The 121,896-nt window shown below is 44.0% G+C and overlaps 1 protein-coding gene and 1 non-coding gene across 4 annotated transcripts; one reads left to right on the top strand and one right to left on the bottom strand.

Annotated features, from left to right (window-relative positions):
* Nucleotides 1–7,006: 7,006 nt before the first annotated feature.
* LHCGR (luteinizing hormone/choriogonadotropin receptor) lies at nt 7,007–78,617 on the bottom strand. 3 transcript variants are annotated; one of them, XM_049870543.1, is made up of 11 exons: nt 78,434–78,617; nt 54,171–54,242; nt 52,137–52,211; nt 47,837–47,911; nt 43,790–43,864; nt 43,624–43,701; nt 29,048–29,116; nt 22,155–22,229; nt 18,100–18,285; nt 14,153–14,233; nt 7,008–9,134 (listed from the first exon to the last, which is right to left on the bottom strand). In XM_049870543.1, the coding sequence occupies exons 1-11, from the start codon at nt 78,589–78,591 to the stop codon at nt 7,985–7,987; spliced, it is 2,094 nt and encodes a 697-aa protein (XP_049726500.1). In that variant the 5' UTR covers nt 78,592–78,617; the 3' UTR covers nt 7,008–7,984. The 3 variants fall into 3 exon arrangements, with proteins under 3 accessions (XP_049726502.1, XP_049726503.1, XP_049726500.1); XM_049870545.1 differs by lacking the exon at nt 22,155–22,229 and having other exon boundaries at nt 7,007–9,134; XM_049870546.1 differs by lacking the exon at nt 47,837–47,911 and having other exon boundaries at nt 7,007–9,134.
* Nucleotides 78,618–89,939: 11,322 nt separating this feature from the next.
* Nucleotides 89,940–90,071, top strand: LOC126068208 (small nucleolar RNA SNORA70). The gene has a single exon (XR_007515577.1). It is a non-coding gene; the product is annotated as a small nucleolar RNA SNORA70 (small nucleolar RNA).
* The last annotated feature ends 31,825 nt before the right edge of the window (nt 90,072–121,896 follow it).

Here is a 121,896-nt window from a genome sequence, read left to right as displayed (position 1 = left end):
AACAACCTTTACCAAAGCACACTGCCGCATCTCTTTGCCCACAGATTCCATTATATATTTTGGGGGAACACAATTCAATCCATAACACCTATTTTATTCAGTATGAAGAACACCTAGGTCTGTAATATAATATGTGTAAATAATTGTACTCCCTAGGGCAGTGAGACTTCAGTTCTAGCAGAGGTACTAATTTTCAGTAGTTTAAGTTGTGTAGGAAAACTAATAACTTTACAGAGTAAATAGCAACAATTAATTGGTGTGTTGAGCGGGGGAATTTAGTGGAGTATTTTGTTTTGACTCATGTTAGTAGGTTAATATCATGCTGTTTTTCATGTAAACACACACTGAGCCAGGTGGGAACTTTTGTGATTTACAACTAGAAATCTAAATTACACGTAGGAAGCCCATGGTGATAACTCTTAAGGAAAAAGAAAGTATATTAAAATATTATATATTTAGAAGAAAATATTATTTCTAATTATGAAAACATGTTGAAATCTTTGTGACAGAGAGATTCTAAATTTACACGTGGACTTACTACCTTTTTTAGGAAACTAAAACCAGGCTGTCTATAGCAGATGCCATGAATGAAGGATAATATATCAATGCCTTTAAAAAATATTAAGTTGAGATGAATTATTCCAAATTGATTAGCCTTTTTTCACCATTTTGCAACCTACCAGTGATAATATCAAACATGGTAAAAGAAATACAAAATACAAATTTCTTGAGTATTTGATGTTTTTATGATTTACATACAAAAGATTATACAGTGTAAGAATACAAACCTTTTCTATGGGATCATCTCATAAGGGAAATTCTTAATAAGGGCCATTTTATATTTTAGTTAGAAAAGTTTATCAGCTAAAAAAAATTATTGAATACTTACCATCAGGAGTGGATTAACCAGTAAGCAAGGTATACACAGGCTTCATTGTGTTTACGTACCAATCTGTAGTGCACATTTTCACGTGGGTTTCACCACATCTTTGATATGATGAAAAACAGGTGAAATTGTGCACTACAGGTTAGTAAGTAAACACAAGTAAACCTGTGTGTACCTTGCTTACTGGTAGTGCATTTTGAGTAATTCATCCTAGGATAGATATAGTGGGAGAAACAAAGAAGTAAAAGAGACAAGTGTATCACTAAAGGCATTTATAATTCAGTTAGGTGAAATAAGAGATGTACCTACAGAAGTAATAATGCCCAGCTATGTAAGCTAAAACACAGATGAGTGGTACAGATGACAAGTGCTAAAGAAGTCCAAAGAAAGACCACCATGGATTACGTATTTACTCTTCATGCCCCACTTTATTTCCCAAAGGAAACGCTGGCGGCATAGTGGTTACGAGCTATGGCTCCTAACCAGACGTTCAGCAGTTCAGATCTACCAAGTGCTCCTTTGAAACCCTATGGGGCAGTTCTACTCTGTCCTATAGGGTCACTATGAGTCGGAATCGACTAGAAGGTAATGGGTTTTTTTTTTTGTTTGTTTTGTTTTATTTCCCCCAAAGGGTTGGCGGTATCTTGATTATAGTGGATGTCATGGATTGAATTGTGTCCCCCAAAATCATGTGTATCAATTTGGCTCGGCCATGGTTCCCAGTATTGTGTGACTGCCCGCCATTTTGTCATCTGATGTGATTTTAACTATGTGATTTGTAACTATGTGTTATAAATCCTGCCTCTGTGATGTTAACAAGGGGGGATAGGCAGCAGTTATGTCAGTGAGGCAGGACTCAATCTATAAGATTGGATTGTGTCCTGAGCCAATTTCTTCAGGGGATATAAAAGAGAAAAGTGAGCAGAGAGACAGGGGGACCTGATACCACCAAGAAAGCAGTGCCGGGAGCAGAGCATGTTCTTTGGATCTGGGGTTTCTTCGCAGAGGAACCCCTGGTCCAGGGGAAGATTGATGATGAGAGAAGGACCTTCCTCCAGAGCCGACAGAGTCAGAAAACCTTCCCCTGGAGCTGATGCCCTGAATTTGGCCTTCTAGCCTACTTTAAAAAACTTTACTGGGAGGAAATAAATTTCTCTGTGTTAAAGCCATCCACTTGTGGTATTTCTGTTATAGCAGCACTAGATGACTAAGACAGTGGGTTAAGCAGGTGGTGGCTTAAGGAGGGCTTGATAAAGATCAACCTGTAGTTGGGCCCTAACAGATGCAGGGAGGAGGACAGTAAGGAAGGTGTTCCATGTGTAAGAATGGCATGGGCACCAGTACGGAGCGGTAGACAGCATGGCTGGGGAAAAGAGCAATTTGTTCCATAGAAAAACTGCAGGAGACAAAGGGAGAAGATTCAAGGATGGCCTCTGCAGCTCTTGGAACATTAGGTAAGAGCTAAAACTTAACTTCATAGGTACTGATAGGCTGCTCAGAATTTTTGTGCACGTATGCAATGAGGTGAAGTGGGATTCTAGAAAGATTGATTAGTGGTGGTGGGTATGACAGTGTGGACATGGGAAACACTGGACATGGAGAGGAACTAGGGCGATAGGACAACAATCCAAGGACAAGGGGAAAATGGCCTGAGATGTGGGTGTGGCGGTAGGAATGCAAAGTAAAGAACAGATGTGGAAGACAATACAAAGGGAAAGCTGGTAGGTCTGAGCGAGTGAAGGGCTATGGGAGTAAGAATGGGGGAGACAGTAAAATACCACTCCATGCGTTAAAAGACAGGTTATAATGTCGACAATAAAGACCAGTATTTGTGCAAAAGGTCAAGAAAGTTACTTTCAAAGTGGACATACAGCTAACTTAGGCTTTAACACTACTTAAGAGTATGTTTTAAGTAAAGTTTCTCCACAAGAATAGGTATTTTTTACTTTGTTTTACTTTCTGCTTTTTTTGCTTATTTTGTTGTCTTGGTTCTGGGATTTGTGAATCAGTCCAAAAGTTTATTGTGTATGTATATAGCAACACGGTTAATTATTATTCTGTCATATCCCTGAGAGATTCTAGAAGCTAGCTTACAAGGGAGAGGACTGTATCTGAATAAAGACAAGTAACTAGTTATGTAGTAGAAAAGTCAGAAATGTGAAAAACGCATTCCAGAGAAGAGATTTTTTAAAGTTTATTACCTTTTATAATCCCTTTGGAGTAAGGATTGAAAGAGGACCGGATATGTAGAGAGTGTACTTACGACTACACATTTACTTAATAAAACATCAAAGAGAGCCAAAAACTGGCACTAGCCCACATCTCCATCAGTAGGAGAATGGAAAATAGTGGCATATTCATACAATGGAATACTGCTCAGCAAGGAAGAGATGAACTAGTGATTCAAGCAACAATTTGTATGAATAGCAAAAACATTGCATCAAAGAAACCTTATACAAAAAAATGTAGTGTATGATTCCATTTATGTGATTTCTAGGACAGGCAAAACCAATCTATGGGGAGAAAAACCAGAACCATGATTACCTCTAGGGATGGGAGTGAGGGACTGGCTGAGCATAGACATGAAGGAACTTTCTGGGATGATGATGTTTTATGTCTTGATAGGGGTTTGGATTTACGGGGATATGAATTTCTCACAACTCACTGAATATTAAGATTTGTGCATTTCACCATATGTAAATTTTACCTAACAAAAGGTAAACAAATATTGAACTTTGGTTAATTATAAGCATGCTGAAGTATTTAGGGCTGATAAGTACTGATGTATGCAACTTACTTTGAGATGCATAAAAAAAAGTTGATAGGTGGATAAACAAGGGATAGATATGTAATAAAGCCAATATAATATTAATTGTTGAATATAAGTGGTGAGTTTATGGGTGTTTGCCATACAATCCTTCCAATTTATCTGTACATTTGAATTTTTCATAATAAAATGAGAGCAATTTAAGGAACTTTGAACACACATTGAACATTTGGATGACAATGATTTACCAATGTGGGAGCAGTAAAACACAGTGATTAAGAGGTCTTGAATCACAGAGTCTTGTGTCTGAATTCTATTTGTTGAATCTTTTATTAGTTTTGAGAACATGGGCAATTATAATACATGTTCCTCTATTATGTTGTTACTGTTAGGTGCCCTCGAGTTGGTTCCAACTCATAGCCACCTTATGTATAATAGAACGAAACGTTGCTCAGGACTGTGCTATACTCACAATAAGTAGGTATGTTTGAGCTCATCATTGCAGCCACTGTGTCAGTCCATCTCATTTAGGGTCTTCTCTTTTTTCACTGACCCTTTACTTTACCAAGCATGATGTCTTTCTACAGGGATTGATCTCTCCTGATAATATGTTCAAAGTAAGCGAGACAAAGTCTCAGCATCCTCGCTTCTAAGGAGCATTCTGGCTGTACTTCTTTCAAGACAGATTTGTTCTTCTGGCAGTCCATAGTATATTTAATATTCTTTGCCATCACCATAATTAAATACATCAATTCTTTCTTTGATCTTCCTTATTTCATTGTCCACTTTTTGCATGCATATGAGGTGACTGAAAAGACCATAGCTTGGGTCAGGCATACCTTAGTCCTCAAAGTGACATCTTTGCCTTTTAACACTTTAAGAGGTCTTTTGTAGCAGATTTGCCCAGTGCAATACATCCTTTGATTTCTTGACAGCTGCTTCTATGGATGTTGATTGTGGATCCATGTAAAATGAAAACCTTGACAACTTCAATGTTTTCTCTGTTTATCATGATGTTACCTATTGGTCCAGTTGTGAGGATTTTTTTCTTTATGTTGAGGTGTAGTCCATACCGAAGGCTGTAGTCTTTGATCTTCACCAATAAGTGCTTCAAGTCCTCTTCACTTTTGGCAAGCAAGGTTGTGTCATCTACATATTGGAGGTTAATGAGTCTTTCTCCAATCCTGATGCCACATTCTTCATAAAATCCAGCTTCTCAGCTTATTTACTCAGCATACGGATTGAGTAAGTGTGGTCAAAGGATACAATACTGGTGCACACCTTTTCCAAGTTTTAACCACATGGTATCCCCTTGTTTTGTTGGAATGACTGCCTCTTGCTCTAAGTACAGGTATCACATGAGCACAAGGCAGTGTTCTAGAATTCCCATTCTTTGCAATGTTACCCATAATTTTCAATGATCCACACAGTTTAATGCTATTTTGGAGTCATTAAAATACAAGTAAACATCTTTCTGGTGTTCTCTGCTTTCAGTCAAGATCCATCTGACATCAGCAATGATACCTCTTGTTCCACGTCATCTTCTGAATCTGGCTTGAATTTCTAGCAGCTCCCTGTTGAGGTGTGGCTGCAGGCATTTTTGAATTCTCTTCAGCAAATATTTGCATTTGCTACTAATGCTATTGTTCTATAATTTCCACATCCCCTTGGATCACCTTTGTTTGGAATGGGCACTAGTGTGGATCTTTTCCAGTTGGTTGGCCAGGTAGCTGTCTTCCAAATTTCTTGACATAGACAAATGAGTGCTTCCAGCATCACATTTGTTTGTTGAAGCATCTCAGTTGGTATTCCGTCAATTCCTGGAGCCTTGTTTTTTGTCAGTACCTTCAGTGTAGCTTAGACCTCTTCCTTCAGTATCATCAGTTCCTGACCATATGCTATCTCCTGAAATGGGTGGATGTCTACCGATTCTTTTTGGTACAGTAACTATGTATTCCTTCCATCATCATCATCTTTTTTTTTTTTTTAATATTATTTTGTTTTTTTTGGTGAAGTTAAGTTACCATTCAACAATTTCTATACAAGTTGTTCAGTGACATTGGTACATTTTTAACAGCGCATGAACATTCTCATTATTTCTGTTCTGGATGTTGCGTTTCCATTAATCTGGTTTCCCTGCCCCCTTACATTCTCATCTTTGTTTTAAACTAATCGTTGACCATTTGGTCCCATATAGATGATTTTTTAAAGGCACACAGTACTTATGGGTGCTAATTATTATTTTGTTAACCAGTTTGTTATTTAGCTACAATGTGGACCTCAGGTTAGTTTTGGTTCAAGGCTTGAACAGTATCTCAGGGCAATAGTCTCTCCAGTCTTAACCAGTCCAGTAGGTCTTTTTTTTTTTTTTTTTTTAGGAATTTGAAGTTTTGTTGCAGATTTTTATCCCATTCTATATTTCTTTATCAGGGTCCATCTATTGTGGCCCTAATTAAAACTGTCGGTAGTGGTAGCCAGGCACCATCTAGTGCTTCTGGTCTCAGGGTAGATGAGGCCATGGTTCATGTAGACTATTCACCCTGTAGACTAGTTTCTCTTTGAGTCTTTGGTTTCCTTTTTTCTCTTTTGCTCTGGATGAGTAGAGACCAATAGTTGTATCTTAGATGGCCACTCGCAAGAATTTAAGACCCCAGACGATACTGACCACACTAGGATATAACCTTCCGTTTTCTTTTGATGCTTCCTGGCTCATTCAAGTTTTTGCCCATAAGATCCTTCAGTATTGCAACTTGAGGGTTGAACGTTTTCTTCAGTTCTTTCAGCTTGAGAAATGCCAAGCATGTTCTTCCCTTTTGATTTTCTAACTCCAGGTCTTCGCACATTTCATTATAATACTTTACTTTGTCTTCTAGAGCCACCTTTGGAATTCTTTTGTTCAGATATTTTACTTCATTTTTCCGTCTGATTTGGCTACTCTCCATTCAAGAGCAAGTTTCAGAGTCTTTTGAGATCCATTTTCAAGGAAAATTGGAAGTCATCAAAAATGAAATGGAACACTTGAAGATTAATATCCTAGGTATTGGTGAGCTGAAATGGACTGGTATTGGCCATTTTGAATCAGTCCTCCGCTGTAAGATTTGAGTAATGTCTACATTACTGAGTTTTGTGAAGATTAAATGGGTTAAATAAAATATTTGTCAAAATGTTTGGCATATAATGACTTCTTAATAAAAGTTACTTTTAAAAAGTCAAAGGCACATACAAAGAACACTGCAATTGAAACCATATTGTCATTGTCCTATAAGAATCAATGCTAATAAATAAAAATACTTTTTATTTTGGATGTATTTTTCTATACCTACCAAAAGATGAAAATGACAAAAGTTGTAGTATCTTTAAATATTTTCTTTTTGCTCAATGAAAAGATGGAGCCCTAGAAAGAAAGCACGTTTTTTCTCTTATAGATTTCATTAACTTCAATGCAATTCACACATTTATTGCATACTGTTACCAACATCCTGGCCTAAGAGACAGGGAAACAAAACAGATATGGTCTCAACCTGCAAGGAGCTTACAATCCAGAACTTAATGTTTCATTGCTCTTTAGAGGCTAAACACTGAACTAAGCAAGTGGGCTGAAATGTGCCTTCAGATGCTTATGTTTACATCAAATATCAAATAAGTATGATCTAGATGGGACAGATGAAAGGGTCTAAAACACTGCTACCTAATTAGAACTTTCTGCGGTGATGAAATTGTTCTCTGTATATGTTTTCAAATTCAGTAACCTCTAAGCACTTGTGGCTGTCGAGCAGTTGAAATATGGCTAGTGCAATTGAGAAATTGTATTTTAAATTTTATTTAATTTTAATTAAGTTTAGCCACCCGTGGCTAGTGGCTGCCAGATTGGACAGTGCATCTCTAGAGTGTGTTTCTCATACCGTCTGAAGAGAAGGACCAATTCATTTTTTTTTTAATTTCTTATCTGTTACGGACTCATACTTTTGTAAAATGCAATAGATAATTACAACAAAATGGAATGAGATAAAACCAAAGACATGCAAAATACCACCCCAATTTTTGAAATTAGATTCAACAGACATAAAATAACTCTGCCAAAACTGGTATAAGATTTCCTAAACCCTATCAGCTTCTTTATTTTGTGTCATCATGTACCATTGAAAACAGTTTTTGGACTGGCAGTGGTCCATGGATCACACTTTGAGCTAGGCACAGAGAGGTTCCTTTTTGCTGAATGTGCCTGAAAATAGTTAATTTCCTAAAATCCATTCTTTATGTTAAAATTACTGGCACAGGTAATTTGACACAGGTATAGGTACAATTGAGTAATGTGATTACTGGTAGAACAGTTAACACTCATTGCAGCAGGTCTTCTCTAGGCTAGCTGCGTATTGACCGTTCAGTGCGGACAACTTCAGGGTGGACTGGGGAGGCTTGTTGGATCCAGGGAAACCATTTTTGCAGTTAGAGGTATAAGCTGAAATATCCTTTCTTCTATAAAACTCAGCCCGACCTTGACAGCAGCCAAATTTGCTCAGCAAAAGGAAGAAATCTCTTCGGAATGCCTTTGTGAAAATTGCATACAGAAACGGATTGGCACAAGAATTGACAGGGTAAAAAAGAACCAGTAAAACTTTGGAGTTGGTTACTGTGATCAGGGGCACTTTGAAGGCAGCTGAGATGGCAAAAAAAGAGATGGGTGCCATGCAGGTGAAGTTGGTGAAGATGAGGATTGCCATTTTCTTAGCAATCTTTGTATCTTTGTTGGTAGCCATCAGCTCTGGATTTTGAACGGCAAAATAAATTTTAATGTAGCAAGCACAAATGATGATGAAGGCCACCACGTTGAGTATCAGGATGGTTAATATGTAGATCTGTGAGAGGGTGCTTTCCACATCCATCGGGAGACAAATGCTGACTTTCATGTAATTGCTGACACCCACAAGGGGCAACACAGCAATCAGAGTCGAAAAGAGCCACCCTCCAAGCATAATTGGAATGGCGTGTCTTAATCGCAGCTTCTGATCCAGCTGAATAGCATAGGTGATGGTGTGCCATCTTTCTAGCGTGATGACGGTGAGGGTGTAGACAGAAAGTTCACTTGCAAATACAGTGAAAAAGCCAGCTGCGCTACACCCACTCCCTGTCTGCCAGTCGATGGCGTGGTTGTAGTACTGGCCTTTGGTTTGGGAATCAACAGAGGCAATGAGCAGCAGGTAGAGTCCCATACAAAAGTCTGCAAAGGAGAGATTGCACATGAGAAAACGGGGCACCGTCAGTTTGTAACGGCTGGTCAGGAGGACGAAGAGGACGGTCATGTTTCCCGTGATGGCTAGGATGTTAATCAGCCAAATGAGGACCCTGAGGAAGTCATAGCCCATGATGTCTTCGCAGGGATTAAAAGCGTCAGGTTCAGGAGCACACTGCAGAGTCTTAGGTGAGCAGAAACCATAGTCATAATCCCAGACACTCAGTTCATCCTCAAAAATGGCAGAGTAACTGTAAGAAGAAGATTTCGGTTCAGCGTCAACAAGAGGTTTTCTATGATTCTGAGTATTACAAAACTCAAGAATCATCTTTAGTGGTTTTTTTTTTTTTTTTTTTAAGGCCTAAGAAACAAAAGGAAACAAAACCACAACAGTCGCAGGCTTACGTTTATTTGTTGAATTATTTGAGAACTGAATTGATGTTGGAGTTCCTTAAGAAGGGAACGAAAAGCCATTTAGACTTTTTTTTTTTTAAATAGATTTTACACATTGATGTAAAGACTTAATGAAGCTGTTTACAGATGATGATTTTCTTTGGAAAACAAATTTAGAGGCACAATATATGCTTGCTAAATCCAAAAGAATCCTTTCTTGGCATTTTTCTTAGCTATTCATCTCATTTAGTTGCCAAGCAAACTGCTACCGAGTTGTTTGTCTGTAGTAGAACACAAATGAGATTGTAATTTGAGCCTTGTTGAAAATTGTCAGCTACTGGTGAAGTGGTTTGCAGTGAAGGCCTTGGGTAATCAGCCCAGCAGATAATGAGAAATCAAGGACACATTAGTGGAAACATGGGAGAAGAGGAAGAAGGTTATAGTCAGGGACAATAGGGAGAAATAGTGAAAGTAGATACTCCTGAGGGGTGTGAGTCAAAGAGAGGGGGTGGGCTGAAGAGGGACTCCATCCCTAGAGAAGGGACAGCTCCTCTCTTGCCGCCCCTGCCCGCAACCCCGCTGCTACTGCTCAAGTTCGGGTTTTCATCCTCTCCTACGGAACATTATGTTTTGTTCCTGGCATCCTTCCTCCATTTGCAGCAGTCTCCCCAGCCTGTCCTGTACCTTCCTCCTGGAGTGCTCTTTCCTAAGCATAAATCTCTTAATTCCATTGACCCATGTCAAACCTTCCCTAGGTTTGAGACTCCTTATGGTAATCTCCACCGTCTGCCTCCCTCTGGCCTCTGCCTACTCCAGTCTCATCTCTAAGAAGCACTTAACCAGCTGTCATTGAGTTGATTCCGACTCACGGTGACCCTGAGCGTCTCAGAATAGAACTGTGCTCCATGGGGTTTTCAGCAGCTGATTATTCAGAAGTAGATTGCCAGTCCTTTCTTCCGAGGCACCTCTGGGTGGACTAGAACCTCCAGCCTTTCGGTTAGCATGTTAGCCATGTGCACCCTCCAGGGACTCCAGCAGCAAAGCCTCAAAATTCAGTGCACGTGCTCTGGATCCATAGTGCTTGGGTTCCGGTCCTGGCTCAGCTGCTTACAGGTTGTGCCAACCCAGGAGACTATATGACATCTCCATGCTTCACGTTCTTCATTTGCCAAATAGGGATAACAATCATATCTCCCTTGTAGGATTGTGCTAAGGACTAAATGTGTAATGCATGGAGAATATTTAGAATAGTGCCCGACAGATATTAAGTATTCAATACATGTTAGCAATTCATATTATCTCTTGCAAATCTCCTGTGCAGCCTTCCCTTTGGTCACATGAAATGCCTCGTGGTTCTCTGAATAAGCCTGGTCTTTACTTCTCTCTGCCTTTGCACGTGTTGTTTCCTCTGCTTGGAGTTTCCTTCCTTTTCTCATCCATTGGGAAGGCTTCCTTGATTCTCCTCCTCCAGGGAGTTTACCACCCCTCCTCTGTGCCAGGGTTGCACTTAGTCCACTGCAGTTATCAAACTGCTTTGTAACACGTGACGATCCAGGTCTCCCTTCTTTAACAGTCTTAGCAACACGTGATGATCCAGGTTGCCCTTCTTTAAGAGTCTATTATCTTCTTGAAGGCAGAGAACAGGTTCTTCTTCATTTCTGAAATCCCAGTACCTCACACAGTTTTTGGCTCAGAGTGTCTATTCAATAAATGTTTGTGGAATGGATAAATCTAAATTAGGTGCTAAGGATGACCTGCCTCTGAGAGAAATGAGAGGGTCCAAGGACGGTGAGAATATTCAGCCCGAAGCATGTAAGGTCAGCAAGCTTTCTCTTTGCCCACAGTCTTCTAATATAATCTCGGAGTCTGGAAAAATGGATTTGATTTTCCTGCCAAGGCTATTACAAATATGTATTTCACTTTAGGGTTCCTCACACATTAAAAGGGTATTTTCCTCTACTCTCAAAGTTCAGGAGCCTTGGTGGCACAGTGGTTAAGAGATGGACTGCTGACTAAAAGATCGGCAGTTTGAACCCACCAGCTGTTCCTTGGAAACCTTATAGGGCAGTTCTACTTTGTCCTATAGGGTTGCCATGAATTGGAATCGACTTGACAGCAATGAGGTTTTTTTTTTTCTCAAACCTTAACCGCACATGTTGTTTATTAGGAAGTGTGTACCTACTATAGTGAGTGAATGAAATACACATCTGACCAAAACAATTATTGAAGCGGAAGGCACAGATTTAAAAAACAAACAACAAATCTATGACCTGGAACTCCAAAAAGGTGCCAGAATATCACAGAGCCCAGTTTGGAACCAGAGAAGGCCTGCTGCTATGTGCGGGAGACTGCTTAGGAAGCTCACCTGTTTCATTGTTAAATATCTTTATAAGCAGCACATTCCTTTGTCTCATGGACATCAATATAATTACACATAGCTTTCTATCTTTAAAGGGATAAGGTGGTTATAAAGAACTATTAAAATGGGTCACTCAGTGTTAGTATTGACCCCCTCATTTAATTGGTAAGGGAACCCAGATTAAAGGGGACGGTGGCAGCGCTAGGTCTTCAGATCCATACTTAGTCCAGAGGCCTTTCCCCTTCTTCACTCTCTCAGTGCTCTTCAAAGTGTGGTTTTTGGATCACCCCCACCAGAGTCACCCAGGGTGCTTCTAAAATGCAGATTCTTGGCTTTACCCCAAACCCTGAGTCAAAATCTCTAGGGACAGAGCCCAGGGATACATCTGTTTTTTAAGTAAACTCTCTGGATGACTCTTAATACCAAATAATAGCCTTTTTTTTTTTTTATATATATATCAGGTAAAAACCTTCCAACTATTGCTCTTGATTTCCTTTACTCCTTTCTCCGTATCAAAATTATTTCTGCTGTTAGAAGCATGGATCCAAACTTTTAAAACCGCTCCTGTGCTTTCTGAATAAATTTATGTCAACGAGAGGTCAAACACAATTCCCCTCCACCACCCAGCCTTTTGCCCTTTCTTTTTTTTTTTTTTTTTGCCCTACTGGGCATATGTCTGGCGATTTCTCTCCTTGGTGATTTGTCTTCAGACCGAATACCCACCTGCTGTGATTTACATTTGCGCCAGTCCCAGGTGGCTCCTGAGGCAGCATCGTGCTTATTGACAAAGCCCAGCATGGAGCTGTCTTCAGTATTGAGCTGTGCTGGGAAGGATGAATGGGCTCAGCACCTCTAACTGTTAGTGGCACTGCTGCTGCTGTCCCAATGGAGAATGAGAGGAGGAAAGAGGAACTACAGGCAGGCAATGGGGCCAGCCATAGCAACGAGGAAGGAGACCGTGATATCTTGGGGAGAGCAGGTAAGGCTTAGTGGCTGCCCTAGAATTTCTATACACACTCAGGAATGGTGGTCTGGTGGGAAGTGGGAGGTGGAGGGCTAATCCTAGAGCGTGCTTTCATGGCAAGCACACTCTTTTTACTTAGAATGTCTATGAATTTTAGGTCGTTTTGGGGGTGCTGTTGGAGATGAGGGGATTTATCTTAAAGCAGTGTTAGACGGCAAACTCCAGATCGTATGGTCATGTGGGTAGGCTTGGGGTGGGACTTATGAGGGTTCTTGGGGATGGGCTAAAGTCCTCTCTCCTCCCAAGCCACTCCTTGCTTCCGCCATTGACCGTACCCAGAAATGGTTTCCTCTCAGGAGAATAAAGCCTTGTGGCGGCAAGAGTTAGATGGAAAGCTGTCTGACTGAGAGAATGTCGAGAGAGCAGAGTGGAAAGGGTGAGGGTGTGGAACCCTGGAGGATAGATGGCATCAGACCTAAATGAAAGAAAAGCAAAAGAAGGAGACAGAATGCCAGTTGAGGAACTTTCCCTAGTTACCTTTACCTTCTTTAACAACCCCCTTCACTGTCACAGCCTAAGAGTCAAGTGATACTTCTTCTGGTCCTTGCAGATGAGGAAAAAGTCTCAGCAAGGGTAAGTGATTGTCCAGGGACACCCAGTGCCCCAGGAATGGTACCACCAAGGAGTCATACCAGCTCTGAGGACCCCAAAGCCCAGAGTCCTTCTACCATGCCACCTGCATATAATTTGGAGATTGAAAGGAAAAAAGAGAGAGAGAGACAGAGAGAATAAAAGGTGTAGAAGAGATTAGAGAGATATCTTAGAGAAGCGTCAGGTTTTGCAGCCTGAGACACAGAGGGGCGGAGAATGAAAGCTCTTAATCTCAGTGAACATGGCATAGGGACACTGGGCATTATTTTTTGAGGTGTCCTCTTTTATATTTGAAGGTAAGTGGAAATGCCAAGGCACCCAGCGTTTAGAGCGGGAAGAATGTTAAAAATCAGTCAGTAGGATAGAAATAGCTCCCATCCAGCACATGTTAGTGATAGCATGAAAACTGAATAGTTTGAAACGCAGGAGCATAGTGGTCAATCAAGGCGGCCTGAGTCTCTCTGAAGGAAAGTGACTACTTCTGGAAGCTGTGTCTGCAATTAATTAACCAAGTGGTCTTTGTGGAATGCTGACCGCGTGATGAGTGAAAATCCTACTACTGAAGCTGTCATTTAAACCGGCCCTTCGTGACAGGAGAATGCCTTCAAATAAAATTTTAATTTCTAAGGAGAATTTAATTTAATTGCTGAATGAACATTTAGGCACATTTTTCAAATAATTTTTTTTTTTTCCCCTACCAGTTAAAAGAGATACCTGATCGCCTGGATGACACCTGCAAAGAGAAACTCCCATTTTTAAACTTATTATAAAATTCTTGGCGAACATCCCCCTGCCCTCCCAGCTGAGACTTTTATCAAAAGAAGATTGTCGGCGCTGATGACAGTAAGGTGCCTACAGAACGAGATGTGGCTTCCTGAGTTTCTTTGCGTGTACATACTTACAGCGTTTCATTATCTGGTTTCCTTGCTGTGTTTTCGCATTGTTTGGAAAAGTTTTCAAAAATGGAAAACGAAAAATTCTGCCTGAAAGAAAAGAGGTAAAAAAATAAATAAAGCGGCAGTTGAGCTTTTGGCCTTTAAGCTAAACCTGATCATATCTTTCTATGCTTCTGTTCATCCAAATTAAACCCTGGTGGCGTAGTGGTTAAAGTGCTACAGCTGCTAACCAAAGGGTCAGCAGTTCGAATCCGCCGGGCACTCCTTGGAAACTCTATGGGGCAGTTCTACTCTGCCCTATAGGGTCGCTATGACTTGGAATCGACTCGACGGCACTGGGTTTGGTTTTTTGGTTTTTTTGTTTATTACGCCTGTGTCGTGCTCGGCACCATTACCCTAAGTGAGATGCTTCCTGGGGAGGGAGTCAAGCCTTCTGAATTGTCATTAGAGTTCTTGCAGCTCAGATAAAGTGCTTCTGAATGCTAAGTGTTTAGTGTAGGCTCCGGAGATGAGAAAACTGAAACTGGTCATAGCCAATCACAGCTTTTTCCATGCTCGTTACTGTGTATTAAATTAAGGTGTGCTCCTTGCCAGTCTCCTCTCCCCACCCACCTGGAGGAACAAATAGCTATTCTGAGTTCCTGGCTTTGAACTGTGAGTGGCAATCTCTTTGGTGAGGATTTGAAGATTCCAGACCTGTCACTATGAGGTGGATTTTATGCTTTTTTGCTTATGTGTTGAAATACACATGGGTGCTCCCCACTCCTCCAGCTTTCCCTCTAAGAAGATAAGCCGATGGGAATGGGAGAGTAGGGGGGGAGGGCAGGAAGTCAAGGAAATTAAAGAAGACCTGTGCTTACATTTCCAGATGAAACCAAGGGAGGTACAAAGGAAAATTGATGAATAGAATAGGGAAAGGAGAGAAGGCTGTGAGAACCTCAACATTTACTGGGGAGGAAGGAGAAATGGGGCAATTCAGACGGACACGTCTACGTATTTCTTCTCCAGTACTCACGAGACAGTTCTTTATAGGAAAAACTCTGTAAAAAAGCAGGAAGGTGGGGGAGATATCAGAATTATTTAACCTACTGGACTTGCTTTCAAAGATTAAACAGCTTGTCATTTTGGGTCAAGATTGTAAATCCTCAAGCTTGGATGAACTTGTGTGTGTGTGTGCGCACGCGACACTGGCTCTTAGAGAGAGATCTTGTATGTGAACAGATTTACAGTTGACAGGAAATGTGGCAGTTCTTGGCCTTCAGAGAACAGCACTGGGTTCTGTCTATTCTATCTTTGTCGAAATTTTAGTTGCAGATACTAAGGAGGCCTTCGAGGCCACCTGCCCAGGCAGCTGTGTGCATTATCCAGGCTCAGCAGCTACAAGGGCAGGGGCGTGACCCAGAGTTTGCACAAACATCCCACTGGCCCAGCTTCAGGTTCACCGTCTTTACTGGCACCCAAGGTTTCAAGCTTTATGGATACAGAGGGAGTCAGTAAAGCCTGTGATTCCAATCGAGATGACCTCCATGTGACCACATTCCCTTCTAGCTCTAATACCAACTGGCCCACAATTACTGTTGTTGTTAGGTGCAGCTGAGTCAGTTTTGACTCATATCAACCCCATGTGACAGAGTAGAACTGCCCCATAGGGTTTTCTAGGCAGTAATCCTTATTTTTTTTTTATGGGAACAGATCGCCAGGTCTTTCTCCCTCTGAGCTGCTGAGTGGGTTTGAACCGCCAGCCTTTCGGTTAGCAGCCAAGCACTTAACTGTTGTGGCACCAGGGCTCCTTGGCCCACAATTACATAATCCGTCCCTTTTTCCCTCTGTAATCCTTTTCTTTTCTACCCAGAGGCAGTCACTTTTATATACTTTGTACATGCTAGTGATTTCTGAAGGGGTGTGACTTCTTTGCTATGAAAATGGAGACATCCAGAATCAGCATTATTATAAACCAGCATCAATATCGCTGTCCTAATTGGTCTTTTGCCAACTTTGCTCGCCTCTAACCCCCCCTCCACCCTGCTGTCAGTTATATTCTATGAAAGCACATCTGAGGAACCTTGCTGTAAATTCTCCAGTGGTTTCCCATCCTCTAAGCTCCTTGGCCTGGCACTTAGAGCCCAGCACAGCCCGTCCCTCCCAGGCTCTCTCTCCTGGCTCATCGTCCTCCACATACACGAAAGCATTTTTGTTCCAGTTTCTGAACTACTTCCTCCTGCTGTTTTCTCCTTTGTGCCTTCACACAAGCACAGCACTCTTCTTGGAATGCTTCTGCTGCACCCATCTAGCCAAACCTACGTGTTCAAGGCCCAGAGTAAGTCACCTCCCTCAGGAAGCCTTCCGTAAACCCTGCCACCACCTAAGAGCTCTTCTTCATGCTGCCAGAGGATGCCGTTCTCAGCTCTGTCATAACATTCACTGTGTTATACTCAAATATTGGTATTCTTGTATGCTGCCCACACACAGCTGTCCCTCTGTGAGGGCTGGGATCAGTGCTTACTCATTTTTGTACCTTCAGGCTTCAGCACAGTGCTAAGAAAACATGGTAAGTCCTCAATTAGTGTTCTTCGAAGCTCAGTTTTAGGGTTTAACTGCGCAGGACATTCTGAGCACAATGAGTGCTTTATCTTCTCAGCTACCATGGAACCTCTAGGCGAGGCACATAGTAGGTCCATGGTACATGCTCGTTGACTAATTATAACCCGTTGCCCTCCAGTCAATTCTGATTCACAGTGACCCTATAGGATAGAGTAGAACTGCCCCATATGGTTTCCAAGGAGCGGCTGGTGGATTTGAACTGCCGACTATTTGGTTAGCAGCCTGAGCTCTTAACTGCTACGCCACCAGGGCTTTAGACTAATTATAGATTAAAAAAAAACAAAACAAAAAACCATACCCATTGCTGTCAAGCCGATTCTGACTCATAGTGACCCTATAGGACAGAGCAGAATTGCCCCATAGAGTTTCTAAGGAGTGCCTGGTTGATTCCAAACAAAGACAGCAGCATCCCAGTGTCACTCTCTCAGCACCTTATCTAAATGGTTGAGACTGTGTCCTTAGGCTGAATAGCAGCCCTTTAGGGCAGTGTTTTTCAAACTGCCAGTTGTGACCCATCAGCGGGCCAGGAAAACAATAGAATGCAGCAACACTGGCATCAAAAACAAACAGTGAGATAGAGTAAAAGAGACAAGAAGACGTCACAGTGTATCATATAAAAAAGGTAAGTCTGGCTTTGTTATATTTCAGTTAAATATGTGACATCTATACTGGATTGTGATGTGAAAAAAGGTATTTCTTACTATGCATCTCAGTCAAAAAAAAAAAGTCTAGAAAACACTACTCACAGGAAAGAATGGAACCCTGCTGCCCTGCCATTCCATCCTGGATTGAAATGAATCAGTAGGATGGACCCCATGGGGGACAAACCAGCCAGGAGCCCCCGTCCCTTATGCAAAGATAATCGTTTGGGAGCTGGCTTTGTGTCCTGAAATGGAAGATGCTCTTCCGCTGGAAAAGAAATAGCTTTAAAAAACCAAAACATTTCTGCAGTATTTTGTGTCCCTTTTTGTAATTAAAGATGAAGACATTGAGGCCAGTCTCCCACTTGTTTAAAACGGTGCTCTCGGATGAGGGTTAGAGCTGATTGATCTTTGCCATTCCAGTTTTGTACTCCACCGTGCAGCTGCTAAAGTCAGCTCTAATTCAATTAGCCCGGAATTGGCTCAGAGGCCCTCTGGCTGAAGGGTGAATTGACCCTTTGGAAGCAGTTTTCCACGAGGGAGCTGGCCAGTTCTTTTTCTTCTTGTTTGTCTGAAAGTGGCCCCATGGTGGTGAAGTTGGCCTGGATGGCAGGGACTGAAGGGGCCAGGAGCCCTTGACCAAGTTGGCTCTTTTGAACTCTGAGTTTCTCACACAGCTTGGCAGGTTTTACCTTTTGTTTTCTTACTTACTCTTTTGTTGGCAAGTTTCTAAAGGCACAGCAGTGGCTGGGGTAAGTCAACGTGGCAGCCAGGAGATTGGTAAATTTTTCTCTTGATGGCAATTTTTTTAGGGCATAGGATGACATGGCAATTAGTGTCTGAATGGACTCTAGCCCGTAGCTCGGCAGGGCCTGCAGTTTGGTGGAAGAAATGTCCCTGAACAATAAAGGAGAGAAAGGCGTTTTATTTATTTATCTCGTACATTTGACTCACAGAAAGAAACCACCCTGTAATGATAATATCACTCTAGGTTCTGAGGATACTAGAACCCGGTTTTCTCCGTCTTCTTCTCCCTCTAGTTCTCTTCAGTTGCTCCCAGTAAGATCTGAATGCAGAGAAGCTATGCTCTGTTTTTTTCTCATACGTACCCATTATTCTGTCCAAGGTTGAGTGTAAGTCCTGGTACCTGCCATGCATTCATTAGCATTTTCTCTCTCTCCCCTTTCTTCTCTCCCTCTCTCCTTTTCTTACTCCTTCTCCCTCTCCTACCTCCCACTTAGCAGAAGTGAAAAACAAAACAAAACTACCTGTTGTATAATACGGCAGGCACAGGCAGTGACATCAGCTTTTTGTAACCTACCCCAGGAGAAAGTACTCGGGGCTTCAGATGCCTTGGTCTTTGACTGAGAAAGCCCAGCAGGGTAGATTCCAGGAAGCACAGGCTGGTTAGCTATTCAGGGCCACTGTGTGGCATTAGCCATCATCTACCTGGGAAGCAGAGTGCACATTCTCTAAAAGCAACCTGGAGTCATCTGTCCAAAGCAAGCAAACACTCGGCCATGCAAGCAGAGCTGGGTGGAGAAACCAGGCTTTGTAAACAAGGTCCCGAAGGCTTCACTTTTATCAGACTTGAGGCAATGTCAAAGCAAATTCCAAACAAGTTAGCTACCAGGAAGAAGAGTAAGTGGAAAGTTTTTAAAATTCTGTCCCAACTTCCAGTGGCTGCTGCTGGTCTCCTATGAAATTGTCCAGCAGCACAGCCCCATTCATCCACCTGCCTCAGTATTAAAAAAAAACCAAAACCCAGTGCCGTTGAGTCGATTCCGACTCATAGCGACCCTATAGGACAGAGTAGAACTGCCCCATAGAGTTTCCAAGGAGCGCCTGGCAGATTCGAACTGCCGACCCTTTGGTGAACAGCCGTAGCACTTAACCACTACGCCACCAGGGTTTCCATTAGTGCCCAGCATATGGGAGGGGATCAGCAGATGATTGATGGGCAGATGAAATTGGCAACATGGAATGATGACTAATGTGGGCCCTTGGTGGATCAATCAAGGCAGGAGAATTTGCCTTGGTGCCTCTACCTGAGGGGCTACAGACCTTTGCTGCTTTTGTGTCCTTGTGGATTTGGGTAATCCATGTGCTCACTCTGCTTTCTAGGGTTACTTTCTCTAATGTATTAGGGATTGAGCACATGACTCTTCACAGGCCTTGTTTTTTGCTTTATTTTTAAATTTGCATGATGAGAATATTAAATCAGGATCCTAGAAATGGCAATGCTTCATTACAAAGGAATGAATTTCTAATCGTGGATTTTCAGTCTCAGGAATAGACAAAATATTTTTAGGCAGCAGGTAGAAAGAACACTTTTGGACACTACGCCTAAGGGCGTAGTGGGAATGGCTGCTTGGGAAGTAAGAGATGGAGGTCTGGTTCCAGAGTTCTGGACAGTGGAAGGGCCTGCAATGCCCAGAGTCGTTTCTAAGCAGGCCGACCAAGCAGCTTTTTAAGCAAAGACTGCCATGCGGTGTGTCCTGTGACCACACTGGCTCGGTCACATCTCATTCTTGACCCATGGTTGACTCTTGGCTGCCCAGTGGCCTGCAGGTGGCCAACTTGCTGTAAGAGCTCTGCCTATGGGTGTGCCAGACTGGCCACCTCTACAATTCTGAGTCTGGTATACTTTGATTATTAGACATGTAGAGAGGGACCTGCAAGGTGGGTGCTGGAAGCTGAGAGACAGCGGAGAAAGCAGTGGACAGGGCCATAAGGTAGTGGAAGCCAGAGTAAGCAGAAGTTACAAGGCTGAGTGGAGAGCAAAGAGAGTTAGGATTGGTAGTGGCAGAAGTTAGGATTAGATTAGTTCTAGTGGCAGGAGTTGAGAAGTAGACAGCATAAGGGATTGATGGTGGTGGGCATTAAGGAGAGGCAGAGTCAAGAATGGATAGTAACAGCAGCTAGAAAGCAGACGAAGTCAGGAGTTGACAGTGGTGGAAGCTAGGAGGTAGAATCAGGAGTTGTTAATGGAGGGACTTAGGAAGTAGAAGGAGTTGGGGACTGACAGTGGCCGGGGCAGGAAGTAGACAGAGTCCAGGGCTGATAGCAGACAGGAGTTAGAAAGTAGAATATTGGGTTGATGGTGGTGGGAGGCAGAAAATGGTCAGAGTCATGAGTTGGTACTGGCAGGAGCTAGGACATCAAGAACACCTGGGTCACGTCACATTCTGTCCTTCCTGTGCTCAAAGCCCTAAAGCCTTCCATCTCACTCAGAGCAAAGACAAAGTCCTTAAAGAGGCCACAAGGTCCCACATGATCTGGCTCTCTGCCACCTCTGTCCTGATCTATGACCCGCCTCTTTGCTCATTCGCCGTCCTGGCCTCCTTGCTGTTCCTGCAGTGCATGAGGCCAGTTCCTGCCACAGGGCTGTGGCTTTTGCCATCCCCAACAGCAATGGGTTTGGTTTGGTTTTTGATTTTTTCTGTTTACCCAGCATCTTGCAAAACAGCCCTGCCCTGCTCTTAAAGAGCTTACAGTCAGAGAGGGGAGACAAGAAGAAACAGGAAAGCAATAAACTCACTCAAAACCCACTGCCGTTGAGTCGAGTCCGACTCATAGCGACCCTGTATGACAGAGTAGAACTGACCCATACGGTTTCTGAGGACCGCTTGGTAGATCTGAACTGCCAACCTTTTGGCTAGCAGCCGTAACTCTTAACCACTACGCCACCAGGGTTTCCAAGCAATGAATAGGCATGTAATTTCCAAATGAGAAAAGCACTAGAAAGATGGTAAACAGTCATTTTTTTTTTTAAATTAATTCATGTATTTTCTGGGCCCCTAATGTGTGTTAGGCACTGTACTGGGCACCCAGGAAACGGTAGAGAAAAAGGCAGACATCTCTGCCTTCAGAGAACGAGGGAGGACTGACAAGGATGAAATAAGTAAGTAAATACATAGTATGCCAGATGGCACTGATTGGGAGGGAGAAAAATCACAGGTAGTCTAGGGAAGATGACTGCTGGGAAGGGGGAGCTACCATTTTAAGGAAGATGGTCAGGAAAGACCACTCTGGAAAAGTGTCATCTGAGCAAATACCTGAAAGAAGTGGGAGAGCTGTCGAGTTGATTCGGACTCACAGCAACCCTATAAGACAGAGTAGAACTGCCCCCATAGGGTTTCTAATGAGTGGCTGGTGGATTTGAACGGCTGACCTTTTGGTTAGCAGTCGAGCTCTTAACCACTACACCACCAGGGCTCTGAGAGAGGCTGTGCTCAATGGCTGTGTGTTGAATGGATGAGTGACAGGGAGCCAGAGTACAGCGTAAAGGCTGGGTGTCCCCACGGAGGGGGTGATGCCGTCGCCCACGTTAGAGCTGAGCATCTGGGCCCCTTGGCATGCCTCCCTGAGGCCCCACTGCAGCTGCAGTTGGTTTCTGTAAGATATTTCAGGCTTCCCAAGGCTTCGTCAGAAGGCCAGGGTTTCAGTTTCCTGGTCCTCCTGATTTTCCCATGTGTCCTAACACTAAGTCCCCAGTAACTGAGGGAACCTGGCTCCACTCTCGCACCCTCAAGAGCCCCACCCAGCCCAGTGCTGGGGCCAGTCAGCTCGCTGGCCATGGGTTCCCACGAGTGGTGTTGGCTGGGCAGCACCCGCTCCACCAGCACTCCCAGCTGCCCTCATACATGGCCTTTTCAGATGCAGAGGCCTACGCCACACACCAGCCTGGGAATGAGGCGGCTGGATGCCCCGGGAGGCCCGCTGGGCATACGGGGCCATTGGGGAGGCAGTGCCGCTGTACTCACAAGATGTTGGGCCCGGTGGCCCCATGGAAGGCTCTGTTGTGGATCTTCTTTAGGTGAACGTTTTCCTTTAGCTCCCTGTGGGCAAGGACAGGTTCCTGAGTGGACTCTACACCTCTCATAGTGTAAACAGCCATAGCTCAGCACACACATGTGTGGGCCACCCTGCCCGGTGCGCAGGGCGAGACTGGAAAGAGGAGAAACTGCCAGTGAAGTGCGACAGAGACATGCTAGTCCTTGGCCAAACTGTGGAATTACTAGTGTTTGGCATCCCCTTTTCTCTGCAATTGTCCTCCTCACTTGGTGGAACCCTAGTCCTACAACTTGAAGTACCGCTTTCTCTCCTGGATCAATTAAGGTTTTACTATGAAGTGAAGTCCCTCTCACAAAGGTTAACTCCCATTTCAACCCACATTCTTAATGAAGAATAAAAGCTTGATTCCTGTTCAAAGGACTCTCCACTACTCACCACTGGCAGCCTTGTTTGCTCTGTCAAAGCTGGAGGTGTGACTCTGAGGATGACCCGGTGAGGAAAGGGTCAGTGATGGCTATAGGATTATCTTTGGCCGCTGACCTCATTTCTCTCTATATCACCTTTGCTTTTCCCTCTTCTTCCCCGAGAACTGTGTCTACTTCAGGAAGCCCCAGCAGAGCCAGATCTTGAGGTTCTCTTGCCTTACCCCAGGGTCACTGAGCTGCCCCACTGACATGGTGGACTGTGTGAATGGTGCCCCTTGGAGTTGGGGACGGCTGGCCTGTGCAGTTTTACCTGGCGGCCCCACCTTGCTCCACAGCTGTTCAAATGGACACACTGGCTTCAAGGGCGCCTACCATGGTGAGATCATTCCAGAAGGCCTCTCTCTTCCTGCAAGATTTCACTGTATCCCACCAGGACACTGATTGCCCTTAAGCTTCCTGAAATGTCTGACTTGTGTATGATCATCACAAGGTCTGTGTGTTGTGGAACCAAGGGTTGAGGGCCAGTGCTCTCAAGGCTGTGGGAGAAGCCAAAAGCAGCTACAGCAATAACTATCTTAGGCTTTCTTTTCCCTTTAACTCAAAGCAATTCAGGGAAACTGCTCTCAGAAACACCTCAGCCTGGCCCTCCTGAGCAGCCTTGTCGGACAGAAGAGCTCTCAGTGGCTCTGACTGGGCTCTGATGTGGGTGTCTCCAAGCCCAGGCCACCCTACTCTGGGTAGTTAAGAGAGCTAGGAGAAGAGTCCCTGGGCTCAGGCCTGCCAGCCTTCCTTTGAGTACCTTCTTCCTACAAGAGAGAAGGTTGGTGACCTCAAAGAGCATTCTGGAACACTCTGGACAGTGGGCACAGTGAACATCCATTGTTGGTGTCATGACGTCAAGCATGGGAACATGATTCTTCTGCACCGCTGTTACATGGGAAAGCAAACCAACAAGCCAACAGCCACCCCTCAGCCCCCGCAAGATGCCTTGGTAATTACCTGTCCCTTCATTGCTTTACATCTTTTCCATGGTCTTTCTGCCTGTGTCCAACATGCCCGCCATCTAAAAGCTGCCGAAGCCCCTGCATCTCACCCCCTGGGTGGCTGTTTTCCACAGGCTTCGACTAAGTACTTTCCTTGGAAACCCTCGGTCCTTTCATCAGAATGCACCCATCAGTCTCACATCGCCCCATCCCCTGGGTGCCTTCCCATTTTCAAAGAGATGAGGTTGTCCAGAGTCAATTGCTGTTTAAAATCTAAATCAAAAGAAATTTTCCATCCCAAACCTCCATGGCTCTTCTTCTTGTTTCAGTTCATTTTAATTTTGTTCAGCTATGGTCATAAATTGTTGAACCCAGGCTTGATGAGCAAACAATCCTTGCGACAGCCAGGCCAAATGAATTGTTCAAACTGCATGACGGAGCATTTTCCATGTTTTATTAAAACTGGGGTCTTTGTGTATACTCATGACTATGTGTGATGTAACTTGGTTTTTCTGTATACTCATGACTATGCATGATGTAACTTGGTCAGAAAAGGAAATCAAGTCCATCTGTCACATTTTCCTGGGGGACTCTCCCAAGTGATGTGGCCTTCCAGGTATGAGGAGCACAGGTAAGGATGGCCTTCTGAAGGACAGTGGGAGAAACCGTACACTCTACCCAAAGCTTTCCTAACTGAGCTGCTCTGTCAATGGTGAGGACTGACTCCAGGAATCCTGGAGGTATCTGAGGGCAACCAGAAGGCTTCTCCTGCCTTAGTAAACTGGTGTTTGAGAACTTCACAGGGCTTCTGTGCCATTGTTTTGCACAGGTGTATATCTGAGGAAGGTGTCTGAGACTGGGCTGGATGTATATTTAGTTTTAAATTTTTGTTTGTTCCAGTTTTGAACACTACTGCACTCTCCCTGCCCTTGGAACATGGCCCCCCTAAAAGGAGCCCTGGTGGCATGGTGTTAAAGTGCTCGGCTGCTATCCAAAAGGTCGGTGATTAGAACCCACTAGCTGCTCCATGGGAGAAAGATATGACAGCCTGATTCTGTAAGACTGTTGTTGCTAGGTGCTATTGAGTCAGTTCCGACTCACAGCGACCCTATTACAACAGAACGAAACACTGCCCGGTCCTATGCCATCCTCAGAATCCTTGCTATGTTTGAGTCTATTGTTGCAGCCACTGTGTCAATCCATCTTGTTGAGGGTCTTCCTCTTTTTTGCTGACTTTCTGCTTTATCAAGCATGATGTCCTTCTTCAGGGACTGGTCCCTTTTGATAGCATGTCCAAAGTACATGAGATGAAGTCTCGCCTCCCTTCTAATGAGCATTCTGGCTGCACTTCTTTCAAGATGGATTTGTTCTTTTTTTCTGGCAGTCCATGGTATATTCAATATTCCTTGCCAACACCATGATTCAAAGGTATTGATTCTTCTTAGGTCTTCCTCATTCATTGCGCAGCTTTCCCATGCACAGGAGGTGACTAAAGATTCTATGGTTTGGGTTAGGCGTGCCTTAGTCCACAGTGACATCTTTTTTTTTTTTTTTAATAACATTTTAAAGAGGTCTTTTGCCTTGGAAACCCTATGGGGCAGCTCTACTCTGTCGTATAGGGTCCCTATGAGTCAGAATCAACCCGCTGGCAACAAGTTAGGTTTTTTTTTATGGGTACCATGGCCCCTCAGTCCTGCATGGGGAGGCGCCTCTACATCTCCAGCTTCTAGCTACATCTGCGTCCTCTCAAGGTCTACAGCATATTCACTTATGTCCCACCTCAGGACCTTTGCACATGCCATTTCCTCTTTCAGTAATGTGCTTCCCGTCACTCTTGCCACAGTGGACTTCTTGCCATCCTTGAGGTTCAGCCTAAATATTGTGCCTTCGGTGAGGCCATCCCAGAGCACCTCATCTAAAGTAGGTTACCCCAACTCTCGCTCTCAAGGATGGGTTATTTCCTTCATAGTACATATCATTACTTGCAAAAATTTTATTTATCTATTTAGTTGCTGTTTTGTCCTTTTCTTCTGCTAGAAAGGAAGCTTCATGAGGGCAGGGAGTGTGTCCACTCTACAAATGCAGGCCCAGTGCCTAACACATTGGTGGCACTTCATAAATATTTGTTAAATGAATACATGAATGAAATCATTGTGCATTCTTGGTTTCCTCTTTCCCACAACGATGTGATACAGGGGGATACAGAATTTTGACTAATTGGACTTTTTGCATCCACACCCATTTTGGTGTCAGTGGCAACCGAGACACTGCTGACACGGCCTCCTTCCTGAAGTCCCGTCTTCCTGACTTTCCCAAGATGCACTCTGGGGTTGTTCCTCACCCTCTGCTTTTGCTCCGGCTTTTCTTCCTTGTCTCTTGTTTTCCCCCAATTTTGTATACCATTCTCTTATTTTTCCCCTTTGTTCAGGTGTCTTCATCCACAAATGACTTCAGCCACCCCTTTATTCAGATGATCCCGAAGTCTGTGTCCCTAGCCCTGGCCTGCCCCCGAGCTGTAGGCTCCCATGGATGGCCGCCGGCTGTGCCTCCCCACCTGGGGTACCTCTGACACCTCGAATGACATTCTACAAAGGCATTTCAACTTGAGGGGCCTAGAGTCACCTCTCCTAAACCCTTCACTTTATAGGTGAGGAAACTGAGGCCCAGAAAGGGGATGGGCTTCCTGGGTCCTGTGCAACTCTGACTTCGTTACCCCCCTCTTCCCCAAATATGCCCTGGTCACCTCCTGCTTTCTGTAAACAACACTGCTGCTTTCCCCACCATCCATGCTGGAAATAACTACAGTGCGTACTTACTAAACTCCCTTTTCTTTCTTATCTCCATCTAGGAATTTGCCTTGTCCTGTCACTTCTACGTTCATCACCGTATCTTTCAACTTTCCCCCTTTTTTCCACTTTTGTGGAGCCGACCTCCACTCTAGCCTTGTGGCTCTTTGCTGCCCACCTGGAACACTGCCAGAGAGTCTAGTGCGTCTCCAGCCTCTGGTCTTGCTCCCTTCCAGGCCTCTGTCCTCGCTGCTAACAGATTCAAAACCCAAACGAAACCCGTTGGCACGGAGTTGATTCTGATCGATAGCGACCCTATAGGACAGGTAGAACTGCCCTATAGGGTTTCCAGAGAGCAGCTGATGGATTTGAACAGCCGACCTTTTGGTTAGTAGCCAAGTTCTTAACCACTGTGCCATCAAGGCTCCACTAACAGATTAACCTTCTTTAAATATCATTTCAAGAAGCACTGGTGGTGCGGTGGTTAAGCTCTTGGCTGCTAACTGAATGGTTGGAGGTTTGAACCCACCTGTGGCTCTGCAGGACAAAGCTGTGGCAGCCTTCTTCCATAAAGATCACAGCCTTGGAAACCCTATGGGGAAGTTCTACCCTGTCATTTAGGGGCACTGGGAGTTGGAATGGACTCTGTGGCGACGGGTTTCAAGCATCACTCTCAATTTCTCCACCCCGGAAAATGGCTTCTCCTTTTCTGCAGACAAGGAATCAAAACTCTTTACTTTGGCATCGAAGGCCCTTCCTTGCTTTGTCCCTAACTTGTCTAAGGCTTTCTAAATGGTACTTTTGCTGTTCCTTGAACACATCCCATGCCCCTTCCTTTGGGCCATTCTTGCTGCCCTCTGCCAGAATGGGGTTTCCTCGTATCTGTGCCTGTATAAGTCAGGCCCAGCTCAAAGTCCACCCGTCTCGTGAGGCTGTCTCTATCTTCCCTTGCCCCTGCCTCTGGAATCCCAGAGGACCGTCCCTCTCTCAGGGCAGGTGACATGCTTTAGCCTTCTACTTTAGTTACTGTTAAGTGTGCAGTTTATATGCCATTTGGAGATGCCTCTTTTGAGGTTGTAAACTCCTGTAGAGCAAGCTCAGGGCTTACCCACCTTCACTTCCCCTCAAAATACAGCATGCTTGGTCAACACTTGCTGCGTGAACAATGGACAAGGCATCTGAGGGTGCTGCTCCAGGAGAGAATATCAACGCCTCTGACTTCACTTTGGCAGAAGGAGATTCAACTGGCCACAATAAACCCTTCATTAAATTCAAGTCAACAAATAGCAAAAAGTGTGACTCACAAGACAGCGAAGCAAGATCCGTGCCGTGACAGGAAGAATAACTCTTCAAAGCTACCGTTTCTTGAGCACTTAACTATGTACCTGACCCTGTGCCAAGCACCTGTAAGTCTAATCTTATTTACTCATCCATTCATTAAATAATAAATGACCACCTACTATGTGCCAGGCACCATGTTACATACAGAAGATGCAAAGTAGAACTTTTCATGCTGGTGGAGGGAGCCTCAAAGCAAGCCTGTTAAGCTCTGCTGCTCCGCTGACTTGCTCAAGGCCACACAAGCTGACCAAGAGCGGGACTGGATTTTGAGTCCAAGTCAGGGACTCTAAAGCCTATCCTCTTAACCAACAAGTTATCTAGCGTGGTATGCATGCCGTAAGATCTTTGGTTAATGTCTATAGGTACAAAAAATAGATAATATATTGTATAGGCTTGTGTGACTCAACGTTAGACCAGCGGCATCAGCATCCCCCCAGGAAGCTTGTTAGCAATGCAAATTCTCAGGCCCCACCCTAGACCTATTGAACTGAATCCCAGGAATCAGTGATTGAACAACCTCCAAGCAATTCTTTACCCCCCACCCACCAGGTATTTCTTACGTGTGTTTAAGAAGCACTATAGACCGTGGTTTAGATGACTTGTTTATTATGAAAGCTTCTCCCTGTCCCCTTCATTTAGGCTTTGATCGAGCTTTCCATGGGTGCTCTTAGTTTTTATAACACCCACTGGTACAGAGATCATCACCTCACCCTGCACCTATATTAAGGGTCAGCTAGTCCCAGCCCCTGCAAGCTTTGTGTCACTGGCTTAGAAGAGGAGCCATAGAGGTTGAGAACAATGAAGGAAACAGTAAGGATGCCCCCTTGAGTTAAAGGCTGCTAACACTGCTGACCTGGGGGAGCTCCCACACCCTGTGGAGAGGAGAATGAGCTTGAGGCTCCCCCACCTCCCACAACAGGGAGATGGGGCTGAGTGGAATTGCTGGTAAACAGTGTTACCCGATTTCTCTGCTGGCGGGCCAGGGAGAAGAATGGCTTTTCTGAAACCCCGCTGCCTCACCCGCACATCAACTTAAGCGAGGGGCTTAGAGAGGGAGGCTGTGAAATGGAGGAGGCATAAAGTCGGGTGTTGAATATTTTAGCAAACTGCCAACTTCAGTGTATCGAGGCGGCATCTGCCTTTGAAATCAGAGGGCTCTGGGGTTTCTAGCCAGCCAGTTGCCTAGTAACACGTGGGAGGCACTGAGGACTAGCCACTTGGAAGTTTATTTTCGCCCCGAGTTAGTTGCTGAAGATTGAATGGGACCTGATAGCCAGAGTAATGTTTCATTTTTATTCATGAGCTGGGGAAATGAGCATATACTTACAGGGAAATCAGCGTCGTCCCATTGAAAGCGTGACTTTGTATTTCTTCCAATCCATTTCCATATAGTTTGCTGAAGGAGGGAGAGAGGGGGTTTAGGAACTGGAAGGAAATGAAGGCAGCACAGTTTGGGAGCTCACATCACATTCTTCCTCCTCCTGTGACATTTATTACTAAGGTAATTACTGGCATTCGCAATATCTGGCTGTCTCATCTAACATTTTAGGTTCCAGGGGCCCTGAGGGATGAAGGTGTACTTTTGGTCTAGTTTACCTCCATCCCTGCCTCCACCATCACCACCACCAATTTATTAACTGTGAATTAAGGGCTGGTACTTGAGCCCTGGTGGCGCAGTAGTTAAGAGCTCAGCTGCTAACCAAAAAGGTCAGCAGTTCGAATCCACCAGGTGCTCCTTGGAAACCTTGTGGGGCAGTTCTACTCCGTCCTATAGGGTTGCTATGAGTTGGAATTGACTCGATGGCCATGGGTTTGGTTTGGTTTGCCTGACTAGCCATTCCACCGATACATAATGATTTAATCTTCCTTGTCCTTGCACCCATAAGAAACCTAAGCCTGAGCTTAGTTTGAGTCAGTCTAATCTGGAGAAAAACATCAGACATTTCCCAGTAGAGAGACATTTTACAAAATACCTGCCCAGCAATTTGCAAAACTGTTAAGGTCATCAAAAACAAGGAAATTCTGAGAAACTGTTACAGTCCAAAGGAGACATGACTATGAAATGGAACGTGGCATCCTGGATGGGGTCTTGGGACAGAACAGGGACGTTGGGGGAAAATTGGAGAAATCTGAACAAAGTATGGCCTTTGATGAATAACAATTTATCCATATTGGTTCATTAACTGTGACAAGTATACCACACTAATATAAGATGCTGATGGGGGAGGCTGGGTGCGCGGTGTGTGAGGGGACTCGCTGAAATCTTTGCAATAATTCTGTAAGTCTAAAACTGTCCTACAATAAAAATTTCATTTAAAAGATTAAAAAAAGTGAATAACATAAAAAAATGAATAAAATAAAAAGAAGCACAGTGGCAGAGATGGGCTTTGACGCTGTCTGCCTGACGCTTCAGCTTCCCCTCTGGTGCTACAGGCATGGATGGGTACATGAGCTTTCTGGGTTGCTGGAAAGCTGGTGGCAGAGGAAGGCTCCAATCCTGAGTCAGCATTTCTCTCTCTTGGATGAGCCCTGGGGGCGCAGTGGTTCAGAGCTCAGCTGCTAACCGAAAGATCGGCAGTTTGAATCTACCAGCTGCTCCTTGGAAATACTATAGGGCAGTTCTACCCCGTCCTAGAGGGTTGCTATGAGTCAGAATCGACCTGATGGCTATGGATTTGGGTTTGGTTTTGTTGGACGAGTATGTGGCTTTGCTGATGCTAAAGCTGGCTCCAGGACCAAAAAAATTTCAGTGTCTATACAAAGAAAAAAAAAAAATTTTTTTTTTTTTTTTTTATACAAAGCTCCTTAAGACTCATCCGTGGTTAGTGAAATCAGTTTAGTGGGTGCAACCAGCATTTAAAAAATGAAATACGACAAATGGGAAATATTAGAGCATGTGGTATGTAGTTATGGTAGTGTTTTACGAAGTTCTGTTCTACCATTTTTATGTTATGCACACACTCACATCTACACATGCATGCATATGGATGTACATACATATGTTTCTGCCCTGGATAAGACATCAGAACCTCCTTGGAACACAGACACTCAGAAAGGTTAGAGCTAGAAGAACCCCCATTCATTTTAAAAAAGAGGAAATAGGCTCAGAGAGGAAAGTGACTTGTCTAAACCGGTTGGGGCAGAAACGGGACTAGAACACACTTTGTCTGGGGCTATTTGCAGCACATCGGTTTTGCTGGTTGTGTTCATTTTTCTTCCCCCATATTTCCATGTGGCCCACTCACCCTCCTCCTGCTGGGCCAAGTTCACTGTCATCTTCTTCGTGGGTTCTTTCCTGGTTGCCCTCCTGCATTCCCTCGGCTCCTTCCCTGATCTGTTTTTCTTCCATCGCTTTACCACCATCTGACCCACTGTTGTATTTTACTTGCTTCTGGTCTAACTCCCTCTGCAGAATATAACCTCCACGAGAACAAAGATTTCACACTGTTTCTTCATTGCTGAATCTCCTGTATCCAAGGCTTGGAACCAGTTCGTTCTGACTGGAACCCCTGCTGAGAATTTGCATTTCTAACAAGTTCCCAGGAAGTTCTACATAACAATCACCCAGGGATCTTGTTAAAATGTGAATTGTGATTCAGTATATCTGGGAGTGGAAATGGAAATTCTCAGCAGGGAGCTTGTTAATTTATTTCTTAAAACCCCCAGGCCTCACACAATGCCTGGTACCTGGCGAAGATTGGTCAGCAGGGGGTGAGCACTGGGCTAGCCTTTGGGGGGGCGGTTTCCCTGACTTTCTTGCTGTCACATGCTTCCTTCTGAATGCCTCTGACTTTAGAGCTTCACACGTTAGTTCTTAAATATGTTCTCCTTTGATTCCTGGACATCATTTTTCAATAGTTTTCCTTCCCCATTTTATATCATAGAATATAAAGATCTGAGAAGATAAGTTTGCTGTCTGGGCCTGTGGTCTTGTATAATTAATTATATGCAGTCTTCTTACCTCCTTAGCTGCTCAATCCTACTGGAATTCTTTTCTATTTTATACTTAGAGTCTTATTCTTGGACCACCTCCTGTCATTTGGGGGGCTGAATTTACTTTTTTTTGTGTGTGTGTGCTTCAAGTGAAAGTTTATAGCTCAAGTTAGTTTCTCATACAAAAATTTATACACGTATTGTTATGCCACCTTAGTTGCTCTCTCTGTAATGTGACAGCACACTCCTCCTTTCCACCCTGAATTTCCTTTGTCCCTTCAACCAGCTCCTGTCCCTTTCTGCCTTCTCACTTTGCCTCTGGACGGGAACTGCCTTTTAGTCTCATGTATGTACTTGAGCTAAGAAGCACACTCTTCATGAGTATCATTTTATGTCTTATAGACCAGACTAATGTTTGAATAGTTGACTTTGGGAATGGTTCCAGTTCTGGGTTAACAGAGAGTCCAGGGGCCACGTCTTCTGGGGTTCCTCTAGTCTCAGACCATTAAGTCTGGTCATTTTACTGGAATTAGAGTTCTGCACCATACTTTACTCCTGCTCCGTCAGGGGCTGTCTGTTGTGTTCCCTGTCAGGGTGGTCATTGGTGGTAGCCGGGCACCATCTAGTGCTTCTGGTCTCAGGCTGATGGAGTCTCTGGTTTATGTGGCCCTTTCTGTCTCTTGAGCTAATATTTATTTGCCTTGACTCTTTGGTGTTCTTCATTCTCCTTTGCTCCAGGTGGGTTGGGACCAATTGAAGCATCTTAGATGGTGGCTGGCTAGCTTTTAAGACCCCAGACACCACTGAATTTCTTTGTAGCAATCAGTTTTAGATGAAGGAATCATGCATCTTTCTCTGACCTTCTTTGAAGTCTGATTTCTTAGAGTCTAGGCTAGTATTTATCAAAGCTTTCTCTTCCATTTACCAAATCAGAATCACCTGAGGCTGCTTGTTAAAATGCAGATGTTGGTCTACTGACCAGATGAACTGCAGACCTACTGAATCAGAATCCAGTGGGAGCAGGATCCAGGAACGTGCAGGCTTACAAAGGAATTCCCCAGGCGAGCCTGGGTGTCCCAGTTTGGGAGCCCTTGTCCCAGGACTTATCAGAGGATGCTGTGGTTCTCATGATTTTCTCGATGCAAATCCGGTGGTCTGTTGGTCAGAATTAAGACCGGAATCTATTCCCCTTCTTGTTTTCCTACCTTCTGAGTGATGGAGCTGCATGTGTAGTGGATCCAGAAAAAGGAGCCCCTGCCCTGCTTTCTGAAGCCTGAGTGACGCAATCAGCTTGTGATGGGCTGCTAATCTAAAAGGTTAGCGGTTCGAACCCACCCAGCGGCTCCACAGAGGAAAGGACTGGCAAACTGCTACTCGTAAAGATTACAACTGAGAAAACCCTACAGAGCACAGCTCTACTCCGTTAAGGCATGAGGTTGCCATAAGTCAGAATGGGCTAGGCCGCAATGGGTCTGCCTTTGGCTAAGCAAAGCTGTCAGCAGTTGTATGGCTGCGCCCCTGTCTTTGCTGTGTGCTGCCCTGATCCTGGTTTTGATGCATGTTGGGATTTTGTACTCCTTTGATGGGCTCACAATGCCGCTGCACTAAGTGCAGCCTTGTGATTAAGTTTGCAGGCCCTGAGCCCCACATCCTTGCTCTGCAATTTAGAAGGTGAGTAGCCAGGCAGGAGAATTAACCTCTCTGTGCCTCACTCTCCTAATCTGAAAATGGGGATGCTAATAATAAATAGATCCGCCTTATATGGCTGTTGTGAGGACTAAAAAGGTATACACAGGTAAGCACTTAGAACGTAGAAAGGTATACATGGGTAAGTGCTAGATGTATTGCTGCAATTATTATTGTTGTTATCATTAGCTGCTGTTGAGCTGGCCCTTGACTCATGGGGTTCTCATGTGTTACAGAGTAGAACGGCTCCATAGGGTCTTTTTGGCTGCCATCTTTACGGGAGCAGGTAGTCAGGCCTTTTGTTCTGTGGAATTGCCGGGTGGATTTGAACCTCTAACCTTTCAGTTAGCTGCCGACCACAAACCACTTGTGCCATCTAGATTCCTTATTATTGTTATTTTATTACTATTTTGCACTGGTCTCTGGCCCTCTGATTGGGGCAGAAGGAAAAAGGGTTTCCCTTTTTCTGCTCTATATAGGATTTCCGTGAAATGCAGGCTGTCTGTTAAATTAAACTGTCATCCTCCTCTACTGGGGTAGGGGTGTTATACCTCTGGGTGGAGCAGGTCAGGTCAGTGGCCTGGGCTGCCCCCCAAAGTACTCACTCTCCAAGGGCCCTCAATCTTTTTGGGCTCTGTTGGTATCACGGACATGTGGATATTTTTCATATACATGTACGCTTTTTTTTATTTTGGAATAGCCTTGGTGTCTGCGAAGACTGCAGCTTTGTTTCCTTTTCGGCTGCTTTGCGTCTCTGCTCTTGCCAGTCACACTGCTTTGCGTCTCTGCTCTTGCCAGTCGCACACAATAGAACATGCTGCCTTGTAGTGACTCAGGAGTGGCTTCCTTACTTTGGAGACATTACAATGTGAGTGGGAGGCTGCGTGCTGTCAGGCCGGCACAATGCTTTTTCCATGCCCTTTAGAAACAGCTGGAAAGTCACTTCAAATAATTTTTCCCCAAACACCATGGCGTTGCAATGAAATGAGGAGGGCTACCTTTGCCTTGAGGATTCTGTCATGACACAGAAATGAAGGCTTAGCCCCCGTCGCCAGTATTACAATGGCTGCACCTTACATGAAAGCATTGTCTCGGCTCTCTATTCAAATGTCAGTAATTGTGAATCCAACAGAATTGCACCTTTTTATTGGAAATAAGATTCCGGCCTTAGAGCGTAATCACAGATGACACTTTAATTCTGAATGCTGCCTTACCACAAGTGTTCCTGAGGCCCTGAAAGCATTTCTGAGGGTAGCTTAGCAGTATCAGATGTTCTGCCATAGTTCCTCCCTAGATCGTGTGGCCACCGGGTTTTTGGATGATTTTAGAAAAGGAAGCCTAATTTAAGTCCACAGATTCTCAGGTTCTCAAAGACTGACCCCACTGCCGAAGGACCAAGCATACCGTTTTAGAAAATGTGCCCACTGGTGATATATAACCAAAAACCTGTTGGTGTCGAGTAGATTCCGGCTCATAGTGACCCTATAGAACAGAGTAGAACTACCTTATAGGGTTTCCAAGGAGGGGTTGGTGGATTCTAATCGCTGACATTTTGGTTGGCATAGTGGTTAAGAGCTATGGCTGCTAACCAAAAGGTCAGCAGTTCAAATCCACCAGGTGCTCCTTGGAAACCCTATGGGACGGTTCTACTCTGCCCTATAGGGTTGCTATGAGTCAAAATCAACTCAATGGCAATGTTTTTTTTCTTTCGTCACTGTTAACCATTGCATGATGCATAGCTATAAGCAAATTTTTCTCAAATGACTATGCAAAATCCATCCTAAAGAAGGGGAACCCTAAATTTACCATTTCCTTTCCTATCCTATCTTCAAGATTTTGCGGAAGTCCTTTTATAGCTGAATAATTCCCCTTGGATGAAGTTGACACTTTTTTAGTGGATGTCCTGGCAGTAATTGTATAGGTAACCAACCCCTGGTCACTAGTGTTGAATGTACACCAGGGCCCCCCCATTTCCTCAGGGCTCACAGTCTCCATGGCAAGGGCTCCCTCTCTGTGGTAGGGGTGCCTCCTGCCTTCCAGCAGCTCTGGGTTTCCCTGTCTACCTCCACCTCAGCCAAGTTCATGTCATGTCATCTGGCTTTACCATGTGGAGACAGTAAAAAGGGGTGACAGGCATCAAAAAGAATGATGACAGTGATGGATTATAAAACATTGAATGCATGGATTATAATACATTGAATGCTATTTTTTAAAAATCTACATTCTAAAGTGATATTTAGAGAGAAAGAGAAAGACAGAGAGATGAAGGAGGGAACAACAACAATAACAAAAAAATGGAAAAGGAAAGTTCTTTTTTTTTTTCTTCAGAAGAATGCTGGCTAATACATGTGGAATGAATGATAGAATTTAAAAATTACTACTTTTTAACTCCGTATGTAATAACTCCAAGGTTCCCTGGTGATGCAGTGGTTAAGTGCTGGGCTGCTAACCAAAAGGTTGGTGGTTCAAACCCACCAGCTGCTCCGTGGGAGAAAGATGTGGCAGTCTGCTTCTGTAAAGACTGGTAGCCTTGGAAGCCCTTTGGGGCAGTTCTACTGTGTCCTGTAGGGTTGCAGTGAGTTGGGATCGACTTGACAGCAATGGGTTTATGTAATAACTGTTTTAGATGAGGACCATCAGTGGATGCTGAAACCACTGGGTGAAAGGTTGTTGGGGAACAGGATATTCACACACATTCAAAGTATCCCCCACAGTTTACCTGTTAATTGCAAAGGGGAGAATGGGCCCTTACAATGAAGGGGTGTAGCAGTCACCACCTTAGCCAAGCAGCCAAGTAGTGGGAGACCGTGACACCGTGTGCCTCCTACTTTGATACAGTAGGAGAGACAGTGTCTTGCAGAAATGTTTGACCTGAATCTATTTGTGAAGGTACAGTCAGGCCGATCCAGCCAACCTGCCCGGCCTCCTCAAAATCCAGTGTCATAAGGAAAAGGACGTTGTGGGGACTGTTCTAGATGGCGGAGGAGGGGGATTGGGAGAAACTAAGAGATATAACAGCAAAATCAATTCATAAACTTTGATTGGCTCCTGAATTTAGAAAAATCTTCAGAAGACATTTTTGGAATAGTTTGGGACATTTGAATATGGACTGTAGGTTGGATGATGTCATTGAATTCGTGTTGATTTTCTTAGGTGCAAGGGTGCTGTAGTTAACGTAGAACATCCCTATTTTGGGGAGATACATGCTAAATTATTTAGGCGTGAAGTGTCATGTTTTCTATAAACTTCTTTGATGGTTTGGCAAAAGGGAAATGTGTTGTATATACTTACATATAGAGAGAGAGATGGAGTGGATGTGGCAAGCCATTGTTGTTGTTAGATGCCATCAAGTCAGTTCCAACTCATAGCGACCCTAGGCACAACAGAAGGAAACACTGCCGGGTCCCGTGCCGTCCTCATATTCGTTGTTACGCTTAAGCCCATTGCTGCAGCCACTGTGTCAATCCATTTCATTGAGGGTCTTCCTCTTTTTTCCTCTACCAAGCATGATGGCAAACTCTTAATAGTTGGTAAATCTAAGTGAAGTTTATCATTGTACTGTTCTTTCCATCTTTTGGTGGATTAAAAAATTTCCAAATTAAAAAACAAAGCATTTAAAAGAGGTGATGAGATACGATGTTTTTAGGGTGGTCTAAAACAAACCACTGGCTTGACTGGGGTTGCTGAACCTTATCTTTTAATTGTGGAGGCGCAGTGTCGTTGACACAGTGTGATTGGATTTGCACAAAAAACAAACCAAGCCTGTTGCCATTGTGTTGCTTCTGACTCATGATGGCCCCATGTGTTGCACAAGGAGGTATTGATAATCCCATTGACTAGACAGAGGGACAGGCACGGTGAGGGGCTGTGACTTGACAAGGCTGCTCTGCTGGGTCGAGAGGCAGACCCAGGACTAGAACCCAGGTTTCCTGTTTCAACACCCAGCAGTCTCTATGGCTTGTCATCAGTGCAGGCTGGCATCTTGTCATCCTTAGCCAGGCATCCCTTATATATGAAGGGTCTTGGAGAATTAATTGCCATGACCTTCCCTTCTCATTGGGAAGTTCAGATGTGAATCAAGGCTGTCTCCTTTTGGAGACTAGCTTGACCAGTCATCTGAAATATTTTTAAAGGTGGTGCAGCCAAATCCCGCTCACTTGGGGGGACATTTAAAGGTGGCCTCTTGAGGAGATTTAATGAAAAGCCGGAGTGACTGTAAAAGGACCTTAGGGTACAATGCATCGTTTTAGCATCAGCCCCACTGAGCTTTTCCAGCATCCAGTGAGTTCTTTGTTTTTACGAAATGTGCTCGCAGTTGGTAAAGATTTGAGTGGGGGGAGGACAGGAAAGGTTCCACAAAGAGGAAAATCTCAAATCCTACTAAAAATGGAAAAACGAAGGCTTGCTTCATTATTTTCTAATTAGGGAGTGGAACTTTATAGCTGAGAAAATAAAGCTTTCCTCCTTAAGTGTAATACCCTTTTTCCAGCGTGGTACTCCACATGATCCTTGATCCTAAGCTTACAGAGGGGCCATTCAGCTGAGAACAAGTGTTAAGCAAATAACTAATCACTCCCCTGGCAGACCATGGGCCAAGAGTGAGGAGGGGGAAGAGAGCACAATGCCTCCACAGGCCTCCAAGAGAGACGGATTGCCAGTCCTCATTAAGTTCAGAGGTGGGCAATTACCCCCCATTGGTATGCACTATTCTTCCTAAAATAATAACCAACATAAGTGAGAGGCCCTGTAATAAGAATACCATGTAGCTCTTGTGTGTGCATGCTGACATGTGGTGTGTGAGAAGGAATCTCTGCTTTCTTTTGAATTTGATGGGGTATCCTAGTCTTATAAGCTCACAGAACCCTATGGATTATCCCAACACTTATTTTCTTCTTGATCCTCCTCCTTTTCTGCCCTTTCATTCCTATCCCACCACCCCCATTGCTGTACATTTACGGAGAAGTGGTACCACTTGGCTCCTGAACATTTTTAGATTTAGGTTAAAATCTGAATAGAGGCTATTCTACCAGGTGATTTTTTTCTTATTACTTTTCTCGTAGAATTACTTCTAAGCCTTTAAAGTAGTTCTCCTGACCTTATAAGGCCCTTTGCAATCCAATATTCATTATTTTTTTAAACTTATTTCCCATTCCCTAAGCAAGGTGTTTAGTCCGTAAAAGAGCTGGACAGAAGATTTCAAAGGGAGGCTCAAGAAGACAAAGTAAAGTATTATAATGACATGTGCAAAGACCTGGAGTTAGAAAATCAAAAGGGAAGAACATGTTCAGCATTTCTCAAGCTGAAAGAACTAAAGAAAAAATGCAGTCTTTGAGTTGGCATTTGGAAAGATTCAATGGGGAAAATACTGAATGATGCAGGAAGCATTAAAAGAAAAGGGAAGGAATAAACAGTCATTGTATCAAAAAGAATCTGTCAATATTCAACCATTTCAGGAGATAGCATATGATCAAGAACTGATAGTACTAAGAAGTCCAAGCTGCACCGAAGGCACTGGAGAAAAACAAGGCTCCAGGAATTGAAAGAATCCCAATTGAGATGTTTCAACAAACAGATGCAGTGCTAGAGGCACTCACTCGTCTATGCCGAGAAATTTGGAAGACACTATGGGCCAATCAACTGGAAGGGAGCCATACTTGCTCCCATTTCAAAGAGGAGTAACCCAATCCGGAAATTATTGAACAGTATCAACATCACACACAAGTAAAATTTTGCTGAAGATAATTCAAAAATGGTTACAGCAGTACCTTGACAGGGAACTGCCAGAAATTCAAGCTGGATTCAGAAGAGGACGTGGAACGAGGGATATCATTGCTGATGTCAGATGGATCCCGGCCGAAAGCAGAGAATACCAGAAAGATGTTTACTTGTGTTTTATTGACTATACAAAGGCATTTGACTGTGTGGATCATAATAAATTATGGATAACAGTGCAAAGAATGGGAATTCCAGAACACTTAATTGTGCTCATGGGGAACTGTATATAGAGGCAGTCGTTCAAGCAGAACAAGGGGATAATTCATGGTTTAAAGTCAGGGAAGGTGTGCATATCAGGGTTGTGTCCTTTCACCATACTTATTCAATCTGTATGATGAGCAAAGAATCCAAGAAACTGTACTACCTGAAGAAGAACATGGCATCAGGATTGGAGGAAGACTCATTAGCAACCTGTGTTATGCAGATGATACAACCTTGCTTGCTGAAAGTGAAGAGGACTTGAAGCAGCCACTGATGAAAATCAAAGACTACAACCTTCAGTATGGATTACACCTCAATATAAAACAGAAACCCTCACAACTGGACCAATAAGCAACATCATGATAAATGCAGAAAAATATTGAAGTTGTTAAGGATTTCCTTTTACTTGGATCCACAATCAATATCCATGGAAGCAGCAGTCAAGAAATCAAAAGATGTGTTGAATTGGGCAAATCTGCTGCAAAAGACCTCTTTAAAGTGTTAAAAAGCAAAGATGTCCCTTTGAGGACTAAGGTGTGCCTGACCTGAGCCGTAATATTTTCAGTCGCCTCAATGCATGCAAAAGCTAGACAATGAATAAGGAAGACTGAAGAATAATTGATGCATTTGAATTATGGTGCTGGTAAAGAATATTGACTACCTAAAGAATGAACAAGTCTGTTTTGAAATAAGTATAGCCAGAGTGGTACTTGGAAACAAGGATGGTGAGACTTCATCTGACATATTTTAAACATGTTATCAGGAGGGACCAGTCTCTGGAAACTGACATCATGCTTGGTAAAGTAGAGGGTTAGAGAAAAAGAGGAAGGCCCTTGTTTTAGGCTGGGTTCTCTAGAAAAGCAAAACCAGTGAAGTGTCTATATATAGAGAGAGAGAGGGAGAGAGAGAGAGAGAGAGAGAGAGAGAGAGGTGTATATGTATATACAGGGAGACAGAGATTTAGAGCAAGAAAATGGCTTCTCCTGACTCAGCTGCAGGTGTTGGCAAACCCAAGATCCAGACGGGGGAGGCTGATGAATCCCAAGATCAGCAGGCAAGCTGCTAACTCAAGGCCCAGGAAATGGTGGTCAGATGAACAGGAGCCAGCTGCAGAATCCAGAGAGAGCAAAAGCTGCAGAGCCTTGCAGAAAGTCCACCTATATTGAATGTAGGCCACACCCCCAAGGAAACTCCCTTTCAACTGATAGGCTACTCACAGCAGGTCCCATCACGGAGGTAATCACATTATATCAGATCTCATCATGGAGACGATTACATCATTATATGACTGCCAAGCTACATCATAATTGCCAAACATACTGAGAATCATGGCCCAGCCAAGCTGACACACGACCTTAACAATTACAGTCCTCGACGAGATGGATTGACACAGTGGCTGCAACAATGGGCTCAAACACAGCAATGATTGTGAGGATGGTGCAAGGACCTGGGCCATGTTTCCTTCTGTTGTACACAGGGTCACTATGAGTCAGAGCTGACTCGACGGCACCTAACAACAACAAGAAGCAGCGTGTTCACTTCAGTTGAGTAAGCTACACCCTGTTGGCTGTGTTCCCAGGTTCTTGCTGTCTCCTCATTCAGGTTCCTTGTTCCCCTTTTTTTTCTGTATGTGGCAGCACATGATGGTTAAGAAGATGGTTCTGGAGCCAGACTGCATGGGTCCAAATCTTGGTCTTGGGCAAATTACTTTACCTCTCTGTGTCTTGGTTTCCTCATCTGAAAATGGGGCTGAAAGTCCCTACTTCATAGGGCAGCTTTTAGGTGTAAATAAGTATAGGCATTTAATACATTTTTTTTTTTTTTATCTAAATATTCTACCACTCATCTGTCAGTTTGTCATACTGGCATGTTGCTGTGATGCTAGAAGCTATGTTACCAATATTTCAAATACCAGCAGAGTCACTCATGGTGGACAGGTTTCAGTGGAGCTTCCAGACTAAGACAGACTAGGAAGAAAGGATGGGTGATCTACTTCTGAAAATTAGGCAAGGAAAACCCTCTGTGTCACAACAGAATATTACCTGATATACTGTTGGCAGATGGTTGGAAGGCACTCCAAATATACTGTGGCCACAACCAATGGACTCAAGCATACAAATGATCTTGAAGATGGTGTGGGACAAGGCAGTGTTCTGTTCTGTTGTACATCAGGTCACTGTGAGTTAGAGCCAACTTGATGGCAATTAACAACAACAACAACAACAACATCTAAAAGTTAGCTGCTATTATCATATTTAGGCCCCTGGGTGGCACAAATGGTTGGCACTCAACTACTAGCCCAAAGGTCGGTAGTTTGAACTACCCCAGTGGTGCCGTGGAAGAAGGGTCTGGTGATCTGCCTACATAAAGATTACAGCCAAGAAAACCCAGTGGAGTAGTTCTACTCTGTAACACATGGGGTCGCCATTAGTTGGAACCAACTCAATGGCAACAGGCTTTAAAAATTTTTTTTTATTGTGTTTACCCATACAAATTTCACTTATTCTCTGAGGTCCAACTCAAGTCTCATCTCCACCATATAGCCTCCTCTGCTTACTCTAGCCCAGGAAGATTTCTTTGTGATCTTATTTCTGTATTTCACACAGTATCCCAGTGAGCATCTACCGGCTTATATTATTCTTGTGTTATTTCATGTCTTTTCCTCCCCTTGGGCTTATGAGCTTCTTGAGATGATATGGATTTTATCATATTTCTTTTGTGTTCCCAATAAAAATATGTGTAGACCAAAAATCCTAAGACATAAAGATACTTCCCCACTCAGGGGTGGCCCTGTGAATACTCTGCTTCTGACAGGAGACATGAAGAATGAGTAGTTCTAGATTCATTCTCCAGTGAGGGCCTAGAAACACTTTATAGACAGCTGGGAGAGCTGGGGCGTGTGAGCAAAGAGGCAGGAGTAGAAAAAGGAGCCTGTAATGAAGTGTTTCTAGATCTACAGGGTCTCCTTCCCAACATTCACGCATTGCAAGTAAAGAACTTGTTATTTTGAGATTATTTTTGGTTACCACTTTGAATTCTCTTGATTGCAATACTCTGAGCAGGGGCCACACTGGTCACAGCTTTGTAACATGACAATTATATATGTTGAATTATACCTCCACAAGGTAAAGTACTACACACGTGCAGCGTGCCATTTACGTCAATTCTTAGAACCTGTTGGTATAGAAGGAAGCCCTCCGAGGTGGCTCTTCCTGTCCTTTGACATCTACTTCCTCATCTCAGGGTTGTCCCAGTCCACTCCCTCTCTGTTATTCCCTAAGGGTGGGCTCATTTATTGCCTCCTCACAATTCCACCTTGGGCTGTACCCAAAACAGAAAGAGTGAGAGGGATGAGGATGTGGGGAGCAGACTTGAATATGGTCACTGGGTTTTAATATCTCTGATACATGGGATGTATATACTGCTTCTGAATGGTGGGGCCAAGGAGGGCACCCATGTGGACATGGCAGGGATCCCAGAGGGAAGGACGCCAGGCAGGTGTACTGTCAAGAGGTTGGGTCGGGTTATTTTAATACAATGTTCCTCAAACTTTAAAGTGCATGGGAATCACCTGGGGATTTTGTAAAAAACCTAGAGTCTGAGTCAGCAGGTCTGGGTGGGCCTGAGAATTTGCATTTCTAACCAGCTTCCAGAAGGTGCTGAAGGTGCTAGTCCATGGACCATACTGCGGTCCAAGGACTAGCAAGGCCTTTGGAAACAGCATGACAGAGACAGGACTGGTAAGCTTGGTAACCTGATGAGTGACAAGTCAGAAAACCACAAATTTTAATATTAAAAAGTGTAGAGAACGGGTCTTGATGTTATTGCTTCTTAAACAGGGTGAAAATGTTCCAAGGGAATGGTGAAGAAATCAGAGGGAGAGAGCAGGGTTCATTGATCATCTGCTCTTCTCGCTTGGAGAACATCAGTTCAAAACCCTTCTCAGTGGAAACCCTGACATCCTTGTGCTGTTTTAACCTGGGCAACCACTCTCCTCCAGGCTGTGTCTTCTCATCCCCCAAGCATTCCATGGATGCAGTGACAATGTCATCACTCGACATGTGGTCACCGAGAATCCTCAGGGCCCATTTGATTAATTTTAAACTGGATTTGGTCGTTGTTTGCTATGTGACTGGGTGATCCAGCTGCAACTCCCACACAGCTCCTCCCACCCGTGGCATTTCAGGTCAAGAAGAATGTCACCAGCGAGTGAGGGATTCGGTAAAGCACGAGAAGGAGCCCACCTCCAGCTAGAAGTGAGAATAGCAGACGGCTGTAAGGCAGGACATGACTCTGGGATTTACTCACAGTGTGATGGATTCGTTATTCATCCCCTGAAAAGCATTTCCTGGTATGGTGGTTACGTATAAGTTATCGCAAATTTCCCTTGAGGAAAGAAATGAGAAATATTTACTGTCCAAATCTGAGCTACACATAGGAAACTGGTGTGCATAGCAATCAACCTGGTACTTACAGAATGAAGTTAAATTCTGAGGAGAAGATCTTGGTGACATCTGGAAGCTTTCGGATGCCTGTATTACAGATGGTGCTGTGACGTGAGGCAAGGTGGTAACGATGGCAGAGAGTAAGTGACAATAGCCAGTATTAAGGCATAAAGATACGACGGAGTGCTAAGACACTTTGTTAATACCATTTTCACATTAAACTAAAAATACTGAGTTTGGTTTTATCGGTAACACTTTTAGCAGATGAAGACTATCACCATTTAAAAGCCCCTAATCGTACGGGTCGGCGGTTCAAATCCAGCCAAGACAGAGGAAACCCTACAGGGCAGTTCTGCTGTGTCCTATAGGGTCACCATGAGTCAGAATTGACTCGGGGGCAATAGGTAACCTATGGGGAAGTTGCTCTAATGACTACTGTTCAGATATTTAGGGGCTGGGACCATGTTTTTATATTTCTATCTCTAGCCATCCTTTTCCTACTGCATTTTCCTACTGTGTTAACATTCCATTTCGTTTTGGTAATTAGTTTATTCCATGCTTTTGATAGTTCCAGAAAGTATCCGTCTACTTTGGAACAGGTTTTAACACTTTGGGACGATTACCCTCTGTGTGAGAAATTCATATCCGTTATTATTAAAAATCCTTTAACTACCTTGCAAGTTAGCAAGTTCTTCCTCGTGTCTCACTAAAATCGTTAAACATTCTTTTGGCGTTTGGGAGCCCTGTTGGCACAGTGGTGAAGCGGCTCTGCTGCTAACTGAAAGGTTGACGGTTGGAATCCCCCAGCCACTCTTTGGAAACTCTGTGGGCCAGTTCTACTCTGTCCTATAGGGTTGCTATGAGTCAGAATGGACTTGATGGCAATGGGTTTGGTTTTTTGGTTTTTGGTGTTTGGAGCTACTCAAGGCTCCCCTTTATTTAAAAGAAGAGCGGTCACAGTAATGGGTTAAATTGAAGAATGGGGTTCCTTCAGACGAGCCCAGGCACCAGGTTCCCTCCAGCTGAGTTTTTAAATTCACTGGGCATGGACTCTGGACAAGGGATATAAACTGACAGGCGCCCTGGTGACAACAGAATGAAGCCAGGGTTCAATTGTGGCTCTTGCCTGCCTCACCTCATCACCATTTCCCCAGGTCACACCAAATCGCTGCTTCCCTATGGCGGGCCATAGCGGTGTGGGTTTAGGCTGCACAGTGCACTGTGGCTGCTGAGAGCAATGCCAGCTTAGACTGCACAGTGCACCGTGGCTGGCCTTAGGGGCGCGGGCTCAGACTGCACAGTGCACCGTGGCGGGCCATAGGGGCGCGGGCTCAGACTGCACAGTGCACCGTGGCTGGCAACAGCGGCGCGGGTTTACACTGCACAGTGTATGGTGGCTGGCCATAGGGGTGTGGGCTCAGACTGCACAGTGCTCTGTGGCTGGCCATAGGGGCGCGGGCTCAGACTGCACAGTGCTCTGTGGCTGGCCATAGGGGCGCGGGCTCAGACTGCACAGTGCACCGTGGCTGGCCATAGGGGCGTGGGCTCAGACTGCACAGTGCACCGTGGCTGGCCATAGGGGTGTGGCCTTAGACTGCACAGTGTGCTGTGGCGGGCCATAGGGGCGCAGGCTCAGACTGCACAGTGTACTGTGGCTGGCCATAGGGGTGTGGGCTTAGACTGCACAGTGCGCTGTGGCTGGCCATAGGGGTGCGGGCTCAGACTGCACAGTGCACTGTGGGTGGCAACAGCGGCACGGGTTTAGACTGCACAGTGTACAGTGGCTGGCCACAGGGGCGTGGGCTTAGACTGCACAGTGCACCGTGGCAGGCCACAGGGGCGCGGGCTCAGACTGCACAGTGCACCGTGGCTGGCCATAGGGGCGCGGGCTCAGCCTGCACAGTGCACCGTGGCTGGCCATAGGGGCGTGGGCTCAGACTGCACAGTGCACCGTGGCTGGCAACAGCGGCGCGGGTTTAGACTGCAGAGTGTATGGTGGCTGGCCATAGGGGCGTGGGCTCAGACTGCACAGTGTACTGTGGCTGGCCATAGGGGCGCGGGCTCAGACTGCACAGTGTACTGTGGCTGGCCATAGGGGCGCGGGCTCAGACTGCACAGTGCACCGTGGCGGGCCATAGGGGCGCGGGCTCAGACTGCACAGTGCACCGTGGCTGGCCATAGAGGCGCGGGCTCAGACTGCACAGTGTACTGTGGCTGGCCATAGGGGCGTGGGCTCAGACTGCACAGTGTACTGTGGCTGGCCATAGGGGCGCGGGCTCAGACTGCACAGTGTACTGTGGCTGGCCATAGGGGCGCGGGCTCAGACTGCACAGTGCACCGTGGCGGGCCATAGGGGCGCGGGCTCAGACTGCACAGTGCACCGTGGCTGGCCATAGGGGCGCGGGCTCAGACTGCACGGTGCACTGTGGCTGGCCATAGGGGCGCGGGCTCAGACTGCACAGCACGCTGTGGCTGGCAACAGCGGCACGGGTTTAGACTGCACAGTGTACAGTGGCTGGCCATAGTGGTGCAGCCTTAGAGTGCACAGTGTACTTGGGTATGGGCAATATCTCCGTCACCCTTTTTTTTTTTTTTTTGGTGAAAATGGTATCTAACAATGATAACGATGCTTAGATACTAAGAGACTGCTGTGGTCAAATATGGACTAGGAGGTTTTCTTCTGTTTTTCTCAAGTGGATGATGCTGCAGCGTGCATGTTTCTTGTAGAATCCCCGGAAATTTGGGAAAGCAGAGCTCCTGGGGTTGGAGCGGTCGGTGTTGGTGATGCCCAAGGAGCTAGGCAGTTCCTGCAGCTCGGAAGGAGCCTGAAGCCAGACTGCACAGAAGATTCCAAAGAGAGAAGGGCCCTCCCTCTCCTTCTCTTTTCCTTTTTTTTTGGGTGGTGGTGGTGGTAGTGATTTTAATTCCTCTGGGGATTTTATGAAATTTAATTTATCAGGAGGAAGAGAGAGAAGACATTTGAATTAGGGTGATTTTAATTTTTCTGTGTGAATAAGAAATTATTTGATATGTGTGAAGATCCACAGAGGTAAATTTATAGATTGCGTCTAATTTCAGGAATTTCTGTATTGCTGGCAGTGAATCTGTTGGGCTACTCAACATGCACTGCTAGCCAGTGGACTTGGGAAGATTTAATGGGAAATAGAAAATGATTTCCTTTATGTGGCACAGTGCCTACCTCAAGGCAATGCTTAAAATGTTTTTACTTAATGGATGAATGAACACGTGAGATAAAGGGTATCAGTAATTGTCAGCCAGGGATGGGGTCCAATCAACTGTCCCTTCCCCACCTTCACCCACTCTCCGCCCTCACCACCACCTGCCTTAGAGATTCTGACCCTTTTTAAAGTATCGTAACCCCTCATTCCCACTTCCAATTTTAAAAATCACTGCAAAAGGGTGACACTCCTCTCAGGCATTTGGGACACAGGAAACTTTGGGAGCCACTAGTGGGTGTCTGAAAGCACTCAGCGCCATGACTAACACATAATGTTGTTGGGTGCTGTCGAGGTGATTTCGACTCATGGAGACCCCATGTGACAAAGCAGAACTGCTGCGTAGGGTTTTCTTGGCCGTAATCTTTATGGAAGCAGATCGTCGGGTCTTTCTTCTGTGGAACCGCTGGGTGGGTTCGAACCACTAACCTTTTAGTTCACAGCTGAGCACTGAACCATTGTCCCACCAGGGCTCGTTCTCAGATAATACCAAAAAAACCAAACCCAGTGCCGTTGAGTCGATTCCGACTCATAGTGACCCTATAGGACAGAGTAGAACTGCCCTGTAGAGTTTCCAAGGAATGTCTGGTGGATTTGAACTGCCAACCCTTTGGTTAGCAGCCGTAGCACTTAATCACTACGCCACCAGGGCTTCCTTGCAGATAATAGCTGCTCAGAAATGCTGATTGAATTCAAGTTAGAAGACTGAACTGGGTGAGGGAACAATGCTGTCTATGGTTAAAAATATTCTTCTCAACCTTTTGATTTGATTTTCACCAAATCCCTCCCCCGCCCCCCCCCCCCCCCGCCTCCAGTTGCTTAAAAAAGAAAATTGCTCACAGGTATTTTAACCGGGGGAGATTTGTAAATGCTCCAGGCTCGATGAACACCAGGTTTTTGGTGTTCTGGATCAGTCTGCAGAGAGAGAGGTTAAAACAGGCAGCAATTTAATAGTGCACATTGTTTGGGTGCATGTGACCGTGTTGCTAAAGGATGCCAGCTGAAAATGGCATCACCACAATCAAAGGGTTTTCGTGCTTGAGAGGCGCTCCTGAGACCTGGGGACTGGGAACGGATGGCAACAGCCAGTTGGCTAGCTCCAGGAAACTTTGCTGTCGGCCTCCTGCCGGGCAGCGTGAGCACCACACCTAGGAGACAGCACCAACTGCACTCCAAGACACCCAGGGCTCCCAGCCCAGTAGGTCAGGCCCAACTGAGGAGCCCGCATGCTGGGAGTGATAGGAGATTCTGCTCCCAGGAGAGATGGGCGAATCAGCTAAGCTCCCTCGTAGCAAACTGGCAGCCATGTGGTCCCGTTATCCAGATGGGTACCCAGTCTGTGGGAAAACCCAGGGCAGAGTCCAGGGGCTTGGGATTTTTAATTATTTTTAACATTTTTATGCCCATTCTGTGGAGTTCCTGGGTGGTACAGACTCACTGGGCTGCTAACTGAAAGGTTGTAGGTTTGAGTCCACCCAGTGGTTCCATGGGAGAAAGACCTGACAATCTGCTTCCATAAAGAAAACCCTATGGAGCACGGTTCTACTCTGACACGCAGGGCGTCTCCATGAGTTGGAATTGACTCAGTGGCTGCTGGTGGTATGCCCATTCTACAGTGAATTTGCTGTGTATTGATGCACAGCCACACAACTTCCCTGAGCTAGGGTTCCCTTCTATAAAATTGTTATAATAATATATACTCTTCCCACCTTACAGATTGGTAGGTAGTGAATGCCTAAAGAGATAATGCATGAGAGGGGGCTTTGGAAAGTATAAGAGTGCAGCCATAACACCACAAGTGGCCCTGTTATACACACCCTCCCCTTATGAATGTGACTCTTTGAGAAGCAGCCACAGTTGCGGAGTCTTACCTACTTTGGGTTCAATAAAATGTCACTGAGAGCTAGTAATGCCTTTGGCTTTCTTAACCCATGCACCAACCAGTTGAAGAAATAATAACTGCCCTTGTCCTATAAAGAAAACAGTGTATTGGTTAAGAGCAGGACTCTGGAGTTAGGTTGGTTTTACTAATGACCGATTGTATGACCTTGGATACATGACTTAAATCTCCCTGTGCCTCGGTTTCCTCAGAGGGTGGTTGTGAGGAGGAAATGAGTTGTGTCTGATTCATACTAAGGCCTCAACCAATGTTAACTATTGTATGATAGTCCGTAGTGGATGAAGCCAGGAAGTGGAACGATTTATCTCCAGTCACACAGCTGAGAAGTAGCAGAAGGTGGACGTGAACTCAGTTTTTCTGACTTCAAGTCTAGTTTTCTCATGGTACTATGCTACAGTTACCCACCACGGCTGCCTAATTCCATCCTTTGTTTAAGTCTTTTAGATTCTTCAGATGTGAGTGACTTTTTTTGGTAATAATTTTTACAACAGTGAGTCACGCACTCATGGTCCATACAGGGCATTGTGCAGGTGGCATGGAAGGAAACTTTATCTGTTAAGGATCTTTGGGGTCTGACTTTAGACCAACCATTCATACGTTAATTTGTTCAACAAAATTTATCAAGCACCAAGAACTCGGCTGCTAACCAAAAGGTCGGCAGTTCGAATCCACCAGCAGCGCCTTGGAAGCATGATGTCCTTCTCCAGGGATTGGTCCCTCCTGATAACATGTCCAAAGTACGTGAGACGAAGTCTTGTGATCTTCACTTCTAAGGAGCATTCTGACTGTACTTCTTCCAAGACAGATTTGTTCACTCTTCAGGCTGTCCACGGTATATTCAATATTCTTTGCCGAACCCATAATTCAAAGGCATCAATTCTTCTTCAGTCTTCCTTATTCATTGTTCTTGGGAAAATCCATAAATGTTCCCTTAGAGCACTTAACTCAATTTTTACTTCTATTGATAAATGTTTCGTTGCATCATGGGAAGCTCTATTTGTCTTCAGCTGCCCTGGTGATTCTCAATATAAGCTGTGCTTCAGCATCACCTGGGGAGTCTGTTACAACTGCAGATTTCCAGGTCTGGGATGGGACAGGCATCTATAAGTGTCATGAGTCCCACACGTGATTCTATGTCATAGCTAAGTCCAGATGCTGCCATTTGCACTTGACCGTCCATTGCTTTGGATTGCTCCATGATTGCTTGGTGAGTTAGTCTCACTTCCCGGGATACACCGTCATCTCCTAAGGGAAACTGGATTTTACTTCCTCTGTATTACAGCCGGACTTGGCTCAGGCTTGGACAATTGGTGGGGACTCACATATTTACCAATTATTTATTCTTTTTAGATACTCACTAATTGGATCATTAATAGGAAAGCCGTGTGAGACAGTGGAAAATGCTCAAGCTTTGAAGAAAGATGGGCCGGGTTGCATTCTCAGTCCTGCCATTGCCAAAGGTGTCACTTTGGTCAGAGCACTGAGCCTCCCTGGGCTTCCTTTCCTTCTATTGCACAAAAGCAACAACTACCCCACTGTGCAGGGTGGCTGTGAGAACTGAATGACGCCACCTACAGAAGCTGATACCCTTCCCTTAGCTTGCAAAACTCCTAAGCAGGCCAAGCTTGAGTGCTCACCTAGAAGCCCTGGTTCAGGAGTAACGTGACCTGATTTCTAGTTCCGGCCCTGCACTAACTTGTCGTGTGATATTGGGCAAGCCAGTCAACCTTTGGGCCATAGGCTCATCTTCTGAAAACCGAATTGAGGCAGTCTTTTCCCATCCTTTTTGTGAATTGGGGGAAAATGATAATTTAGAAAGGATTTTATTGTTTTTTATTGTGCTTTAGGTGAAAGTTTACAGCTCAAGTTAATTTCTCATACAAGAATTTATACACGTATTGTTATGTTACATTAGTTGCACTTCTTATAATGTGACAGTTCACTCCCCCTTTCCATCGCAGGCTTCTTGTGTCCATTCAAGCAGCTCTTGTCTCTTCCTGCCTTCTCACCCAGCCTTCAGACAGGAGCCGCCCATTTGGTCTTGTGTGTGGACCTGACTGCACTCAGACCACTCAGACTGTGTCCTCTCCTTAATCTCCCCAAAGGAAGAGAAGAATCAACACCTTTGGAAGCAGCAGTCAAGAAATCAAAAGACGCATTGCATTGGGCAAATCTGCTGCCAAGGACCTCTTTAAAGTGTTGAAAAGCAAAGGTGTCACCTTGAAGACTAAGGTGCGCCTCACCCAAGCCATGGTATTCTCAATTGCATCATATGCATGTGAGAGCTGGACAATGAATAAGGAAGACCAAAGGAGAACTGACGCCTTTGAATTGTGGTGTCGGTGAAGAACATTGAATATACCACGGACTGCCAAAAGAACGAACAAATCTATCTTGGAAGAAGAACAACGAGGATGCTCCTTAGAAGCAGGGATGGCGAGACTGCATCTTACACACTTTGGAGATGTTGTCAGCAGGGATCAGTCCCTGGAGAAGGACATCATGCTTGGTAAAGTACAGGGTCAGCGGAAAAGAGGAAGACCCTTAATGAGATGGATTGACACAGTGACTGCAACAGTGGGCTCAAGCATGGCGGCAGTTATGGGGATGGTGCAGAACTGGGCGGTGTTTTGTTTTCTTGTGCATGCGGTCGCTATGAATCGGAATCGACTTGAGGGCACCTAACAACAACATCTAATTGAACTAGAAAGGATTATTTTGAAAAGGTATTTCTAAGACAGCACAATAACAAAACAACCACAAATGCAATATTTATATGCCCAACACAGGACTCTTACATGGTCCGTATTCAGGAAGCATTTACTGAATGTATGAATATGCGAAAACAGCTCCCAACCAACCAATTCATGATGGCTAAGCTCCTGTCTTTTTACTGGGTAAGCTCCTTTCCAATTTTTTCTCACTACCCCAAGTACCTTAAGCCTTCCCTTCCATAAGGTAAGAGCAACTTGGCAGCACTCCACAATGCCAATTTTAATTTCCAACTTTATGTTGTGATGTTTCAGAGTTTATACAGCTCCCAGGGAGAAACAGTTGTCACCATGGCAACCTTCAGGCCACTGCTGTGAGAGAAATTAGTGCCTGCCCAGACCTAGTAATTGCCGTAGTCTTTTCCTCTTGGGTTCCTAGCAATGGATGCTTGAATACAAACACCGAGTGGGCTCCAGCCAGCAAGGGTAATAGTGTACAGCAATAAACTATCTGTTAGCCGATGCTTACATTTCAGACAAATTGAGAAGGCTGTCAAAGGCATTAGCTTCTATTCTTTCCAGGGAATCACTCTGAGAGATTTCACTAGGGGAGAGAGAAAAGAAAAGGAAAAAAAAAAAAGAAAGAAACATGAAAGAAATGACGGTGGCTGCATGATAATGAGCTCTGTGTGTGACCCACAAAGGGGGCTCCAGGGTGTCCCTTGGAAGAGGAATGGGGAAACCAGGAGTCATCCTCACATGATAAAAGGACATCTCCTTGAGGAGCACTGAGAGGCATCCACAACCTGGGTGCAGCTGAAATGCAAATTTCAATAACCCCTGTTTACGAGACAGATTTCTTTCTTATTTATTTATACTCACAGAGTCACAGATTGTTGGAAGTAGATCGGCCCTTTGAGGAAATCTAGTCAGATTCCCTTGTTTTATAGTTCTCGAAACCAAGGCCCTGGGAGAAGAGGCATATAGTGCCTGTATGGAGATTCAGGACTAGGATCAGGATTTCTGGGATCCCAATTCCATCGCTGGGGTGAGGTTTTAACTTGGGTTGGATTTATGGGTTCATAAATCCTAACCCTTGATTTCCCCAGATCCTGTTCTGAGGCTCCTTCATGAGTTATCATTTTCTCATTCTGTGAGCAAATTGAGGACAGGAGTATAAACCCATTCACTTCTGAGTCACTGGTGGCTTCATATGGCCTGGCATGTAGTTAGACAATGAATGAATGAACAAAGGGGCTAATGCGCGGATTTTTTAAAAAAGACACACTCCTAAAGAAGCCAGCTTTGCCATAGACTGCCCCCCAAGCATGTAATATCAGTGTTATCATAAAATCCCGACATAAGCCACCATCTGCTGCCGGCTGAGGAAAACGATCTCAAATTTACAAATTGTACAGTTGCACGTTTCTAAGGTCAAGGTTCAGCGAAGGCTTTTGACTTGAGGATGGCTTTACTCCATAGAAGGGCAGAACCTAAGACAGTTAGTGTCTTTTACGAACAACAGAGTAATGGATAATTCCTGGGCTGGTTCATTGGTTCCTATCTGATGGCTTGCTTATTGAACTGTGGCTGCTTTTCTCACTAGGAGATCTTAACGCGTTAAGAATTATCAAAACTCGACATTTAAACTTGAGCGCAGAAGAGGAAGGGTTAGGCTCAAGCCAATGGACTTTTCTGTAACCTGCAATGAATTTCCCGTAATCTGCAATAATTCTTCAGGAATTATTTTTATTATCTTCATAGCTTGCTAGTGCCTGAAAGAGCAGTCAGAAGTTCCCCTAGGAGCTAGGCTTTCCCGTGTAGCGTCAGACGCAAATCAGCTTCCAAAGCCTAGGGAATTGGTAAGATCAGGGGTGCCCTTTGGGAACTAAATGGGCTTTGAGGTTCTTTGGCTCAGGTTAACTTTATGGGAGATATTGGAATCCTGGGACTCCTTAAAAAGTTCTCTCTTTAGATATGGGGTCTTGGACCCTAGAAGGTGAGACCCAGGGACAAAGCATTGAAGTTACAGCACAAACATGAGATCACACTACATTATCACTTTCAATAAGTGCCTTTCATGAGTGCAGATTTAAATAATGTATTTTCGTCATACACTTATTATATTTTAGATCCCAACCCATATATTTTAGATACAAGATTATATTCTGATGCACAACAGACTTCCAACACGTTTTCTTCTCTGTGGGTGTTATCTAAAAATGTGACACAGGGGACTAGCTGCTTTAGCAGAAGCAGAATTTTTATGATTGGAATCTATCTTCTTTTTCCACTTGAGGAGTTTATCATCACTTATCAAAACACATTCAGTTCTCTGAAGCAAGGTTAATTACCTAGATTTTAATGACTCTTGAAAATCACACCTTTTTCTTCAAAGGTTCCTGGATATTATTTGTATTTGATACAGATAAAAATACTAGGGTTTCTGAAAGACAATTTCTCTCGGAGAAAAATCATCCCCTTTCAGGTGTGTTTTCTCTTCAGAAAAAAAAAAAAATCATTCCCATTATGAATGTCTTTGGATATGCAGTATCTTACTTACATATTTACGACCTCGTTAAGTCCTCTGAAAGCTTGAGATGGGATTACTTTGATAGGGAGATAGGTGAGTGATCTAGAAAAGCAAAAAGGAAAGGCAAGAGTTTAGGATTTAAGGCTGGGTGCCTTTTAAGTTCCTGAATAAAGTAACTGTGTGTGTGTATGTGTGTGCATCTGTGTATAAGTGTGTACATGTGTGTGACCCCAGAATTCCCAACAACTGGATTCAGGTTCAGAATTCTAACTTATATCAATAAAGACATGTATCATGACTCATTTTTGGTCTTTATCAAAGAGTGTGTAATTTAATGGCTGAGATCACTGGCTTTGAGATCAGACACACCTGGGTTCAAATTCCAGCTCTCCTACCACCTGGCTATGAGACTGTGGGCATATTACTAAGCATGTTATTATGCTGTTAAGTTCTCTGTGCTTCAGTTCCATCACCTGTCTGACAGTTTGTCATTCTGTGATGGCTTACATGTTGCTATGATGCTGGAAGCTATGCCACCGGTACTTCAAATACCAGCAGGGTCACACGGTGGACAGTTTCAGCAGAGTTGCCAGACTAAGAGTAGGGAGAAAGGTCTGGTGATCTATTTCTGAAAATAATCCAGTGAAAACCCTGTGAGTCACAACAGAATATTGTCCATTATAGTCTTGGAAGATGAGCCCCCTAGACTGGAAGGCAATCAAAATACACAGTGGCCGCAACAATGGATTCAAGCATACCACCAATCGGGAAGACAGCACAGAACCAGGCACTCTTTCATTCTGTTGTACATGAGGTAACCACAAATCAGAGCCAACGTGACAGCAACTAACTACAACAATACTTCAATTTCTTCATCTTCAAAATTGAAATAACAATTCTTATTTTGAGGGGTTAATGTGGTGATTAACCAAGCTAACCCATGTAAAGCACAGGTCTTGGCACCAAGTAAATAGTTAATAAACAGTTCTAGAGTGGTTGTATAGGCTTGGCTGGGAGGATGGAAAAGAAGCTATACTGGGGAGAAGTGGAGACGTGAATGGTGAAAACACAACTGGAAACCAAGCAGTCAGGAGAAGGGAAGATTGACTAAGAACATGCTTCTGTGTTGAATTTTCTCATCTTTCCTAAGGAGCCCATTTCAGTATTACCCCAACCAGATCACTTTGCTCTTATGGTTACACCTGACCCAAACCATGGTATTTTCAGTTGCCTCATATGCATGTGAAAGCTGGACAATGAATAAGGAAGACCGAAGAATAAGTGACACCTCTGAATTGTGGTGTTAGCGAAGAATACTGACTATACCATGGACTGCCAAAAAGAATGAACGAATCTGTCTTGAAAGAAGTACAATCAGAATGCTTAGAAACAAGAATGGTGAGACTGAGTCTTACCTACTTTGGACACATTGTCAGGAAGGATCAGTCCTTGGAGAAGGACATCATGCTTGGTAAAGTACAGGGTCAGCGGAAAAGAGAAAGACCCTCAATGAAATGCATTGACACAGTGGCTGCAGCAATGGGCTCAAGCGTAACAATGATTGTGAGCATGGCGCAGGACCGGACAGTGTTTCGTTCTGTGGTACCTAGGGTCCCTATGAGTCGGAACTGATCTGGCAAAGGAGAGGAGTGAACAACAGCAAAGGACAGAAATACGAGAACAGAGGTGGGAGATGCAGCCTTGCTTTTCATGTGCTTGTGCTGGAGGGATTGCCTTCCCTACTAGGAAAGAACACCTCCTCTGTGATGAGCAGATTTGAATCAGCGAGGTGCCTTACAGACTCATAGTGGTGACCCTTTATGGTTTCCAAGGAGCAGCTAGTGGTTTCAAACTGATGACCTTTTGGTTAGCAGCCATAGCTCTTAATCGTTGAGGCACCCCACCAGGGCTCCATGAGTCATGCACCTCACCCACAACCTTGTTTTAGCCATTCAACAATGGTGTGAGGTGGGGTGATGGTTAATTTTATGTGCCAACGTGGCTACGCTATTGTGCCCAGTTGTTTGGTCAAACAGTAGTGAGATGTTGCTATGAAAGTGTTTTGTAGATGTGATTAACATTTACAACAGCTGACCTTAAGTAATGCAGAATACCCTTGATAATGGAGGTGGGCCTCATCCAGTAAGTTGAAGGTCTTAAGGGCAAAAACTGGTTTTCTGAGTGGGGAGGATTCTGTCTCAAGACTGTAAATAGATATTCTGCCAGAATCTCTAATTTCCAGGCTCACATCCTGGCTCACATGGGGTCGCCATTAGTTAGAATCAATTCAACAGCAACTGGAGAAGCCTGGGCTACAGCTTTCCACAAGACTCCTGGAGTTGCCAGCCTGTCGCCTGACCCACAGGTTTTGGACTTGCCTGCCCCCCCACAATCGCATGAGCCAACTTCTCTAAATCAATCTCTCTCTATACGCATATATGTATGAGGAACCCTGGTGGCCCAGTGGTTAAGAGCTTGGCTGCAAACCAAAAGGCTAGCAGTTTGAATCCACCAGTCACTCCTTGGAAACTCTATGGGGCAGTTCTACTCTGTCCTATAGGGTCACTAGGAGTCAGAATTGACTCAATGGCGATGGGTTTGTTTGTTTGTTTGTTATATATTTATGTATATATGTATGTATCTATACATGTATATAAGAGCTCTCGTGGGACAGTGGTTAAGCACTTGGCTGTTAACTGAAAGGTTGGCAGTTCGAACCCACCTACCGGTTCTACAGGAGAAAGATCTGGTGATCTGCTTCTGTGAAGATTACAGCCAGGAAAACCCTATGAGGTAGTTCTACTCTGTCACATGGGGTCGCTATGAGTCGTAATCGACTCAACAGCAACGAATTATATATATATATATATATATATATATATATATATATATATATATATATATATATATATATATATATATAAAATATACACATATGAGGAGCCCAGGTGGTGCAGTGGTTAAAGTGATCAACTGCTAACTGAAAGGTCAGTGGCTCGAAACTACTAGCAGCTCCACGGGAGAAAGATGTGGCGGTCTGCTTCCATAGAGATCTATAGCTTTGGAAACCCTATGGTTTCCCTGTCCTACAGGGTTGCAATGAGTCGGAATTGACTTGACAGCAGTGAAGAAAAAAATTACTGGTTCAGTTTCTCCGGAGAACCCTAAGACAGGTGGGTATTTTCCTTTTATGGCAAAAGGAACCTGAACGAGGTAACAGAACTGGGAGACTGACTCCAACTGCTCTTCCCACTGTGTCCTCCTGGGCATGTGATTCCTGACCTGCCTTCTTGGTGAGCGGGTAGAGGGTCAGGCATTGTCACCTCACACTCTCTCTGTTCCCCTGACCAAGCAGGTTACCAACGGCTCCTCTCTGAGAGCTCCTGCAGAGAAATTTTTAGAAACTTCATTTCAGAAAAAGCACTTTTGCACTCCAGTCTCTTAGAGATGATACAATCTAGAGGAAGTAATTCAACGCTGGTCCTCTGATCCTATTCCTAAAAACAGGCCCACCAAGCACATGGTTCAACGCCCAAACCTGTTTACCAGGGGACCCGAGAAAAGCAGGGACGACGGGGAGAAACCTTCTTGCGATGACATGTTTGCTTCCTATATTTCTTCTGGAATCATGTCCGCTTGGCTTACTGATTAAAAACCCAGTTTTATTGCTCTCTGCACTGTCAAGCCAATAAATTTCCAGAAGAGAAAGCTGTATTCTACTGTACCCCAAGCAACATCAATAAAACTGACAGCCAAATTCTGATTCCAGAATCTTTATTGCTGGGGAGAATGCAGTGCAGAACGTATTTTGGAGAGTGTTTACATAAAAGCTTCAACTGAACCCTTCAGAGCTATTTATTCATGCGAATGGTGCCCAGAAGCTGGAGCCTGGTGGCAGGCATACCCTTCCTCCAAATGGAAGCATTGAGTGGTCCCCAGGAGGGCAGCTTGGCTCAGGCTTCCCTGGGGAGGTTGCCTGAGGGGCTGATTGATGTAAGGATGAGGGATGGAGAGGAAAGGTCTGACGGAAGCGAGAGGGGCTTTGGTCACGATCATGCTCTGGCAGTCCCCCGTGACTGCAGAGCAGCCCTGGTGCAAGATGAAATTTCGCAGAGTTGATGCTGATGCTGCAGAGAGGGAAAGGCAGCAGTGAGGAGAGTGAAAATACAGTCTCCATTGTAAAAGAGCCACTGAGTGAACAGCAGGGGACTCTGTGGATGCAGCTTACATGAGAAAGCAGCCTGGGGGCCGGAGGAGGGGAGGAGAGGTGGGTGAGACAGGTGCACCTTGCTTTTCAGAACAGATATGCTCCCATGAAGCTAAGTGGAGAATGGGGCTCTGTGATCCCACGCCCATAGTTAAGGTAATACGTCCAAGGATTTTCTTTATAGCCCTGTTTGTGGCACCAGGGGGTTGGAGGTAACCTGGCTGTCCATTGCTGAGTGAGTAAAAAAAAAAAAAATTAGATGGGTAAAATACGGATGTCTGTACTGTGTCAGCAGCTGGAAGCAACAGCCTAACAACACACAGGGCAGCGTGGGTGGATTTTAGAATCATGGGGCTGAGAGAAGTAGGTAAGAAATAAATGAGGTCTACAACAATACCATTTGCAGAATTAAAATACATGCACACCAAACATTAAACATCTTAAGCCATGAAAGCAAAGTGTACAAACACATTAGAAGAATTGCCTATGAGGCAGAAGTGGGGAAAAGGGGATAGAATAACGAAAAAACAGAGAGGGTCTTTGAATGGACCGATGATGATCCTATTAATTGGATAAAGTATAATCAAGAAAATGGAAAAGAAAAAAGTTTTATTCGATGTATCATGTTTCTTCTTTCTTTTTTGTTTTTAAGTTAGGCTTGTATGTATTCCAAGAATTTGAACCTCAGGAACTCTTGTGGAAAGAGTTGGTCAATGCCATTTGAGATGCAGCAGAAGCCAAGGAGAACTGGGGGAAAGAGGTCAAAGGCAAGGACAGTTCAATGGTCGTCCAGGGTCAAGAAAGGGAATGAAAGTGGTACATAAAACAAACAAAAATAAAGGAGCGAGTAGCGGAGTCCTTCCTGTTTTAAAGAACCAGGCTTCCTGGACACACATGAGGTTGATTGAACTTGCAGGGCTGAGAGTTCTCTCTGGCTCTTAAAAAAAGACATGAGATGCCTGTGCAAGAACGTGGTTGTGGAGCCATGTAGCTTATTACATTTTCACAGTCCATTTTTTACAGTTTTAAGTCTTAATTTTTAAATACATGGGTGGTACAACAGTTGGTACCTGGGTCATGGCCAAATCCCACCCTGCCCAAGTACCTTTGCCGCAGATATCGGACCAACAACTTAGACTGGATAATAAAGGCAGCCTTAGCCTCACCAGCTCAGGAACCTTCATCTACCCTAGAATCCTTTCTACGAGCCCCCTACCCATTCAGTTCTGGAGTAAAGATGAAGGAGAAGCAGCCTCTGCTCCTTTGGATCCCTGGCCCTAGGATCATGTGGTTGGTCAGGACTTACATACAGCCCTGTGTTTCTGATGACTATTGTCTAGACTGGACCCAATATTTGGAAGGCAGGGCCCCTTTGTAGTGCCTTGAATTATACTTGCTACCCAGTGCAGTATTCTTTCAACTCCTGGAGACTTGTTTTTCACCAATGCCTTCAGTGCAGCTTGAACTTCCTTGAATACCATCAATTCTTGATCAAATGCTACCTCCCGTAATGGCTGAAAGCCAACCAATTCTTTGTGTTACTGTGACTCTGTGTGTCCCTTTCATCTTCTTTTGATGCTTTCTGTGTTATTCAATATTTTGCCCACAGAATCCTTCAAAATTGCAACTTGAGGTTTGAATTTTTTCTTCTGTTCTTTCAGCTTGAGAAATGCCGAGCATGTTCTTTCCTTGGTTTTCCAACTCCAGGCCTTTGCACATGTCATTATAATACTTTACGTTGTCTTCTCGAGCTGTCCTTTGAAATCTTCTGTTCGGATTTTTTACTGCATCGTTTCTTCCATTTGCTTTAGCTGCTCTATGTTCAAAAGCAAGTTTCAGAATCTTTTCTGACATCTGTTTTGGTCTTTTCTTTCTTTCCTGTCTTTTTAATGACCTTTTGCTTTCTTCATGTATGATGTTCTTGATGTCATTCCACAACTCGTCTGGTGTTCGGGCATTAGTGTTCAGTGCGTCAAATCTATTGTTGAGATGGTCTCTAAATTCAGGTGGGATACACTCAAGGCTATATTTTGGTTCTAATGGACTTGTTTTAATTTTCTTCAACTTGAACTTGCATGTGAGCAAGTTCTGACTGATGGTATCAAACTTTTTCATCATCTGTTTCCACAAACGTACTCGATTTGATTCCTGTGTTTTCTATCCAGTGAGGCCCATGTATATGGTCACAGTTAATGTTGTTGAAAAAAAGATATTTGCAGTGAATAAACTGTTGGTCTTGCAAAATTCTATCATGCAATCTCCGGTGTCATTTTTATCACCAAGGAGATATTTTCCAACTACTGATCCTTCTTCAACTTTGTTTACAACTTTCACATTTCAATTGCCAGTAATTATCAGTGCATCTTGATTGTATGTTTCGTCAACTTCAGGCTGCAGAAGTTGGTAAATATCTTCAGTTTCCTCTTTTTTGGAAGTAGTAATTGGCACGTAAAGTTGAATAAAATTCGTATTAACTGGTCAACAAATGAATGCAGCACGGGAGTTGCTCACTCATCTATGCCAAGAAATTTGGAAGATAGCTACCTGGCCAACCAAGGAGAAGAGATCCATATTTGTGCCCATTCCAAAGAAAGATGATCCAACAGAATGAGGAGATTATTGAACAATATCATTAATATTACATGCAAGTAAAACTTTCCTGAAGATGATTCAAAAACAGTTGCAGCAGTAAATCGACAGGGAGCCGCCAGAAATTCAAGCTGGATTCAGAAGAGGATGTGGAACGAAGGATATCATTGCTGATGTCAGATGGATCTTGGCTGAAAGCAGAGAATACCAGAAGGATGTTTACCTGTGTTTCATTGACTGTGCAAAGGTGAATGTCTTTGTGTGGATCATAACAAATTATGGATGACATTGTGAAGAACGGGAATTCCAGAACACTTAATTGTGCTCATGAGGAACCTGCACTCAGACAAGAGGCAGTTGTTCAAACAGAACAAGGGGATACTGCGCGATTTAAAGCTAGGAAATGTGTGCATCAGGGTTGTATCCTTTCGCCATACCTATTCAACCTGTATGCTGAGCAAATAATCTGAGAAACTGGACTAGGTGAAGAAGAATGTGTCATTCGGGTTGGAGGAAGACTCATTAACAACCTGTGAGATGCAGATGACACAACCTTGCTTGCTGAAAGTGAAGAGGACTTGAAGCACTTACGGATGAAGATCAAAGACCACAGCCTTCAGTATGGATTACGCCTCAACATAAAGAAAACAGAAATCCTCACAACTAGACCAATGAGCAAGATCATGATAAACGGAGAAAAGACTGAAGTTGTCAAGGATTTCACTTTACTTGGATCCAAAATCAAAGCCCATGGAAGCAGTGTTACCACAATTTCGCGAGTTAGAGCCACCTGCCACAAATAGCCAACTCTTCAGACAGGGGTGAGGTGCGTAGCAAGAGCTTTATTAGATATACCAGTATATGGAGACAGATGGAAAGGATCTCCTCCTAAAGTTGTCTGTCTCTCCAGACTACGGATCAGCTCGGGTTTTTAAGGGAAAAGGGTCTGTAAGTTTTAGGGACTTGTGGAATGTGCACTCTCTTTCTTCTGTTTGGTTTCGGTGGTCGTATCTCAAACATGTTGACCTTTTCCTGCCGTTACTCCATCGGCTGGGGGTGGGGGGTGGCTGGTGCCATCCTTCTTATTTGACAGGCTTAGATCAGTATCACTTGTTTTCCACAGTTTTAGAGGAAACATTGGTTAACACTTAACCATTTGGGGAGCTAACATCAGGATCTTACTTGGAGGCAGGGATGGGCTAGGGGAGGGAAAGGAGAGAAAGAAGAAGGAAAAAAAATTGGCTCAGGTACTGTTCAAGATATGGCTGAGCAGCCTGTTTTAGCAGCAGTCAAGAAATCAAAAGACGCACTGCATTGGGCAAATCTGCTGCAAAAGACCTCTTTAAAGTGTTGAAAAGCAAATATGTCACTTTGAGGACTAAGGTGTGCCTGACCCAAGTCACGGTATTTTTAATCACCTCACATGCATGTGAAAGCTAGACAATGAATAAAGAAGACCGAAGAAGAATTGATGTCTTTGAATTATGGTGTTGGTGGAGAATACTGAAGACAGCATGGACTGCCTGCCAGAAGAATGAATAAGTCTGTCTTGGAAGAAATACAGCCAGGGTGCTCCTTGGAAGTGAGTATGGTGAGACTTCCAATGACTGAGGCCCCCTTGCCTCAAGGTAAGACTACTCAGAAGGGCTACCCCACCTTGGAGCTCCTTTCATCAATTTCTTTACCTGGGCCCCAGCCAACTTCCGTTGCCAAGACCCAGTGCACCATGGTTGGTGCATAAATGTGAATAATAGTTATCCTCAACGAGGTGGATTGACACAGTGGCTGCTATGCTGGGCTCAAGCATAACAACGATTGTGGGGGTGGCACAGGCCTGGGCAGTGTTTCCTTCTGTTGTAAATAGGATTGCTTTGAGTTGGAACCAATGGCGCCTAACAACAACAACAGTGCACCACATGTCAGAGTTCAACACGGGGAACTTTACAGATAACCTATTTACATTCTCCCAAAACCCACTGCGGCCAAGTTGATTCCGACTCATAGCAACCCTATAGGACAGAGTAGAACTGCCCCACAGGGTTTCCAAGGAGCGGCTGGTGGATTTGAACTGCTAACTTTGTGGCTAGCAGCCAAACGCTGAACCACTTCACCACCAGGACTCTTATTTGGATTCAGATAAACCCAATTCTTGAGAAAAATAATGTCACTTTATCATGCTCTCCCCAATAGTTTCTAGTGTCTCCTGGATACTCAAAGATTTCTTTTTTTTTTTTTTTTTTGCGTTTAATAACACAGATGACTTTGGAAGGAGCCCATTGCCCAGCTCACTGGCTTGTTAACAAACCCTCATAATAATGTTAGTTGGAGACCTTTAGAGTCTGCAGGGCTCTCTGTTCCCCCTTTAAGGAAATCTAAGATTGGAAAATCCTTATTTACAAACCTATCAATTGGGAGAGATTTGCATTACCAAAGGGTTTGGGATTCTACAGAAGCATTCGCTGCAGGGTTCCTTTAAACAGCAAACTCCCCTGGGTGGGTGAGTGGAAAATATGATTCAGTTGACACTCTGTCTTTTCAAAAAAGGACAAAACCAGTTGCCATGGAGTTGGTTCCAACTCATAGCCACTCCATGTAGTCAGAGCAGAGCTGTGCTCTATAGGGCTGATTTTTAGAAATAGATCACCAGGCCTTTATTCCAAGCTGCCTCTGGATGGACTTGAACGGCTCACCTCTTTGTTAGCAGTCCTTTGCACCACCTAGACCACCCCCCTTTTTTTGACTTGCATGAGTTGGCCATCACTTACTTATTATTTTCTTTTTTACATAATTTTATTTATTTTGTTGTTGTTGAGAATATGCACAGCAAAACGGACACCAACTCAACAGTTTCTACATGTACCATTTAGTGACACTGATTACATTCTTGGAGTTGTGCAACCATTCTTACTCTCTCCTATTAACATAGTTGTTCCTCCCTCATTATCATAAATTCACTGCCCCCAAGGTTCCTATCTAGTCTTTCAAGTTGCTGTCGTCAACTTGATCCCATATAGACAGTTCTTAAAAGAACATAGTGGAGCCCTGGTGGCGCAGTGGTTAAGAGCTCAGCTGCTAACCAAAGGATTAGCAGTTCAAATCCACCAGCCACTCCTTGGAAACCCCATGGGGCAGTTCTATTCTGTCCTATAAGGTTGCTATGAGTTGAAATCGACTCAATGGCAATGGGTTTGAGTTTTGATTTAAAAGAGCATAGTGCTTAAGGCAGATATCTTTACTAGTTAAACTAAACTATTGCTTGGCTTTAACGAGACTTCAGGGGATATTTTTGGTTTAAAGTTTAAAGATTATCTCAGGGCAATAGTTGCAGAGGCTCATAGACCAAGTGGGCCAGAGGAGGAGAGGAGGAAGAGGGAGAAATCCAGCCCAGATCTGGAGCCTTCAAAGCCTAGGTAGGGGCTTTGGTCACATTGCAGGATCTTTTACCTTTCCTTCTGCAGAAGTGAATAATTTTATTCATTGTCATCTAATTGTTTTAAAAAGCCATCTGTATTACCAATTTAAGAAAGCTACAAACCTACATTCATCTTTCATAGACGATTAGTTTCTTGCTAGAGCTACAAACTCAGAATTTTAAAACACTGAAAAAGCAGAGGGAGTGAGAAAGAGAGAAGCAAGATATATTTAAAGCACTTTTGCCTAATGAGCTTGTTGATACGGGAAGGGGACTCACTACCTCATTTGAATTCAAAAGAATGTTAATATTTCAGTATTTATTGTATAAGACCTTGTTCTATAGTTAACAGCAACTTAAGAATTTCTGTGTTTTTTCTTTTTTTCAAAGCAGCTCAATAATTACAATAAAACTTGCTCTCATCTTGGAGTGAAATAAAACAGCTTTCCCCTTTTCAAATGATTTTAAAATCTTCCCACTTTCCAAAGCACAGACCTATGTGGAAACTTCATGGCAGGGAATGTCTTCATTTATTGGTGTTCTGTTGCCTTCAGCATTTATTTAGAAGGAGCTGAGGCTTCATTGTTAACTGAAACGTAAAGTCAGTATAGATGGATGCTGAATATGTTACATTCACATCAGAAATTTTTGGATCTCCTGTGAAAATGCATCCAGGTTTTATTATTATTGTGGTGAAAATATATTAACATGTAACAAACCATACACCAGCCCAACAGTTCCTACATGTGCAGTTCAGTACCACTGATTACAATCTTCAAGTTGTGCAGCCATTCTCACTACGCTTTTCCACCCCCAGTAACATAAAGTCAATGCCTCGTAAACAAACGCTCTCCCACTCCCTTTCCATGAGCGAGATTATGCAGTATTTGTCCCTTTGAGACTGACTTCCTTCACTCAGCACATTTTCAAGATGCGTCCACGTGGTGGCATGCGTCAGGACTTCATTTTTCCTTACGGTTTAGTAATATTCCACTGTGCGTATATGACACATTTTATTTATCCAGTCACCTTTTGGTGGACATTTCGGTTTCCACCTTTTGGCTACTGTGAAAAGTGCTGCAGTGAACACTGGTGTAGAGCTTCATCCAGGTGGTTGTGATGACCGTTGGATTATTTCTGTAAACATTTATTGTATTAAAGCTTAAGGTATGTCAGAAGAAAAGGACCCTGTAGAGATCATTTGGGTCAATCCCTTACTTTACAGAGGAAGAATCTTAAGTTAGAAAATGTGAAATGGTTTCCCTGAAACCACATGACAGATCAGGGGGCAGGTCTGGACTAGAACATAGGCCACTTCTTTCCTGGTCCAGTACTGTGTCTTCTACCAACCAAATCCTATCAGTAGTGTTCACTGGGGAGCTTGTTGATACACCCTACTATGTGATCCATGGTTTCTCCCGTGAGTGGAGCTATCAGCTTCTTGAGGGCATGCACTCAGTCTTCAACTTTAAGACACAGCTTGCATTCATGTTCCACCATGAAGCTTCAGAGCTATCAGAGTGGTTTTTCTCTCCTCCCCACTCTGTCCTCCTCAGCACTTCAGTATTTTTTTTTTTCCTTGTACTATTGTTTGAGAACTTACCAGGTTCTCTGTATGGACGTTTCCTCTGTTCCAGCATTGAACACCCAGTCTCTGGTGGATTCCGGCTTCACACCATTTCTTGCATCCAACTCCTTTATTCCTTGCTCACCGACACTCTTCTTGCCCATTTTTTCCTCCACCTAGACTATTCCATCGTCCCCTAATTGGTTCCCCTTCACTCCATCCTGGCTTTCCCTGTCTGGTCTTGATTAATCTTCCTACAATTCCAACAATGTCGCTCCGGTGCTCAAATACCTTCTGTGCCTCCCCTTGGCCTATTAATTATCTACAGATGTCTCAGCCGTGAGGCCCTCCAACCAAAGGGTTAACCATCATGTGCCAGACGTGTCACTCACTATTCCCCTGCTGTAACCAATACACTAGACTTGGGTTTTCCCAAGTGTGTGGTACTGAGCACTTGAAATGTGGCCAGTCTCAGTTGTGATGTGCTTAAGTGTAAAATACATAATGGATTTCAAAGAGTTGGTAGGAAAAAGAATATATTTCTTAATAATTTTTATATTAATTAAACATTGAAATAATATCTTAGGTATTTTGGATTAAATAAAATATACTATAATTATTCTTTATTTCATCTTTTAAAAGCCTTTCAAATGTGGCTACTGTAAAATTTAAAATAACATATGTGATTCATACTATATTTCTACTGGACAGCACAACCCTGGACAAATCAGACTATTTACATTTCCTGAAAGTGCCTCATACTTTCCTGCCTTCATTCACACTGTTTGTACCGTTTGCAACATCCTCATCCTTTTCTGCTGGCCAAATTCTACCCTTGGTTAAAGGCCTATCTCTGGCGCCACGTACTGGACAGAGTGTTTCTCCAACACCAATTGCATGTGCTCTCTCTCGAGGCAGCCTAGCAAGTAGTGCAGACTCTGGAGCCACCCTGCCTGGGCTCAAACCATAGCCCACCTCTTTGAGACAGCTGTTGCTGTTAGGTGCCATTGGTCGGTTCCGACTCACAGCGAGCGACTCCATGTACAACAAGAACGAAACACTGCCTGGTCCTGCGCCATCCTCACAATTGTTGTCATGCTTCAGCCACTGTTGCAGCCACTTTGTGAATCCATCTCGTTGAGGGCCTTCCTCTTTTTCGCTGACCCTCTACTTTACCAAGTGTGATGCCCTTCTCCAGGGACTGGTCCCTCCTGACAGCATGTCCAAAGTACGTGAGATGAAGCCTTGTCATCTTCTCTTCTAAGGAGCATTCTAGCTGTACTTCTTCCAAGACAGATTTGTTTGTTCTTCTGGAAGTCCATGGTATATTCAACATTCTTCACCAACACCATAATTCAAAGGCGTCAATTCTTCTTTGTTCTTCCTTATTCATTGTCCAGTTTTTGCATGCATATGAGATGATTGAAAAGGCCATGGCTTGGGTCAGGCGCACCTTAGTCTTCAAAGTTTAAGGCAGTTTCCACATTTATAAAATGGTGATGATACTAACTTTATCAGTTAGCGTTCTCCAGGGAAACAGAGCTGATAGGATACACACACACACACGCACACACACACGCACGCACTCACCAAGGGGTAGAATTTGACCAGCAAAGAAAGGTGAAGACATGCCATGTGGTGGAAACAGTGTGAATGAAGGCTGGAAAGTTAACCATATCTACAAAATACCTTCACAGCAACACCTACATTACGGCTGGAATAAATAACCAGGTACTGTAGATGGCAACTGGGAGCCCTGGTGACACGGTGGTTAAGAGCTCGGCCACAAACCAAAAGGTCGGCAGTTCGAATCCACCAGCCACTCCTTGGAAAGCCTATGGGGCAGTTCTGCTCTGTACTATTGGATCACTGTGAGTCGGAATCAACTTGATGGCAAAGGGGTGGATGACGACTGGTTTATAGCCTAGCCAAGCTGACACATAAAAGTAACCATCACACCAAAGATCCCATAGATTTTTCAGATTGGTTAAGAAAATGTTTATATAATACTAACATAGTGACAAGAGCTCAATAAGTATGTTTTTAAATTCACGGCTGCTCACTGTGATAGAGTCAAGCTACCCATGCCATACCCAGGCTACACCTCATGACAATGGGGAAGGTGGAATGGGGAGGGCATGGGAGAGTAGGGGGGACCTGTTACAGGATGGGTGCAATACTTTGGAATTGATTCTTCTGTTTGTCATGGGTCACTCTTAGGTCTATAAAATGCTTCTGACTTGTCTCTGGCTCTTGAGAGTCTTGATAATCTCTCCTGATTATACACAGGACAACTGAGAAGGAGGGTAAATACTGCCACTGGGTACCTTTGTTTTAGGCTCAGATATATTGGCTTCACCTGACAGCCTTTTAAAGACATGATAAAGAACAACCTTCCATCAAACATTTCAGGTCTGGGGAGCCACTCTGCAGATTTGGCATTTGCTTGTTGATTTTATTAAAAAGTTCAGCCCATTGGAACCCTTGCATGTGCAATCTGAGTGACTTCACCAAGACAGCTGCTCTCAAGCATCCAAGGAGCTGTAGGGAGCTTGTGAATTACAATATGAACCAAGATGCTCAACAAGATTCCCTGGATAATGGGTTTTCCAAGTCATTTGTGCTACAGTGAAATTAAAAATGTAAAGCCTGAAAGGAAAATGGTAAACACATCTAAGCCCATACTAAAAAACCATTGCAAGTTTTCTAGACACAAAGCAAAAAAACCCCAATCTTTACCACCTAAACTAGAATTCTCCCAGCAAGAATATAACATGACAAGAATAACTCTGGTAAATAAAAACTACATGTTGAATTCTCCCTGGGGAATGTCTTCATCTGTAATGATCTCTCAGAAATGTTTTTCAGGAGCAGCAGGTATTACGTTGTCAGGGCAGCGACATTGCAGGTATGCTTCGGGAAGCTCTTTCATTACAAGCTTCTGTTTTTAGACATTTAAAAACTTTTTTTTTTTTTTAAGTGAGCTTGTAAAAGCTGGTTGCAACTGATACACCACATACTTTTAATTAATTTGAGGTTGGGTTGAAGTGCCTGGAATTACAGCCTTCATCACTTTTTAGTCATTCACCAGCTCTTGGAGACACCCGTTTGTGTGGTTGCCTAGCTCCAAAATACCCCTTTCTCTGAAGCATCTCACTGGCTGTAAAGGTTGACCTTAAGCCCCTGCTCAGAGGGAAACACCTGACATAAGCCGGGCCAGATTCTCTCTTGGGAATTTCAAACTTGTAGTGGAGAGATCCACCACCTGTCTGTCAGTTTGTCAGACTGTGGTGGTTTCTGTGTTCCTACGATGCTGGAAGCTATGCCACCAGTGTTTCAAATACCAGCAGGGTCACCTATGGTGGACAGGTTTCAATGAAGCTTAAGACTAAGACAGACTAGGAAGAAAGGCCTGTTGATCCAAAAATTAGCCAAGGAAAACCCTATAGATCACAACAGAACATTGTCCCATATAGTGCTGGAAGATGAGCCCCTTAGGTTGGAAAACACTATATACAGTGGCTGCCACAATGGCCTCGAGCATACCAAAAATGATGAAGATGGGGCAGGACTGGGCAATGTTTCATTCTGTTGTACACGGCGTTGCCGTGAGCTGGAGACAACTCAACGGCAGCCAACAAGACCAACACTAAAGAACCAGAGGAGTCTCTGGAGTTGATTTATTGTCAAGGTGGAACCTAGGGAGAAGGTCCATGACCTGCTGCTGCTAAGGTGTCAGATTCTCTGCAGATCTTGCCCACATCCTTCTACCTCTTTATTCTTCTACTAAGTTCACCTCTGATGATTAAATAAGAGTCCAAGTTGATCTCTGGGGCTTGCAAATTAGAAAAGCCTTAACCAGATCCCTACCCGAGTTTTCCAAGGTGAAGTAATGCACTGTTCTATCGGCTGTTAATAACACAGATGGGGCATGTGTTGTTGGTTGGTAAGAGGGCAGGAGACTTTGCAAGGTGGTTCCCCAGTGGCCTCTCTAAGCTGTTGTCAAGGGCCAGGATGAGTTTATGGCATAAACACATTAGCTCAGCTTACTGTCATAAAGAATGAGGCTTAAAGAACTACAGCTCCAATAACATCTCCATCAAGCTTTCTTGGATATTTGGGCTAAAAGGGACAGCATCCTCCTTGGAATTCCTACCAGTCTTTCTTTATGCCCCTCGTTCGACTTTTATCATCTCCATTTCCCTGCAGTTGTCTGAGAACTGGTCTTCTGTCTCCTATGGCTGGAAGAATGTAAGCTCCTGGAGGGCAGGGGCTGTGTCTTGGGATCCTCTACGTTGTGAGAACTTGCAGTTGAGGAGCACAGAGTAAGTCTTCAGTACATGGTTTCTGAGTGTTCATCAAGCCTGACATGCAGGTTTCCTGTGTAACCAGCCTGAGGCTCAGGATGGGAATTGTGAAAAGAGGACAGAACGGGCTTGGATGCTCCAGCTGGGCAGACAAGTCCGACCTAACTGAAGGACATGAAACAGCCTATCACCAGGTGTTAGGTGGCACAGTTCGGAGTCAGCTCAGCCTGGGCTGAAAAGCCAGCAGATCAGACTCCAGCTAATAATGAGCTCTGCTATTTTGAAATTCTAACTTGTTCACCTTTGAGGCTGAGAAGACCTAGTGGGTCATTTTCTCTAATTAACACCTCCCAGGAACAAGCACTTACTGATGAAAATCAAAGATTACAGCCTTGAATATGGATTACACCTCAACATAAAGAAAACAAAAATCCTCACAATTGGACCAATAAGCAACATCATGATAAATGGAGAAAAGATTGAAGCTGTCAAGGGTTTCATTTTACTTGGATCCATAATCAGCACCTGGGGAAGCAGCAGTCAAGAAATCAAATGACATATTGCATTGGGCAAATCTGCTGCAAACGACCTCTTTAAAGTGTTGAAAAGTGAAGATGTCGCTTTGAGGACCGAGGTATGCCTGACCCAGACCATGGTGTTTTCAATCACCTCATAGGCATGGGAAAGCTGGAGAATGAATAAGGAAGCATGAAGAAGAATTGATGCATTTGAATTACGGTGTTGGTGAAGAATATTAGATATACCACCGACTGCCAGAAGAACAAACAAATCTGTCTTGGAAGAAGTACAACCAGTATGCTCCTTAGAAGTGAGGATGGCGAGACTTTATCTCACATACTTTGGACATGTTATCAGGAGGGATCAGTCCCTGTAGAAGGACATCATGCTTGGCAAAGTAGAGGGTCATGGAAAAAGAGGAAGACCCTCAAGGAGATGGGATGACACAGTGGCTGCAACAATGGTGTTATGGACTGAATTGTGTCCCACAAAAATATGTGCTGTAAATCCTAAACTTTATGCCCATGGTCATAATCCTATTTGGAATGAGTTGTCTTTATGTTAATGAGACAGAATTAGTGTAGGCTGTGTTTTGAGTCAATCTCTTACAAAATGTAAAAGGAGCAGATTAAGGAAGCAGAGATCCTGGAAGACTGATGCCAAGCTACATGGAGATCTCCAAGGAACAAGGAAACAAGCTGAAGAGACAAGAACCTTTCCCCAGGGCCGACAGAGAAAGCCTTCTCCTGAGTCTGCACCCTGAATTCGGACTTCTAGCCTCCTAAACTGTGAGAAAATAAATTTCTGTTTGTTAAAGCCACCCACTTGTGGTATTTCTGTTATAGCAGCACTAGGTAACTAAGACAAATGGGTCAAACATAGCAATGATTGTGAGGATGGCGCAGGACAGGGCAGTGTTTTGTTCTATTGTACAGAGGGTTGCTGTGACCCAGAACCAACTTGACAGCGCCTAACAACAACAGGGACAAAAGTCTTCCATCTTGCGTGCCCATTATCCGGGGATATTTATCGTTCAACCTCGCATATGGGTTTTTCTGTCTTTTCTGCATCAATCGGATTGTTACAATAATACTTTGTAGTTGTGTGAAACCTTTATTTCCTAGTATTTTTGGCCCTGTTGTCTCATTTATCTTCACAACAGCCACCCCCACTCCAGGGGCAGGAGTCGTTATGTCCCTCTTACAGACAGCACAGAGGGCTTATTACTAGCTCAATTCCACAGTGCAAATTAGGACAGCGGACCCGGTGTTAGACCCCTGGAACAGGCTGTGTCGGAATCCCATCCTGTCACATCAGAGCCTCCTCACTCCGCAGACTCTGAAATGCCATCTGGTGCTGCTTGTGAGGTGGAATTAGGCACCCAGGAGTAGCCACATTTCATCAGTGTCAAGGGCAAATTTAACAGCAGCGAGGGATAAAGACAAAATCTTCATTCTGAAAGTCGAATTTTATTTAGAAATTGGACTTTTCTGAATTTGGCTTAGGTGGCATTGAAGAGCTGTGTTTCAGGGCCATGTGGACAGCAGCTGGGAGTGGTTTCCTGGCTGGGAGGGGGTGTCATCTCCTAGTGAGATAGAAACCCAAAACCCAAAACCAAACCCATGCCATCAGACGTGTAGCAACCCTGTAGGATGGAGTAGAACTGCCCCATAGGTTGTCCAAAGCTGTAATCTTTATGGAAGGGGACTGCCACATCTTTCTCCCGTGGAGCAGCTGGTGGGTTCAAACAGCCCAGCACTTAACCACGGCACCACCAGGGCTCCTTGGAGTTATTACATAGATACTTGCAAAGTAGTAATTTTTAAAATCTATTCCTTGGACACTTAGGAGCCAGTGTTCTTCCTACAACTTAGCCTGAAATATTATTAGTGAAAGGCTACATATTGGGATTTTTTTTTTACATAGCCCTTGGGGTAGTTTAATCAAAGTTTTCTGATGACTTTGTATCTTGGGTTTACACACTGCCTTCCTCCCCCAAAAGAGCCTGGGAAAGGCATGAAGAGGGAAGAATTCATTCAGCCGTATTTGTATTTCTTGCTTCTCAGCAAGGACTCGCTAGTCTATTCTAACCTGGCATGTCTCCCTTGACACTCCAATCTCGTGTGGTTCTTCCGCCTGGACTCTATTTCCCTTCTCTCCTTCAAGGCACAAGTCTTGTGCCTTTCTCCTCACCTACATGTCTCTTGGGGTGTGCTTCCGCCTAGATAGTGGGTCCCTTAAGGGCAGAAACATGCCCTTTGCTTGTACATTCCCCCTACTGCACAGAACCCTATTCTGGACCCCAATTTCAACTGAAGGTGGAAGAGGAAAGAGGAAGACATTCAGACAAGATGTCTGGAGACTGGCTTTTTCCTGTGGCATTGAACTGGTGGATACAGCACACTTCATCCTTCCAAAGTCTCTGGTTGTGTCTTACAGTAAAGTCTCCAAGTTTAATCTCTTTTCAGTAGGCACAACATGCAAAAAAAGAAATTGCCATAATTATTATTAGCATTTTCATACTAACAGATTTTTCAGAAGCTGTTTCCATATCAAGCAGATCAACCTTTCTGTTGTCATAGAGACAAAGATCTTTATATAACCATGAGCAAGGTGAGATTTTTTTTTTTCCTTCTCCCTTCTTCCAGTTGCCTGGAACTAATACGAAACAGAAAGGAAATTTTTTAAAATCAGTTTTCTTTCTTTTCTTTTTTTTTTCATTAATTTTAATTAATGAGTGACAACTTGGGAGGCTATTTTTGTATTATGTTGTAGATTTTAAATACTCATGCTTTTAATAAAATATGGAAGTGGAGGAAAGGTATAAATGATACCATTTTCAAAATGTGTAAGCAGTGGGCTTGTCAGTAATCAATAATTATAATCCATGTACCTTTTATTTGTTTCTTTTTAAAACCAAAGAGTGAATTTTAGATGGAGGTCTTAGAAGGCAGGGCTGCGAAGGACTGGGATGGTTAAAACATAAAGTAGCATCTATTGAGGGGCTGATGATGAATTGTAAGGTGCTCTACAGCACTAATCTCCTTCTCAGAACTGGGAGTGCTCCCCTTCTCACCGCAGAACTAAGTCCAATGGATGAGTTGGCACAAGGCCACACCCTTCTTCTCAAGGAGTCTTCTCCCAGAATTCTAGTTCTCTTTTATTTTTTTATGAACACCTAATAACTTGTTGGAGCCCTGGTGGCTCAGTGGTTAAGAGCTACGGTGAGCTATAGCTGTTAATCAAAAGGCCAGCAGTTCGAATCTACCAGCCACTCCTTGGAAACCCTATGGGGCAGTTCTGCTGTGTCCTACAGGGTCACTGTGAGTTGGAACCAACTCGATGGCAACAGGTTTGGTAATAACTTCCTATTCATAGCATTTTTCTATCTTATAATTATCCTTTATCATTTCATTTACTCATCATCAAGAAAAGAGGATTCTATCCTCAAAAAGTTAAACAGAATTACTGTATGATCTAGCAATTCTGCTCTTAGGTGTATACACAAAAGATTTGAAAGCAGGAACACCAATATGTGTACCCCAATGTTCACTGCAGCACTATTCATAATATTCACAAAATATTCACGAAAGGTGACAATAGCCTACATGCCCATCAACACAGGAATGGATAAACAAAACATGGTACATACGTACAATGCTATATTACTCAGCCATAAAGAGTAATGAATTCCTGACGCATACTACAGCATGGATGAACCTTGAAAACATAACGCTGAGTGAAATAAGTCAGGCGTAAAAGGACCAATATTGTCTGATCCCACTTACAGGAAATACCTAGGATAGGCAAATGCATACAGCAAAGTTTATTTGTGGTTTCCAGGAGCAGGTGGGAGGAAGGGGTAAAGGGTGGCTCATTGCTTCAGGAACACTGAGCTTCTATCAAAGGTGATGGAAAAAATTAGAAATGGATAATGGCGACGATTGGACATAAAAAACATAACTAACATTTCTGAATTGTGTGTGTGAAGAATGTTAAAATGGCAAATGTTTTGTTACATATATATTTACCACAACTGAAAAAAAAAAAAAAAAGAAGATTCCAGCATCTACTTGTCCACTTTTCTGGTCCTCTGCCTCAAAATTGAGTTATACTGTCTCCTTCCTTCAGGACTCAGAAGTATCCCTACTCTTTCTAAGACTAACCCATCCCTAACCAGGCCCCTATGTTCTTAGACTGATGCTCTTCTCCCAGCCCCATTGAGATCATAGTCCATCAGATGTTATTCCTCGCTCATCCCTGGTCTTTGCAATCTGTCCTTCTCCATGGATTCCATCTCCATTCCTTTCTGAAGAAAAAAATAATAATAACTTCCCTCATTCCTGTTTATTTTCCATCTATCTTTGAGTTCAAGGTTTTAATTTTATCACAGCTGCCTTTTTGCAATAAAGAGATACGGTGTATGTGGATGGGGGAGGTTGGGAAGGAAGGTTTATGGCATAAGGATGTTTAAAACATTTTTCTTGCTCTCCAGAAGATTATGTCCTTCATGGAGAGCAATGTCTTGGCTCTCAAACTTGAGCATGTATCAGAATCACCTGGGGACCTTGACTCCCCCTCCCGCCTAGCTCTGGATTCAGTAGATTGGGGCTCAGGTCTGAGAATGCGTTTCTAATAATTCCCTAGGGGATACTCATGCTGCTGGTCTGGGGACCATATTTTGAGAACTACTGCCTTAATATAATAACCCTTCTCCTACTCCTTTTGTCATGTGGATGCTGTGTTGAAAAAAGTTATTCTGTTTTGGTCTTCATAGGCTCCACCTCCACAGAGTTCTCACCTGAAGGATGAGGCCATCTCTCAGTTATCTGGTCTTTGGGAGACCCGCCCTTGGGAGGTCACAGCCCTTGACTGCGTGAAACCCTAGGTAATTAGACCTAAGGGGTCTAAATGTTCAAAAGATGATGCTCCCAAGTGGTGGGTGCTAAAATAGGACCCGTGTTCGGAGGAAGTCAATGGTTCTCCAGGATCTCACATGGATGGCAAAGGCTGCAGGGCCTGGAGAATCAGCTTGTTTTTGAGAGCTCGATTAGCCAGCTTCAGACTGCTGTTGTTGTGTGCCATCGAGTAGATTCTGACTCATCGCAACCTTATAGGACAGAGTAGAACTGCCCCATAGGGCTTTACGGAGCAGACCACCAGGTCTTTTCTTCCATGGAGAAGCTGGTGGGTTTAAACCTACGACCTTTCTATTAGTAGCCCAGTGCTTCATATTATGCCCACTTCCCACTTTCATCCTCAAACCTGGTCAGCCCTATAAAATCTTTTTAAGGGGCTCCAGGCTTCTCTAAACTGTGATGTGGGGCAGAGAGAGAAAGGTAGTTACTATTTTGTTTTCTCCCCCACTTGAGCCCTCTCATGGGCAGAGGTACCTCCTGAGGCCAGCATGGCGGTGGCGGCAGAAATCATTGAGCCATCTCGGGTGGAAGCTGAATTCTAGAAAGAGCTGGGACTGGGTCCACTCTTTCCTGCCCTCTCCCCCTAACCAGTGCCAACTTTGGAGAAGCTAGGAGCATTTTTTATTAAGGAAGGAATAATCTCCTTAGGAGCCCTGGTGGTGCAGTGGTTAAGAGCTTGGCTGCTAACCAAAAGGTCAGCAGTTCAAATCCACCAGCTGCTCCTTGGAAGCCCTGGGGGCAATTCTACTCTGCCCTATAGGGTTGCTATGAGTCAGAATCAACTCGACAGCAACGGGTTTGGTGTTTTGGTTTTTAATCTTCTTAGACAAGCAAGTACAAGAAGACAATTAAGAGAAAGAGTCCCATCTTTGTGACTCAGTAGCTGTGGGACCCTGGGCAAATGATTCTATCTCCCAGGATTTTGGTTTCTTTCTTTACTATAAAGGTAATCGGTGGGGAACAGGGCGAGGATCAGGGCTTGGTCATCTCTAAAGTCTCTGAATTCTCAATTTCTGCTATGCTGTGTGATAAGTGGAAATCCTGGTGGCCTAGTGGTTAAGAGCTACAGCTGCTAACCAAAAGGTCAGCAGTTCAAATCCACCAGGTGCTCCTTGGAAACCCTAAGAGGCAGTTCTACTCTGTCCAATAGGGTCGCTATGAGTTGGAATCGACTTGTCGGCAACGGGTTTGGTTTTTTTTTTGGTTGGTGTGATAAGTACCAGGCAAGTGTGAGAGGCTGTTAATGCCACAATCATTCAAAAGAGCCAGATGGGAGGCTTGGGAAGGAGGGACAAGGGCTCAGATGTGGAAGGCAAGTTCCATAGATTTGTTGATTGATCGAAACCAATTCTATCAGCATGGTTCTCTCCCTTGGGGAATGGAACTGACAAGAGAATTAATGGAAACTAATTAATATAAACCCCTCAACCTTTAAACTGTATCTCCCAACCACACTTAGTCCCAGAAACGCACTAACTCTTCCAGGGGGAGAAGCTCAGCCCCTCAGGAGGGAGGCGGACTTCCCTCTGTGACCTATTGCCCTGACAGACTGCTGGGGGCAGCAGGCCTCTCCTCCCCCAGCACCGAATTCCCTCACCTATAAGGGTCAGAACTACTGAAGACCTCCACCAGCCTGTGCCTTTTTGATATTTTTATGGCCATTTTTTCCTTTCTTTCTTTTCTAATAGCTTTATTAAGATGTGATTCACACACCATAAAATCCACCCATTTAAAGTGTACAATGCAATCGTTTTCAGTATGTTCATAGAATTGGGCAGCCATCATCACAGTCTAATTTGGGAACATTTTCATCACCCCAAAAAGCCCTACTCATTAGTAGTCATCCCCCCTCCTCCCGCCCCCCACACACGGGTCTTGGCAACTGCTGTTGCTAATCTCTTTTCTCTCTGTGGATTTGCCTAGTTTGGCCGTTTCATGTAAACAGAATCCTACAATATGTGGTACCTTCCTCTAAACGGAAGAAAGGTGTAGGTGGCACTAAAGGCTATTCCTGCCCCCTTCCACTCTTCACGCCGTCATTTCAGCACCTCCACCTGCTTCCTGAGGTATACAATTCTCTCAACCACTCCGTGAGCGTGGAGGTGGTAGGTGGTCGGGGGAGAGGTGGCAGGACACAAGGCCTTTGGTTAACTAGACAGGCAGCTTGAAATGCAAGTACATCTGGGGCAGGGGCAGAGGGGTGACCAGTATGTTCAGAAAGGTGTAGGTGGGCACTGTTGGCAGAGGTGGGCCCACTAGCAGTCCCATTGAGTTACCAGGGCACCCCTGACCCTAGGGCCTGAGCTCCTCATTCCTAGAGGACCACAGGGTGCCAGAACCCACAGTAACGTACGCTGACCTGGCATACACTTCTTGGGGTAGCAGCAGCTGCCAATTTAAGGGCATCACACCCATATCCCCTTCCAGTAGTGGCAGAGTTTGAGGGCTTCTCTTGGGACATCTGAGCAGGTCCACGCACCCTGCCTTAGCCCCAGCTGGGGAGGACGGTGGGGACAGAGAGAAGGAGCGGGTCTGCGGGTGCCAGGGGCAGGATGGCGAGTCCGCATGGGGAGCTCAAAACCAAGCAGCGTCACCGGCTGGCAAAGATGACCCCAAGATTTGGGTTCTCATCCCCCTAAAAGGTGGTCAAGTTTGGGAGGGCGCAGCGTCTATCTTGGAGCTTCTAGGCAAAGGGGCCACAGGGGCAGGGAGGGAAGGTGGCCCGGAGCAGGGAAGGAAGATCCCGAGGTGGGGCGAGGGCGCCGGTACTCACAGTCGGGAGAGGCCGGCCCGGGGGCCGTGGCAGCGCAGGGCGCCCTCGGGCGGGCAGCTGCAGGGCTCGGGGCAGCGCGCGGCGCGCAGCGCCCGGGGCAGCGGCAGCAGCAGCAGCAGCGACAGGAGCGGCCACGGCGCCGGGGACCGCCGCCCCATGGCCGGCGAGCCTGAGCGCGGCCTCCTGCGGCTGGACCCGCGCCCCGACCGCCCCGAGCGCGGCCGCGCCCTCTCCCCGCCCCCCGGCCGCCTGCCTCCCACCCCGGGCACCCCGCCGGCCCGTCCCCGCCCCCGCCCCCGCCCCCGCCCGGTGTCCCCAGCTGGGGCTCCGCTCTGCCTCGGCCGGGGAAGGTGAGCAGTGACTCCGTCACCTCCTTTTTGCTGCTTTCCGCTGGCTTGAGCTGACCTCCACGCCTGCAATGGCCCCAGCAATAGGCAGCAAAGTGTGGTAATGGCCCATGTATTATAGCAGGGGGCGGAAGTTCTGAATTCTTGTTCTGGCTCTGCTGCAACTATGGGTGTGAAGTTGGGTGAGTCGTGCCACTAGCCCAAACCTCTCTTCTGTCATCGGTGAGAAGGGTAGACCAACACTCGTCATACCACATCGGAAGGCGTGAAAGCGCTCAGCTCAGATGCCCTTCCTTTTCTTCAAGCTCAACCTCAAATCCTTCCTCTCCCTTCTTTCCCAGCCCCTAACTCCCTCCGCACTGCAAGTCATCTCTGCCCTTCCAAGGTCCCCAGTAATTTCCCTTGGTAATGACGTCTTTCCACTTTATAGTATAGCTATTCAAACCTGTCCTATATCTGGGCTATAGACTGTGAGGTCCTTGAGAACAAAATCCAACTCCTTTATCTTTGTATTCTTTCTGGGTTCTACACGATAAGTCCTCAGCAAAGATTTATTGAATGAATGAAACAGTTATAATACATACAGCAGGCGCCCTAAGGAAGGCCCACTATAGGCTAGCCTGGGTGACTGGGGCTCTGTCTCACTTCATGTCTAAGCCACACAGTCAACCAGCGGGGCATTTACAATGAGAAAATTGATGTCCAGAGAGGTCATGTGGCTTCCCCAAAGTCACTTAGCTTGTAGGTGCCTACTGGTTAGAACCCTAATTGAACCTATGTCTATCATCCCGCTTTCTATGGCCAAGCAAGAAATTATTACATACCAGGGGACTTGGAAAGGAGACTGAATTTTATGGCAAACATCCCAAACCCAAGTCCATTGCTGAGGAGCTGGTTCAGACTCATAGCCACCCTCTAGAACAGGGTAGAACTGCCCCGTAGAGTTTTGAAGGAGTGGCTGGTGGATTTGAACTGCTGACCTTTTGGTTAAGCTCTTAACTATGGTGCCACCAGGGTTCCATGGGGATACATAATTTCTTCTATTCGATCTGATTATCAAAGCACTTTTCTCCTTCAAAGGACTCTGTGTGGATTCTGGAAATCCTAGAGATATTGTCAGTAGAGATGGATTTTGAGAGCTGGGAGGGAGTAGAAGGCTCAAAAGAATAGATTTCTTTCTTGGGGTTTGAAGCCAGCTTTCAAGGGCAGGCCCTTGCAGTAACCAGTCTGTGTTGTTTTTGTTATTAGGTGCCATTGAGTAGGTTCCGACTCATAGCGACCCTGTGTACTACGGAATGAAACACTGCCTGGTCCTGCGTCGTGTGTTCACAATCGTTGTTATGCTTGAGCCCATTGTTGCAGCCACTGTGCCAATCCATCTGTAGCCTCCTCTAAGTAGCCTTAATCACAGGAGAGAATGAATGGATAACTCAAAGTGTCTGAGTGGGCATAGTCAGAAGCACAGTTCTTCAAAGGACATTTCAAGTTTCATATCTTATGTGGGTTTTTTCTTCCTACTACATAACCTATGTGTTTTATAAAAAGAATGTTTGCTCTCACCCACTCCTGAATCTTTGAGAACAGCTGATACTCCAGGAAGAAGAACTATTTAATTCTATGCTTGACTATATCTGGCGGGGGCAGGGGTGGGGGTGGTGTTGGGACAACTGGATTTTCCTTCAGGTTCTGTCATTCTTTTCTTCCTTAGGGGAAAGGGCTGGAGTTCACAATCCCTAAGGTTCTTTTAGTTCTAACATGCCAGAACTTTTTGTAAGTAGCTCCTCTCATATTGCTGATGGGACGACTTGTCTGGGATTGGAAATAAAATTCTGCTTGTGAAGTGGTGAGATTGTTCCTTTGGAAGAACGTTCACAATGCGAGTGAGTTTTCATAAAATTTTACTATCTGGTGATTAATTGCAGTTGAATCCTAATTATCACCAGGCAGTTCTTGCAAGTACCCATTATAACAAAACCACATCAATTGGGTTTGTTATAATCACAAAGTTTGTTACAATAAAATTTACCTGCCCTACTCTGTGACCTACATAGACAACCTTTTTCAATCTGAAGGATTTCTGTTCTATATATGTTTATAGCTACTTTTGTCACAAAACTTCAAAAGAGCACAATCCACAGTCTTGCTAATTACGTTTTACTGACCAACTGATGTTCATGGGATTCACAGGTCATTTATCCTACTTTAAAAAAAAAAATTTTTTTTTTTTTTTTTTTTAGAGATACAAAAATACATCACACTACAGCACAGAAATCCCAATAAAACTCTCTGAAGTTCTAGAACAGGGCTTCTTATATTTAAGGGTACAAAAGTATCATTTGAGAAGCTTTAAAGAAAGACTCATGGCCCCATCCCAAGAGATCCCCAAATCTCCCAGTGTGGGGTGGGACCCAGGAATCTTCATTTCAACAAGTCCCCTGCCCATATAGATTTGAGGTATGGGGTCCACACAGGACAGTGGAAATTCTAGAATTAAGTATGTCTTTTTTTTTTTAGGAAGACAATGCTCAAGAATCCTTACTAACTAATGGAACACAGCTACCACAACCTCCACTAAGCTGAGTTCAACACAACTAGATGGTGCCCGGCTACCACCACCAACTGCTGTGACAGGGATCACAATAGAGGGTCCCGGACAGAGCTGGAGAAAAATGTAGAATAAAATTCAAACTCACAAAAAAAGACCAGACTTACTGGTCTGACGGGGACTAGAGAAACTCAGAGAGCATGGCCCCTGGATGCCCTTTTAACTCAGTACTGAAGTCACTCCTGAGCTTTAGCCGTCAGCCAAAGATTAGACAGGCCCATAAAACAAACAATAAGAGATGTAGCTCAACCACCTATACGAGACTAGATAGCACACCAGTACAGGGACAAGGACGAGAAGGCAGGAAGGGACAGGAAAGCTGGACGAATGGAAACGGGGAACCCAAGGTCGAGAAGGGGAGCGTGTTGACACATCGCGAGGTTGGCAACCAATCTCATAAAACAGTACGTGTATTAATTGTTTAACGAGAAACTAATTTGCTCTATAAACTTTTTCCTAAAGCACAAAAACCAAAACAAGCAAACAAAAAAAGCACAACAAAACAAGATACATTTAAAAAAAAAAAAATCCAGGATTAACAATCTTCAATAAAAAAAAAAAAAGAATCCTTACTAAGGACTTTGAATGAAGCCTAAGGATTTCCAAACATTGTTAAAGATAGTTGGTGTATGTGAGTACATGCCACACAGAATATTGTGTGTGTGTGTGTGTATGTGTGTGCACGTGTGTTTTAATGTCCAAAATTGCTTAACTGATTGTATTGCTCAGTTTTTTTTTCTTTTAAGTAGCGATGAGTTTACTTATTTTAATTTTAAGGAATGAGCAATTTCACAAGATCATGGATCCTATTTTTCTTTGTGATTCACTAGGCTGAAACTCAGTAGCACTTGGCATGACATTAAGATATTGGAGCTGCAGGAAGTTAGCAAAGAAATAAAAAACCTGAAGTAGAATAGGCGAGATTTTCTGATTCTCCAATGCATATTCTATTGGTACCATAACTAATATTTCTTCCTTCTTAAAAGCAGTGGTTTTACTTTTCTCTGGAAGAAAAGGTGAACGTAGGGCAGAGGAAGAAAAAAAATAAGGTAAAAAAAGTATAGTTATGTCTCTGAATTGTCCACCTTGCTACCTGGAACCACCAAAAACAAACAAAAAAACAACCAAACAATAAGTAAATAAATAAAAAAGTGAGAGAGAGCAAAAAGATGACCTTTCAAAGTTGTGCCCTGAAATTTCACACAGCCTCTCTGTTGCTTGCTTGGAAATTTCATACTCCATTTCAGCTGAGAAATTTGATTTGGGATCAGCTGTTCTATCTTCGACTCGACACTGGGGTTCAGGTGCAAGGGAAATCAAAGCGACAGGCTGGTAGATACCTCATTCCTAACCCCAGGAATGGGTCTGGGATTGGACTGTGACTGGTCCATCTTGGGCACAAGAATCCTTCCCTGGGACTGATGGAGAATCATGTTGTTGGAAGGTTGTGAAATGGGGGCCATCCTCCTTGTCTCATGGAAAAAGTAACCAAAGCTACCTAGAGAAAAAGCAGAGATGAGACATGGGGGCAAACAAGACTCCTGATCATGTCCTTTGCCTCTATGGGACCAGTCATGCCGGAGGTCAGACCATCCTTGGACTCCAAGTCATGAGCCAATGCATTCCCTCTTTTCCTTAAGCTGATTGTACTTGAACAGTCTCTCACTTGCAACCAAAATTTCTCATCTTTACCATCAGCTGTACTGTGAGCTACCTTTGACCTGTCACTCCCCAGCCCTCCCCAGTTAGGAGACAATTAGGGCTTTTCTGTGCTTATCTCTGTCATAGGACTCATCACATAGTGAGTTTTTTCCCTTTACTTTCCCTCTGACCCCATGCTTCTGGGAATGAATGCGTCCAGTGAGTGGACAAATGGATGAATGGGGGCATGTTGTGTCGGTGTCACAGAACCACCCTCTTTTTGCTTTTAGAGAAGCTACACTTTGCTAAATAATTCACCAGGCATTGTCTTCATTTTAGGCAAGACCTCCTGGTAAACTTCAGCCTTGGGTTAGAAATCGAACATCAAGCTGAAATACTAGGTACAGCCAACTCAAGGAAGGGGAGACAATTTCCGAAACAGGATTTTACTTTTAAAAAACCAGTGTCCCATTACTCAAAGTGTGTTCCACAAGGATACTGGTTCCCTGCCGTGCCAGTTGGTTATATTTAGGGAAAAGGTGTCAAAGCTCAAGAAATCTTGGGGGTGAAATGAGTTAAAAAATGGTGAACAAGGCTCTTTACCAGAGAAGGTCTCAGAGATTTTAATATGCATCCTGAATCTCCAAGAGGGTGGTGCACGTGCAGAGCTGGTGTTTGTTCAGAACACCCTTTGAGAATACTGATTTATTCACAAACTTTCCGGCACCTGGATTTTATGGCCAAGAATCCCTCCAGGGCCTGGAAGCCAGAGCTGACCTTAGCATCCATATAGCAGACTAATTTATAGATTTCAGGGTGATGGAAAAACCGTCTGTGTCTCTCTTCTCCCCTTTATCCCTTGATGTAGATACTCAAGGACTGGATAGCCCAACATTATCAATATATTTCTTTGGGTTAAGAATTACCCTCTTCAGGTTCATTTTTGAAAATGAAAATACTGCCCAGGGTGGGGCAACACACTGAGTTCACTATATCTTTGTCTTAGTCATCTAGTGCTGCTATAACAGCAATACCACAAGCGGATGGCTTTAACAAAGAGAAATTTATTCTTTCACAGTCTAGTAGGGTAGAAGTCCAAATTCAAGGTGTCAGCTCCAGGGAAAGGCTTTCTCTCTCCGTCAGCTCTGGAGGAAGGTCCTTGTCATCAATCTTCCCCTGGACTAGGAGCTTCTTGGTGCAGGAACCTGGGGTCCAATGGACATACTGTGCTTCTGGCACCACTTTCTTTGTGCCCCAACTCTCTGCTTGCCTCCCTTTCCTTTTACCTCCTGTAAAATAAAAGGCGGTGCAGGCCACAACCCAGGAAAACTCCCTTCACATTGGAGCAGGGATGTGACCTGAGCAAGGGTGTTACCTCCCACCCTAATACTCGTTAACCACAGGCAGAGATTATGATTTATAACACATAGGAAAGTCACAAAATGGAGGACAACCACAGGCTACTGGGAATCATGGCCTAACCAAGTTGACACATATTTTGGGGGGACACAATTCAATCCGTGACAATCTTTATCTTTATATTTTCAAAATGAATTTTGAAAACCCAGGGTGTTGTTTGAGGACACTGAGTATGGGGAGTCCCCAATTTACAGCGTGATTGAGTTACGACAAACGGCACTTACGACTGGCTGTTTTTGTGTTTTTTTTTTTTTTTTTTTTTGTATCTCTTAACCGTTAGTAGTATGTACAATATTGCAGTACATAATTTGCTGATGTTATCACCCTCAGATCTTCACTTGAAAAACCCACTGCCATCAGTACACAATTTGCTGATGTTATCATTCTCAGATCTTCACTTGAAAATGTTCAAAGTTATGATTTACTGTTCAAAACACTGCCGTAGAGCAGAGGAAAGAAATGCTGAAGAAGAAGGAATGAGGGAGAGGAAGGAGAGAAGTTGTCAAAAAATTTTACAGTGAAAGGATTAGCTCAAGTTTTTTTAAAACTGTATCAGCAGCTTCAGTTGCTTGAAAGCATGGATCTAAATGCTGATTGCTTTGCGAAAGTCAACAGGCGGATTTGGGAAGCAGTGAGTTGTTACCACAAAATACACAAAGAAAAGGACCATACAGACAGCTCTCACTAATTTTCTGACTAGAAGCGCCATCCTCATTCCCAGGGATAATCTAGATGATCCAGAACCTTCCACAAAGTGGAATTATTACCGCAACTGACAAAATGCCAACGTTGACCACCCTTCTTCATCGTGGCAGTAAATCTTTGTGATTTGTGTATTTTTTAATGTATACATTAAAATATATCGGTAAGTTTACATGTAATGTTGCAGCCCCCAAACACAAATAAAGATAGGATTTATAAAGAGTCTGATAAGAAATGGCAATAATTATGAAAACGGAAAAACAAAACAAAAAAACCACGTGGTATGCCTCAGAGCTGACTTATGATGTAGTGGCTGGGGGGCTTACCTGCAGCTAGAACTTCAGGTGAAGGTCCCCCAATAGGGAAAAGAATCCACAGGAAGCTTCTCTCATGAGCTGATCCTGTGACTTGTTCTCAGCTGCATTCAGAATTCAGGGCCTAGAGATCTGGAGAGTGAAGAAAACATGTTTTTCTTCTGGCCACTTTGTGTGGACACAGTGACCTCTTTCATGTTCCTGGGACACAGTGGTCCTGCTCTCAGGTCGTTGGGAGACACGTTTTTCTTCTGGTGCTGGCTTTACTGAAGAGGCATGTCTGTCCACCTGCTGCTGAGCATACCTGTCACATTGAATTATGCCTTCTGGACTTCATGTGGCAGCAAGCAGATGCCATTTATTAGCCTAGGTCTTGCAAGGCTTTTTATCAAAAGAGGACTCTCCTTCAAAGAATAGTTTAGAAATAACAGTACTGAGTGGTGCCTGTGGAGCCCCGAGACTGGGAGAGTGGTGCTCTGGATTTCAGCAGGAGTGGATTAGCAGCAGGGCTGAGGGTACCTGTGAGAGATGGGAGTGACAGACAATGACGAGTGTCCTTTTGGAGGTGCAGAGTTAGAGGTGACAGCTGGATGGAGATCCAGGAGGCAGCTGAACTGCTCTTGTGCAGAGGGAGAGAAACACTGAAGTGAGAGACACAATTTTGGGAATTCTCCATCAGTGGTTGTCAAACTTTAAGAGTCACTTTCGCGGTTAATGGCAGATTCCCAAGGTCCACCTTGGGTGATTCTGCTTCCCTACATCAGGCATCGGGACAGGACATCTGGAATTTAAAGTGTCCCAGGTGATTTTTAAGGGAAAAAGAGACTCAATATACCCTCTGAAATACACTATTCCAGAATGAGAGTCGAAACCTGGGGAGATAATGCTGGAAGAGAAGAGAAGAGAAGCGGGCTCAGGACAGCACCTCGGGAATACCTACATTGTTGTTGTTGTTGTTAGGTGCCATTGAGTAGGTTCCAATTCATAATGACCCTAGGTACAACAGAATGAAACACTGCCTGGCCCTGCGCCATCCTCACGATCGTTGTGATGCTTGAGCTCATTGTTGCAGCCACTGTGTCAATCCATCTTGTTGAAGGCCTTCTTCTTTTTTGTTGACCATATACTTTACCAAGCATGATGTCCTTTTCCAGGGACTGATCCCTCCTGATAACATGTCCAAAGCACGTGAACATAGTCTCACCATCCTTGCTTTTAAGGGGCATTCTGGCTGTACTTCCAAGACAGATTTGTTTGTTCTTTGGCAGTCCATGGTATATTCAATATTCTTCACCAACACCATAATTTGAAGGCATCAATTCTTCTTCAGTCTTCCTTATTCTTGTCCAGCTTTTGCACGCATATGAGGCGATTGAGAACACTATGGCTTGGGTTAGGCTCATCTTAGTCTTTATGGTGACGTTTTTGCTTTTTAACCCTTTAAAGAGGCCTTTTGCAGCAGATTTGCCCAATGCAATTGTGTCGTTTGACTTCTTGACTGCTGCTTCGATGAGTGTTGATTGTGGATTCACGTAAAATGAAATCCATGACAACTTTAACCATTTCTCCATTTATCATGATGTTGCTTATTGGTCCAGTTGTGAGGATTTTTGTTTTTTTTCATTAGGGAGGAGTAATCAGAGGAGCCAGGGAAGAGGACAGTGACATTCACAGTTTTTAGAAACTTTATTTTGTTTTCTGAGTGTTTCTTATTTTTAAATAGCAACCTGTTCTTGTTTTACGGTGCAGTGTATTATATCTATAGAGACAATACAGGATAGGGTAGAAGTACCCCATAGGGTCTCCTAGGCAGACTGCCACATCTTTCTCCCTCGAAGCTGCTGGTGGATTCGAACCATTGACCTTTTGGTTAGCAGCTGAGTGCTTTAACCACTGTTCCACCTGGCCTCCTTTTGGGAACCTTTTATATATGTATACACACACACACACACACACATATAAAACCCACTGCTGTCAAGTCGATTCTGACTTTCTGTTAGGTGCCCACAAGTCAGTTCCAACTCATAGCACCTCTATGTACAACAGAACAAAACACTGCCTGGTCCTGCAGCATCCTCACAACAGTTGTTAGGTTTGAGCCCATTGTTGTAGCCTCTGTGTCAATCCATCTCGTCCAGGGTCTTCCACTTTTTTGCTGACCCTCTACTTTACCAAGCATGATGTCCCTCCCCAGGGACTGATCTCTCCTGATAATATGTTCAAAGTATGTGAGACGAAGTCTCACCATCCTTACTTCTAAGGAGTGCTCTGGCTGTACTTCTTCCAAGACAGATTTGTTCGTTCTTCTGGCAGTCGGTGGTATATTCAATGTTCTTTGCCAAAACCATATTTCAAAGGCACGAGTTCTTCTTCATTCTTTCTTATTCATTGTCCAGCTTTCGCATGCATATGAAGTGATTGAAAATACCATGGCTTGTAAAAAAAAAAAATTTTTTTTTTTTGTGTCAGCCTACCTTAGTCCTCAAAGTGACATCTTTGTTTTTTTTTTTTTTTTTTTTAACATTTTAAAGGGGTCTTTTGCAGCAAATTTGCCCAATGCAATGGGTCATTTGATTCCTTGACTGCTGTTTCCATGGGCGTTAATTGTGGATCCAAGTAAAATGAAATCTTGACAGCTTTAATATTTTCTCTGTTTATCATAATGTTGCTTATTGATCCAGTTGTGAGGATTTTTGATGTCTTTATATAGAGGTGTAATCCAAACTGAAGGCTGTAGTCTTTGATCTTTATCAGTAAGCACTTCAAGTCCTCTTAGCTTTCAGCAAGCAAGGTTGTGTCATTTGCATGCTGCAGGTTGTTAATGAGTCTTCCACCAATCCTGATGCCACGTTCTTCTTCATATAGTCCATCTTCTTGGATTATTTGCTCAGCATACAGACTAAATAAGTATGGTGAAAGGATACAACCCCGACGCTCACCTTACCTGATTTTAAATCATGCAGTATCCCCTTGTTCTGTTTGAACAACTGCCTCTTGATCCGTGTGCAGTTTCCGAATGAGTACAGTTAAGTGTTCTGGGATTCCCATTCTTTGCAATGTTATCCACAATTTGTTACGATTCACACAGTTGAATGTCTTTTCGTAGTCAACAAAACACAGCTAAGCATCTTTCTGATATCCTCTGTTTTCAGCCAAGATCCATCTGACATCAGCAATGTCCTCTTCTGAATCTGGCGTAAATTTCTAGCAGTTCCCTGTCGATGTATTGCTGCAATTGTTTTTTAATGATCTTCAGCAAAAGATATATATCTATATATATCTCCATACTTCATGTTAATCTACCCTCACACTTCATTGCTAGTTTGGACCTAAAGTTGATCTAATTCTCTCCCTTTGTAACTGAGTGTCAGAGCAGGGTGATTAGTAGATGAGCTGGCTTTTTCATTGAAGAGGTCTCTGAATGTTAGTATATAGAGGTCTTTGGTTCACCTCTCAGGGGTCATTCAATAATCCCAGAGAAAACTCTTCCATTCTTCTGTCTGAAGATATAGACCTGGTTGCCTGTTCTCCAGAAGCATGGTATAATTAGGCCTAAGAGGAGTCCCACCACCCAGAAGGCAGGTTTTCTACTAAGTAACCTGTTTTTAAATCCTGTTTCTCAGCTGTTCCCCTACCACCACACCTACTGTCCCCAAATCTTAAGCTTCTGGAGAGAATAACTCTTGGTCTTAAGTTGGAGTAGGTGAAAGGTGAGCAGGCCTGGGGAGAGGAGCTGGTAACCTCTCTATATATGGACTTTCAGCTCCACACTGTAGCCCCACCTTCAAAAAACTTGTGTCTCCCAGTTCTGAGACTTTCTGGATCTTCTCTCAACTTAGCTTGATACTTATCAGCATTCCTTTCTACAGAATTTTCTGGTCCCTCAGCTAAATCAGCTGCTGTTCCTCCATTTGCTTGTTATCTTCCAAATATTTGTTGAAATCTTTCATCTGCAATTGTGTGTTAGTCTAGGTCCTTGAAGAGCCTAATGTACAAAGATTTTATTAGAGAACTGCCTGTGTTAGAGAAAATGGGGAGTGAACTAGAAAAGACAGGGAGAGTGATGGCCCGAGGTGCTAGTGAAGGAGAGAGGGAAGAAAGGTTGGATAGAAGCATGCTAGACTACAGTGTGGTCTAAGGAAAGCTCAGCAAGGCTGTTCTTAAGCCAAAGTTGATAACTGGGGGAATCCGTGGTGTTCCGGGGATAGGACTGCCTTAGTTTCCCTGCCAGTGCTCAGCTGTGGACTGGGAGCAGCCCCAGGCAGCACGGCCCAGACCGAAACTCACCTGTGGATTTTAGGTGGATTTCAGAGTCCAGCCCCTGGAGACCTTGATCAGTTACACTCTCATAGTAGGAGGTCTGAGCGTGCTCATGGCAGCCACAAATGGTTTCGTCTCCCATTCCCTTTATCCTTTGGGTATATTCCTTTTGTTTCGGGGAGGGGATGTATTATTTTTTTTAAAAAAAACTCTTTATTCTGCAGCCAATTAAGCCAACTGTCCTCTTTTCCTGTGGGGCCTGGTGTCCAATGGCTGCAAACAGCAGCAACCTCAGTAGTTTATGCAGTCTGTTTCACATACAGGTTCCCTAAGGGACATTGGAGACAGCCCTGTCCTGTTCTTTCATGTCTCTGACCTCCCTAATCACTGCTATCCCTAGTCTAGGCCCCAGATGGCTATGCAAGGTGCATTTGGAAAATCCTAGGGTGCAGTGGCCAAGTCATCATGTCCATCTGCACCAAGCTTCAAAACAAGGAGCATGTGATTAAGGCTGTATACAGGGCCAAGTTCAGGTTCTCTGGGTGCCAGAAGCTCCACATCTCCAAGAAGTGGGACTTTACCAAGTTTAATGCTGACAAGTTTGAAGACATGGTGGCTGAGAAGTGCCTCATCCTGGATGGTTGTGGAGCCAAATACATCCCCAATCATGGCCCCTTGGACAAGTGGCGGACCCTGCATTCATGAGGGGCTTGGTAGCACTGTCCCACCTGACCTGTGTCCACCCATAAATTGAACTTCCTGTCTAAAAAAAAAAAATTCTTTATTGTAGTTTTATGGAATTTAGGGAAGGAAATAAAATAGATGGGTGTAGTTTAATATTCATTTTGGTCTATCATTTAACATCTTTTTTTCTCCAGAATTTCTGTGATGTGTTTATACCTCCTGAAAAATTTTAAAAAAGAAGGAAGAGGTGATCAGAAGTGTCATATGCTGAAAGCTGGAGGAGGATAGAGACAGAGAAAAGGCTGTGTGAATTGCTAATTAGGAGGTCATTGTTGAACTTATTGCTGATTCCACAGTTGTGGGTGTGAAAGCTAGCTTGAAAGAGACTGGAGTGGGTAGGTGTAGACAGCTCTGTTAAGGAGTCTGGTGGTAATGGAAGGAAGAGGAAGAGAGTTAACCAGCTGGATAATGGAAAGGGTCTTTTTAGGCTAGAGAGATTCTAAAAAAGTTCATTCCCATTGCCGTCAAGTCTATTCCAACTCATAGTGACCCTATAGGACAGAGTAGAACTGCCCCATAGGATTTCCAAGGCTGTAAATCTTTATGGAAGCAGACTGATACAGCTTTCTGCTGCAGAACAGCTGATGGGTTCTAACCCCTGGCCTTTTGGTTTAGCAGCAGAGTGCTTAACCACTGTGCTACCAGGGCTCCTCTAACAGGTTCATTAGTAGATTATAAAAAGAGCCAAAACAGAGGCAGAAGTTGAGGATTTAAATAAGAAAGAGCATAGTTGTAAAAACGTGGCCTATGATGAGGCAGGAGAGGGATGAGATCAAGAATGCAAACAGGGTGGCCCTCAAAAAGCTGGAGGGATGCCTCTCCCTCAGAGGTATGAACAAAAGAGGGAAGGAGGTGTAGACATAAAGAAATGTTGCAGTGAACTCAAAAGATTAGATAGGAACCTTAGGGAGCAGTGAGTTCATGTTAATGAAGGAGAAGCAACTCAGATAAGGAGGATGAGAATGATTGGATAACCTGAAGAAAGTAATCAATGTCACTAAACTGTAGACAGAAATTGTTGAGTTGGTGTGTGTTTTGCTGTGTATATTTCCAACAACAACAAAATAAAGAAAATTCAGAAAAAAAAAGAAAGGTTGCAGTGGTGTGTCAGTTAAGATTGCTTTGGCTGCAAGTAGCAGAAAATTGACTATTGTGGCTACATTAAATGGACATTTAGGAGGTAGGCAGTCCAGTGCCAGTATGGCAGCAGTGAGATGCTGTCAACGTCTCAAGATCCTTCCATCTTTCTGCTCCATCACCCTTAACATCTTTCTCATGCTTCCAAGATGGCTGCTATCCCTCTAGGCTTTATGTCTGCACTTCAGGCGGGGAGAAAGGGGAAGAATGAAAGGAAAAGGTATGTGACTGGGGAAACAATAGGTTTGGCACTGAACTCTGTTTCTATCTCATTGGACAGCCTTTAGCTTCACCAGAGCCTGGAAAAATGGATATTTTAACTGGGCCTTAGTCACCCTAACCCAAATTGGAGTTCTATTAAATGAGAAAGAAGCAATGTCTACCCAGGTAGAGAGAGGGACGTTTAAGGAGAACTTTATTTTCCTTGGTAGTCAGAATGGCAGACTTGGTGAGAGTAAGATGGTAGGTGTTGAAAGCTTGAGAAAAAAGACTTGAAACTGCTGGGGACAAACTATGCTTCGATGAATGTGAGAAAACAAAAAGCATCGGGGTTCTGAAGGACCCAGCGGGAGGAGTCGGCAGTGTGGGCCTGGGGAGGGTCAACTTGCCCTGTGTGGTGCTGAGAATAGAGAATAATTAATGTAGGAGTTTTGCTTCTAGGCAAGTCACTGTGGAGAGAAGGGTAGAGAAGACAACCTGGAGGGCCATGCTAGAGGAGGGGAGAAGAGATGCCAAGTGGGCACCATTTGTTAATATAGAAACTTACGGAACTGGAACCCTAGAATCTCAGACTCAAGAGGCCCTTTCAGCTGCTATGTGAGCTAATCCCATTTGCAATTCTCAGATCTCCTCTATAGAGTATCCAACACACTTAGAACCTCTGCTTCATCTCCTCCAGTGAGAAGAACTCACCACCTCCCAAGGCAGACTATTCCATCTTTGGAGCCAGCATCTGTCCTACTGGACTCAGCATCTGTCTCTTTGGCCATAGTTCTGTGCTCTGGATCCCAGAATCTGTATGTAATTGCTTTTCACAGGGGGAGCCTAAGGACTGTCACAAAGCCTGCACAACCAAGTGCTCAGTATGAGCTCACCGAATGAATGAATGAATAAGCAAAATATTGTGAGATAACTATGCTACTCCCATTGAGATTTTCCTCTTCTAGTGAAAAACAATATGCATGACCAAACAGTGGTGATTTGGTTAAATAATCCAGCATGTGAAAAAACTGAGTGTCACAGTGTCTTACAAAAATACATATGTGAGGTAAAAAAAAAAAAAAGCCAAAAGCCCATTGCCATCAAGTTGATTCTGACTCATAGTGACCCTAGAGGACAAAGTAGAACTGCCTCATAGGGTTCCCAAGGTGGGGCTGGTGGATTCGAACTGCCAACCTTTTGGTTAGCAGCTGAGCTCTTAACACTACACCACCAGGGCTCCATACATGAGGTACGGACATAAAAAAAAAAAAATCCAGATTAAGTAATGGTAAGTAAAATAAAACCTTAAAATGATACGGTTGCATTGATCACAGTTATGAAAAACTGTATAATATTAAGGCCAAGAGAGACCACTGTATCTTGACAATAGGTTTTTGGGTGGAGAGGGCTGAGTTTTCTATTTTATTTAGTTATTTATTTTTGATGATTTTGCTTATATTTCACTAAAAAGTTGTTAAAATATATAACTGAAAAATTACAAAGCTCATACGACCATTCCTTGAGCCCCTCCAGAGAAAGGCACTCCAAAAATGCAAGCTTGGTTGTGAAAACATCATCACATTGTAAACACACGCACAAGGGTGGCCATTAGAGTCTAATAATGGAGTAGGTTCTGCTTGGAATGCTGACGTGAGTGAGGTCTCCGTGAATCTGTTCGTTGGGTGATCAGCCTGCAATGAGGACTCCCTTAGGTTTCTTGGGGCTGGGAAAGGGGCTGGACCATGTGGCATCTATGTGGTTGCTACACAGGCTTGCAGTTTGCGTGTGTGTATGTGTAAAACGTGGCTTTCCCTTGTCAAGCAGAGGCATTGTGACCTTCACATTGCGTGTAAATGATTGATGGGAATCTTTCTAAACAAGAGTTTCAATATCTGAGAAGGGAGAAGGGTGCAAAAAGAGGAGGATGGGACATCGAAGACTAGTCCCTTCCTCAGCGAGCAGAGGATGAGGATGAACCTAGATTCCCAAGTCAAGTGACCTTCTGTCCCTCCCTCCTGACTTCTCTCCCCTCCTCCTTTTGTTGCAAAGAATCACAGGGCAGGGAGGAACTACTCATGGCCCTTTAATTTATCCTCCTGCCCTCTATCTGGGACTTTAAATCATTCCAGTGAAGCGAGTGTTTCCTATTCATAAGTACCAGAAGAAGATGTCCCTCAAGACCCTTCAATCATCCATTCTTTGTCTGACAAGGCTCCCCCAAGAAATGAAATTTTCAAAACAAAATTCCTGACCTGCAACTTGACAGCTGTTTCTTGCTGGACTGCCATCAGGAATTAGGAATCCTGGATCATGGCCTTCAGAATTTTCATCTGGAAGCTCTGAATGTTGGGATTATCTACCCTCCTTAACTGATGAGATTCAAAGGCCTAACAATGGGCTCAGAGACCCAGGAACACTCTTTCTAGGTCTTAATTTTATCATCTGAAAAATGAGCAGAGTAGCATCTGCCCTTCTCCTCCTCACATGGACATTTTAGGGACCCAGGAAGATAATATGCACAGAAGTACTCTGGGAACTGTAAAAAATACTCCTCACTTTTCCCCTTGGGCCTTGCTTTGCCATTTTTAAACCCCTCCTCTGCTCCTTTGTCTATTGCTGGTTAGCCCAGCTCTGGCCTTGCACTGGCCTTGGGACTTCATGATCTTTCTATCAGCTTCCCAGGCCTCCAGCCTTCCTCCTTCTCCTGCATTCTAGCTTGCAGCTCTGTTCGACCCACGGTACTAATTGTTAGGCCTGGGTGGTCCACATGGCCTCAGATTAGTCTCTTCTTTTACCTTCTTTGTAAACACGAGCCATTCTCCCCACATCGGGGACCTTTGGCAATGTCTGCAGTCATTTTTGGAGCCCTGGTGGTATGGTGGTTAAGAGCTGAGCTGCTAACCAAAAGGTCAGTAGTTTAAACCCACCAGCTGCTCCTTGGAAACCCTGTGGGGCAGTTCTACTCTGTTCTATAGGGTTGCTATGAGTTAGAATCGACCCAATGGCACCTAACAACAACAACAGCAGTCATTTTTTGTTGTCATAGCTGGGGGTAAGGGTGCTACTTGCAGGCAGTCTTGCTTAGACATCTTGTAATGCACAGGACAGCCCCCACCCTATCCACCTAACAAAGAATTATTCAGCCCCAAGCGTCAACAGTGCCAAGGCTGAGAAACACTGCTACAGATTAAAGTTCAATGAACTGTGTCTATATATTTTTAAACAGCTTTCTTAAAGTATAATTGATGTACGATAACATGTGCATATTTAAAGTATACAACTTGATGAGTTTTGACACCACCCCATGTGAAACCATCACCATAATCAAGAAGGTGAACCTGTCCATCACCCCCCAAAATTTCCTTCTGTCCTTTTGTCATTCCTCTCTCCCCTTGTCACTTTGTTCCTCCCCTTGCCCCATTCCCAGGCAACCACTGATCTTGCTTCCTGTCACTACATCTCAGTTTGCATATTGTAGAATTCTAATAAATAGAATCATACAGTGTGTACTCTTTTTTGTCTGGTTTCTTTCAGCATAATTATATTGAGAGTCATCCATGTTGTTGCTGAACGACTTATTCTTGAAAAAGAAAGATAAACCGAAGGCTGAGAACGAAGGGATATAACTTCCAGACTCTTGGGTCACTATTAGACATTCCTTCAATGATTTTACATTCTAGATGGGATGATTTCGGAAGTAGATGGCCCAGACTTTCTTCCAAGATGCCTCTGGGTGAACTTAAACCTATAACATTTCATCTAGCAGCTGAGCATGTTAACTGTACCATCCAGGGACTCCATACATGTTGTTTCTTTGTTTGTTATGTTTTCACAATCATTTCCCTTATCATGGTCCTCTTCTTAGTTATCTAGTGTTGCTGTAACAGCAATACCAAGTATAGATGGCTTAAACAAACAGAAATTTCCTCTCTCACAGAGTAGGAGGCTAGAGGGCCAAATTCAGGGCATCAGCTCCAGAGAAGGGCTTTCTCTCTCTGTCAACTCTGGGGAAAGGTCTAGGAGTTTCTCAGCGCAGGGACCCCAGGTCCAAAAGGTGCACTCTGTTTCTGGTTCTTCTTTCTTGGTGGTGGAAGGTCCCTCTCCTCTCTGCTTGCTTCTCTCTTTCGTATCTCAAAAGAGATTGACTCAAGGTACAGCTGAATCATTAACGTCATACCAAAAAACCAAACCCAGTACCGTTGAGTCGATTCCGACTCATAGCGACCCTAAAGGACAGAGTAGAACTGCGCCATAGAGTTTCCAAGGTGTGCTTGGTGGATTTGAACTGACGACCTCTTTTTTTTTTTTTTTGTAATTTTTATTGTGTTTTAAGTGAAAGTTTACAAATCAAGTCAGTCCCTCACACAAAAACTTATATACACCTTCTACATACTCCTAATTACTCTCCCCCTAATGAGACAGTCTGCTCCCTCCCTCCACTCTCTCTTTTCATGTCCATTTCACCAGCTTCTAGCCCCCTCTACCCTCTCATCTCCCCACCAGGCAGGAGATGCCAACCTAGTCTCAAGCGTCCACCTGATCCAAGAAGCTCACTCCTCACCAGCATCCCTCTCCAACCCACTGTCCAGTCCAATCCATGTCTGAAGAATTGGCCTCGGGAATGGTTCCCGTCCTGGGCCAACAGAAGGTCTGGGGGCCATGAGCACCAGGGTCCTTCTAGTCTCAGTCAGACTGTTAAGTCTTGTCTTTTTATGAGAATTTGGTGTCTGCATCCCACTGCTCTCCTGCTCCCTCAGGGGTTCTCTGTTGTGTTCCCTGTCCGGTCATGAACTGCCGACCTCTTGGTTAGCAGCCATAGCACTTAACCACTACGCCACCAGGGTTTCCATTAACATCATAGAGGTTAGGATTTACAACACATAGGAAAATCACATTAGATCGTGAAATGGAGGATAACCACACAATACTGGGAATCAAGGCCTAGCCACGTTGACACATTTCTGGGGGACAAAATTCAGTCCATAACAGCCCTCCATACCTGGCCTGTGAACTACTTCCATGGTCTCCTAGTCTCTACTCCTTCTAATTCATGGGACCCCTGATTCTTTCTGTTTTCCCTCAAAGAGAATCTTAAAGAGGTGATTGTGGACCACCAGTTTGGGAATTGTTGACCTGACATAACTGTTTCGTTTCTTCAATCTGACTTTCTCATCTTAATCCCCATGTGGTGCAGACAAAAAGATAAGTGAAGCTTGCTGAGACACAATAAGTAATGGGCACTGCTTACCTAGTTTTGCCCACTTTGGTGTTCAGAATCTTCCCTGAAAGGATATCCACTCAAGGTATCAATATTTAATAATAGCTGAAGGTTTTTTTTTTTTAACTCGGGACTTTGTAAAGACCTTAAAAAAGATCAGTTGAAAATAACTGAATTCACACATAATAATGAGAATTAATGTGGATTTTACTACATAGTTAGCTCGTGTTGTTAGGTGCTGTCAAGTTGGTTCTGACTCAGCCGACCTTGTAGGACAGAGTAGAACTGCCCCGTAGGGTTTCCAAGGAATGGCTGATGGATTCGAACTGCTGACGTGGCTTATTCTTTTTTCTTCCCACACGGTCTCTCTAGGGCTAGAACTTCAATCTCAGGCAAGACCGGGGTCTCTTTTCTTATATTAATTTCCTTATATTAATATTTTTATTTTTCTTCAGTCAGCTCTTGGTTTTTGCATCTGCAAATGCTACGAGTTCATTTTAAGTATTAAGGCTAATATTGTTGAGAATGATTTGTTGCTGTTGTTGTGTGTCATTGAGTTGATTCTGACTCATAGCGACTGTATATGATAGAGTAGAACTGCCCGTAGTGTTTCCTAGGCTGAAATCTTTATGGGAGCACAGGTCTTTGCTGGTGGCTTCCAACCACTGATCTTTTTGTCCACAGCTGAGTGCTTAACCATTGTGCCACCAGGGCTCCTTGAGGCTGCTTTACTCTCCTCCATACACAGTGGTCTGCCCCAACAACTCATTACCTGGAAAGGCTCTCCTCTGTTTGCGTGATCGCTGACTATGGTGGCCATTGGTTGTTTTGCCTACCTCGTACCTTCTTCAGGATTCCTGGATGGTATGAACAGTTGACATGCTTAGCTGCTAACTGAAAGATTGGAGGTGCCTCGGAAGAAAGGCCTGGTGATCGACTGTCAAAAAATCAGCAATGGAAAACCCTCCGGAGCACAGTTCTTCTCTGACACACATGGGGGTCTCCATGAGTTGGAATCAACTCAACAGCACCTGTTTTTGTTTAGTACCCCCTTCATTTGATAACAGTGCTTTGCTTTTCTTTTGGATGAATTTTCTGTCCCCTATTCAAGATGTGTTGATCAACCTAAATGTTCCCTGGCTGCTAGCTTCACTGCCCCAGGGGTGGTGGGCACATCAGATTTTTCTCTACTGGGAATTGAGTCTTCAGTGGAATGACTGTGGGCAGAAAGCGGCCAGCGCTGAGTCATTGTTCAGCCTGTGAAATTCTGACTGTAATTCTTGGAACTGCCCTTTTTGAGAACTGGTTGTACAGATTTCAAAAGGGAGGGCAGAATGGTGAACCTTATCTTAGGCCCCTGGGCTCCCAACATTGGCAAAAATTCCTTTTGCCCAGGCTGAGCATGAAAGCAGAGAGATGCCAGATTTCAGGGTCCACCTTGGGCTGGACAAGGAGGGTGCCCGCAGTGATCGTGACCAACGTGAGGGCAGAGGCCCTTGGACATTTGGAGCACCATGGTCACCTCCTGGATTCCGGGGTTACTCTGAGAAGGAAGGAGACCCCAGTCCTTCCTGAGATTGAAGTTCTTGCAAACCTAGGAGGATGAGAACTCAGAAGGAAAATTAATTTGATTCAATGAAAATGAAGAAGTAGATTTTTGGGGGGTGCCTCAGTTTTTAAATTGAGACGCATGATGGCTACAATTCAAGAATTAAAAAAAAAAGACTCACCCCTAAATTTATAAGTATATTGTGCCAAAAGTCTTCCAAACATTAGCAAGACCCTCTGTGGGGAAAATAGAGATGTATATGGCTCTGCCTGAGTCTTCTAGTCTTCTAGGCATACACAGCCTACTTGGAGGGACAAGACTTGAACTGCTAGGAGGAAGTTAGATACCATTACGAGAGACAGTCAGCAGCCTTTGACAACAATTTTAGAGCTGCCGCTTGGACTTAATTGTCAGATGAATGGCCTGGTCAATAAGCATTCTGAGTTCAAAAACCAGAAGCAAGAAGAAAAACAATAATAACCTAATGCCTTTTGGCTCAGTAAGGATGAGCGTGCAGGGCTGACTGTTCTGAGAAAAGGAACAGCTCGTTCCTGCCGCTCGTCTCTTCCTAACCTAGGGAGCCCATAATTTGCCAGCCTGTGGTCTCAAGGGTCCCCCCTCTTCAGAGGAGGGGGTCAGAGAGCTGGAGCAGCCTGGCAGAAATCAAGCAGACACATGATGTGCTTAAAGATGTTTTCTCCTTGTCCTTCTCCCCTGTCTTGCCAAGTACACAGTGCTTGTCCGGGTCAATGTCGGATGAGCTTATGTTCCTTTTAAACAATAAGACCCAGCAGTCAGGGGATTGCTTGGGGATTAGGGGAACGCAGAGTGGCTTTGTGTGGCAGAGACACGGGCCAATTCCTCTGCGCCAGTGTCCAGTGCAAGGTTGTTCGAAAAAAGCCTGCTTAAAAAGTCTCAAGTTATCGTCAACTTGGAGCTTGTGGCTCTGATGTAGGCAGGGTGAAGAGATCAGATGAAGGTCCTCAGCGACCCGGGCAGTGAGGTTGGGAAGATAGGGAAGGGATTCGAGAGTCATGATGTTGTTGTTGTGTAAGTCGGTTCTGACTCATAGCCACCCTGGATGACAGAGTAGAATTGCCCATAGGCTCTCCTAGGCTGCAATCTTTATGAGAGCAGATTGCCAGGTCTTTTTTTCTGCCGAGCCACTGGTGGGTTCGAACCACCAACCTTTTGGTTAAGAGTCAAGAGCTTAACCATTGTGCCACCAGGGCTCCTTGTAGTTAGTCCTAGGGTATTCGTGGAGAAGACATAATTCCCTTTTGGAGTTTAGTTTTGTTGTTGTTACATGCTGTTGAGTCGGTTCTAACTCTAAGCAATCCTATGTACAACAGAATGAAACATTGCCTGGTCCGGCACCATCTTCACAATCATTGTTATGTTTGAGCCTATTGTTGCAGCCAGTGTGTAAATTCATCTCATTGAGGGTCTTCCTCTCTCTCTCTTTTTTTTTTTAATATAATTTTTATTGTGCTTTAAGTGATAGTTTACAAGTCAGTCTCTCACACAAAAACCCATATACACCTTGCTACACACTCCCAATTACTCTCCCCCTAATGAGACAGCCTGATCCCTCCCTCCACTCTCTCTTTTCATGTCCTTTTCGCCAGCTTCTAACCCCCTCCACCCTCTCTTCTCCCCTCCAGGCAGGAGATGCCAACATAGCCTCAAGTGTCCACCTGATCCAAGAAGCTCATTCCTCACCAGCATCCATCTCCAACCCATTGTCCAGTCCAATCCATGTCTGAAGAGTTGGCTTCAGGAATGGTTCCTGTCCTGGGCCAACAGAGGGCCTGGGGGCCATGACCACTGGGGTCCTTCCAGTCTCAGTCAGACCATTAAGTCTGGACTTGTGAGAATTTGGTGTGTGCATCCCACTGCTCTCCTGCTCCCTCAGGGGTTCTCTGTTGTGTTCCCTGTCAGGGCAGTCATCGGTTGTAGCCGGGCACCATCTAGTTCTTCTGGTCTCAGGATGATGTAGTCGCTGGTTCATGTGGCCCTTTCTGTCTCTTGGGCTCGTAATCACCTTGTGTCCTTGGTGTTCTTCATTCTCCTTTGATCCAGGTGGGCTGAGACCAACTGATGCATCTTAGATGGCTGCTTGCTAGTGTTTAGGGTCTTCCTCTCTTTTGCTGACCCTCTCCTTTACCAAGCATGACCCCCTTCTCCAGGGACTGGTCTCTCCTGATAACACATCCAAAATATGTGAAACTACGTCTTGCCATCCTCGCTTCTAAGGAGCATTCTGGCTGTACTTCTGCCATGATGGATTTGTTTGTTCTCCTGACAGCCTGTGGTATATTCAATATTTTTCTCCAGCACCATGATTCAAAGGCATCAGTTCTTCTTGGGTCTTCCTTATTCATTGTTCAGCTTAGTTTTACTGTTTGTAAAATGACTACAAGAATATAGGTAGAGCTTTAATTAAGACCAAACACAAACATCTAAATATCCTACATTAAGGGATGGTCATTCACCTCACAAAAAGATGGTCCCTTTTTTAAGAACTCACAATAAAATCTATTTACATGGCTTTGCCATCCACCTGAAAGTGGGATTTGGTTTACAAAATGTGGTTGCATTTGCAGATTTTAAGGAAAATGCCAGCTACAAAAAGTGAGTTCTGCGTACCCCTTGCTCTATTCCTCCTTCACCCCTCCACCCACGTCCTCCTTCCCCCGTGAAGGTTGTGAAGATGATTTACTTACAGGCGCTTCAGGATGGTTAAGACTTTAGAGTACTGTTGTATGAGGTGAAAATCCAAATCTACGGCAGTCTCATCAGTAAGAATGAACTGAGGGGTCATCCTCCAATAGCTTCTAGGCTGGAAGTGGGAAGACCTGAGTTTCTAAATAGTTTTGCCTCTAAGTAGCTGAGTTCTTTTGGACAAGTCTTAGAACTGGAGAGCCTTTGCATTGGAATCAGACTAGAGGTTGGCTAGTCCAACTTTCTTTTGATGAACAGATTTCATCTACAACATCCCTGATGGATGAATATCTAATTTCTTTTCTTCTGGGCCCCAGTGTGTGTCCATCTATACAGACAGTGAAGGGAGCTGGTCTTTGATTTGAGTCAGGCCCAAGGTAGGGGTGGGAGGCTCAAGGAAGTGAGGGCCAGGACTCGGAGGATGAAATGTGTTGACATCACAGTTTTGCAGAGGCCCAGCCCTAGATAAAATGTCTAACTGAGAACCTCTTGAGAATTAAACTCTATCCATTCCTTCCTTCTTTACAGGCCCATCCTCTTCTGGTCTATAGTGGGAACAAGTTTTGAGACCTTAAAACACTTGCAGTTTGACCTGGAACTGCTCACACCTCTACCTCAACATTTTAAAAGGAAGATCCAGTGAGGGAGTCAAGTGAACCCTCTCCATATGGAGCTGAGTATTATTCCAAGGCTGTAGAGCTTCGGCTGGCCTCTTCTGCTTTGCTTCTCATCCTCTCTCCATCCTCTCCTCCTCCCCTCATCACCCTCCCCCCACCTCTTTTTACAGCCTGCAAACCTCAAGGGCATGCAGTTGGGTCTGGCTGAAATGAGCTTGTGTTTGCCTGAGTTTATCTGAGGAAGAGCCCTTGGGTCATTGTCATGGCAATTTTGATAATCCTGACAGGGTGCAGATGTGGTCGTCCAGGGCAATCTGGGAGTCTTCCAACTTGCCAGCCTCAAACACTGCTCAGGGCAAATGGGGCTTGCTTATTCTTTTCTCTAATCTCCGAGTGAAAAAAAGAGCACTCAAATTTTCAGTTATAAACACACTGGCCCATAACAGTTCTGTTGCAAACTTCATCTGCGGTGAGATAAAGACTCTGAAAGGGCTGGATGAGTCACTGGTAGGACGAGACAAATTGTCCATTTCTGCCTCTACCATGTTGCTGCTTCATTTCCTGTTAACAAGTCTATTCACCCTCCACATCCCCCTTCCCTCTGGCTGTACCCATGTATGGACTATGAGCTCCTCAAGGGCAAGGGTAATTCTCAGTTCATCTCTTATTGTCTCCTATGCCCAGTACAGCACCTAGGCACTTCACAAAACCAAAAACAATCAAACCAGTTGCTATCAAGTCGATTCCAATTCATAGAGACCCCATGTGTGTCAGAATGGAACTGTGACCCACAAAGTTTCCAATGGCTAGTTTTTCAGAAATAAATCCCCAGGCCTTTCTTCTGAGGAACCTCTGGGTGAACTCATACCTCCAATCTTTTGGTTAGCAGCTGAACACATTAACCATTTGTATCACCCAGGGACTCCAGGAATTTAATGTTGTTGTTAGGTGCCGTCGAGTCAGTTCTGACTTGCAGCGACCCAATGCACAACCGAATGAAACACTGCCCGGCCCTGCGCCATCCTCACAATTGTTGCTATGCTTGAGCCCATTGTTGCAGCCACTGTGTCAGTCCATCTCGCTGAGGGTCTTCCTCTTTTTCACTGATCCTCTACTAAGCATGATGTTCTTCTCCAGGGACTGATCTCTCCTGATAATATGTCCAAAGGATGCTCCTTGCTTCTAAGGAGCATTCTGGTTATACTTTTTCCAAGACAGATTTATTCATTCTTTTGGCAGTCCATGGTATATTCAATATTCTTCAAAAGGCATCAATTCTTCTTTGGTCTTCAATAGGAATTCAATAATGTCTGATGGAAGAGTGGAGAGGTGGGCATGAAATGGCAGAAAGACGGGCAAGGCCGCTCCTTGTGGGGAGAGATTGAATGAAAGGAGAAATGAGAAGAGTGAAAAGACTTGGGCTAGCAAACCAGGTGCCAGGACAAGACACAGAGGGCAGTGAAGCTGCTGTGGCAGGATGAGGATGTCTCACCTGAGTGCAAGCCATACTCATGAGCATGGATTTGATTCAATGAAGATCCATCCTGAGAAAAGTAAACTTGGCATCGAAATGGGTAGAAAACCGGAGTTGGAGAGAGCTTGGGGCAGGGAAGCCAGCAAGGAGGGTGAACTTGTCCTTGACATAGTGGAGAAGACGGTGTTAGGGGAACCTAATGAAGACCTGTTACTGTGGGCCCATTCACCTGGTGAGGAGCACAGCCAGGAGAGAGATTGAAATGCTTAAAGGCGCCAGCTTCTACTTGAATGTTGATAGCAGCATTACTGATAAGAACCAAAAAATAGAAAGAACCCAAAACAACTGAGGAATGGATAAATACATTTGGTATATCCATACAATGAAATATAATTCAACATGAAAAGGAATGAAGTATTGATACAGGCAATGACATGACATGATATCATGCTAAATGAAAGAAGCCAGATACAAAAGGTCACTTATTACATGGTTCTATTTATATGAAATGTCCAGAAGAGGGCAAATCCATAGAGACAGAAAGTAGGTCTGTGGTTGTCGAGGGCTGGGGGTGTGTATGTGAGGAGAGTTGGAGTGGGGAGTGACTGTTAATGGGTGCAGTTTTTTGTGGGGTTGATAAAAATACCCTAAAATTAGATAGTGGTGAGGATTGTACAACTCTGTGAATATACTAAAAACACTGAATTGTACACCTAAAAAAAGTGAATTACAAGGTATGTGAACTACATCTCAATAAAGCTGGTATTGAAAATAAAAGAATTGAGCACCAGACCTAAGAGTCTGAGAGTCTCCTTGACCTTGGAGGAAAGGCCTGAGGGCTCCCAGAGAATAAGAATGAGCCAACAGATCCTAAAAGGCAGTTGTTTGTGCTCAAAAAAAAACGTGCTCCTGCAAACCGGTTCACAAGGCTGCAAGATGGCAGTCCCCCTTTTCTTTCCATTCATTCCAAACATGGGCTTGCAGCTTGAGCTGGACCCTCTTGCTTCTTCTGAGGGCTCCACAAGTGTCCCAGCTCCCCCTTGCTGCAGGCTGGTGAAGAAAGCTTGGAGCTGGGCTGCACTGGACTCCAGCTCCACATGGCTCAGTGATCTTTATGAAACCTCTCTTTCAGGTTTCACCTGCTTGTTATGACAGCCCCTCTTTCTCTAGGACTCGCTCTCTGCTGGAGGACAATTCTGAGTGACAGACACTGTTCTGTCCTCAAAATGGCCCCTCCCTTGGATCCTGCCCCATCGTCATGTTCCTGATCTTAGAGGGAAAGCATTCAGCCTTCTTCGGTTAAGTGTGATGCTTGCTGTGGGTTTTTCATGGATACCGTTTATCAGGTTGAGCAAGGGCCCTTCTGTCCCTAGTTTGTTGAGTTAGTTTATCAAGAAAGGGTGTTGGATTTTGTCAATGCCTTTTCTGCATCTCTTAAGATTATCATATGGTTTTTATCCTTTATTAGCTTGAGAGGTATTACACAGACTGATTTTTGGATATTAAACCAACTTTAAAACTCCCTTTTGTTTTTAAGCCTTTAGGATTTGCAGAGACCATAAAGGACTTTGGGAAAGTCTGGCTCCTGACTTATGTTGTTTTGGGGGGTTTGCTTTTGAGTTAGGTTTAGCCTAAAGGTGACCATGTATAAATATCTTGCTGAGCCTAGTCCCAGGGTTTACTCCCAGGAGAAACTGGCATCTGGCAGCTATGGATTCTTTGGGGGCTAATGAGATGGACAGATGCCTGGACCAAGGAACCAGGAGTGGAGCTAGCAGGGCTAGATTTGGTGCAAGACCAAAGGTGTTGGAGTTGGGAATCGTAAGTGACCCAGGGCTTATGGCTGGACGTGAGTGGGAGTCACAGACAAGTGGGCAGAGCTGCGTCTTGGGTAGGGACCAGAGTCAAAGGGAAAACAGGCAGACTGGAGCAGGAGCCACTTGCTGAGGTCGGGAAAGATAGATGCTGAGGATGTATTGTTTTAGAGCTTCTAGATCACGCACCTGGGACTGATGACCCCAGCCAGGCTTTCAACATATCGTAGCCTCAATCTCTTGTCTGAGGTGACACTAGACTTCTCTCAGAAACCTGCTTCCAGCCACTGGGGTTTCCTTGACCCATAAATTCTCCCTACTATTATCTCTGGCAGCTAGACCGGTTTGAGGCTTAGTCAAGAACTGGGTGGGTGGAGGCTCCTTCTTCCAAAGCCCCAGGTTGTTGACGGTCAGAGCCCTCGGGGTCCCAGGAGCTAGGTCTTCCCCCTGACTGTGGATGGATTTAGAATGGCATCCACTTTCTCAGCTTAATTTAGTCCAAGGAGCCTGTTGGTCTGGGCCATTACCTTCCTAAAGAGTTTACAGCCTGGGATCCTGTGAACTAGTGTGGGTATCTTATGAGTGAGTGAGACTGTTGAGTGCTTATTAACAGCACCATCTTTGGAGGTAGAGAGATAGGGGCTCTGGTCCTGGCTCTGTCATTTGCTATTTACTGAACTACTGTACTTGGTTTCCTTAGCTGCAAAATGGAAATACTGTGTCTACCTCATAGGTTATATTTGAGATAATCCATGTGGAGTTTGTTAACAGCGTCTGGTCCATGAGTGTTCAGCAACAACTAATGCTTTAATTAATGATGGTGATGATGATGATGGTGGTACAAGTGGTTTAGCCCTTTACCTTCCCTGGATGAGCATCTGACATCAGACCCAATTCCCTCTGCAGAGCACAGTAAGTGATGTTCTAGCTTGGGTATTGAAATGGAAACACTAGAAGAGAAAAATTTGTTGGCAAGTATGTGTGGATGTGCATAGAAAATGAGCTTTGCCTCAACGTCTGATTTAGTTTTTCCAGTCAAGAAAATGCAAATGAGCCTGATTAAATGGTGGTGCTTAATCCTGCAATTTAAGAGGGAAACGAAGTTGTTAGTAAGTTGATTATCATTATTAATACTGAAGGCAATCAGGCTCATTTGTAGAAGCTGATTAAAAGTAAATGTCCAAATGAAAACACTGGGTTTAAATTAATGAAAGTTGGAGCCCCAACTATTTAAGACAATCATCTGTGGCACCACAGTAAGATTAAAGCGATTAAGTTATAGGTGGTATTTTCACAAGAAAGGATGTATGTTTTGTCTTTGTCTTTCTCACTCACATGTTACTAGTTTCATTCAACACCTTTTGTTCCTTCTCTGGTGGTCGCTTGGATTTTTACAAATTCTGAGCAGATTTGATGGAATGGCCTCAAATGCAGGCAACCCTTGGATCAGCTCAGCGTCAGTCATTCTTCATCAGCTTGCACCTATTCATGAGACGGAACACTCAACGTGAACTTAAATATAAAATATCAGATCCCAGGAGGTTGCCAGGAGCCCTTGAGTGGCGCAAACGATTAAGCACCCGACTGTTAGCTGAGAAATTGGCTGTTTGAACCAAAGATGTCTCAGGAGACAATCCTGATGATCGGCTTCTGAAAGGCCACAGCTTTGAAAACCGTAAGGAGTGCAGTTCTACTCTGCTCACAACGGGTCTCTAAGAGTCAGATTCGAAAGCAGTTGGTTTAGTTTTTTGGTTTAATAGGTTACTGGGGCTTTTGTCAGAAGTATATTGCCTAATTTTTGACCCTCAGTCATCTGCTGGGATCTCAAACCTTTTAGTGCTGGCATACCTTGTTTTAAGAAATATATGTTACCTGATAGAACTTTTGGAAAGAGCTGCCAGTTGGCCCTTCTTTCCTATGCTTTCGGCTGTTCCCTTTTGTCTCCAACTTCTCTTTCAGCGTTGGAAGGTATACAGGTGACTGCACCATCCTAAAATCACTCCCTTGACCCGGAGGTTCCTCTTTTTCTCCTTCCCTTTACTGCCAAAACTCTCAAAGGAATAGCTTGTTCCTGCTGCTTCCACTTGCCTCATTGACACTTCACCTTCCAACTCACCACTAAACTTGATCTTGAAAAGGTCCTCAATGCCCCCTTTGCCCAAACCAGTCCTTATCCTTGATCATATAGTGTTGCTCGCAACCCCCTTTCTTCTGAAAACACTGTTGTTTTGGATTTGGAACCCTGCCCTGTCCTGGTTCTCCTTCTAGCTTCCTGACTGCTCCATCTCGGCATGCCTGTCTATCAAATGCAGGGCTTTCCTGATTCGTTCTCAGTCAGCTTCCCACTCTACTCTCTCTAAGCAACTTTACGGCTTTAAAAGTACCTCTGAGATGATAACTCCACAGCTCTATTTCTAGTCTAGAACTCTTTCCTAAGTGCTAGATCGATTTTCTAACTGCCTGCAAGTTATCTTTTCCTAAAGCTTCCAGAACTATCCCAAAGTTGATATAACCAACATTGAAGTCATAATCAGCCATATCAAGCCTGTTCTTCCTCCTGTTTGCTAATGACACCACCTTCCTTCCAGTCACAAACTTGAGATCTCATTGCCACCTTTGGCTCTTTCTCCCCATTTCCAACCAGGTGCCAAGCCCTGTTCATTCTCTCTCTTGTATTGCTTCCTTACCCAGGCCCCTCATCACCACTCTCCTAGACATCCAATCTCTCTGCCTCCTGCCCCCATTGCCATCAATTGAACACTTCCAAGCTGTAGTTCTGATCACATGACTACCCACTCATAGCCTACCACAAATGTTCACTGAACACTTTTCATGTGGCAGACACTATGCTAGGTGCTTTGTGTGTATTACCTCAGCTAATGCTCATATCAACCTGTGAGGAGGATTTTATCAGCTCTGTTTTACAATGAGGTGGGGGCCCTGGGGCCTTAATCAAAAGGTTGGTGGTTTGAACTCACCTAGAGGTGCCTTTCAAGAAAGCCCTGGTGATCTGCTTCCAAAGGTCACAGCCATTGAAAACCTTATGAAGTGCAGTTCTACTCTGAAACACATGGGGTTGCCGTGAGCTGGAGTAGACTCAACCGCAATTGGTTAACTACCTAGTTAGGGAAGGAGTGTAATCTGTTCTTACCACTGTGGTTCCGCCATGCCTGGGAGGATCTGGGCCCAATCTACTTTTTCATCTTCATTTTCTGCTTTTTCCTTCATGTCCCCTATTCTCTAGCAAAATGAAACTACTCTCTCTTTCTCGTATATGCTCTATATTCTCCTAACTTTGTGCCTTTGTTGATCTTGCTTCCCCATTTGGAATATTCTTCCTCTTCTATGTATCCAAAATCCTGGCTACCCTTCTGGGCAACCTATTCGAGGAAGCCTTCTGTAATTCTCGTCATTTAAATCCATCACTCTCGCTCTCTTTTTTTTTTCCTCCAAATGGCCATAGGGCTATCAGTATTCTTCTCAGCAGACGTACTTTTCTACTTTGCACTAAAGGTACCAGGATTCCATGTACGTCTGTTCTACCCTGCTAGGCTGTAAGCTCATGGAGGGCAGAATCCCGTATTTTCTATCTCTATACCCGCACCACGACAGTGGGACATTGACTTGTGTGTAGTAGGAGTTGAGTAATTATTTACAGTAAGGATGAATCAATGGTATGAAATAAGCAGGAGACTAAGTTGTGGAGAAGTCCTCCAAATTTGTTTAGTCACCAAAATTAGTCTTTCGGGTGTCTAGGCATTCCTGCTACGACCCGGTATCATTTTTCAAAGTGTTTCCTTGCCCCCCTGACTCAATCAAGTACCTACTGCTCTCTTGTTTTTGCCATTTCTATCAACTCTGCAAGTCATTTAAACTCTCTGAGCCTCAATTCCCTAAATGTAGAATAGGTATTATTTTACAGAGCTTCTGGGTTGCTGTGAAAAGTAAATAAATTAGTCCTACATGGATATGCGTAACATGTCTAGCATAGTACTAAGTACAAAATACATGCTTAATAGTTGTTTATTTCCTCCCCATTTTTCCCTTTTGAAAATTTGTTTTCATGCTAAGGTTTTAAAGACTAACTAGGCTGTTAAATGAGTTACCATTCTTTGGGGGTGTTTGCATTTTAGCCTAGACAATTAAATCAATCATTCATTCCTTTATTCCATGTCAATAGATATAAAAAAATCCCTTGCTGTTGAGTCGATTCTCACTCATACAGACCCTATAGGACGAAGTAGAACTATATGTATTTGTGTGTGTGTTTATGTATAAATGCATATATATGTATGTAGCTCTATATGTTTCAGGAGCTGTGTTAGCTTTAGCAGTTAAATATTAAGCAACAAAATATTTGGGATCAGATGTTCCTAAACTTTTACCTAGTGGGTTTGAACCTACACACTCAGACCTGGCAAGGCACTTGAATTATCTTAGTAGCATTTTACACCTCTCATTTTCAGGGTATCTTTCCTGCTTCTGGTTACCAGATTGTTGTCGTGTGCCATCAAGTCATTTTCGACTCATAGCGACCCAATAACGTCACAGAGTAGAACTGCCGCACAGGGTTTCCTAGGCTGCAATCTGTTTTTTTTTTTTTTTTAATTGTGGTATAGGTGAAATTTTAGAGCTCAAGTTAATTTCTCATTCAAAAGTTTATACTCATATTGTTTTGTGACATTAGTTGCAGTCCCCACAATGTGACAGCACACTCCCCCTTTCCACCCCGGGTTCCCTGTGTTCATTCAACCAGTTCCTGTCCCTTCCTGCCTTCTCAAACTGCTTTTGGACAGGAGCTTCCCATCTGGTCTTGTATATCTGATTGAACTAAGAAGCACATTCCTCCTGTGTATTATTTTCTGTTTTATAGCCCTGTCTAATCTTTGTCTGAAGAGTGAGCTTTGGGAATGGTTTCAGTTTTGAGTTAATAGTGCTTCTGGGGGCCATAGTTTTGGGGGTTCCTCCAGTCTCTGTCAGACCATTAAGTCTGGTCTTTTTATGTGAATTTGAGTTCTGTTCTACATTTTTTTCCTGATCTGTCTGGGACTCTCTGTTGTGTTCCCTGTCAGGGTGGTCATTGGTGGCAGTGGGGCACCATCTAGTTCTTATGGTCTCAGGTTGGTGAAGTCTCTGATTCATTTGGTCCTTTAGTCCTTTTGGCTAGTATTTTTCCTTGTGTCTTTGGTTTTCTTCATTCTCCTTTGCTCCAAGCAGGATGCGACCAACTGATGTATCTTAGATGATCACTTGAAAGCTTTTGAGACCTCAGACACCACTCACCAAAGTGGGCTGTAGAAACATTTTCTTAATAAACTATGTTATGTCAACTGACCTAAATGTCACCTGAAACTATGGTCCCCAGGCCCCAGCCCCAGCTACTCTGCTACTCTGCCTCTGAAAGTGTTTGAATTTATAAAGGAAATTTCTTAGCTTTTGCTTTGGTCCAGTTGTGCTACTTCCCCTATATTGTGTGTTGTCGTTCTTTTCACTGAAGTTGATCCTTGTCTACTATCTAGTTAGTGATTCCCTCCCCCTCCCCCCTCATAACCATCAAAAAAGGCTTTTTACTATGTTTAAATCTTTTCTTGAGTTATTGTAGTAGTGGTCTCATACAATATTTGTCCTTTCGTGACTTACTTATTTTACTCATCATAATGCCCTCCAGATTCATTCATGTTGTGAGATGTTTCGCAGATTTATCACTTTTCTTTATCATTGCATAGTATTCCATCGTGTGTATGTACCATAATTTGTTTATCCATTCGTCTGTTGATGGGCATTCAGTTTGTTTCCATCTTTTTGCTATTTTTAATAGTGTTTCAATGAACACAGATGTGCACCTAGGCTGCAATCTTTATGGGAGCAGATCTTCAGGTCTTTCCTCCCTCAGAGCAGCTGATGGGTTCGAACCATTGACTTTTGGTTAGCAGCCGGGTGTTTAACAATTGCACCACCAGGACTCCTTGGTTACCAGATTAGAGAACATTATTATCTCTGAAGGCTGGGACAGAAGGAAAGATACTCAAGAAGCCAGAATAGCTAACAGCATGGTCTTCCCAAATGCTGCTGTTTGGTCTTGACAGCCTCTGTGCAGCAAGCCTCTAAAACGGAGGGACATTTGCATCATTCTCTGAGGGTCCTGGGCCTTGTGATAAACAATGCAGGATACCCTGTGGTGAAAGGTGCTGTGAGGAGCCAGTGATTTCCTTGGGGCTGCTTTAGGCATAACAGAGATAGGACCATACACAGAACTTAGGGAATTCAAGAGACAATATGTTGAAGGACTGGGGTTACAGGAAAAGTTTGGATGATTAGAGCAGGGGCACAGTCCTGGAACCCTTAGCATTTTTTATCCAAAGAGCTCAAGTATCCTCTCCACTTCCTTTCTAAAGAAGAGGAGGACAGACATACTTTCTACCCACTTTACAGGTGGGAAACAGAGATGCACAGAGAGATCCAAGGCATCTTTTGCCTGGCCCCAGCTTACCTGTTCCTCCTTATCTTTAGTACCTTCATACAGCCTTCTGCAGCAATCACACACCCTTTTCGTCGTTCCCCAATTATACCATGGTTCCCTCCCAGCTCTGACCTGGAAAAGGGAGGTATACTAATCCCAGTTTACAGATGAGAAAATATAGCTCAGAAAGTAAACAACTTGGCTAAGTTAACTCGGTTAGTCATGGTAAGGTTGGGACAGAATTTAGGCCTCCTGGTTGGCAGTCTATTTCCCTGACCTCCTTACCCTTCAAACCTTAGGGAAGTGGGGGGTCCTAGGAAATTCCCTTTAGTGCACTCTGAATTTGCTCCCAGGAAGGACAGCAGACACGGCAGGTGGAGAAGGAAGGAAGCATTACCTATCCATCAGGATCCATTTACTCCTTACCAAGGAACTCTTTGCCTGACAATTTACCACTTTCCAGAGTCAGCATTTAGTGAAGGTTGTAAAAACACATACAATTTAGTACCCAACACCCTGAACTGTAAACTCCAGTAAATAGGATCAGGGGAAAGATTTAAGTGGAAAGGACAACTGTTATAAAGACTTAACAGGAATTCATTAGGCTCCACAGATAAGGCAGATAAAAGATCCATAACTACACACAGGAAGGGAAAGGAAAATCTTAAATCATTAAGATGCAATGAGGTCCTACCACAATTCATTACTAAGATTGTCCTCAGGGGCACTGGCTCAAGTATTCCAAGGAGCTGGGAGAAGGAAAGCTCCAATGCCGCCATTTTAGATTACAGCAGGTTCTTACTGGTATGCATGTATGTCAGGGATTTAATATCATCTGCCCAATAACACTGTCTTAGGCTGGGTTCTCTAGACAAACAAAACCAGTGAAGTGGATAGAGAGAGAGAGAGAGAGAGATTTATCTCAAGGAAATGGCTCATAGCCAGACGTCAGGCCAGAGGCTTCACCTGACTCATGTAGGTGCAGGGGCTGATGAACCCAAGATCAGCAGGTAAGATAGCAGACTGCTGGCTCACAGGCTATGGAGGCTGATGACTCACAAGATTGGCAGGCAATATGGCAGGCAATACAGCAGACCACTGGCTCAAGTTCCAAGAACTAGAGGTCAGATGATGACAAACTGGATGCAGATTCCAGAGCAATTGATCGATCGAGCTTTGTCAGAACGTCCATATACATTGGATGCAGGCCACAGAGAAAACTTCCTTTACAACTGATTGGCTGATCACATCAGATCAGATCATGGAGGATGACTACATCATGACATATCTGCCAAACTACATCATTACATAACTGCCAAACCACTGAGAATGATGGCCCAGCCAAGTTTCCACACAACCTTAACCATCACAACCACCATTTTTCCTTTGATTTCTTTCTGTCTCTATAAACAAGTATTTGCTTCCTTGCTCTCTTTCAGCTTTGGCTCCTTCCTTTTCTCCTCTCTGCTTTCCCTCTTCCATTCCTTTTTAAAATCCCTATTCTTCTGTTTGGAGTCCTGGGTGGCTCAAATGGTTAATGGATTCAGCTGCTAATTGAAAGATTGGAGGTTCAAATCCACCCAAGAGGCACGATGAAAAAAATCAGCCATTGACAACCCTCTGGAGCACAGTTCTCCTCTGACACACATGGGTTCACCACGAGTTGGAGTGGACTTGAAGGCAACTGATTTAACGGGTTCTTTCTCTTGTTTCTCCACCTATTTCTGCCTTTTCACCTCTCTGTAACTTCTTTGCCCACATTTTTATTCTCTCCCCCTTAGACTCCTTGGTATTGCCTTCCTCCTCTTCCTCATCCTCATATCCCCCTGCCTTGCATATTCTGCCTGTGGCGTTCAGTGAGTCCTCCCTCTGCTGTGTGCCGTGTGTGAGAGAGATTCAAGTGACATGACACTCTTCTTTCTTGCTTGCTTACATTTCTTTCAGCATTTGTATATGCCTGAGAGAAGTGGAGGGAAGAGCATAAAATAACCTGTTAATTTGGCCCCAAATTGTTTGCTTTTATCATTAAATCTGAAGTCCTCAGATTTCTATGTAAAAACCAAACATAGCTATGCTGAAAAATATCTCAGTGTTTCTTTGGAAATGAAGGGACACAACCGAAAAGAATATGAAGTGTTACAAATCTGAGGTGCCTATTTCTCATCTCCCGCGGACTAGCACAGGGTTTTTCTGAAGAGAATGCCAGTGTGGCTTTCCATTCTCCTATCCTCTGACCTTCCTCCAGAAGAGATGTGACAGATTCTCAAGAATTGAGCAAGATTTTATTGCAAGTGCTACATGATTTTTGAAGTAATTGCTGATTAGTGGAAACGAAGAGCTGAAGAACCTTGGAGAGACGCTGTATCACTTTCAGTAAATCAAAAGGAAGGGAGAGTGGGCGTTTTTAATGACAGTGAGGGGGAAACTGCTCAGAGAACAAACTGTGTGTGTGTGGGTGGGTGGGTGGGTGGGTGTGTTTTCTCTGCAGCATCTGGAAGATTCATTCCAGTCTCCCCTGTTTTCTACGATTGCTGACGAGATTGTAGCAAGATGAGAACCTGTGCCCCCTTTCCTAGCACATCCCTGGATGCACCCCTTGCATATTCAGCCACGGGGGAAAAAGCAATTTTCAATACACCAGGGGGCTGTGATTTGAGTACCATAATGATGAGTGATTTCATCCCTCTTAGTTGACCCCCTGCTCATTTTTAGGTATTAAATGTTAAAAAGGAAAGGGAGAAAGCTTGAGAGTGCTGGGTGATGGAATTCTAAGAGGAAACTTGTGAGCAGATAAAACAGACTGTGAAAAGCCAGGGTGCTGGGAATTTCAAGATTAAAAAAGAGAGCGAAATAGAGAAAGAAAGAGAAAATAATCCTAAGAATGTTCCCTAAGTCGCCGATTGCGAATAATGTGTATACACTTCTTAGGCTATTTGAGTTTTCACCTCTCCCCCAGCACTGCCTTCCCTCCTTTTTTTTACTCCTTCTCCACCTTCTTTTCCCCATCTGTCTCTCTTCCTCTTCCTCTTCCTCTCTCTGTCTCCTTTCCTTCTTCCCTTTTTCTCCAGAAAGAAGCTATGCAACGCCTCCCGAATGGGAGGCAGACTCTCTAATGGTGCCTAGTTGTCATGGAAACACCCAGATTCCAAGGCCTTGCATTCTGCCACAGGAATCAGGGATCAGGCCTGGCTTGGGACAGAGGTTGAGTCTGTTCGTAGGATTTCTGGGGAAGGGATAGCAGATGATAAAAGATCACATGAGGTGAGGGTCCACACGGAAAGGCTAGAAAAGACCTCTAAACTGCTGTTTCTTCTGTTTCACATTATTATTCATAATTAGATTTGTAGTTAGGAATATTGATGAATGTGGCTGTGAGTGGGAGGAGTTGAAAATAAGGATAATTGCAGTATTTTTGGAGGTTTCATACTAGTCTTTATATATGCATTAATATAGGTCATATCTCTGAGGAAGAGCCACAGTTTGAAGAAATTTTTGTGGCTCCTCTCATATCAGTCCTGGGGCAAAGCGTTGATATTTCAATAGAATAAAAAAGTTCAGTTACTTTTATAGACACCAAAGTCAATTTTCTTTTCCCAAACCAACAGTATTACATTTTGCAAAGCACATCAAATTTTATTGAGATTATTTAATATTGGCTCAGTATTTCAACCTATATAAGAGGGTGTCACTCCTGTCTCAGACCAGGTCTCCAGAGTGTTTATCTCTGTCCTCTCTCCAACCCAAACACAGGTATGGAGGGTTTACCTCCACTGTCCTGTATGGTATTGAGGGTCACACCACTCTTGGGGGTTATGGTCACATAATGTGGACATAATGGGCTAATTAGGTAAGGAGTGAGCAAAATTCACTAAGATCTTCAACCTCTTTTTTTTTGTGGTTAGGTGCCCTCAGATTGGTTCTGACTCATAGCAGCCCTATGTACAACAGAACAAAACACTGCCTGGTCCTGCACCAGCCTCATAATCATTGTTATGCTTGAGCTCTTTGTTGCAGCCACCTTGTCAATCCATCTTGTTGAGGGTCTTCCTCATTTTCGAAACCCTCTGCCTTACCAAGCATGATAGATATCCTCCTCCAGGGAACAGTCCCTCCTGATAACATGTCCAAAGCCTGTGAGATGAAGTCTCGGCATCCTTGCTTCTAAGGAGCATTCTGATTGTACTTCCTCAAAGATCTCTTTTTAGTTAGGGGAAAACCATCTTTCTTTTGATTTCTCTCATAGGTATTCTTCTTTCCTTCTCTTGCCCCACCTCCTCAACCCCAAATCTATTCTCCAAGTGTTTGTTCACGAAAGACCCCAATGACCCAGGGAGCCCAGAACCAAAATTATTCAGAATGGTTCTTTTTTCTTGAAGCCAAGAGGGCTTGCCCTTCAGACCATCCTAGAAAATGAGAGGAATGTTTATATTCCATCCTTTAGAACTATAACAACAAAATGCATCCAAGTTTCCAATTAAACCCAGTCACCAATATTTTGACCACAGGTCCCTGGCTGGCACAAGTCATTTGAGCTTGAATACTAACCTAAAGGCTGGTGGTTCAAACCTACCCAGGGGTACCACAGAAGAAAGGTGTGGTGATCTGCTTGCATAAAGATTACAGCCGAGAAGACTCTATGGAGCAGTTCTGCTCTGTAACACGTGGGGTTGCCCTGAGTTGGAATCAACTATGGCAATGGGTTGGGGTTTTTTTTTTTTTTTTTTAATAGTCTGAGTAAAAATACTCTTTTCTCCAACTCGTTCACCAAACAGATTGATTGATAAGTAAATAAATGGTGAGAGATGTTTGAAGGCTCCTGTCAGCAGGCATATTTTACCCAATTAGATTTTTTGAGACACGGACGATTTTTTTTTTTTTTTTTTTAAGGCTCTCAGGAGTGGAAGGGAGCCAGTGGTTCTAGTCTGTGAGCCCTCAACAAGGGCTTACCCAAGCTTTAACACACCCAGAGCAGGGAGGTCTCAATTGCCTGGCTCAGACATCTCCTTCTTTAGCAGCCACTCCTCTCCATCAACTACATCCCCTTAGCTCCATCAACCCCTGGCTCTGTACTGGTTCTTTTCACTCAGTTTATACAAACGCTGGAAACCCTGGTTAAGTGCTACAGATGTTAACCAGCGGGTTGGCAGTTCAAATCCACCAGGCGCTCCTTGGAAACTCTAATGGGCAGTTCTATCCTGTCCTATAGGGTAGCTATGAGTCGGAATCGACTCGACGACACTGGGTTTTTTTTTTTTTATACATATGCTATGACGGCACTGGGTTTTTTTTCTGGCTGCTAATCAAAATGTCCGCAGTTGAAATCCACCAGGCGCTCCTTGGAAACTCTATGGGGCAGTTCTACTCTGTCCTATATGGTCACAATGAGTCGGTAATCATCTCGAAGGCAGTGGGCTTTTTTTTTTTTTTAATACATATGCTTGGATCTTCTCTATGGAGATGGGAGAGGGGACAGGGGAGAATGGTGAGAAAAATCAAACAAATGCTAGTTCTCAAACCCATGCCTCCGTTTATCTACCATTCAGCATGCATGTGGTTGGTTTTAAGCACCTCACATTCAACCTGTTCAGGACTGAATTTACCTTGAGCAAAACTACTTGCCGTCTATTCTCTGGATAGGGGAATGGCACTACCATCTTGCAAAGAAACTTAGCTAATAATTGACACCCTTCTTCCCTTCATCCCCCAGTCCAAGCCCTTTCTATTCTGCTTCACTGCTTTAAATCTATCCACTTCTCTTTATTCGCACTTCTTCTAGCTTCACTATCTCTGTTTTGTATTATGACAATACTGTCCCCACTGTTCTTTCTAATTTATGGGTAATCCCATTCTAGTCAAGTTTCTTTATTGCAACCAAACCTAGAGATTATATTCAAGTGTCACTCCCTCCCTCATCCCACTCCCCAGGCTCCTACCTTATATTTTTTTCACCTATATTATACATTTTTCTACCCTGGGTATTGTGGTTGTCTATTCCTTTGCATGGTTTCTACTCTTGGGGGCGGGGTAATGGATGTTACATAGCTGGCTCACGATAAATATTTATGGCAGAAATCTCCATCTCCTGAGGTAGTATATTTAGTCTTTGGACAACTCTTTCTGTTAGAATATTTTCTCTCCTATTGAGCTTGAATTTATCTTTCTAGAAACTCTACTCTTTCATTGTAATTGTATCCTGTGACTAAAAGCCTCCGATTTTCTAGAATAGTTTTGATTTCAAATATTTACTGCGTTATAAGCCAACACAAGATCCTGGTAACATTATTCAAACCACATCCCCTAGGTTGCCTCTCACATCTGGAAGTAGTGCACAGGGTCACTGTCCAGTAAATGCCCTGATTTTTGGTCTGAAAAGTTTGGGCATCACACAGTAGGGAACCAATCTAATCCCTCCTGCTTGGTGCAGCCCTTCAGATATTTGAAGTCTCTCTTGTCTAGGCAGAAACCCTGCTGGTGTAGTGGTTAAGTGCTACAGCGGTTAACCAAAAGGTCAGCAGTTCAAATCCACCAGGTGCTATTTGGAAACTCTATGGGGCAGTTCTACTCTGTCCTATAGGGTCACTATGAGTTGGAATTGATTCAACATTTTTGGTTTCTTCTCTAGGCTGAGTCTTTTTAGGCTGATTCTCGTGGATTGTTCTTGTACTCACCACAGGGTTCCAGGTGATGCTACCTGTGCAGAGGAGCCTAGACCATCCTCTTCTTGGCTCTAGACACCAAGATTCTGTTACCATAGCCTAAGTTTGCATCGCTTGCTCTCCTTGGGGGAGCCACATTATGTTTGTGACTCCTAATTTTTTAAAATTAACTCGTGGTTACTAAGTTATATCTCCTACATCTTATACTGAGTCTTGGGTTTATTTCTGTTAAAATACATCTGGCTAGGTTTGCACCATCCTGCAGATCTTATGTTTTACTCTGGATTCTTATTCTGCCACCCCGTGTATTCTCTGGTCCTCTCAGATTTGTGACACAGAAACAATGTTAGTTTGAGTTGTTGGCCTGTACTCAATGAGGCTGGAACTTAGGACATTCGTCAAAATAAAATTCTCCCATAAGTTGTTCTTCCTGTGATGCCATTCGCCTTGTGAACACCTGTTCATGTGTTTGAATTCCACCCAGTCTTGTATTTCACAGCAGGTACCTGGGGTCGGAAATTACCCTCTGAGCTGACACATAATTAAAGACTCTAGTTTCTGTAGGAAATAATTTGCCTTCATAATAGAATGGCAGGCAGTAGTTGTCGCTAGGTGCCGTCGTGTCGGTTCTGATTCATAATGACTCTATAGAACGCTATAGAACTGCCCCATAGGGTTTCCAAGGAGCAGCTGGTGGATTCTAACTGCCGACCTTTTGATTAGCAGTCATAGCTCTCAACCACTGTGCCACCCGGGCTCCTATTCAAATACCCATTCAAATATTTGCTTATTATTATGCCATGTAAGCATTTTCAGATCCGTTTTAGTAGTGAGACAACTAATTACAAATCTTCTTTATCTCTAATCTGAATATTTTCAAGAACTATAAACTCAATGCCATTTGGACCAGGGAGTATGCTTTATCCTTCTGTATCTGCCTATGCCAAAAAACCTGAGATAATAAAACATTTTCTCTTTCCTATGTCTACACCTTTCCTTATGCCAACTCTTCTTTCTAGAATGCTCCTTTCCCCCATATTCTTTGTGGACTAAAATCTCTGTTACTTTTCAAAGCCTAATTTAAGTTTCATATCCTTTGAAAAGCCCTTCTCCAAATTCAATGGAGCCCCAATTTTTCTTTACCTTGATTTCCTAAGATAACATTATCTTACCTCTTGGTCTGTTATTGGCTTAAACGTGGTATTGTTTTCTCACTTAAGTGTTTTAAAGATGGTAGTACTATCTCTTGAGCTGGGTTATAAACTCCTCGAAGGTGGGAACATATCTTCTTTTCCTTTGTGATTCCTTGCTATCCTCTGCTGCTTGCTAGGCACGGAATATGAACTGAGTTGAACTGAAATTTCAGAAAATGTAAGAAGAAGAAACGTGTGTAGGGAACAGGGCTGGTGGGTCATTACTTTCCTTTAAAAACAGGAAGAAGGATATGCTCTTTGAAATTGCTGGAGCAAGGCTTCTCAGAGCTCCAACTGTCCCCACAAAAGCCTTTGAAGGCTCACCTGAGCATCCCTCATGACAAGGATTTCACAACCCTTCTGAGGGCCCCTCAGGCAGGGAAAGAGCCATGGAGAAGGGGCTGGGATGGAGGACATGGGAGCCTCACCCAGGCCCCGGCACAGGCAGGGACATGAAACTGCAGCTTCTGAGACCTGGCAGGGTGAATTTGGAATCTCTCTTCAGTGTCAATGCAAGGTGCGCATAATTTTCATTTTTTATTTTTTGTTTTGGCCAGAAAAAAAAAAAAAAAGAGAGACAGATCCTTGAATATTTTTAGAGCATTTCATCAGCCTTTGGTTAGGTCACCTCTAACCCATTTGGTCTCAAGGTATTAATACATGTTTTTCTTTCCACCATTCTATTCTCTCTCAACTAATCTGGGAGGTCAATGGTGAAGGATTAGGTTTGACTTTAAAAAAAAAAAACTCAATTTCTGTTTAGACTAATTATTTTCCCCTCCCAAAGATCTTTCTTAAGCTACGTGAGTGTCCACCTTTTGCAGTGGTGTTTTGAAGTTTATCAGAAACCCTAGGGAGGTGGTTGCAACTGAGCTTCCTATCTGCTATCTGTGGTTTTCACCTTTTTAGCACATTGTGGACACATATTTTTAGGATCTTCCATCCAAAGACAGAAGAAAAAAGACAATAAAAAGCAAACAAAAACATTTATATCAAACCATGAAACCCAGGCGATTCAATAAAAAAATTTTTTTATCCTATTTCTCCTAAAACAAATTTGTGTAAGACCAAGAGAGTAGTTTTCCTGTGTTGTATCTTAATGTAGTACTTTTGAGAGAGAGCCCTCGTACTTCTAGTTGGGGGAAGCAGTCCACACCCTCCAGGTATTTAGTTTGGAGACGTGGGAGTCCTCAGTGAGTGAGGCGTCTCTGGGTGGTGCAAATGGTAAAGCGCTCAGCTGCTAACTGAAAGGTGGGAAGTTTGAGTCTACCCAGAGATGCCTTGGAAGTAAGATTGGCAATCTACTTTGAAAACTCAATCATTGAAATCCCTACAGGGCAAGGGTCTACTCTGACACACATGGGGTTGCCATGAATCGGAACCGACTCAATGGCACCTGGTTACTGGATGAGTGAGTGAAGGCGGTTGTAAAATAATTCTAGATCTCCTCCCTAGTGGTGCTAATCAGGATTCTCTAATTTGCAAGTGGACATGCAGGTGGGATTACAGAGTCCGCCTCTTTAAGGTAACTGTGGATACCCACAGAGAAAGCGCAGACTGCTCATCAAAAGAGAAGTGGGCGTGGTGAGAGCTGGGTTGGGGGGCAAACATCTTTCCTGAGGTTCCTGCTTTGTCTTCTCCTTTCACCTGTTGGAGAACCTCTTCCCCCCATTCTCTCTTCTCATCCTTGCCTTCCACGCAAAGCGGACCTCTCAGCTCTCCCTTCCCTTCCCACCACCCATGCACTCTGATCTTCCATTTATCAATGCTCTATCACAGCAGGGCAATATGGGATTTGCATTTCACCTGGACAGCATCTTAAACTTAGAGGTCCGGCATGGAGGGTGGAATTTCCAACCGCACTGGAGGTTAAACTGTGGATTCAGAGGCCTGAGAATATGCTCTGTTGAATCTCCTTCCCAGGCTGGCTTCTACCCCACTCATCCTAATGTTGCTTTTCAGTGATGACCTCAGGCTTACGGTGAAGGAAGCGTTATGTCTATTGAGGTGGCCTTTAAAAGGAAAGTTAGTTTTGCTAGGAGTGCAGAGAGAATATTACCTAAAGCTCCCTTTGGAGTCTTGAGTATAAGAAATTAGTAATTCATGAATTGCCTTGGCTTGTGGCAACAGAATTTTGGGGCAGCCCTGGGGAGTGTGTTCTTGAGCAAATCCTGAAGGCCACTGCTAATTAAATTGAGCCTGAGTGAAATCAAGCTCAGGACAGATGGAAACCAGGTTTGAGGCAGCTCGTGTGAATGTATAGGCGGATCTGTGTTTTTCTATACACAAAGGATCTTGGACAAATCACTGCTTTTCTCTAGACCTGGATTGCTTTATGAGTAAAAAGAGAGTGGTAAGTTTGATGTTTGCTAAAGACCCTTCAAGCTT

The sequence above is a fragment of the Elephas maximus genome, chromosome 26 (assembly GCF_024166365.1).
Source record: "Elephas maximus indicus isolate mEleMax1 chromosome 26, mEleMax1 primary haplotype, whole genome shotgun sequence".
In the NCBI taxonomy this organism is placed as follows: Eukaryota; Metazoa; Chordata; class Mammalia; order Proboscidea; family Elephantidae; genus Elephas; species Elephas maximus.
This window is presented reverse-complemented; position numbering and strand designations above follow the sequence as displayed.

Excerpts from the sequence above, each read along its gene's own strand:
- LHCGR (XM_049870543.1), bottom strand. The coding sequence starts at position 78,591 with ATGGGGCGGCGGTCCCCGGCGCCGTGGCCGCTCCTGTCGCTGCTGCTG. Across the intron at positions 47,912-52,136 it reads CTTCTCAATTTGTCTGAAAT|ACTGATCCAGAACACCAAAA; the intron begins GTAAGCATCGGC and ends CTCTCTCTGCAG. Across the intron at positions 22,230-29,047 it reads GGGACGACGCTGATTTCCCT|GGAGCTAAAGGAAAACGTTC; the intron begins GTAAGTATATGC and ends CCTTGCCCACAG.